At 59.6% G+C, this 136,463-nt stretch overlaps 7 protein-coding genes and 2 long non-coding RNA genes across 17 annotated transcripts; 5 read left to right on the forward strand and 4 right to left on the reverse strand.

The window, feature by feature from the left end:
• The first annotated feature begins 1,296 nt into the window (after positions 1-1,296).
• Positions 1,297-5,434, forward strand: SSTR2 (somatostatin receptor 2). Its single transcript, XM_071451361.1, has 2 exons — positions 1,297-1,495; positions 1,942-5,434. Exon 2 carries the CDS (start codon positions 1,999-2,001, stop codon positions 3,106-3,108), a length of 1,110 nt encoding a protein of 369 aa, XP_071307462.1. The 5' UTR covers positions 1,297-1,495; positions 1,942-1,998; the 3' UTR covers positions 3,109-5,434.
• Positions 5,435-5,786: 352 nt separating this feature from the next.
• Positions 5,787-8,632, forward strand: LOC139601955 (uncharacterized). The gene is made up of 2 exons (XR_011683073.1): positions 5,787-6,721; positions 6,831-8,632. It is a non-coding gene; the product is annotated as an uncharacterized lncRNA (long non-coding RNA).
• A 1,444-nt stretch (positions 8,633-10,076) lies between these two features.
• On the forward strand, positions 10,077-19,373 carry COG1 (component of oligomeric golgi complex 1). Of its 4 annotated transcripts, none has more exons than XR_011683082.1 (15): positions 10,077-10,445; positions 10,791-11,035; positions 11,928-12,109; positions 12,966-13,136; positions 13,221-13,374; positions 13,533-13,743; positions 13,860-14,615; positions 14,844-14,990; positions 15,844-16,005; positions 16,265-16,392; positions 16,799-16,907; positions 17,676-17,785; positions 17,878-17,953; positions 18,081-18,351; positions 19,195-19,373. XR_011683082.1 is itself a non-coding variant. In XM_071451400.1 (15 exons), the coding sequence occupies exons 1-14, from the start codon at positions 10,092-10,094 to the stop codon at positions 18,329-18,331; spliced, it is 2,823 nt and encodes a 940-aa protein (XP_071307501.1). In that variant the 5' UTR covers positions 10,077-10,091; the 3' UTR covers positions 18,332-18,351; positions 19,195-19,373. The 4 variants fall into 4 exon arrangements, 3 of the variants coding, with proteins under 3 accessions (XP_071307501.1, XP_071307502.1, XP_071307500.1); XM_071451400.1 differs by having other exon boundaries at positions 18,314-18,351; XM_071451401.1 differs by having other exon boundaries at positions 18,081-19,373.
• Positions 19,374-19,854: 481 nt separating this feature from the next.
• VCF1 (VCP nuclear cofactor family member 1) lies at positions 19,855-28,912 on the reverse strand. Of its 2 annotated transcripts, XM_071451403.1 has the most exons (4): positions 28,632-28,912; positions 26,819-26,915; positions 22,123-22,185; positions 19,855-20,502 (listed from the first exon to the last, which is right to left on the reverse strand). In XM_071451403.1, the coding sequence occupies exons 1-4, from the start codon at positions 28,895-28,897 to the stop codon at positions 20,266-20,268; spliced, it is 663 nt and encodes a 220-aa protein (XP_071307504.1). In that variant the 5' UTR covers positions 28,898-28,912; the 3' UTR covers positions 19,855-20,265. The 2 variants fall into 2 exon arrangements, with proteins under 2 accessions (XP_071307504.1, XP_071307505.1); XM_071451404.1 differs by lacking the exon at positions 22,123-22,185.
• On the forward strand, positions 28,877-32,395 carry MTNAP1 (mitochondrial nucleoid associated protein 1). Its single transcript, XM_071451402.1, has 4 exons — positions 28,877-30,176; positions 30,518-30,625; positions 31,057-31,173; positions 31,610-32,395. Exons 1-4 carry the CDS (start codon positions 28,931-28,933, stop codon positions 31,636-31,638), a joined length of 1,500 nt encoding a protein of 499 aa, XP_071307503.1. The 5' UTR covers positions 28,877-28,930; the 3' UTR covers positions 31,639-32,395.
• A 995-nt stretch (positions 32,396-33,390) lies between these two features.
• Positions 33,391-35,199, reverse strand: CPSF4L (cleavage and polyadenylation specific factor 4 like). Its single transcript, XM_071451331.1, has 4 exons — positions 35,016-35,199; positions 34,670-34,759; positions 34,031-34,124; positions 33,391-33,466 (listed from the first exon to the last, which is right to left on the reverse strand). The coding sequence occupies exons 1-4, from the start codon at positions 35,197-35,199 to the stop codon at positions 33,391-33,393; spliced, it is 444 nt and encodes a 147-aa protein (XP_071307432.1).
• A 3,303-nt stretch (positions 35,200-38,502) lies between these two features.
• CDC42EP4 (CDC42 effector protein 4) lies at positions 38,503-45,342 on the reverse strand. Its single transcript, XM_071451343.1, has 2 exons — positions 45,238-45,342; positions 38,503-40,351 (listed from the first exon to the last, which is right to left on the reverse strand). Exon 2 carries the CDS (start codon positions 40,247-40,249, stop codon positions 39,317-39,319), a length of 933 nt encoding a protein of 310 aa, XP_071307444.1. The 5' UTR covers positions 40,250-40,351; positions 45,238-45,342; the 3' UTR covers positions 38,503-39,316.
• On the forward strand, positions 45,299-47,737 carry LOC139601940 (uncharacterized). The gene is made up of 3 exons (XR_011683071.1): positions 45,299-46,215; positions 46,644-46,714; positions 46,798-47,737. It is a non-coding gene; the product is annotated as an uncharacterized lncRNA (long non-coding RNA).
• Positions 47,738-55,926: 8,189 nt separating this feature from the next.
• SDK2 (sidekick cell adhesion molecule 2) lies at positions 55,927-104,992 on the reverse strand. Of its 5 annotated transcripts, XM_071451273.1 has the most exons (45): positions 104,270-104,992; positions 86,190-86,349; positions 77,101-77,207; positions 75,478-75,625; positions 74,711-74,844; positions 73,720-73,831; positions 73,325-73,515; positions 72,894-72,977; positions 72,630-72,824; positions 72,359-72,475; positions 72,109-72,276; positions 71,823-71,925; positions 71,436-71,612; positions 71,219-71,355; positions 70,904-71,051; positions 70,692-70,832; positions 70,428-70,609; positions 70,099-70,214; positions 69,292-69,487; positions 69,070-69,168; positions 68,418-68,609; positions 68,207-68,328; positions 67,650-67,759; positions 67,377-67,527; positions 67,041-67,278; positions 66,797-66,912; positions 66,482-66,671; positions 66,155-66,253; positions 65,617-65,811; positions 65,338-65,539; positions 65,059-65,162; positions 64,883-64,953; positions 64,647-64,767; positions 64,009-64,065; positions 63,685-63,786; positions 63,471-63,586; positions 62,472-62,658; positions 61,975-62,112; positions 61,747-61,908; positions 61,516-61,641; positions 60,657-60,821; positions 60,283-60,423; positions 59,513-59,651; positions 59,106-59,232; positions 55,927-57,204 (listed from the first exon to the last, which is right to left on the reverse strand). In XM_071451273.1, exons 1-45 carry the CDS (start codon positions 104,346-104,348, stop codon positions 56,848-56,850), a joined length of 6,522 nt encoding a protein of 2,173 aa, XP_071307374.1. In that variant the 5' UTR covers positions 104,349-104,992; the 3' UTR covers positions 55,927-56,847. The 5 variants fall into 5 exon arrangements, with proteins under 5 accessions (XP_071307374.1, XP_071307378.1, XP_071307376.1 ...); XM_071451277.1 differs by lacking the exons at positions 86,190-86,349; positions 104,270-104,992 and adding an exon at positions 80,120-80,261; XM_071451275.1 differs by lacking the exons at positions 86,190-86,349; positions 104,270-104,992 and adding an exon at positions 80,137-80,259.
• Between the last annotated feature and the right edge of the window lie 31,471 nt (positions 104,993-136,463).

Consider the following 136,463-nt stretch of genomic DNA (forward strand, 5'->3'; position numbering starts at 1 on the left):
GGGCACCAAACCCCTCGGCTGGGCTCGATCCTCGGGGATCCGATCCTCTTCACCCCCCTCCTCTCCCGCTATTACCGGGACATTAATTCCCACATCCTCTTCAGCACAAGCAGCTTTTTCCTGCCTCCTAAAGATTAATGAGGCTGATAACGACCCCGCCGGTGCTCCAGGACCTGGTGGCTCTGGATCCGCCTTGGGAAGGGGATGGCGAAGTGAAAACGAGGAGCTCGCGGCCGCGCTCGGCAGCCTCAGCGCGGGGCTCTTTGTTCACTCCTAATTTCCTGCTCTCCATTGTCTCCTGGCCAAGTGATGGGAAGAGGGGCAGGAATGGAGATAATTTAATTGCTCTCAAGATCCCAAACAAACCTCTGTTAGAGGTTATCTGCCCCAAACCTCTCGTTTTTGGTCCTCCTCCTTCAGGGAGAGGCTGTGGCAGGAGCCACCTGTGCTGCACAAGTCCCCAGAGACCCCAAATGTTTCAGCATCACCTTCCAGCCTCGCCCAGATGGGAGGACCAGCAAGGACCTGCCTTGGCTTGGCCGTGGGGGCAAGATGCCAACTCCTGGGGCCAAGGAATTTCCAGCGTTCCAGGGAGAATTTGGGGCTCTCAGAAGCCTTCTGGGTCACCCTCCATTGGGTCACAGCACGCTGCCCTCTCCCCGGTGGCTCTGCAGAAGCTGAGGCCATGGCTGGAACCAAAATGTAGCGGGACAGTGGGGAGGCAGGGCTGGAGGAAGGGTGGGCACGGCAGGAGAAGGAATGGTGGTGGGAAGGGCAGGGCAGGATGGAAAGGACAGGGAGGGCAGAGCAGGGAGGGCAGCACAGGGTGGGCAGCACAGGGAGGGCAGAGCAGGATGGGCAATATGGGGAAGGTGGGCAGCACAGGGAGGGCAGCACAGGGAGGGCAGCACAAGGTGGGCAGCACAGGATGGGCAGCACAGGATGGGCAGCACAGGGTGGGCAGCACAGGATGGGCAGCACAAGGTGGGGAGAGCAGGGTGTGTAGCTCACGCTGGGCAGCCCAGGGTGGGCAGCACAGGGTGGGCAGCACAAGGTGGGCAGCACAGGGTGGGCAGCACAAGGTGGGCAGCACACGCTGGGCAGCACAGGGTGGGCAGCACAGGGTGGGCAGCACAAGGTGGGCAGCACAAGGTGGGCAGCACACGCTGGGCAGCACAGGGTGGGCAGCACAGGGTGGGCAGCACAGGGTGTGTAGCTCACGCTGGGCAGCCCAGGGTGGGCAGCTCGGGGCTCCTCGGGCTGTCCCCGCCCCGGCCCCGCAGAGCCGCCCCGCGCGGGGCGGGGCGCAGCCGGTGCGCTGGTCCAGCGGCGGAGCCGCGCCGGGAGCGGGTGCGCGGAGCCGTGCGGAGCCGTGCGGAGCCGTGCGGGGCGGAACCGAGCGCAGCCCAGCGGGGCACCGGCGCTGCCGGCGCCTCCCCGGTGCTCGCCGGGCCGGGCCGAGCCGGGCCGGGCCGGGAGGCGGCGGCGGGAGCAGGTGAGCGGCGGGGCAGCACCGCCCGGTGCCCTCTGCAGCGGAGACGCGGGGCCGGGGCTGGGGGCTCCCCGCGGCGAGTTCGTCGCCCACCGGAGCCGCCCGGGCTCGTGTGCCGGTGCCGGCTGGGAGGGAAGGGGCTGCACCCGCCCAAGGGCCGGGAGAGGAGGAGGCTTTCCCTCGGTGCTCCCGGCATCAGTCGCACCCACCGGGACGCACCCGCTGGATTTGCGGAGTCCTAAAGGCTCCGGGATCGCCAGAGCCAGGAGGAGCTGCGGCGCGCTCGGGGAGGCTGCTCGAGGAGGGGACACGGCCAGATGGGTTGGGAACCCCCCCTGCGGGGAGCGTCTCTCCCGCTGAGCTTGGCAGCAGGATGGACAGATCCTCCCCAGGAATCCCTTCATTTCTATTTACTCCCTGATTTCTAGAATCTTCTCCTCTCTCCCCAGAGCCAGAGGGAGGATGACATCGGGGCTCCTCTGAGCCAGCAGCGCCCAGGGAGAGCCATGGAGTACGAGCTGCCCAACGCCACTGCCTTCTGGTTCTCCCCGGCCTCCCCCTTCGACAACTTCTCCCTGGAGGCGCCCACCAACACCTCCCAGAACGCCACGGGCCAGCACTTCGACCTGACCAGCAACGCCATCCTCACCTTCATCTACTTCGTGGTGTGCATCGTGGGGCTGTGCGGCAACACGCTGGTCATCTACGTCATCCTGCGCTACGCCAAGATGAAAACCATCACCAACATCTACATCCTCAACCTGGCCATCGCCGACGAGCTCTTCATGCTGGGCCTGCCCTTCCTGGCCATGCAGGTGGCCCTGGTGCACTGGCCCTTCGGCAAAGCCCTCTGCAGGATCGTCATGACCGTGGACGGCATCAACCAGTTCACCAGCATCTTCTGCCTGACGGTGATGAGCGTCGACCGCTACCTGGCCGTGGTGCATCCCATCAAATCTGCCAAGTGGAGGCGGCCCAGGACGGCCAAAATGATCAACGTGGCCGTCTGGGGCGTCTCCCTGCTGGTGATCATGCCCATCATGATTTACGCCGGGGTGCAGCACAACCACGGCAGGAGTAGCTGCACCATCATCTGGCCGGGAGAGTCGGGCGCCTGGTACACGGGGTTCATCATCTACGCCTTCATCCTGGGCTTCCTGGTGCCTCTCACCATCATCTGCCTTTGCTACCTGTTCATCATCATCAAAGTCAAGTCCTCGGGCATCAGGGTGGGCTCCTCCAAGAGGAAAAAGTCCGAGAAGAAAGTCACCAGGATGGTGTCCATCGTGGTGGCCGTCTTCATCTTCTGCTGGCTCCCCTTCTACATCTTCAACGTCTCCTCCGTGTCCGTCATGATCGTGCCCACGCCCGTCCTCAAGGGCATGTTCGATTTCGTGGTGGTGCTGAGCTACGCCAACAGCTGTGCCAACCCCATCCTCTACGCCTTCCTGTCCGACAACTTCAAGAAGAGCTTTCAGAACGTGCTGTGCCTGGTGAAGGTCAGCGGCATGGACGAGGCCGACCGCAGCGACAGCAAGCAGGACAAATCCCGCCTCAACGAGACCACGGAGACGCAGAGGACCCTGCTCAACGGCGACCTGCAGACGAGCATCTGAGTGAGGCACGGCGGGGTTTGTCCTGCCTGCGCCCCTCCCCGGCTGCGGCAGGGGGTGGCACCGGGGTCAGGGCAGCAATGCCACCTGCGGGCATGGCTGCGAACGCCCCGTGGCCTCGGGGCTCCTCTCTGCTGGGCTGGCTCTCGAGTGCTGGGAAGGATATACGGGTCAGGAGGAGCCGCCTTGCCAGCAAAACAAAGACAACTCGCGGCGACACCAAAGTGCCGCCACAAGTGGGCACAGGTACGGCCGGGGTCCCCCGTGCCACCCTCGGGGCCGGCTGGCTTTGGGGCTCTGCCCCTGGACACGGCGTGGGACCACAGGAGGAGCCGAGGCCACAGGTGTGTGACAGCACGGGGACGCACCTGGTGGGATCGCCCGGCGAGTGTCGCCTCCCCTCCCGAGGCGACCAGGATGTTCGGGATTGCGTTTTCCCCGGTTAATCCTTGCTCTGCCGCGTGTCCTGCCGCAGCCCTCTGCCCGGAGGGGACACGCCAGCGCGGAGGGGACATCCCCACGGGAAGCAGCCGTGCCCCTCTGACGCCGCCCTGCCGTGCCCCGCCGCTGCCGAGCCCTTTCCCTGGCCCTGCCGCAGATTTTCTGCTCGGATGGAGAATTTTCCCCCTTTGCCCTCCCCGGTGGCCGCTGCCCCTCCCTCGCTCCCTCCGGCCGGTCCCACGCTGCGCCGGGCACCGAGAGCGCTCCGCTCCCTGCTGGGAAAGCCTTGGAAGTGTTTGGGCGGCGGTGCCACCCTGGAGAAGCCTGGCACGGGCTGCCAGCGGGGGTTTGTCCGGCCTCGGCTCCGAGGATCTCGGGGCTGACACCTCCCTGCTCCTTCCAGGCAAGTCACGCCGGAGGCAGGGGCGATGGAGAGGATGGGGATGGGCGGGGGGGGCTGGAGACTCGCTCCCCACCCTTGTCCGAGCCGAAGGGAGCGGGCGGAGCAGACAACGGGGCTGCCAGCAGCCGGGGATCCATCCCCTGGATCCTGTATGGGGCAGGGCAGCACGGATCCATCCCCTGGATCCTGTATGGAGCAGGGCAGGGCAGCACGGATCCATCCCCTGGATCCTGCACTGGGCAGGGCAGCCGGGATCCATCCCCTGGATCCTGTATGGGAAGGGCAGGGCAGCACGGATCCATCCCCTGGATCCTGCACTGGGCAGGGCAGCACGGATCCATCCCCTGGATCCTGTATGGGGCAGGGCAGCACGGATCCATCCCCTGGATCCTGCACTGGGCAGGGCAGCACGGATCCATCCCCTGGATCCTGTATGGGGCAGGGCAGCACGGATCCATCCCCTGGATCCTGTATGGGGCAGGGCAGCACGGATCCATCCCCTGGATCCTGCACTGTGTGAGGGGTGGCGGGGCTGGCCCCACACCCGCTCCATTTGCCTTCCCAAGACTGTCCCGAAGCTTTCAGCTCTGTCCCTGTCCTGTCCCTGGCTGCCCTCCCAGCCCCAAAGCCGGGCTCTGACCCCTCCCCAAGCCCCTCCTTGTCCAGCGCGGCGGGAGCTGCAGGGAAAGCCCAGGGGAGAGGGAGAAGCGGCGGCTTCCTGGCGGAGCAGCAGCGCGGGGCTGTGCCAGAGGCCGGATCCGTTCGCAGGCCCCTGCTGCACAGCCGAGCCGTGGGAACGGGGGTTTGGGTGGAGAGAGCAGCCGGGGCTGGCTCGCCCTGCCCCGTGCCCCCGCCCTGGTGCCACCATCGCCGGCAGAACGGAGCCTGCAGCCCGCAGCACTAACGGGGTGGGAGGAGAGGCTGCAGCAGCAGGGGCCACCTGCCTGCGGTGCCACTTGCTCAGCCGGGCCGTGCTCCATCCCAAACTTCGGCTCTGGCTGGAATTTGCCCATGGCTGTGCCCAGCTTCTGCCGCAGATGCCAGCCTGGGCCACCCCATCCTGCTGTGCCACCCCTGCCAGCTCCCAAAAAGGGCTCAGTGCCAGGCTACCTGCTCCCGGCTCTGTTGGACGCTGCATTTACTGCAAGACAAAGCAGAGCCATGTGAGCGATTGTTTGCTTTTAACTCTTTCCTGCTCCTCCGAGGAACAGCGCCAGCGCTCAGGTGCCCGTGTGTGGCACCTCCCTGTCCCCTGGCTGGGCACGGAGGTGGCAGCGCGGCTGAGCCCGGGCTCGGGGCACGGCTGCAGGAATTGCAGCAGCTCCGGGGCACGGGGAGAGCTCCGGGAGGGCCGGGAGCGGGGCTGGGCTCGGTGTCATCGCCGCAGCGATGCGTCAGTGCCGCCGCCGTGGGCACTCGGAGGGGGCGGTGTGTGCGCTGAGGGCGGGCGTGCGATGGGCAGGGGGATGTGAGAGTGATGGGGAGGGGATGTGTGAATAATGGGGAGGGGGCTGTGCCATGGGCAGGGGCTGTGTGAGTGCTGGGGAGGGGCTGTGTGATGGGCAGGGGGATATGTGAGTGATGAGGAGGGGGCTGTGCCATGGGGAGGGGGCTCTGTGAGTGATGAGGAAGGGGCTGTGTGATGGGCAGGGGCTGTGTGAGTGCTGGGGAGGGGATGTGTGATGGGCAGGGGCTGTGTGAGTGATGAGGAGGGGGCTGTGTGATGGGCAGGGGCTGTGTGAGTGATGAGGAGGGGGCTGTGTGATGGGCAGGGGGCTGTGTGAGTGATGGGGAGGGGGCTGTGCCATAGGGAGGGGGCTCTGTGAGTGCTGGGGAGGGGCTGTGTGATGGGCAGGGGGACATGTGAGTGATGACAAGGGGGATGTGTGAGTGATGGGGATGCCTGATGTGGAGGGGGATGTGTGGAGCCCCCAGAACTCACCTGCAGCCAGGCCAAACCCGATTTGACCCCATCCCAGCCGTGTCCGTGCAAGCCCTGCCACCAAAATCCCCACGGATGAGGGGGGGACCCCTGCTCCCAGCAGCTGCACCTCCCTCTGCACTGGTTTGTTGTGATTAACCCCGGGAAAATGCAGAAATCCTGGGAATTCCCTGCCCAGGTCAGCTCTGTCCCGGCAAAGCCCCAGGCAGTGACGCTTTGGGTGCTCAGAGTGGGATCTGAAATGTGTCCCCGCTTTGCTGGGATGGGGATCAGGGGCTGCAGGTGAGGGCTGAGGGGCATGGGGCACTGCCACCACCATCCCAAAGGCCACCGAGGCAGGATGCAGCAGGGCAGGGGCACCAGGGCTCTCCTTGGCCGCCTTTCCACAGCTCACCGAGGAAAAAAAGGGAGGAAAGCAAAATGTGCCGAGAGGGAGCTGCAGCCACGGCCCAGCAGTGCCGTAAAAGCAGCAAAATAAAACCTTCTGCTGTTCATTGCTGACTAATAAACATCAGCCCCGCTGCTGCTGCTGCTGCTGCTGCCGCCAGTAATGAAGTTTTTCTTCCCAGCCACTTGATTTTAGTGGGAACTTGACCTCAGACTGGATCTGCTCTGCTCAGGCTGCTGCTGGTGGGATGAGGAATCTCTGCTGGTGACTGCAGAGCCAAGAGACTGAGCCTGCAAGTGCTTCACACACAGAGCAGCCCTGGGCAGCAGGGAGTGGTGGCAGCTCCTGCCTGGAGAGGCAGGGAGGGCGTTTTCCCAAATCCCAGGGGTTGGGAAGCACGGATTGGGGTGTGCCACAAGCTCCCTGGGCTGCCTGGAGTTGGGTCACTCCAGCACCAGCCTGACATTCCCAGCGAGGCCTCCCCAAAGCCTGGGAGAACCAATTCCCCTTTTCCTCAGGGTGCCACAAGCTCCCTGGGCAGCCTGGAGCAGGGGCTGGATCACTCCTGAACCAATTCCCCTTTTCCTCAGTGTGCCACAAGCTCCCTGGAGCAGCCTGGAGCAGGGGCCTGGATCACTCCTGAACCAATTCCCCTTTTCCTCAGTGTGCCACAAGCTCCTGGAGCAGCCTGGAGCAGGGGCCTGGATCACTCCTGAACCAATTCCCTCTTTCCTTAGTGTGCCACAAGCTCCCTGGGCTGCCTGGATCACTCCTGAACCAATTCCCCCTTTCCTCAGTGTGCCACAAGCTCCCTGGAGCAGCCTGGAGCAGGGGTCTGGATCACTCCTGAACCAATTCCCCCTTTCCTCAGTGTACCACAAGCTCCTGGAGCAGCCTGGAGCAGGGGCCTGGGTCACTCCTGAACCAATTCCCCTTTTCCTCAGTGTGCCACAAGCTCCCTGGAGCAGCCTGGAGCAGGGGCCTGGGTCACTCCTGAAGCTTTCCAGTCCCAGCGAGGCCTCCCCAAAGCCTGTGGGAACCAATTCCCTTTTCCTCCTCTCCACTGCTTCCCCAGAGAGGCTGAGGGGTGGCCCCACAGCTGCCCAGTCCCACGGATGCACCTGCATGGGGACATCCCTGCTGTCCCCTCCCTCAGCACCGCGTCCCCTCGGACCCAGCCTGGCTCTGGGCACTCTGCTGTGCTCCAGAGCCAAATCCTGCTCAGGTGGGCAGGAGGGGCTGGGGCTGGACCCAAAGCCTTCCCAGAGCATCTCTGCAGCTCCTTGTGTTGGCTCCACGTTGCCTTGGACTGAAATCATCTCCTGACCTGCACTGCTGCGTGTCCGAGGGTTTCCCCTCCCTGCCACGATGGGAAGAGCTTTGTCTCTGTGGGACACTGAGAGCTCCAGAACTGCCCAGCTCCCCATCCCAGGCAAGGAGAGCTCCCAGACTCTGATCCAGCCTCAGAACTGATCCCAAACTGCTCAGGGAGAGCCTCCATCCCCTCCCTGCTGCTGCTCCCGGGGGGAATCACCAGCAAAGGACACAGCAGAGCCCAGAGCTGCCTTCCTGCTGCTGCTGCCAGCCCAGGGCAGCCCTGCCTTTCCCTGCCAGCCTCTGACACCCAGCCTGAGGGATTCCAGCTCCACTCCCTGCCTGCTGCAGGGCCTGGACTGCGAAAAGCCAGGAGAGGAGAGCCAGCCTGGGAGGATCCTCCTCTTGTACAAACATTTCGTATTTCTAAGAATCGAAACTTAAAATTCCATCACTCCTCCGCCTCTGTCCTGACCAGGAGATGCTGAGGGATGCAAAACCTGGCCACTCCCTCTATCCATCCCTCCATCCATGGATTCCATCCCTCTATCCATGGATTCCATCCCTCCATCCATGGATTCCATCCATCCCTCCATGGATTCCATCCCTCCACCCCACCCCACACCATGTCTGATTGTAAATACATGTAAATTGTATATTCTGGGTGTGCCCAGGGGGGGTTTTCTCTTCACTCACACAGCCCCACAGGGCACCCTTGGCTCCCTCCCCGTGTGCCGGGGGTTGGTGGCACCAGGAGGTACCACGGAGGCTGCTGCCACTCTGCCAGGTGACTTTTGCAGGGCAAGGGGGGTGAAGGGAGGTCTCTGTTCCCTGCAGGGCCCCCAGCAGCCCTGTCCACCCCGTGTCCGTGTCCTGTCAGTGGCTCTGTGGTGACCAGGCCGTGCCCAGGCCGTGTCCCTGCTCCCAGCCCCGTTTTCCTCCCTGGCAATCATTCCTCAGTGCTCCAGTGTGGGACTGAGCCTCCCTGCAGCAAAGGTTCCTGACTGCCACAGGGAGGGAAATAAAAGATTTTCCTACAGTTTCTGGTTGTTTGTGTGTGTTGGAGCAGTGGGATTCGAGCCAGGCTCGGGCACCTCCCTGCAAGGGCACCCCAGAATTGTTCAGGCTGGAAAACCCCTCAAAGATCTGAGTCCAACCTTGGCACTGCCCAGGCCACCACTGCCTCTGTCCCCAGGTGTGACACATCCACACAGCTTTAAATCCCTTAATTCAGGGATGGGGACTGTCCCCAAGTGCCACATCCACACAGCTTTAAATCCCTTAATCCAGCAATGGGGAATCCCCAATTTCCCTGTCCCCACGTGTCACATCCACACAGTTTTAAATCCCTTAATCCAGCAACGAGGACTCCTCAATGTCCCTGTCCCCAGGTGTCACATCCACACAGCTTTAAATCCCTTAATCCAGCAGTGGGGAATCCCCAATTTCCCTGTCCCCAGGTGTCACATCCACACAGCTTTAAATCCCTTATTCCAGCAATGGGGACTCCCCCACTGCCCTTTCCATGCAGAAATTCCTCCTGATGTCCATCCTGCCCCTGCCCTGGACAGTTTGAGGCAGTTTCCCCCTGTCCTGTCCCTGGGAGCAGAATTTATCAACTCCTATAAACAAAAAGTTCAGCTCTGAGCAGCTGTGCAGCCCAGCAGCACCAACACTGCCCACGCAAATAAACCAAACTGCTCCAAAACACCTGGGATTCTTTTTCTTCCCATCTCAATTTCCAGCACAAACAGGATTTTAATACAACATCCGAGCCCACCTGCTCTGCTTGCAGGTTGCTCAGAGCGGTGTTTTTGGAAGGGAAGGATGGGCAAACACCCCCAGCCCGGTTCGAACCGAGCAACCCAAAGTGCCCCGAGGGCGAAACATCTCGCGGTGTGTGGAGGGACAGCGGCACCCGCAGGCCGCGGAGCCCGACCCGTTTCCCGGGAAACGGGGAAGAAAAAGAAAACGCGATAAAATAAATAAACAAACTATAAATAAAATAAACAAAGCGGCGTTTGCTCCCCTCTGGCCGCGTCGCTGTGGCAACGCGGCTGTGCCCGGCACAAAGATGGCGGCGGTGCTGCCATGGCAACGACACCGGGGTGCGGCTGTGCCCGGCACAAAGATGGCGGCGGCGCTGCCATGGAAATGGCACCGGGGTGCGGCTGTGCCCGGCACAAAGATGGCGGCGCTGCCGTCAGCACCCAGGCCTGGATGTGCCCGGCACAAAGATGGCAGTGCCGCCACGGTAACAGCACAGGGGGTGCGGCAGTGCCCGGCACAATGATGAGGGTGCTGCCACGGTAACGGCACCTGGGTGCGGCTGTGCCCGGCACAAAGATGGCGGCGCTGCCGGGGCAACACAGCCAGGTGCGGCTGTGCCCGGCATAAAGATGGCGGTGCTGCCACGGTAACGGCACCCGGGTGCGGCTGTGCCCGGCATAAAGATGGCGGTGCTGCCGTGGCCACACTCCCGCGTGCCCGGCACAAAGATGGCGGCGCCGCCCCGCAGTGACTCCCGGAAGCGCCGTCCCCTTCCAGTGCCCAAGATGGCGGCGGCGGCCCCGCCGGTGAGTGCTGGTGCCGGTGTCGTGGCGGCGATGGCCGAGGCCGAGGCGCTGTTCGAGGCGCACACGGCGGCCGAGCTGCGGGCGGTGGAGCGGCGGCTGCGAGCCGGCATCGAGCAGAAGCGGGAGGAGCTGCGGCAGATGGTGGGCGAGCGCTACCGCGACCTCATCGAGGCGGCCGACACCATCGCCGAGATGCGGCGGAGCGCCGAGCGCCTGCTGGGCGCCGTGAGGGGGCTGCAGCGCGGCGGCACCGCCCGGCCCGGCCCCGCCGGCACGGTGAGGGGCAGCGGGGCGGCCACGGAACCCCTCGGGGCCTCTTTCCCCCTTGGAGCCGTTCTTTTGCCCCCAGTCCATCTCCCTGCCTGGCCCCTTTCCCACCTTCCTCTCATCCTGCATCCCTTCTTCTCTCCACTCACCCCCCATTCTTGCCCCTTTTTTATCCCCCTGTCTATTCCCCCATTCCTTCTTTCCCTCTTGGACCCACTCTTTTCCCCCCCACTCCTGCCTGGGCCCTTTTTCCTGCTCTCACCCTTTCCCACCTTCTTCTCTCCACTCATCCCATATTGTAGCCCTTCTTTATCCCCTTGTCTATCCCCTCATCCCCCCGTGTTCCCTCTCCAGGTTCGCCCACCGGCTCACCAGAGTTTCTATGGGGCAGCAGCTCAGCTGAAGCTGCTGCTGGAGGTTCCCGAGCAGGTTTGGGGGGCGGTGGAGGGGGGCCGGTACCTGCCCGCGGCCCGGCTCCACCTGCTCGGGGCTCACCTGCGCCGCCAGCTGCAGCTCGACACGGCCCGAGCCCGCTCCAGCGCCGTCCTCGCCCACTTCCCCATCCTGCTGCGGCAGGTGGCGGCTGCCAGCCACCTCAGGTGAGCCGGGAACGGGCACGGCAGGGCTGGGTGAGGAGGGGGTAAAGCCCTGGCAGAGCTCCCTTCTCAGGTTACACAGATGTTCTGGTTGTCCCATCCCTGGAAATGTCCCAGTGCCCCGTCCTGGTGGGATGGTGGATGAGACTTGCCTGGTTTAGGATTGGGAAGGGCTGGGTGAAGAGGGGGTGAAGCCCTGGCACAGGTTACACAGAGAAGTTTTGGCTGTCACATCCCTGGAAGTGTCCCAGTGTCCCATCCTGGTGGGATGGTGGATGAGACTTGCCTGGTTTAGGATTGGGAAAGGCTGGGTGAAGAGGGGGTGAAGCCCTGGCACAGGTTACACAGAGAAGTTTTGGCTGTCCCATCCCTGGAAGTGTCCCAGTGCGCCATCCTGGTGGGATGGTGGATGAGACTTGCCTGGTTTAGGGATTGGGAAGTGCTGAATGCTGAAGTTCCCTCCCAGCCCAAACACTCCCTGTCAGTGGGACTTGCTCAGCCCAGGGAAGGCAGGACAGAAATCAGCTGCAGCAAGGGGGGAGAATAATTCTTCACCTGTGCCAGGAGGCTCTGCCTGAGGCAGCTGCACATGGATCCCACAGGAGAGCCCAGGGCAGGTGCCAGGCTGGGAGCACAGTGCCCTGGAAAGCTGGCAGGCAGGGACAGAGGGATGTGAGGGAATCTCCCATGGCCAGCAGCACATCCTGGGGGCTCCATCAGGTAACGGGACAGGGATTTAGGGAGCTCCTTTCCAACCTGAACCATTCCATGTAAACCATCTCCCCAGTCCTGTAACACCCAGATTCCAGTGGGAAGAGTCCCACTTTGGCAGGCAGCACACGAGCCCAGCCCTGGTGTGGCTCAGGCAGTGACTCCCAGCTGGTTCCTGTGGCAGATCCACCATCCTGCAGGAGAGCAAGGCCCTGCTGCGCTGCCCCACGGGCTCGGAGCAGGCGGTGGCAGAAGCCCTGTGTGCCATCATGCTGCTGGAGGACAGCTCCCCACGGCAGGCCCTGGCTGACTTCCTGCTGGCCAGGAAAATGGCCATCCAGCAGCTGCTCAACCAGCCCCACCACGGTCAGTGCCACGGGGGAGCCTGCCCTGCAGCAGGGAGGGGACACTCCAGAAATTGGGAAGATAGATGGGAGACTCCCAGAAATTGGGAAGATGGTGAATGGGAAGAGGGGAGATTCCCAGAAATTGGGAAGATAGATGGGAGACTCCCAGAAATTGGGAAGATGGTGAATGGGAAGAGGGGAGATTCCCAGAAATTGGGAAGATAGATGGGAGACTCCCAGAAATTGGGAAGATGGTGAACGGGAAGATGGGAGACTCCCATAAATTGGGAAGATGGTGAATGGGTAGAGGGGAGATTCCCATAAATAGGAAGATGAGAGATTCCCATAAATTGAGAAGATGGTGAATGGGAAGATGGGAGATTCCCAGAAATTGGGAAGATGGTGAACGGGAAGAGGGGAGATTCCCATAAATAGGAAGATAGGAGACTCCCATAAATTGGGAAAGATGGTGAATGGGAAGATGGTGCATGATTCCCATAAATGGGAAGATGGTGCATGATTCCCATAAATTGGGAAGATGGGAGATTCCCATAAATTGAGAAGATGGTGAGTGGGAAGATGGGTGATTCCCATAAATTGATAAGATGGTGAATGGGAAGATAGGTGATTCCCATAATTGGGATGATGGCGAGTGGGAAGAGGGGAGATTCCCATAAATCTCATGGTGACAGGGACACTGCAAAACAGCACAAAAGTTACCAGTTCTCAGGGGCTTAGGCCAAGCTGAGCTGTAATGGGGGAGCAGGTGGGGCATGAGGCTGAGTCCTTTGCCCTCCAGCCTTTCCCTGGAAGGGCCCAGGGTGCCGCTGACCTGTGCTGAGGGGCTGCCCTGGCTCAGAGTCACCTCTCTGCAGGCGCAGGTATCAAAGCTCAGGTGTGTTCCCTGATGGAGCTGCTCACCACCACGCTGTGCCAGGCCCACGCTCTGTTCTACACCGTGCCCGAGGGGGTGCCCCTGGAGCCAGCCCTGCCCTGTGGGTTGCTCTTCTCCACCCTGGAGAGCAGCACAGGCCAGAACCCCGCAGGTGAGGCCTGCACCTGCCCAGGTGTGCGGGCAGGAGGGTGCCCCGTGCTGGGCGCCCCGTGCTGAGCCCTGGCTGTGCTTGCAGGGAGAGGAGGGGTGCTGGAGGAGGATCTGAAGCTGAGCAGGTGGTTCAAGTACCTGCCCGAGTCCGTGGTGGAATTCCAACCAGCCCTGCGGACCCTGGCACACCCCATCAGCCAGGAGTACCTCAGGGAGACCCTGCAGCAGTGGATCAACATGTGAGTGGGACAGGGCAATCCCAGCCTGGCTGCCTTCCTCCTCATCCCCTCACCCTCCTCATCCTTCAGCCTGATTGAAGCAGCCAGAGGCAGCACAGCGCATCCAGCTGCCTGTGCCAGGCCTCACCCCCCTCACAGGGGTGAAACTTTGCCTCCAGGTGCAGCGAAGACATCAGGACAGGGGTCAGGACGCTGCTGGTGTACGTGAAGAGCATGAAGGGGCTGGCAGGGATCCGTGATGCCGTGTGGGAGCTGCTGTCCAGCGAGTCCAGCAGCCACAACTGGGAGGCCGTGTGCCGGCGCCTGCTGGGCAGGCCTGTGTCCTTTTGGGAGGAGCTGCTGCAGCAGCTCTTCCTGGACAGGCTGCAGGTGGGTGCTGTGCCCTGGGGAGCACCCCCAGGTGTTGTCTCACCCAGCTCACAGTGCACTGAGGCTGGGTTGTAGTGGCACATTGAAATCGGTTTTTTCTCCTGGTTCCGTTGCAGACTCTGACCAAAGAAGGCTTCGACTCCATTTCAGACAGCTCCAAGCAGCTGCTGGCTGCAGCCTTGCAGGAGCTGGAAGTGAAAGGTGGCAGCGGTGCCCTGAGCAAGCAGATGCAGCTGGAGCACAACGTGGCCCTGTTCCTGTGGTCGGAGAGCCCCGGGGACCTGCCCGGGGACGCGGCGTGGGTCAGCGTGGGGCAGCGCGGGCCCTTCGCCAGGAGCGGGCTGGCCATGAGGGCACAGGCGCTCACTCCGTGCGTGCAGAGCTTCTGCTCCACGCTGGACTCCAAGCTGAAGGCCAGGCTGGAGGATGTCCTGTCCTACCTCCCTGGGGACGACTCTGTCCCCAAGGAGCCACCGCGCTCCGCCTTCGACCGCTTCGCCGACGCGGGCACCGTGCAGGGGCTGCTCCGTGACCGCTGCATCGCCTGCGTCCAGCACCTGCTGGGCTGCGTCCAGGAGCAGCTCCAGAGTGCCCAGAGCCAGCTGGAGCCCCCTGGGGATGCCAGGCTCAACGCTGTGCTCTTCATGGCCAGGCTGTGCCAGGCCCTGCCCGAGCTGTGCCCTCACCTGCAGCGCTGCGTGCTGGGCCGGGCGGGCGGCGCCGAGCCCAAGGAGCCACGCTCTGCCAAGAAACTGGGCAAGGGCAAGGCCCAGGAAGTGTCCCCAGAGCTGGCCAAGTGGCAGGGGGTGAAGGCAGAGCTCCTGCAGCAGAGCCTGGTGGCTTATCAGCTCTGGAGCTCGGCTGTCAGCAAAGTAAGGAGCAGTTTCCCTCCTCAGAGGTGGTTTTTGGGGAGGGTTTGGTCACTGGGGCTGTCCAGAGCTCCCTGTGCTGCTGCCCGGTCACAGGGGTGGCTCCAGGGCCTTGGTGTCCATGAGGGTCACTTGGGGAGGTGCAGGGTTGCAGCAGGTCATGGGCAGGGTGGGCTGGCTGCTCTTGGCCCTGTTAGAAGTGATCAGGGTTTTTTCATTGTTGTGCCCCAGGGTCTGGTTCAGTGCTTCACCCACACGTTGCTGCTTGACACAGCCGGCTCTGTGCTGGCCACGGCCACCAACTGGGACGAGATTGAAATCCAGGAGGAGACCGAGTCTGGGAGCAGTGTGACCTCCAAGATCCGGCTGCCTGTGCAGGTACGGGGAGCAGCCTGTGGGAGGAGCCCAGCACTGGCTCCAGAACCCCTGGCTGAGCTGCTGGGGAGGGTGTTTGGGGTCACCAGCAGGGGACAAACACTCTGTGGTGCTCTTTGAGACACTCACCTCATGAGGACAGAGGTCAGAGGAAGGAAATGGGTCATTGTTGCTGTTTATCTCTGTGAGGAAGGTTGGCCCAGATCCTGTAAAACTGAGCCAGAGGAGGACTTAGGCCTGGTTTAAACACAGAGGTCCCAGGAGAGAGGTTCCATGGGAGTTGGATGCATTGAAGGACAGGGCTGCAGCAGTGGGACTGTGGAATCCTGAGGGAACTGAGGCGTGTGGCTTCCCAAGGGTGTGGTGGTGGCACAGGAAGGACCTCACAGGGACAGAGCAGGTGACAGGGGGAGGAGGGCCAGGCCTGGAGTGAGCTCTGTGTTTGCACAGCACGGGAGGGGCTGGACAGGGAAATGCAGTGAGCCTTATCCAGTGAATTCTGTTATGTGAGGGGAAAAGCAGCTGGGTGAGAATGCAGGAGGCCCAGGAGGTGAGGGAGGAACAGCCCCAGGGCGTGGGTGGGCAGAGCAGGGTCTGTGCTGACACAAGATTAACAGGGAATGCTTTTCTCACTGCACCCAGTGTCTGCTAAAATCTTCTGGGGGCTTTGGGAGCTGCTGTAACCCAAAATCTGAGGTGTCAGTAGCTCAGACCCCGTGAGATGGCCAAGCCAAGCTGTGGGGCAGAGCTTTGTGGCCGCTATGGAAGTGAGACACTCCCAGCAGGCAGCTGAAGGGATGTGGAGGGGAATGGAGTTTACAGAGCAGCTGCAAATAAACTCTGTTCTGCTGCCCAGCCCTCGTGGCACGTGCAGTGCCTGCTGTTCAGCCTGTGCCAGGAGGTGAACAGGGTTGGTGGGCACACCCTGCCCAAGGTGACCCTGCAGGAGCTGCTCAGGAGCTGCATGGCAGAGGTGCTGGCTGCCTATGGGAAGCTGGTGGAGCAGAAGCAGGAGAAGGTACCTGGGTGTGGGATGGGAGGGAGAAGGTGGCTGGGAATGGAGGGACACATCCAGCTCCTGGAACAGAAAAACAGCATTACAATGCCTGTCCTGACAGCTGGAAAGGGAACACCCTTATACTCACCCTGCCTCCCCCTCAGCTGAGGCAGACACCAGATTTCACACTCTGGTTGTGCCTTGGTGTTGTGAATGTTGGCCCTTGGGCAGCCTGCCCTGTGCCGGGGAGGAGCCCCATTCCTGCCTGTCCTGTTTGCAGAGGCCAGACAGCTTCCCCCTGACCCAGAGCAGAGCCCTGCAGTTACTCTACGACCTGAGGTACCTCAGCATCATCCTGACAGCCAAGAGTGAGGACACAAAACCCAGCAGGATCAAGCAGGACTCCGGGTATGGCACATTCTGGGGCTCACATCCTCCAGCAGGGCTTTGGGGGGCCCTGAACCAGTGCAAGCTCCAAACTCTGGCACTGCACAAACACTGAGCTCATCCTCAAACCAGAGGAGGGCTGGGGTCTGGGGCTGGTTCCCCTCCTTGTGTCCATAGGATGCCCTCAGAGGGTGCCCCTGGACACAGCATTGAGCTTCCAGCCAAGAGTTAAAGCCCTTGGGGGGTACCATGGGCAGCAGTTGCTGCTGCTGGGGTTGTGTAAGAGCTGGAAAGCCTTGGGGCAGCTGCTCTTGTGCTGAGTAATTCCTGTTGTGCTCAGTCACCCCAGACAGGAAATCCCTGGCTGCTTCAGAGCTGGCATCACCAGGATGTCACCCCTGACAGGAGCTCTCTGCTCTGCCTGCAGGATTGAGAAGGTCATCGACTTCCTGGAGGGACACATCGACCCCTTTGACCTGGATGTCTTCACCCCACACCTGAACAGCAACCTGAACCGCCTGGTGCAGAGAACCTCGGTAGGGAGCAGGGCTGGAGCAGCAGGGACCCTCACAAGGCCCTCAGCAGGGCAGCTGGGCTGCTCTTGAATGCTCAGTGCCTCCAGATAAGCACTGGCACTGCCTGGAAAGGGGAAGAGTGCTCGGTGCCAGCTGAAGATAAGAGGAGCTGGCTGAGCCGGCTGCACGGCCCCGCTCTGGGGCTGCCTGAGCTTTATCTAACAGGATTCACTGGAGCCTGTGCAACACTAATTGGGTTAAGTAGTGCTGAAACAGGTCTGGGACTCAGCTGTGGGAATGATGAAACACCAGAGTTAAGAGGAGGGAGAGAGGCACTTCCTGTTCACACTCAGTGCTGATGGTGTGCCAGTGGATTTACCACGTACTGTGGGGTCAGCTCTGCAGGAACCCCGGATCCAAACAGCTCCTGGGGCCTTCCAGCTCCTCTTCCCCAAATCCTGGTCCTCTTCCCCAAATCCTGGTCCTCTTCCCCAAATCCTGGTCCTCTTCCCCAAATCCTGGTGCCTTTCACCTTCTCTTCCCCAAATCCCGATGCCTTTAAGCTTCTTTTCCCCAAATCCTGGTGCCTTTCAGCTTCTCTTCCCCAAATCCCGATGCCTTTAAGCTTCTCTTCCCCAAATCCTGGTGCCTTCCAGCTCCTCTTCCCCAAATCCTGGTGCCTTTCACCTTCTCTTCCCCAAATCCTGATGCCTTTAAGCTTCTCTTCTCCAAATCCTGGTGCTTCCCAGCTTCTCCTTCCCAAATCCAAGTCTCTCCTGTGCCTTGCAGGTTCTCTTTGGGCTGCTGACTGGGACAGAGAACCAGTACACGAGCAGGGGCGGCGCTCTGAGCTCGCAGGAGCTCCACAACATCCTGCCCTTAGCATCCAGCCAGATCAGGTGAGGCACCCAGCTCTTCCAGGCATCCTCCTGCCTCTGGGAAGCTGCTGTGGAATTGCTGCTTCCCACCTTTCTTTCTTCCATCTCTTAAGGTTTGGACTCCTGCCACTGAGCATGTCGAGCTCACGGAAGAGCAAGTCCACTGCCAGGAGCACAGAAAGAGTCCAGGTTGGTGTTTGAACTGAGCTGTAAAAACAGGAATTATTTTCCCACTATTCATTGTCCCCCTGACACTGGAGTTTATGGGCAAAGAAGAAAGTAGCCAAACATGATTTCACCTGATTTTTATTTTCAGTAAAAGGAATCATTACGGCAGCACAGCAGGGGATGGGGTGGATTCCTGCAGGAGCCTCCAAATCCCCACCCACCCGTTGCCCCTGTGGTTTTGGGGCCACTGCTCTGTGGCAGGCAAAAACCACTGCAGAGGCAGTGAGGGCTGACATGGATGAGGGCAATGCATCAAAGCTCATGAAAGAGGGCTGCAGGAAAGGCTGCAGGACAGCAGCTAATGCTTGAACTCCTTTGCAGTGGGATGCTGCCCTGTAACCCCGAGGAGGCCTGGCCAGGTACCCCAGCTGTGTGAGGAGTGTCCTGCTGCTGCTCCCCTGGTGCTCAGCTGTAGCAGCCAATCTTTCTGTTCCTCCATTTCCCCCAGTTTAAAACATCTGCTTAGATGGAGCTCTGTGTGCTGGGTGAGAGCCAAGGAACACCTCACTGCTGTGGGAAGCAGCAATTAATGTTTCCTTTACTTATTACCAGCCCAATCTGTCCCTGGTGGTCTTGGCAACTGGGACAAGTTGTTGAGTTGGCAAGAGCCAAGACCAAGAGGTCAAGGCCTGGTTTTCCCAGTGTCATTTGAGATGATGTTCGATTTGCAACTCTGCTTCTTCAGTTCTCGCAGCCCTTAAGGACCAGACCCAGCAGAAGGGGTGTTTAAAAGCCCAAAACTTCCCAGCAAAGGCATTCCTTACCTCTCACAGCTCAGCTGGATTAGAGCATAGAAGTGTGCAGTGATGTCTGGCTCGTTGTGTCACTCCCCTCAGCTCTGCTGTGCTCAGCACACCCGTGTCCTGTGCTAGCCACACTTGCCAGGATCCCTGACAGATGCTTGCTCCTCCTTCAATGCTAAAACTCTTCTGGAGAGGTTAAAATCTGCAGTTCTCCAAGAACAGCTCTTGCAAGAGCACCAGCTGTGCTTCTACCACGCTGTGATCCCTTGCTCAGAGGGTTTTGCTGAGTGTTCCTTGGGTTTTACGAGCATTGAGTGCCTGTTGCTCCCAGCAGTGCGGTGTGCGTCTGTCACTCCCCCAGCAGTGACACCGCTCTGGCTGTGTGCCCCGTGCTGCTGAGGGGACAGAGGGAGCCCCAGGAGTGCTGTGGGAGTCAGAGTCACTTTTGTGTTCCCACAGGGCCAGGCTGCAGCTGCTGTGCTGCCCAGGGAGGACGAGGCTCGGCCGGGCGCGCTCTTCCGGCAGCTCCTCACCGACGACGAGGACGCGGCGGCCCCGTCCCTCTTCAAGCTGGGCTGGCTCTCGGGCATGACCAAGTGAGGCAGCAACCAATAAACTGCTCTGGCTGTTTGTCTTCACTGAGATCTGTCTGTCTGTCTGTCCCCTCGGTGACACCTCCCATCCTCAGAGCAGGGCGTGGCACGGGAAGCAGGCACAGCTTGGATTGTCCTTGTCCCCCGGCTGCTGCAACAGAGATGGAGCTGCTCTTTCACCTCCTATCCTCACATTGTTAAAGTCAAATTAAAGGGGAAAAAAAAAAAGCCAAAACAACCTAGACACTAACAGAAAACAAAACATTTCACAGCTGGGAAGGGGTGCTGGAGCAGGGTAAGATGCCTGTGTCCTCCAGGCACCACCACCCTGCTCTGAGAGGCCCCTGCAGCACCTGCCCGACCTGTCCTGCTCTAATTTCACATTTCCCTTGCAGTCCTGCAGCAGTGAAGCTCATGAGAGAAGCCTCATCACCCTGAAGGGGGTAGGAGCTCACAGGCCTAAGCACCTGCACTCACTGCTCCTATTCTCACTAACTCTAAATGCTCAAAAAATTATGTTGCCAAATCATTTTGTAACTAGTTTATTGAAATTAAAAAAAGACTTATAAAACTGAAGAGGAACGCTTAAGAGAACTTTACAGAAAGCAACAACTTGCTAACAAACAGATTAGGCAGTCGATTGGAATTGGACAGTTTGCAATCCTATAACACACATGTGGACTCCTCAGTCTCCTCTTGCCACGTACTTTAGAACCACCCCAAAAAGAATCCTATAAAAATTGCTCCAAAGCCCCTTTTGCATTGCAATAGTGCAGCAAACCACAAGTAAACAATCTCCTGTTAACCTGTTATTTCAAATATAGACTGAAAAGGCAACAGGCAATTTTGTGCAATTCCATTTTAACAAACTTTGAAGTTGAAATATCAAATCTACACAGTGCTGTCCCTTCACAGAAGGCAGGGAGCTGCTGGGTCATCATGTAGGGAGGCGTCCCCGGCTCTGTAGGCTGTGGAAGTGGGCTTCCTTCAGGATCTGGTTGATGTGGAAGTAAGGACCTTGGCTTAGTGCAGACTGCTCGTGGAAGGGCTGGGAGGAGACAGGGCTGGATCCTGCAATCCTGGGGTTGAGGCTGGACTCGGCTCTGTCGGGGCTGTTGATGCTGCTGCTGCTACAGCTGCTGCTGCTGCTGCTGCCACTGTCACTGCTGGAGGACTGGGACACACAGAGGGTGAACAGCAACATCAGACACTTCTTCCTCACCCCACAGAAGCAAAGCTTTAGGATAAATCCCTCCCCCTTCCACATTTCCAGCCCCATGGACTGATGAAATCCCCCTTGGCACAAAGAGGTTGTTGTTGGCCACGCCAGTGTCCCAGAGCTGAAGGGACAAGCCTTCACCCAGGGTTCAGTGACATCCAGGGTGCTGGGTTTCAATCCTCCCCAGTTAAACCCCTCAGCTCTGCCCCCAAGCCCACGTTTGCACTAGTGAAGTTTGCTGGGGTGATCCAAGAATTGGAAAATAAAGAACATTCCCAGGGAGCTGCAGTGTCAGTGCAGGCAGGGCAGGGCTGGCACTTCTGCTCTAGCACAGGTTTGAGGGGAGCACCATGCAAAGCACTTTCCTACAAGGCAGTCCTAAAGTGACATCTGAAGCATCCAAAGCAAGAGGCTGTGAGAAACAGATGCACACCAGACCCACTGTAAGTTCTTTGAACACCCTACCATCAAGTACTCTTCTCCCAGTGAAGCACCCCATGGCAGCGATAACTGGAACTGTTCCATAGCAATTCCACACCAATTTACTTGACATGACAGTGAAAGGGCAACAGGCACTGAGGAATTGCTCATGCAGGGAAAAGAACTCAGCATTTGACTGGGATAAGAGGCCAGGGCTCATTTGCCAGCATTTAGGACAACCACATTTCATGGGAATGGCTGGAAGAGCATTTGCCATCATCATAAGGGATTCAAAGACATAAAACACCATTTTAAGGGCTGCTAAGGAAAGGTTCCATTAGTTCCAGTTTTAGTTTGTCTGATCTGCTGGTCACGACCTGCAAATATTTGGGTGAGTCAATCAGCAAGTGGCTACTCTGCCACCCCATAAATGATTCATAAAAGCAGACAGAGCAAGTGACAGCAGCTAAAAAAAAAATCAATATTTTTGTAAGGATTAAGCCACAGAAGTCACAGCTTTGTGGCCACATCAGAAGAGGACAAATTTCATTAAATCCTCAGGGATTTACCAGTCAGCACCACTTCCAGAAGGGCTTCACCTGGAGTAAATCAGGAATGGTGCCAGCTGCACCCAGCAGTGTGTGTGTGTGTAAATCACACACCCAGCAGTGTGTGTGTGTGTGTGTGTGTGTGTGTGTGTGTGTAAATCACACACCCAGCAGTGTGTGTCTGTGTAAATCACACCCCCAGCAGTGTGAGTGCCCAGGGAGGCACTGTGGATGTTTGGATGTTTGGGTTGAACACAACCCTCCCTCCCTCCCCCCTGATCCACCATCGATCCTGACCATCCAACCCTGACAAATTCCTTTGTTTTGCTAAGCACCAAAACCGCTTCAGCTCTGTGGGAGCACAGCAAGCCAAGCCAAGGGCCCCGGGCTGCGAGGGGACAAAAACACCCAGCGGGGTCATTGCCCAGGGAGCACAGCTGGAGCCACAGGGGCAAGCAGCTCCTCTGCCTCCATCTGGAGAGGGAGAGAGCCCGGCAGCACAGGGAGGAGCTGGGGTGGTGCTGGGCAGCGCAGCTGCTGTGGCAGAGCAGCACAAAGAGTCACACGCGATGCTGAGGGGGCCCAGCAGCCTCGGAGACAAACCCACCGCACTGGACACTTTGTTTCCTTTTAGTCTGCGCTCCTTAGTGAGCTTCGTTACAGCCACCTTCTGCAAATCAAGGTAAAAATCCAAATGAGAACCTGGCCTGGCTCCCTGCTCGCGTTTCACATCTCAACAAACGTTTTCCAGCTGTTAGTAGTGAGTGTTGTGTGCATCTCAAAGCTGGCAGCGTGTCCTGGGACGTGCTTCTGACACCTCAGCCTGGTGACAGATGGCCTTTGTCAGACCCTCTTTATTTCCAGTTCTCCAAGGCAAAGGTTCACTGGCACTGGCACCCCCTCATCACTGCCCACCTCACATGGAACACCTACCATGTCCCCAGGCTGTGGTGCACATTCTGTAACGCATTTGGACTACAATCAGACAAGAAAAGAATCCTTAAAGCCATCAAGTCAGCAAGACAGGCATCAACAAAGCTTTACAGGGCCAAAGGAAAGCAGCCCAGTGATATTTATGAATAGTTTAGCTATCAAAAGGGCATCTTCAAGGTTTACTGGGCTCATTTACCCTTAACATCACACTTCAAGTTTTAAAACAAACAAATGTCCTGTTAAATGTGCAGATCTGGGACAATCCCTCAGGACAGGAACTGGAGAAAGAGCCACTCAAGCCCTGCTGCTCTCAATGCCTTCCAAGAGGAGTTTAACAGAGCCACGACCTGGTTTTAGTCAGAACTGAAGAGCAGCCCTTCCCTGGATAGTGGGGGACAAGAACTTGGATTTGATCTGTGCCAAGAACCCAGCAGTGTTTCAATCCTGCCCAGAACAGAGAGGAGCTGTGAGAAATTCAGGTTTGCAGAAGTTGTTCAGGAAGGAAAGGGTCAGCCAGAACACTCAGACTCGCTTCCTTCCCTGGGAAAACCAGAGCAAAGGGTTTGCACTGCTGATTCCCCAGGCTGCAGAGCTCAGCTGGGATCCTCAGCACTGCCCTTGGAGGATCCACTGCAACCCCAGCACTGCCCTTGGAGGATCCACTGCAACGCCAGCATTGCCCTTGGAGGATCCACTGCAACCCCAACATTGCCCTTGCAGGATCCACTGCAACCCCAGCATTGCCCTTGCAGGATCCACTGCAACCTCAGCATTGCCCTTGGAGGATCCACTGCAACCTCAGCACTGCCCTTGGAGGATCCATTGCAACCCCAGCATTGCCCTTGGAGGATCCATTGCAACCTCAGCACTGCCCTTTGAGGATCCACTGCAACCCCAGCATTTCCCTTGGAGGATCCACTGCAACCCCAGCATTTCCCTTGCAGGATCCACTGCAACCCCAGCACTGCCCTTGCAGGATCCACTGCAACCCCAGCATTGCCCTTGCAGGATCCACTGCAACCCCAGCACTGCCCTTGCAGGATCCACTGCAACCCCAGCACTGCCCTTGCAGGATCCACTGCAAACTCTCCTGGCTTGATCTGGGGACAAGCAAAGGATTTCTGCCCAAATGCAGGGCAAACACCACAGCTGAGCTCCTGGAAAAGGGAGGACAGGCTGAACAGGAAGGGAAATTCTGTGGCAAAGGCTCTGCCTTGCTAATGTTTAACCCTGGCTGGAGCTGCAGCCCCATGGCTGTGCCTGGCCATGGACTGAGCCCAGGACAGAGGTTTCTGTCACCCTCAGGGTGGCTGTCACCTGTGAGTGGCTGCTCCAGGAGCACCAGGAGTGGCACATCCTTACAGCAAGTGCCCAAAAAGCAGCAGCCCAAAAAGCTCCATTCATCAGGAGAAAACATTGGGAATTCTGTTCTGTTCTGCTGGAGATTAAAGAGAATCTGTTTCCATCCTGTCAAAGCTGGAAGTGCTGCCTGTCCTGGGTGAGTGGACAATCCAGAGGGAGAAAACAGCAAATCCTTTGGAATTGGATGTGATTTGGGTGAGCAAAGTCAGGGACTGAGGGGTAACATCACAGAACTGCCCCTAAAGAAAAACCTCCCTGCACCTCATTCTCCACAGCAAAACATGCAAGACAAAACCAATGGGAAGAGATCCTGGCAAAAAACATGGCTTGATTGCCATCAGCTTTAAACCACTGCCTGACTGCCATGAGCTTTAAACCACTGCTTGATTTCCATCAGCTTTAAACCACAGCCTGACTGCCATCAGCTTTAAACCACTGCCTGACTGCCATGAGCTTTAAACCACAGCCTGACTGCCATCAGCTTTAAACCACTGCCTGACTGCCATCAGCTTTAAACCACTGCCTGACTGCCATCAGCTTTAAACCACTGCCTGACTGCCATCAGCTTTAAACCACTGCCTGACTGCCAGCAGGTTTAAACCACTGCCTGACTGCCAGCAGGTTTAAACCACAGCCTGACTGCCATGAGCTTTAAACCACTGCTTGATTTCCATCAGCTTTAAACCACTGCCTGACTGCCAGCAGGTTTAAAACACTGCTTGATTTTCATCAGGTTTAAACCACTGCCTGACTGCCATCAGCTTTAAACCACTGCCTGACTGCCATCAGCTTTAAACCACTGCCTGACTGCCATCCTGAGGCTGTGTTCTCAAAGAGGCCTCTGCAAGAGGGAACAGTCAGTTTGAACCAAAACAGCCCAGGGGAATCAGGACTTTGGGTAATGTCTCACAAAAAGCAGGTTTGCAACGCCCTGCAATGAAAAGCAGCTCTCCTGTGCTCTTGGAAGTCACAGATTGCTCCCACTCCCCCTTTCCAGGCAATATCCCAAATCCAGGGGGGAGTTTTAACCAGCCAGAGGTGTCTTTGCACACAGCAAAGGGTCAGGGAAATAAATGCAAGTGCTGCAAACTGGCTGAGACTTTCCAAGCATCACCAAGTGCACAATGAGCACAAGGATTCCTCCCTTTGGCACAGGAAGTCCTTAACCAAATGTTGGAATAATACAGATTTCATCTCCTGGCTTGACATTCTGGGCATGCTCAGTTGAGGGATCTGACAAGAAAACAAGCCAAAAAAACAAAAAGCAAAAAAACAGCTCCATTCATCAGGAGAAAACATTGGGAATTCTGTTCTGTGCTGTTTGAGAAGCTGTGCCCACATTCCTCAGCAGTGATGTGAGATTCCACATCACATCACACCAGGGTTTAATGTGTTAAAACCAGACCTTGCCAGGCAAGTGCATGCAAGAAGCAGAGTCTGTGTTAGGCTGAGCTGTGACCTTGCCTGTGCTGTTCCCTGCAGGAACCAGGCCAGGGCTGCTGTCACCCCTCGTGTGTGGCCCCTGCCAGCCCAGTGGCTCTGCCCCAGCACCAGGTGTGCACACTCCAAGCAAAGGTGCTGCTTCTGCCACTCACCATGGGGGGGTTTTCCTGATCTCCTTCATTTCATTAGTCCTACTGCAATCCCTTGTTCCACACTAAATCCGTGCTCCTCCTGCCACAAAGCTGCTTTAGCTTTAACTACCCTACACACACGGAGGGCTCTGACCTGTGGGACAATGATTCAGGGTCAGCTGGCACAAACCAGGCTGCTGAGCCCAGCAAAGCCCAAAATGCAAAGTTTCCCTCCTGAAAACACAGCAGCTTTCACCCCAGGGGATTCCTTTGGGATGGCCAGCAGCTCTTAGGGCATTTCCAGCATTCCTGGCACATCATCTACTTGTCCAGGTTAACAGAGAGTTTCCCTCACAATAGGAATGTAGAAATATCCATTTCCAGATTGTAAAAGAGCTCCAAGTTACACAGCAAATGAATGTTTTCTGCAAAGTACAATTAACAGTTGAATAATTGAGCTGATTCCCTCACAACAGGAATGTAGAAATATCCACCTGAAACCATTTCCAGATTGTAAAAGAGCTCCAAGTTACACAGCAACTAAATGTTTTCTGCAAAGTACAATTAACAGTTGAATAATTGAGTTAATTCTGTAATAATTCAGATTGTAATTGCTCATTACAATCCACCTTCAAAGAGAGGAGGTTCTAAAAAACTGAAGATATTTCCAAAACATTTAAAGAAATTAATTTCATTAACTTCAGAGAGGGAGCCTGCACTCTGCACCCTTTTTCCATGAATGTTTTACAACACAAGGACGTGGCTCACAGTGAATTTTCAGGTGATTCACCCAGGTGACATCTCAGAAAATCTGGCAGCAGTTGGGAAATCAGCAATTTTTTATTTTTTAAAAAAGAAAAACAATCTCAAATTGCACTGAGAGAACACCTGGCTGGTGAGGGGTAAGACAACAAGAGAGTTTATCCCACACCCAGAAAAAAATTTTAAAAAAGAGGAAAATATGAGAAAAAACCCAATGAGTTTTGAGATTGTCTTGCTTACACTGAGCAGCTCTATCAGAGCATTTTTTGCACATCAGATAAGGCCTGCCTGGAATGTGTTTTGTCTTTCTCCCACCAATAATCACCTCTCTGTGAGGCAAGGCAGAGCTGATGGTCAGGCAGGGTGAGCACAGGGACACATCCACCCCCAGCATCCCCTCAGCTCTGGGCACAGCTCAGCCCAAACCAAACCCAACAACCTGGAAATTCTTCCCCTGGGTGCTGCAAGGCAGGATTTGAAATTTCTCCCCAGAAATATTCAGGCCAGGCATAACCAGGCTCATCGGAAGTGCTGATTTCCAAACTGATTTCAATCTCTGATGTCACCAATTCAAACCTCAGCACCTCAAACACAAAGCTACGAAACAAAACTGAAAATAAAAGCACAGATATTCCAGCTGCTGCTGGGGGGGCTGGCTGGGAGGGCTCTCACCTCAGTGTCCCACGAGTCCTGCAGGACAGAGTTCCTGGTGCTACGTTTGCTCTGGGGAACGTGACCATCCTCTTCATTGCCATTCCTCCTCCTCTTCCTGCAGGGGAGCAGAAATCATCAGCTCACGGATCCAAAAAGGGCAGGGACACCTGATAAATGAATGCAGGGTGTCCCCAGCCCCCTGAGGTGCTCTGGGCTCTCCCATTCCCCAGAGAAAAGGATCCTGCTCCTCACAAGATGTTTCCCATCAGTTGAAGGGACTGGATTAAAACCATCCCTCGAAATAAACTCATTTAACAACTGCCAGCCCTGCAGATGTAAAAATAATCCCTGGGCTCAGAGTGACACCTGACAGGCTGGGGACAGCCCTGGGACGAGTGGCACTGGCCACATCTCCAATTATTCACCTGCTCTCACCAGCCCACAAGGACTCCTTAGCCTCTCCCCTCTGACGGTGTTTGGAGTCACATTCCAAAACAACCCCATTTCCCAGGTGGAAATGAGGTTTTGTCAGGAAACATCTTGTGGAAAACAAACTCTTCCCTGTCTCTGATGTATCTGCCACCCTCTCATGGCACCTTGCACTGTCTGGCACGGTGGGTGCAGGTTTTAACCCAATTTTTATCCAGATCTTTGCAGGCATCGAGGCAGAGCAGAGTTTGGAGGAGGACAGTGGGGTGGGGGCAGTGCTGATATTCCCAGATTCCAGGAGATAAGGGGAACACCTCAACCACCTGGACTGGACAGGAGCTGGGACAGCCTGGGGCAGTGGGAGGTGGCACTGGATGGGACTGAAGGTCACTCCCAGCCCACGATTGGTGATTCTGTGCCACCAACACAGCAGCTGCTCCCCAGCAGCCTCCCAGAATTCCCACACAAACATCAAACGACTCCTCCCCACCCTACAAACACGACGAGTCAGCCAGGATCCAAAAAAACACGGGATGGAGCCGTTTTGGTGTGCCTAAAATTAACCCGTGCTCGGATGAGTCAAAACACACTCGAGGGAGGTATTTATAGGTATTTATAAGCGGCTCCTTTCTGTGCAGCAGGCTCTGGCCCACGCCTACAGCCCGGAGCTGCCTCCCTGCTCCCCATCCCCGGGATGGCAGGCACTGAACGCTGTCCGTCTGTCTGGGAACACTCTGGGGAAGGGATTCTCCTCCTGAGCCTCGGGCTCCTTCCTTTGCCCAACCTCTGCAGTGACCTCGGCAGCTCGGACGGGGCTGGGGGCACCCTGGGTGTCCGTGCCCGTGGTAGGGGGGGCACGGGACGGGCTTTGGGGTCCCTTCTACGCCATTCCCCGACTCCACGATCCCCCACAACAACTTCCCAGCTCCCACCCACTCCACGATCCCTCAGCTTCTCCCCCACATCCCCAGCAGGGGTGGCACAGATGGGCTTTAGGGTTTTCCACCCCATTCCCCGACTCCACGATCCCTCCCAGCTCCCACCCGCTCCAGGATCCCTCAGCTTCCTCCCCACATCCCGTGGTAGGGGTGGCACAGGACGGGCTTTGGGGTCCCTTCTACCCCATTCCCGGCTTCCACGATCCCTCAGCTTCCTCCCTCGCATCCCGTGGTATCCCCAAGGCTTTGGGGTCCCTTCCACCCCATTCCCGACTCCACAATCCCCCTCAGCTCCCACCCGCTCCACGATCCCTCAGCTTCCTCCCCCGCATCCCCTCACCCTCCGGAGCGCCCCCCGCCTCCCCGAGCCCCCACCGAACCCTCCCAGCGCTCGGGGCCCGCTCTCCCCTTCCCCTCAGCGCGGCCCCTCCTTGCCCCCCTCAGGCCTCGCCGCCCTCACCCACCTCTGTCTCGCTCCCCGCTCGCTCGGCAGCGGCTGCCGGCAGCTCATGGCGGGCGGGAGCGCGGCGGGGCGGGCGGAGGGGCCGCGCGGAGCGGGGGAGGCCGCGCCGAGGAGCGGAGGCCGCGCTGAGGGGCGGCAGCGCGGCCCTGCCCGGCCCCGACCGCCGCTTCCGCCGCTTCCGCCGCCTCGCCCCCGTGACGTCACGGCGTGCGCCGGGGCGGGGGGCCGGGACTTTGTGACGTCACAGCGCGCCGCGAGGGCGGACATTGTGACGTCACCGGGGCGGTTCCGGTACCGGTGATGGCGGCGGGGACGGAGCTGTGCCCGCACTGCGGGCGGCCCTTCAAGCGGCTCCGCGCGCACCTCCCGCACTGCAAGGCCGCGCCGGCAGCACCGGCAGCGAGCCCCGGGCCGGGCCCCGGCAGCGCCGCGCGGCCCGTCCCGAGCAGCGCCCGAGGCTCAGGGGCCCGCCCGAGCCCCGCCAGCGCACCGGGATCGGCGCCGGGATCCAACCCCCAGCCCTCCGCCGCCACCGGCAGCGCCCCGGAGCCGAGCCCAGCGCCGCTTCCCCGGCCGGCCCCCGGTACCGGCACTGCCGCCTCCGGTAGCGGCCCCGGCGCGGTGCAGGACGTGGCCCGGAGCCTGGACCTGCACCCCGAGGAGGTGGAGGATGTGCCCCAGAGGCTGCGGGAGGGGGTGAAGGTGGTGATAGAGAAGCACCGAGCCAGGGTGGTCCGGGAGAAGGAGCCGCGGAGCCGCGGGGAACGGACGGAGCCCGGCCCCGCTCTCCGCAAATCTGCCCCAAAATCCCGGAGCAAGGAGCCGCCGAGCCAGGGAGCCGCGGGGAGCGGGACTGCGAGCTCCAAGGGAGGAAAAAGCAGCTTAAAGGCGACAAAGACACTTCGAGAGCCCGCGGAGAGCAGCAACAGCCCCGGTGACCTCGTCCAGAAGAAGGGAAGAGACAAATCCCGGGCAGGAGGGGAGCGGGTGCAGATGGAAGCTGGGGTGGGATCTGAACCCCCCGTGTGTGCTCTGCACCCCCGGAGCCTCCAGCTGGCACCGGCGGAGCCCATCGGAGCTCACGGCCGGGGGACAGCCAGGAACGAGCTCAGCCTGCCGGGGCTGCGGGGGAATGCAGAGCCCGAGGCCGCCGTGAGCACAGCCCCGGGGCTGGCACTGCGAACCCAGCCCGGCCCGAGCCCAGGCACAGCCCCGGGGCTGGCACCGCGAACCCAGCCCGGCCCGAGCCCGGGCACAGCCCCGGGGCTGGCACTGCCCCTCACACCCCAAACTCAACCTGTCCTGAGCCCGGGCACAGCCCCGGGGCTGGCTCTGCCCCTCACGCCCCAAACCCAGCCCAGCCCGGGGCTGGCACTGCCTGACACGCCCCAAACCCAGCCCCTCTGCTCAGCCAAGGGCTTGGAGTGGTTTCCAGAATTGTATCCCGAGTCGGGAGGGCTGAGGATTTTTCCAGGGAAGCGTTTCCACGAGGATGTGAGGATCACGGTGGAGACACCCAGGGGTGGCTTGGCACAGGGGCAGCAAGGTAATAAAAATCTCCCTGCTGGGATGTGCTGGAATGGCAGAGGGAATGGGAGAGGAGGGGCAGGGAGTGGGAAAGGAGGAGTAGGGGACGGGAGAGGAGGGGCAGGGAATGCTGGGCTTGCCCAGGGAAGGATCCAGGAGAATCCAAGGAGCTTTAACTGGGCCTCCTCCAGCCTGCAAAGCCAATGGGTGATGTGTTCATGGAGTCTTGGATGGACAGAGCCCAATCTCTGTGGGAGAGGTGATTCCCTCTCCTTTTCCCAGCCCAGATTGCACCTCCCATCCCATCCCATCCCAGCTGCCCTGGCAGCACAGAGCCCTCATGGCTGTGTCACCCTGCAGGTCCCCTGTCCGAGAGGCCCCTGATGGAGGTGAGGCTGGGCGAGCTGCACACCTGGGCCAGCACCTGCAGCTTCTCTGCCCAGGGGCTGCTGGGAGCAGTGCAGAGAGGTGAGAATTCCTGGCTTCTGGGGCTGATCCATCCCACTTCCCTGACTGACTCTGCTGGGCCAAGGAGCCAGCCTGGATCTTTACAAAGCACAAATCATGGAGTGATGGAAGGGTCTGGGAGGGACCATAAAGATGATCCAGAGCCATTCCCTGCCTTCCACTGTCCCAGGCGGCTCCAAACCCCATCCAGCCTGGCCTTGGGCACTGCCAGGGATCCAGGGGCAGCCACAGCTGCTCTGGGCACCTGTGCCAGGGCCTCACCCCCCTCACAAAAGGAACAATTCCTTCCCATCCATCATCCCATCAATCCCTGCCCTCTGGCAGTGGGAATCAACAAACACCCCCAACATCTTGGCTCTGTAAAGTTGCAGGGAAGCAGTGAATTCCCAAGAGCAGCCCATGATTTATCCCTCTCCTTTCTCTCCCAACAGCCTGGGGCAGTTATTGTGCCAAGTACATCCACGTGAAGCAGGGGGGACCTGCTGGAATCTCCATGCTCCTGGCTGGGTACTGCCTGCTCAGCTATGGCTGGAACTATCAGCACTTCAGTAAGGCCTCCTATCTCAGGAATTCTTCCTTTTGCAACACTTGGAAAGTCTGTTTAGCATCCCTGCTAATTAAAGCTCTGGAATAATTGAAATAATTATTTAAACACTCCCCATTTAATACCAGAGCTCAGAGAGCAGCATTCTCTAGGTGGGCAGAGGAATTAATTTGCTTAATAAAAGTGCTGATAGCAGTTGCTGACTCACAGCTTCTCCCTGGAGAGCACCAGGATTGTCAGGAGCACTTGGAAAAGCCCACACGGGGCAGAGGGAGGAGAAGCTCCAGCAGGAGCTGCAGTTCCTGACAGATGACAAGGGGTTTGCTGGTGTTTGGGTGGCTCCCCCTGGCAGCACAGAAACAGAGAAGCTGCACTTGGGCTGGAGTCCTCAAACAGATCCCTGAGCTGACCCTGGAATTCTTTCCTCCCTGTTCTTCCAGAGCGGCACCGCTGGCGAAAATACCACTGAAGGAGCTGGAGCAGCAGGCAGGGAACAGCCCCAGCTCCTGGAGAGGCAGCAGAGCTGCCAGGAGCAGGATCCCAGCAGGAATTCCCAGCAGCAGGGGCCTGGCTGGGGCTGGAGCAGAGGAGGAGCTGCTTTGCGGGTCGGCTTGTGTGGCACAGAGGTGACAGGGACAGCCTGTGCTCACCCCTCCGTGCTCAGGCAGCTTTAGTAGGGAAATGAGAAAGCTGTGGAGGCACCTGAGAGATCTATGGGGGCAGGAGGGCTCCTGGAGGCTGCAGAGTCCCAGATCCCTTGCTTGGCACAGGGGACAGCACCTTGTCCTGAGCTGTCATTAGAGATTATTTGACAATTCTGCTGTAGCTGAGTGCACTCCAACCCCAAGAACCGTTCCCTTTAAATTCAGAGCTGTGCCTGGCCCAGCCCAGTTTGTACTCACCCAGTTTGTGCTGGTGGGACTGGCCAGGACCTGTGTGAAGGCACTGGAGCAGCAGCTCAGACCACAACACCCCAGTTCTGGGGAAGAAAACTCCATGGGATGAGCTGTTGTGCCCAAAGGGCAAACCAGGGCAGTCAGGAGTGCTAGTTGGAGCCTGCCATTCCCAGACATGTCTGGGAAAGGGTTGCTCATGTTCCAGGCATGAAGAGCAAAAAAAAAAGAGCCAAGAATTAAAAGTCTGAGCTCTTTATTCTGCAGAGTGCAGTGACAGAGGTGCTGCACCAAAAACTCTCTCACCAGCAATAAAAACCTGTGTGGATTTTCCTTTCCTGCTTGGGTTGTGGTCTCAAACATGGTGCTTTGTGCCCCCTTCCCAAGGGATGAGCACATCCCCACACCTCCCTGTGCTCAGGATCCTGGCCCCAGCCAGTCCTGCACCCCTTCACACCTTGGCAATGATGCTGCTGCCCTGCCTGCCCTCAGCCAGCTGTGCCAGGCCCTGATTTCCATTGCATGCAGTGATTTCTGTGCCAGCTGTGAGCCGGTGCTGGGCAAACCCTGCTGGCTGTCCTTGCCCAGCAGCTGCCCTGGTGCTGTGTCCATGGTGTGTGTGTGTCCTTCTCCTCTTCCTCTCCTGAGCTCTGTGGAGCACTGGAGTCACTTCCCCAGCAGCATTCCCAGCTGAGTCCTCCTGCTCTGGCCGGCACAGGGAGTGGCTGATCCTCTCTGGGGGCACAGGGAAAGGGTTTGTGCTGGATCAGCCCCTGCCACGTTCCCACACAGTCATTTTGACCCCATTTCCAAAGGAATGGGATCATGGAAACAGCACCCCAAGAGTTCCAAGTACACCAAACCTCTGAGCCACAGGGATTTGTTGTTCCCAGGGTTCTTACCTCTGAAATCCCTTCCCCTGCTGGTTCCCACCCCAGCTCCAAATGCCACAAGGAAAAGACACATTTCCAGTCACAGAGGCTGTTTGGGTGTGCTCTGAGAATCCCCACAGCACCTGCTGCCCCTCATCCTCCCCCCAAGGTGAAACCACCGCTCCCAGCCCTCCCATTCCCCAAAATCTCTCACCTTGGAGCAGGTGCCTCCTTCCAGCAGGCTCTGAGGGCTCGGGGGGCAGCCACTGGTGTCCCACAGGTGCTGGGTGCCACCTGCAGCTGCCTCCTTGGCTGGCACGTGCTCACCTCCCCTGTGCTCTGCAGCAGCCAGATCCCTCTGTACCAGCCCCCACGGGCATCCAGCTCCCTGGGGGAAAGGGGATGGGGGGCACTTGGCATCTGCTGCCCCACAGGAGCTGGGGGGCAGCTGAGGCATCACCCCCGTGGGCACAGGGACAGCAGCTTCACCTTGGATGGGTCTGTGCTGCTCGTCATCAGCCCGGCCTTGAGGCTGGAGGGGACACAGAGGACAGGCAGTTACTGCTTGGGGTGTCCCCAGAGCCTCCTGAGGCTCCCACAGCCCTTCAGGAATGTCCTGGAACTGCTATGGGTACATCCATGAGGACCAGGGCTGTCCCCAGACACTCCTGAGGCTCCCACAGCCCCTCAGGGGCACCTCCATGGGGACCAGGGCTGTCCCCAAACCCCCCTGAAGCTCCCACAGCCCTTCAGGGATATCCTGGAGCTGCTACGGGCACATCCATGGGTACCAGGGCTGTTCCCAGCCACTCCTGAAGCTCCCCCAGCCTCTCAGGAATGTCCCCAGACCCCTCTGAGGCTCTCACAGCCCCTCAGAGGCATCCACAGACCTCCCCGAGGCTCCCCCAGCCCCTCAGGGCTGTTCCCCCTGCCCACCCACCTCTGCCCCTGCTGCCAGCATCACAGCTCAGGTGTGAGGTTTGGTTACTTCAGACCCTTTGTGTCCTTGTCCCTGACCCTGCAATGGCCACAGCCACCTCAGAGAAGGGATTTTAGCCCCCCCCAACCCACATTCCAAGCCCCCCCCAGTACGTACTGCACGAATTTGCACTTGGGTCCCTCGGGGCAGAAGCCCACCAGGTAGTTGGCACACATAACCCTCCTCGTGTGCTTGTACTTGCACAGGGGACCTGCCAGGCAGAGGGGACACTCACAGGGACACGAGATTGTGAGAGCTCTGCTTTCCCTGCAGCCCCGAGCCCAAATCCACCCTCCCTGGGTCATGGGCACCCCCAGCCCCATCCCCTGCCCTGTAGCTGTGATATTTTCTAAACAATCCTTTCCTTAGGATTTTTTTCTCCTGAGAAGCTGAGAGACCTCAGGAACAAAATGTAACCAATGGTTATCTGCTGCTGTGGAACGCAACAGGTGCATCTGGGATTGGGCTCGTGTGGTTGTTTCTAATTAATGGCCAATCACAGCCCAGCTGGCTCAGCCTCTCTGTCCGACACACAAACCTTTGTTATGCATTCCTTCTTTTCTATTCTTAGCCAGCTTTCTGATGAAATCCTTTCTTCTATTCCTTTAGTACAGTTTTAATATAATATATATCATAAAATAATAAATCAAGCCTTCTGAAACAGAGTCAGACCCTCGTCTCTTCCCTCATCCTAAGACCCCTGTGAACACCATCCCATCCCCACTGCCCACCCAGCCCTGCCCTGGCCCAGCTCACCGTGCCAGCAGAAGCCCCGGTCGTACCAGGGACAGCCGCCGGTGCTGGCACCCCCGTGCAGGAAGGGACAGTCCTTGCTGCTGCACTCCCCTGCGGGAACAAGGCGTGCGACAGTCGCGACAATGCAGAGGGAATGAATCCCGCCAGGAGGGGCTGGATCAGAGGAACTGGGGTGCCCTGGAACAGCCCGGTTCGGCTGGGATGGGGGGACAGTGACCCTGGCTGGGTGACAGTGACACTTCTTCCCGCAGGCAGGAGGTGGCATCAGCCGCTCGCTCCAGGCCAGCCCCGAGGGGCGAGCGAGGGCTGGGAAGGGGCTCCCCGGGATGCCCAGCCCCGCACCTACCGAACCTGGAGTAGAAATAGCACTCGGGCACCCTGGTGGCATCGTAGTCGTGCAGGAAGTCGCAGCCGTCGCCCCTCTTGCAGAGCCCTCGCAGCCAATGCTTGCACACGGCGGGCTTGGCTCTGCCGGGCCGGGGGTGGCCCTGGACACCTGGGACAGCTCTGTCACTGCCAGCCTGTCCCATTGTCCCAGCCCTGCCTCGCCCACAGCCCCAGGGGTGTCCCTGCTCACCTGGCATAGCCCTGGCACTGCCAGCCTGTCCCCAGTGTCCCTGCTCACCTGGCACAGCCCTGGCACTGCCAGCCTGTCCCCAGTGTCCCAGCCCCAGGGTGGGGAGGGCTTCACCTGCAACCCCCAGTGCTGTCCCCACGGGGACATTGGGGACCCTGGCAGCTCCCCAAGAGCTTTGCCAGCTGCACCCCTGAGGGAGCAATGCCCAGAGCCAGGACAAAAACCACCCAGGTGTTGTGGGAGGGCAGCAAGAGAACCCCAAAATCTCCCGCAGCACCAGCACCCTCCAAAAATGCCCCAGGCCTGTCCCCAACTTACTGTCCACCCCTGGGAAGGGCAGGGGCTGAGCCCTGAGCTCCTCCACATCAGCCTCTGAGTCAAAGCTGATCTTCTCCATGCCAGCCACCAGCTCCTGCATCATCCCTGCTGCGGGAGAGCCCAGCAGGGGAAGGGGAAGAGGCAAGGGAAGAAGCAGGGGCACTCTCCAGGGAAAACACAGCTCTCCAAAGGGAGCAGCACGCTCTGGAGGTCCCTGCAGCCACCCCGGGCCCCAGCAAAACCTTCCTCTTCCTCCTCCTCCCCAGGCAGAGCAGAACCAGCCCCAGCAGCCCTGGAGTGCTGCATTTAGAGGGGGGAGTTGCCCACATCTGATCCCAATTTGCAGCCCTGATCGCCTGATGCCTCAGCTGGGGAGCTCAGCCCCTCTCAGCCTCCCACATCTGCTTCTCCTCCAGCAAAGGGGCTGGGGCTGCCTGGGAGCTGGGTTAACCCCTCACTTCGAGGCCTTACATGGAGACAAACTTGGCCAGAGTGCAGGGACTGAGCGTTCCAACAGCACGGGGTGGGTGCTGGGAGTGTTTTGGTGTGCTCTGGGCACAGCAGCACCAGCCCCAGCCCTGCTCTCCAGTGCTTGGCAAGACAGACCCACGCCCCTGGGCTCCTGGAAGGGGTCACACCTTGCACCCCAACAAATCATGGAATGGTTTCTTGTGGAATGCTCCTCAGATCCCTCCTTGTTCCATCCTCAGGCAGGGACGCTTCCACTGGGCTGCCCAGCAGCCCCTTCCATCCCCGAGTGCACTCCAACCCCAAGAACCATTCCCTCTAAATTCAGAGCTGTGCCTGGCCCAGCCCAGTTTGTCCTCACCCAGTTTGTGCTGGTGGGACTGGCCAGGACCTGTGTGAAGGCACTGGAGCAGCAGCTCAGACCACAACACTCCAGTTCTGGGGAAGAAAACTCCATGGGATGAGCTGTTGTGCCCAAAGGGCAAAAACCTTTTGCCATGAAAGCTATGGGGCTTTCACAGTGCCAGGCTCCAGTGGCACATTCTGGGCATGACCAGGGCTCTGTGGGTTTGCTGGAGCCCACCTGGGGCAGGATTTATCCCTGGGTTTATCCCAAAGCTCCATCCCCGCTCAGCGCCCGGGGCTGCCACGGCCCATGGAGCCCTGCTCCCATTCTGTCACTTGCCATCAGAGCACTGGACCAGCAGTGTCACAGCACTGCCTGTGGGTGCTGCAGGGTGCTGGGCACCCACTGCCCACCCTGCAGCCGTGTGGGACACCCTGGGTGCCACCGGTGTCACCGTGCCCACCCCAGGGGTGTGACGGTGTTCACAGGGGTGCGAGGATGAGGGAACAGAACAGGATCTGACTCCATGTTTCAGAAGGCTGATTTATTATTTTATTATATATATTATATTAAAACTATACTAAAGGAATAGAAGAAAGGATTTCATCAGAAGGCTGGCTAAGAATAGAAAAAGAAAGAATGATAACAAAGGTTTGTGGCTCAGCTCTCTGCCCGAGCCAGCTGGGCTGTGATTGGCCATTAATTAGAAACAACCCCATGAGCCCAATCCCAGATGCACCTGTTGCATTCCACAGCAGCAGATAATCAATGTTTACATTTTGTTCCTGAGGCCTCTCAACTTCTCAGGAGAAAAAATCCTAAGGAAAGGATTTTCCATAAAAGATGTCTGTGACACAGGGGTGTGACAGATGTCACCGTGCCCATCCCAGGGATGTGACAAATGTCACTGTGCCCACCCCCGGGGCTTTGGGGAGGCTGGGGGTGCAGCCTGGCTCTCTGGCGGTGCTGGTGTCACTCCCCAGCAGCCCAGCACACGTGGCACTGTCGCTGTCCCCGTGTCCCGGCCGTGCTCATGCTCAGCAGCCCCGCTCGCACTTTCTGCCCCATCAGCTCGAGGCACCGCGGCGCTGCCGAGCCCCAGCCTGGAGCCGACAGGCGTCACAAAGATCAGGGCGGCCGAGTGACAGTGGCAGGCAGCCCGTGAAGTGTCACCGCAGGGCTGCTCCCCGCCCCACAGCCCCGGGGAGCACGGCCAAGCCCAGGGACCAAACCTCCCTGCTTTGTGCCAGAGCATCCCTAAGGGACAGGAGGAGGCACTGGTGACCCCCCAGGTGACAGAGACCAGGGTCATTGGCTGAGGAGATGGGACGTGGGACCCTGGCACAGCGACCAGGGCAGAGGCAGCCTGCTGAGCTCAGAGCCTCCAGCTGCAGCTGCTGTTGTTCTCCCTGTCCCGGACAATGGCCCAATGTCCCCTGGCCGGGGTGACAGGACAGGACCCCATTGTGTCCCCACGGCGTTTGCCCGCTCCCCTGGCTTCTCCAGGGAGATGCATTTGGGCAGGCAGGGGCATCCAGCCCCTCCCAGGCCTGGGAGATGTTTGGGGGATAAATCATTCCCTCTGTCCAGTGAGGAGGATGCTGCTCAGGGAAAGGCTGTGGGGCCATTCCTGGCACTTTGCCCCCTCCCAAGGGGCTGGAGGGGGAGGTCACCCCCAGCACTGGCAGAGCCCCATTTCCCCAGTGGCTGAGCTGTGGGATCAGAGCGACTCCTGCTCGCTCTGCTGGGATCATCCAGGGCCAGGAACCCCCAGGGCACCCCTTGGCCCCCAGCCCGTGGGAGCAGGGACAGCCAGTCCTGCCCCCCAGCCCCATCCCCTCCTCCCCGGCTGGAGGGAGCAGGGCTGGGCGAGGAGAGGGCAGCGTTGGCAGAGCCAGCCCTTGGCAGGAGCTGCCTGGCCCGAGGGTCCCAGCCCCGAGCCAGATCCGGCCAGCAGGGGCTCTGCTGCTTCCTCGGGACACGGGCAGAGAAAGCTGGGCCCCGGCAGGTGCCCACACTGCAGCCAGGGACGGGCAGAGGGGTGGGGGCAGCACAGGGACACGGGTCCTGCTTGGGCAGCGGGTCCCCCCCACGTGTCACCCCTCAGGAACTCAGGCCACTGCAGTCACTACCATTTCCTTTTATTCCTTGCATTTGTACATACACGGTATAAAAGCTCCTGTTCCAGCCGCCTGCTCCCGCCACTGCCTGGCCCCACCAGGACTCCGGTGGCTTCCAGGAGCTCCTCCCACAGGGGGACAGACCCACACTTCCATCAGCGTCCCTGCAGCTGGCTGGGAGCATCCCTGCGACCCCCAGGCTGGTTGGAGAGTCAAGCATTTGGGATGGAATCATCCATCCATCCATCCATCTGAGGGATGGGGAGTGAGCACCTGCCACGGCACTGGGAGACTCTTGGTCTGCAGAAAAAAGCTTTTCTGTCCCCAAAAAACCCAGGAAGATGGAGCTGCCCATAGTCCCAGGCCACCTCCTTGCTCCAGAGCCAAGTTCTTCCTCATGGGAAATCTTCCCTCAGTTAAAACCAAAAGAGAGTAGAGAAAGGTAAGTACAAATCAGAAAACAGTAAAAACTGTACGGTGGAAAATATATATATATTACTAAAAGGGCTAAAACTCCAAAGGCTCGTCTCGTTGGATCCTAAATCGCTTTACACGGGCAGGGGGGGCAGGAGAAAGGAGCTAATATCCAAAGTCCAACAGAAAGAACCAAAATCGAGTCTGCTTCCCCCTCCCAGGAAGTGCTGGAGCTGCCTGGGGCTGTCAGGAACGCCCCGGCCCTGGGAGCAGAGCTCTGTCCTGCTGCAGCACACGGAGGGAACGAGGCAGGAGCCGAGTCCTCCCCAGTGCCACCTCTTGGGGTGTCCAGCCCTGTGTCCAAGCAAGCTCAGCGAGAACCAGACCCTGGGCTCGGCCCTGCTTTATACCCGGATCTCGTCGTCATCCTCGTCGGCGAACGAGAACTCCTTGTCGGGGCGTTTCAGGGCCCCTCCCCGCTGGCTCGGTGGCCTGGGGACAGGGCTGCGCTCCGAGGGGCAGCTGGACACCGGGCTGCTGTCCCTGGGGCTGCGGCCACCGGCGCCACGGGCCGGGCTCTGGCTCGGCGGGGCTGCCAGCGGGGAGCCAGGCAGGGCAGGCTCCCCTTCCTCCTCCTCCTCCTCCTCCTCGCGGCTCTCCTCCGCCTCGGCATCTTCGTCCTGCTCCCACTGATCCTTATCCATGATGCTCAGCACGTCCCCGAGCATGGAGGGCCCCAGGTCGATGTGGAAGGACATGATGGACTCGGCGTGCTTCAAGCCCGCGCTGCCCTTGGCCAGCCCCACGGGCAGGTCCGTGATGTCCCCGAAGTCGCGCTCGTCCAGGCCGGGGCTCAGCGGCCCCGCGGCCGCCCCGTTGGGGCGCTGCTGCTCCTCGGGGCTCCCCTCCTCGGGCGGCTTCTTCACGGGGCTGGACGAGAGGCTCTTGGGCAGCTGCCCCGCGCTCCTGTCCACGTCCTTCTCGTTGAGCTGGGGCAGGGACACGGCGTTCTTGACGAAGAGCGCCGAGTCGCGCAGCGAGCCCAGCATGTCCCGCCGGTCCCCGCGCGTCACCGACTGCGAGCGCTTGCTGCTGCGGAAGCGCCGCGACAGCAGGCCGGGCTTGGAGGCTCCAGGCTCCTCTCCCGCCTCCGGCACCGGCTCCCCGGCCTTGCTGGTGAGGAAGGAGGTGTCCCCGAAGGCGTCCCCGGCGCGCCCCACGTGCATGGTGTGGCGGAAGTCCCCCAAGGGAGCGCTGATCATCTCGGCCGTCAGGTCGGCCCGCGAGCGGCGCTTGGAGTGCGCCGAGTTGGACACGAGCTGCTTGAGGATGGGCATGGTGGCAGCCAGGGGAGGCTGTGCCTCGCTGGGTCCTGGGTCCGGTGCTCACGGATGGGGCTGCGCAGCCGGGATGCCGCTGGTGTCACCGAGGGGTCACTCCTAGGGGAGAGGAGGGAGGGACACGGTCAGGCTGCGAGGATCCCACCAAGCTGCAAAATGTGACCCTGTGCCCACCAGCTGCTTGGCTCTCCTCGGAATTGGCTCCATGCAGGGCATCATTCCACATGGGACACATCTCCACACCCCCAGACCCACCGCGGAGCAGAGAGACCTTCAGGAGAAAGCCCTGGGCACGGAAATCCCTCAGGATGATCCCTGACTCTGTGTCCCCATGGATGGGGGGCACAGAGGGGCACCCTCTGCCCCTCCCCGTGCAGCCCCAGCCCTCCCGAGCAGGGCACGGCAGCTCCAGGCTCTGCGAGCAGCACGCTGAGAAGATGCCTGGGATTTTTTTTTTTTTTTTTTTTTTCCTAATTGGAAGAAAGCGGGGAGGAGCAGACGCCAGGAGGAATTGGAAACAGACGGCAGGAAGTGTGTGAGGAGGGCGTAGAGCCCCCGGGAGGCACCGCCAGCCGAGCAGGGGGACGGGGGGACCAGCATGGGGACCCCTTCATGCTCGGCAGGATGGGGACACGGGGACACTGCTCTGCTGCCGCCTTGGAGCCCCCCCAAACCCTCGGAGCTGAGCCCATGTGCGACCATCCCCACCCTCCCCAGCCTTGTCATGGTCACCGCTGTGACTCAGAGGTGACAGAAATGACGAGGGCTCTGCCCGACCGCAATGGCAGAGGGCACAAGCGGGCACGTTCCTCCTTCCCTCGGCCACCGCGGGGCCACCAGCCGAGCCGTCCAAGCCATCCGTGCAGGAGGGGACAAGGACAGCGAGCGTGTGGCCGCATCCCGTGGCGCCAGGCAGCCCCAGGTGGTCCCGGCAGAGGCAGCCGGGGAGGAAGGGCCCGTGGCCGCCCTCTTCCTCCCTCCGGGCACCGCCGGCGACACCGCGCCCCGTGACACGCACGGGGAAGGGACACGGACGTGTGGCCTTGGAACGAGCCGTGCGACAGGGGCCACATCCCCTCAGCTGGCAGCGAGCCCGGCTCCACAGCCCACGGGCAGCGATGGTCCCAGCACAGCTGGGTCCTGCCCGGCTGGACAGCACCCCCGGGAGCCACAGCACCCAGCCAGGGGTGCCAGGGGACACCTCCAGCCCGTTCCCTGCCCAGAGGCAGGCTGTGACACCCCGCTGTCCCCCAGAGCAGCGGCAGGAGCACAGGCAGGGCACGATGGACTCTGGCCCCACGCTGGGGCAAAGTCCCCTGCCCAACCCTGCCGTGCCTGGCTCTGGCATGGGCCTGGCCAGGGCAGGAGTGCCCCGTGGCACGGTGCTGGTGGCACATGGCCACACTCCCTGTCCAGATCCCAGCAGCCCAGGGAGGCACAGCCTGAGCCCCCAGGGGGATGATGGCACATGGGGACCGGCTGGGGAGCCCCCAGTTCACCCCCAGCAGCAGGAGAAGCCACCCAGCAGCCTCACCTCCTTCCCTGCACCTCAAACCAGCAGCCAGGGGAATTCCTTCCCCCTCAGCCCATCCCAGCAGAGAGGAGCAGCTCCCTGGGCCCCGCTGCCTCTCTGGGATCTCCCTCACGCGTGTGCATGGCACGAACGCTTTCCCCTTCCAAGGTCTCCTTCCAGGCCAGCATTCCTGCAGCCTCTGCTTTCCCATAAAACAAACACTCCCGGCGAGCTCCCCAGCTGGGCCAGGCAACCGTGCTGCTGATTTAGGCCATCTGGGGACTGTCCCTCCCTTGTATTTAGATTTCGGGGCCAAGTTCAGCATTTGTGAGATACTTTGCAAAGGGGCCACCGGGAGGTTGGAGCGGTCCCAGCCGGGCCAGCAGGGCTCCATCACCCTCACAGCCTGCACAGGAACAGCGTGGCCCCCTCCCCTAAACGCTCCAGCCTTCACAGCGGCCAAAATCTCCCCCCATCCCTCGATGCTTCACTCCCAGCTCGCCCCGAGAGGCGATGGCAGCACAGATGGACAGTGCTGCCCACACAGCCCGGCCTGGGGAGCTGGACACAGAGCCCTTTTCTCCTCCTGTCGCTCGGGGAGAGCAGATCCTGTGACATTCCCGCTGCTGCTGGTGCTTTCACAAAGGAAACCAGGCCAGGGAGGCATCGCTGCCTTTCCAGCCACCTACCAGGGGAAGCTGCTGGTAACCCGAGAGACTTCACAGGCACCTGGCAGCGCTGCCCAGAGCACAGCCAAGCCCCAGCAGGGCTTTGGGGTAAGGGGAGGGGACAGGACCTGCACACACGGCTCGAGGACAAGAGGGATAACTGGTACTGACAGCCCTGTGCTGCCTCCCACCTGCCCTGTGAGCCCTGTGGCTCTGGGAGTGAGAACCTGAGGTGCCCAGGGACACAACTGTCCCTGTCAATGACTGTCTGCTTGTAGGACAGTGCAGAACTGGGACATCCCTGGCCAGGCCCACGTGTCCTGATGGTGCAGGCTCCCCATGAGATCCCCCCTGCCCCATCCTCTCCATCTCATCCTGCTCAGCATCAGTCACCCGTGGGGACCAGAGTGAAAGTGGCTCAGAGAAGGAGGCCAGCGAGTGAGTGCACACAGGAGAGACGCCAAGTCCAGCCACATTCCCATGCATCCTGCCCCCAGCTCTTCCCGCTCACAGGCTGGGAGAGCCAAGCTGGGAGAGCCAAGCTGGGAGAGCCTCCTGGCCGGCCCAGCCGGCTCCAAACGAGCTCCCCGGCTTCCCCAAGCAGAGCCCCCCAGGCAGCACCCCGAGATCAGAGGGTGCTCTCCCCGCCCTGCCAGCGCTGGGGCAGGGGCTCTGCCGGACCGGTCGGGTCCCCCACACTGCCCAGGGCCAGGGAGAACCCACACACGGGACAGGGAGGCCGCCCCGCCCGCTCAGCGCCGCTCTGGGGTGCGCTGCCCCTCGGGGATCCTTTGATGCTTTGATCTTGGAGCCTGGCAGACGGCAGCCGGAGACAGGGCACGGCTCACACCCCGCCACCGCCGGCCCAGGAGGGGACACAGCCGCTGTCACACCCTCGGTTCGGCTCCCCAGCGACTCTTCCCAGGGCCCGGGGGCAGGCGGTGCTGTCGGTGACCGCCCCCGCCCCGGCGCGGTGACAGGTCTGGTCCTGTCCCTGGCACCGGGACGCTGCTGCAGCAACCCCGGGATGCACCGAGCGGCCTCTGTAAGTGGAAAGGGCCCTGGCAGCGAGCTCCAGAGCCGGGGATGGAGAGATGGCAGCCGGGGAGGGAGGAGAAGCTTGGCTCCCACCGGGGCTCTCAGCACACGGATCGGCACCAGGCTGGGAACTCACGGCCGGTGCCAAAAGCAGAGAAGCGCTCCCGGAGGGGACTGCCAAGAGCCGGGAGGTAGCCAGAGTTCAGCGAGGAACCGCTGGCAGGACACGCCAGAACACGCACAGGGCCATAAATCCTCCAGCTCCGAGGCCGCGAACCAGCCCGCGGCTCTGCAGGGCCAGGAGGGGACTTTTCCAGGGGGGAAAGGTTATCTCCTGGCTCTGTCTCTCTGCAACAGGCTCTGCCCGGGCTGCCACAGGATCCCGGGGCTGAACAGACCTCCCGACCAGCGCCGGGCTCCGGATTCCTGCGGTTTCGCTGGGCTGGACGGGAAGTGAGCAGGCAGACATCCCACGGCTCCCTACCTGCCGGGGGCCCGGAGCCCGGCTCGGGGGGCCCTGCGCGGCTGTTCCTGCTCGGGACAAAACGCAGCGAACAAAGGCAGCGAGCGGCACGGTCAGCACAACGCCGGCGGCGCTGGGGCTGGCGCTGGGGGCCGGGGATGGAGCCCCGCGGCCGCTCAGCCCGGGCACCGAGCCGGGGAATATTCGGGGATCGGGGCTCGGCCAGGCTCGCTCTGCACCCCCAAACACGCTGAGCCTCCTCGGTGCTAAAGCTCAGCTGGAGTCGCTCCACGGTTTCCGAGGGAGCTGCGTCCAAAACAGATTTGTTTACTGCGTGCCCAGGCTGGGGAACGAGCCCTGTCCTGGCGGCACAGACGGCACGCTGTGCCTCAGTTTCCCCCCAGAGCCCGTTAACGATCCCTCTAGAACAGCTCTCCTGCTCTATAGATCCCAACTGCCTTTGGAACAGCCGCCCTGATCCATAGATTCGGCGCTTGGAAACATCCATACTCCACACTGCTGCTGCTGCTGCTGCCAGAGCGGGGTCAAACCGGGGCGGCGTGGGACGAGTCCAGCGCCCCGCGAGCGCTCGCTGCCCACAGCCCCGCGGTTCTGCGGGCACCGGAGCGGCTCCGGGAGCCAGCCCCGTGCCCAGCGCTGCTAGAACCGGGCACTGCCTCTCTCCGGGCACCCGTGGCAGCGGTGGGGACCCCGCCGCCCCGGCAGGGCGGAGGGCAGGCTGCGGTCAGCCGGGACCCCTGTCCGGGAACACCGGGGAATGAACGGGACGGGGATTTCGGGCGGCTCTGACTCAGCACCCGCCGGCGCCCAGCCCCGGGTGCCGCTGGACCCACTCCAGCCGCCGAGGATCCACCTTCCCCACACGGGCCGCGGGCAGCCACCGCCCCGCTCCGACCACCGCCACCCCCGCGCGGGGCTCGGCGGAGCGAACGGGCGCCCACGGCCGGTGGGGCGGGGTGCGCTGAGCCGGGCCGGTGCCCCGCGCTGGGCAAACAGCGCTCCGCATCCTGTTAACCCGTTAACCCCTTCACCCGCCCGCGCCGCGCACCGGCCCCACGGCCCGGCGGGGAATGGGGCGGGGGGTCCCGGCCGCCCCTCTTCCCGGTACCGGAGCGCGGCGGCGCCGGGGACCCCGCCCGCCCGCCGGACAATAGCCGAGCTGAGCGCGGCGGGATCCCGCCACACCGGGACGAGCCGGGCCGGGCCGGACCTGGCCAAGCGGGGCTGAGTCTCGCCGGGCCGCCGCGACCCCCGCAGCCCCCGGTGTCCGCCCCTCCCGTACCTGCTCGCCCGGGCCCCGCCGCCGCCGCCGCCGGTCCATGGCCGCGCCGCGCCGGAACGGAGCGCCCCCCCCAGCCCGGCGATGACATCATCGCCCCGCCCGGACCAATGGCACAGCGCCACGTCACGGGGCGGACCCACGCTCTCCATTCAAACACGAGTGGGGCGGAACCCTGGGCCCCGCCCGGGGCATCCCGGGGTGGGGGGACCGGGACAGGGACAGGGACCGGGACAGGAGTGGGGACAGGAGCGGGGGCTCGGCACCTCCGGGGGATGGAGGGGCCGGGGGCTCACAGGTCCCTCCCCGCCGCGGGTCACGAGTGGGATCCCCATGGGCAGAGCTCAGAGCTGGCCGCACCCCTGGCAGAGCGGCGGGGTTGAGGTGCTGCTGGGTGACCGACTCTAATTAATTACGGGGAATTAAGAACCGCGCTGAGATGCCAGGAGGAGGCGGCTTCAGCCGCAGGGCAGCAGCGATGTCCCCGTTCCACTCGTGACCGTGACACCCACGAGGCTGCACCCACATCCCTCCGCTGCCCCTTCTCCTTGTCCCCAGCCAGCCCCCACTGCTCGATCCCTTTTTGGGGGGGCCTGGGGTCCCTCCAGGCCGTGGATGGGTGGGACACGATGACAGGGAAACCGTGCTCACCTAAGGAGCCCAGCGTGGGTGCTGGTGCGGGGCTCCACATCGCCCCGGGATGGGCTCCACATCGCCCCGGGATGGGCTCCACATCGCCCCGGGGTGGGCTCCACATCGCCCCGGGGTGGGCTCCACGGCCACCGCGGCCCCCCCGGCACTGGCGGTGAATCCCGAGCTCATCCCAGCCCCACTGCCAGGGAGAGCGCTGCTCTCACAGCCGCTGCTCGCTCGCTCGCTCGCTCGAGGGGATTAAGAGCAGACCTTTGTGGGAGAAAAGGGGCGGGAGAGCCCAGATTATCCCGAACCTGCCTAATGCAGCGTTTCTTGGCTCTTCTGGAGGTCTGGCGTCTCCGCGGAGGGAGGGAGGGGAGGGAGGGAGGGAGGGAGGGAGGGAGGGAGGGGGTGGCGAGTGGGTGCTGGGATGCTCTGGCCGCGCCACTCGTGGGGTGCTGGGACGCGACGCTGTGGGGTCCGGAGGTTTCTCGTGTCACCGGTGCCGTTGTGACAGCACTGGGTGGGCAGCGCCGCGCACCGGGATAGCTCGGGTGGGGCTGACACTTCTCTAAGTCGGAAGGAAGTGGTGTCACCACGGAGCTGGGCAGCGAGGGACTGAGAGATGCTGGCATTGGCACCCAGGGCACAGCTCTGCCCCCAGCCCGGCTGCCCAGCTCACATCTGTGTCTCCATCCTGGGCTGTGCTGCTTCCTCCAGCGCCGTTTTCATGGCCCATTTTATTGGCAAATTTTATTTTCCTTTCTCTCGAACAGAGAAGCTGAGGCCAGAGGCAAAGGAGGCGATTGAGGAGGGGGCCGGCTCCGGATGCAGCAGGGGGTTTTTGGTAGGTGAGGAAGAGGAGGAGGGTTTGCCCCAGCCCCCGGGGCATCTCGACCCTCTCACGTGAGACAAAGTGGGTCCTGGCAGGCTGCTGGGAGCGCTGCTCGCCTCACCTGACGCTGTCACGGGAGCGTGGAGATGGCTGAGACAGCGCAGTCGGCAGGGATTAGCATCACCCGGCTGGTGGGAAGGCCCCCGCGGGCTGGCCTGGCTCGGGCTGGGAAGAGCAGGCACTCACTCGACTCGAAAAACTGCCCGGGACAGACGGAGCCCTCCCCTGGGGTGCCGGCAGAGCCCCGCGGCTGCAGCCGGCCCAGGGGAGGGAGCCCGGATCGCTCCCGCCCTTCCTCAGCCACCGCCGGCTCCTTTTGCTGCCTCTCAGCAGCTTTTGAAAGCACAGAAGAAGAAAAGAAAAGGCTTGAAAAGCACTTGGAAAAGCAGAGCAGGGAGAAGCGCCCGGGCAGCCCCATCCCCTCCTCCTGCTGCCAGCTCCAGCCAGCTTTGTCTGCCGGGCCAGCAGGGAGCTCCCCCCAAGCTGGGGAGCACTGTCCGGACACCCCAGGGCGCCAGGACAAAGCACTGTCCCCCCCAGTAACCCCAAATCCTCCATCCCCAGGGGCCGGCGCTGGCTGCTGCCCGAAATCCCCCAGTAACCCCACAGCCACCCCCCAGTAACCCCAAATCCCTCCATCCCCAGGGGCCAGCGCTGGCTGCTGCCCGAAATCCCCCAGTAACCCCACGGACACCCCCAGTAACCCCCCAGACACCCCCCAACAAACCCACAGAAATCCCTCAGTAACCCCACAGTCACCCCCCAGTAACCCCACAGAAACCCCCCAGTAACCCCACAGCCACCCCCCAGTAACCCCAAATCCCTCCATCCCCAGGGGCCAGCGCTGGCTGCTGCCCGAAATCCCCCAGTAACCCCACGGACACCCCCAGTAACCCCCCAGACACCCCCCAACAAACCCACAGAAATCCCTCAGTAACCCCCCAGACACCCCCCCAGTAACCCCACAGTCACCCCCCAGTAACCCCAAATCCCTCCATCCCCAGGGGCCAGTGCTGGCTGCTGCCCAAAATCCCCCAACAAACCCACAGAAATCCCCCAGTAACCCCCCAGACACCTCCCAGTAACCCCCCAGTCACCCCCCAGTAACCCCCCAGTCACCCCACAGAAACCCCCCAGTAACCCCACAGACACCCCCAGTAAATGAAGCAGAAGACCCCAGGAAAGACAAAAGGGTGTTCTGCAGACCAACATTAGCCATTGTTTAGTGGGAATAACCTTCTCTTCAGGGACCCCAGGAGAAATGCCTCTGAGGATGATTTATTAACCAAGTCCAGCTCTGGAGACACAAGTTCCAGCAGATTCAAAACCTCCAGCCTTTCCAATATCCCACTGCTTTCCATGGAGAAACAAAAGACGGTGGAAACACAGGAAGCTCTTATGCTGAACAGACACCATGGAGAAAGACACATGGAGAGACACAATGAAACCAAAGATGGAACTTCCCAACCTGAGAAGAATTCTCCAGTAAGGAAAATACTGATAACTCCTGGGCCGTGGAGGGTCCCCAGTGGCTGTAAGGGCACCCCAGTAGCAGGGGTGCCTGGAAAATGGCTGTGACAGACTGAGAGACGCTGTTTTTTGTTTTTTTGAGAACAAACATGTTTTGATCAATTTTCCAGTAAGGGTAATTTAAAGCATTGGTTTTTCTCACACAGTTTTTTTTTTTTTTTTTTTTTTCTTCCTCAGAAACTGGTTGTGGGGGGGAAGTATTTGATTTGTTCTTAAATTATCTAAACTCCATGAAGGATTTTCAGATTGCTTCAGTGAAACCCTTCCTGAGCTGCTGTCCCCATGTCCCTTTGCAGGCCATGTCTGCTGCTCCCAGTCTTGCACTGCTGCAGCTTCCCCGAGTATTGTGAACTCTGAACAAAGTTATTTAATGCCTCTGTTGCCAATGTGATCCTGACTCAATTCCTGTTGTTGTGCCAAGCTATCTACTGAATCCAGTCAATCTAACCCTTCCCACATGGATTCCAGTCAGAGACAAGGCAGGTTTAGGTGTTTTCTCTGGAGCAGGTTGCATGTTTACTTCAGGAAACCCACGTGTTCTTGCTGGGTCAGGGAGAACACAGGTGAGTTGGTTCTGTCAGTTCCAGGACAGCAAATTAGCTGCTGATGCTGCTCAGTTCATATGTTTCCTGGAATTTTTATACCTAATACAAAACCCTGGTATATGTATTTGACACAATTTTGTAATTTTGCTTTTTCTGACACAGCAGAATCACTTTAGTTCCTTGATTCACAGGGATTTGGGTTGCAAACACCCATGAGATGAAAGAAGATTCTGAGTTCTGTTAAATAACACAATTCCTTTGGTTTCACTTGTGGCACCATGACACCCTCAGCCTCAGTGTGGAGTTCATACTGAAGTCCAATCTTTAATTATTTAATGCTAGTTAGGAATTGGGCTTTTTTCCCCTCTGTAGAGGTAAGAACCGACCTTAGGACAGACTCAGCTACCAGAGCAGCTTTTTCAGTGAAGTTCTTGCCTGTATATTTTAGAACTCTCCCCTATTTACTATGGATGTGTGATCAAGGAGCATTGGTGACAAACAGGATACAGGAGACATCCCATCTATGGTTTGGGCTGGCAGAGATGTTTTAAAGAGGGATGTTACCACCAGAACCTACTGTCACATCAGTCCTACAGCTGTAAGAACAATAGAAATGGAAGGGGTTTATTTTATTCACAGTTTTAGTGATTATTTCCTGACATCTGAGATTTTTAATGACTGGAGAAAAGTGGTGAAAGAAGGCCCTTTGCTGGAGAAAGAAGAGTAAATCACTGAGCTTTACTTACTTAAAATACAAACATAATTTGCTCTTTGCAAGTGAATATCTCATTTTGGCTTTGAAACATTAAATGTTTTTGAAGGCTAACAAAGCACAGTGAGGCAGTTCTGAGTGGAATTCTTCACGAGTACAGCTGAGTGCTCAAACAGCTTTTAAACAAAGACTTTGGGAATGCAAAAGGCTTTAAAGCAGCTCTGAACTGTGCTCACCTGCTTGACACCAGGGTTGCTATGTAGCATAACACGTACAAATACTCCCTGGGTGGAATATGACTGTGAAAATTTAATACTTTGAAGTAGCCTGTGTAGAAAATGCCCTGTGTTCTTCCCCAGAGGTTGGCTGATGTTGAGCTGTGTGCACTTGGCCTGACCACTGAGTATAGCGAAAAATCCAGTCCTTTAATTCCAGATGAATTAGCCCCACTGAAATTATTTCCCTGCCATCAACTGTATTTTTCTATATGTTCATGTGACCTGATAATGTCTTACCTGTGTGTGATTTCTCCTTCCATAGACCTTGTATCTGTATTTCCTATATCGGACTTAGCCATGTGGCCTTGGAATGCTACGCAATGTATGGATCTACTGGGTGTAAATGTTTATATATTGTACAGCACCTTTATACAGACTTCTGAGCTTCTGACTAGAGAGAGACCTGTAAATCACTCATTATTTTTTATATAGATATTAAAAACAAATTCCAGTTCATGGCCTGTTGATTCTGCACTGTCTAAACCAGGTTCTTGCTTGGCTATCAGGGGTGTCATGCAGGTTTTACCCACAAACATGCTACTCTTCTGGAAAATGAATGCAGTTTCTCACTGGAAGTCCTTGATCCCCTGTTCAAAAAACAAATGTTCAGCAAAGACGGTATCAAAACCATTAAGTCCTGTCAAAACAGTACAGTCATGAAGTACTTGTCCTGTAGGTTTATTTGTACATTTTGCTATATAAAATTGTCGTCTCCTTTTATATCTCACAACTTTTCCTTGTATAGAAAATAGCTGTAAACAATTTAGTACTAGCTGCAGCTCTTGTATGGCTTTAGTGCTTGATGTCCCACACCAGTTCCTACTGGTTTCAGTGCTAGCTGCCAGGATTCAGCCCCATTAATCCAGTTTTTCTGTGCATGGCATGGGATGACTTGATGAGGCCACCATATTCTGGATATTGTGGAACAATAAAGCAGAAGGAAAACTGATATGTACACTGAGAATCTGTTTAAAAACTGAATGCCAGTTCCTGAATTCAGTTTGCAGGAGGCGTTTGGCGCTGCCAGGGCAACCAGAGCTTTACTTCGCTGCAGCTTTGGTCTGGGAGATACGGAGTTGCCCCCTCCTAACCCTTACCTCCTCCCCTCAGCCCTCTTCTGTCGTGTCCCCTTCTCAGCCCCCCACCCCTACTCGAACTTCCAGCCTGCCCCTGCCCCATCCCTCTCTCTGCCCTTCACCACTCCCCAGCTCGCCCTGCCCCATCCCTCTCTTCCCCCCACCGCCAGGCTTTTACTATAATTCTAAGATCTCATTTTCTTTTAATATAATAGAGATCATGAAATAATAAATCAGCCTTCTGAAAGGTGGAGTCAAGACACTCATCTCTTCCCCGTGTCCTGGGGACCCTTGAACACTCACCACAAACACCGGCTTGAGCTGGTCTGGGAAGCACCAAATAAAATAAAATACAAAGCATTAAAAAGATAAAAATTAAAAATAAAAACTAAAATAAAATAGCTTAAAATTTAACAATAAATTTAATTAAGTAAAAAAATTAATTAATTAATTAATTAAAAATTAATTAATTAAAAAAATAAAAATAAAAATAAAAATAAAAAATTAATTAATTAAAAAAATAAAATAAATGCTTTAAAAATAGAAAAATTTAAAATAAAAATGAAATAAAAAAGAAAATTTAAAAAAAGAAATAAAAGCTTTAAAAATAGAAAAATTAAAACTAAAAAGATAAAAATAAAATAAAAAGCTTTAAAAATAGAAAACTTAAAAATAAAAATTAAATAAAAATTAAAATTAAAAAAAAATTAATTAAAAATTAATAAAAAACAAAATAAAAACCGTAAAGTGCTGTAAAGTGAAGTGCCGTAAAAATTCCACAAAGTGCCGTAAAGCGCGACTGTCGTAAAACTGCCGTAAAGCAAAACTGTCGTGAAAGGTGCCGTAAAGCGCGACTGTCGTAAAAGGTGCCGTAAAGCAGAACTGTCGTAAAACTGCCGTAAAGCGCGACTGTCGTAAAAGGTGCCGTAAAGCGCGACTGTCGTAAAAGGTGCCGTAAAGCAGAACTGTCGTAAAACTGCCGTAAAGCGCGACTGTCGTAAAAGGTGCCGTAAAGCAGAACTGTCGTAAAACTGCCGTAAAGCAAAACTGTCGTAAAAGGTGCCGTAAAGCGCGACTGTCGTAAAAGGTGCCGTAAAGCGCGACTGTCGTAAAACTGTCGTGAAAGGTGCCGTAAAGCGCGACTGTCGTAAAACTGCCGTAAAGCAAAACTGTCGTAAAAGGTGCCGTAAAGCGCGACTGTCGTAAAAGGTGTCGTAAAGCAGAACTGTCGTAAAAGGTGCCGTAAAGCGCGACTGTCGTAAAACTGCCGTAAAGCAAAACTGTCGTAAAAGGTGCCGTAAAGCGCGACTGTCGTAAAAGGTGCCGTAAAGCGCGACTGTCGTAAAACTGTCGTGAAAGGTGCCGTAAAGCGCGACTGTCGCAAAACTGTCGTAAAAGGTGCCGTAAAGCGCGACTGTCGTAAAAGGTGCCGTAAAGCAGAACTGTCGTAAAAGGTGCCGTAAAGCGCGACTGTCGTAAAAGGTGCCGTAAAGCGCGATTGTCGTAAAACTGCCGTAAAGCAAAACTGTCGTGAAAGGTGCCGTAAAGCGCGACTGTCGTAAAACTGCCGTAAAGCAACACTGTCGTAAAAGGTGCCGTAAAGCGCGACTGTCGTAAAAGGTGCCGTAAAGCGCGACTGTCGTAAAACTGCCGTAAAGCAAAACTGTCGTAAAACTGCCGTAAAGCGCGACTGTCGTAAAAGGTGTCGTAAAGCAAAACTGTCGTAAAAGGTGCCGTAAATCGCGACTGTCGTAAAAGGTGCCGTAAAGCGCGACTGTCGTAAAAGGTGCCGTAAAGCAAAACTGTCGTAAAATTGCCGTAAAGCGCGACTGTCGTATACTCGAACTTTTTACGACAGTCGCGCTTTACGGCAGTTTTACGACAGTGGCGCTTTACGACACTACATTTTATGGAACTTTTACGGTATTTTACAGCACTTTACAGATTTTATTTTGTTTTTTATTAATTTTTAATTAATTTTTTTTTTAATTTTAATTTTTATTTAATTTTTATTTTTAATTTTTCTATTTTTAAAGCTTTTTATTTTATTTTTATCTTTTTAGTTTTAATTTTTCTATTTTTAAAGCTTTTATTTCTTTTTTAAAATTTTCTTTTTTATTTCATTTTTATTTTAAATTTTTCTATTTTTAAAGCATTTATTTTATTTTTTTATTTTTATTTTTATCTTAATTTTTAGTTTTGATTTTTTTATTTTTAAAGTATTTTTTTTAATTTTTATTTTTTATTTAAAAATAAAAAATTATTTTAAATTGGTTTTTTAAATTTTTTTTTATTTAATTTTAAAAAATTAAATTTTTTTTAATTTTTATTTTTGATTTATCTATTTTTAAAGCTTTTTATTTTATTTTTTAGTTTTATTTTTTATTTAATTTTTATTTTTAATTTTTTTATTTTATTTTTAAAGCATTTATTTTTTATTTAATTTTTATTTTTGATTTATCTGTTTTTAAAGCTTTTAATTTTTTTTATTTTATTTTTTATTTAATTTTTATTTTTAATTTTTTTATTTTAAAGCATTTCTTTTATTTTTTTAATTTTTTTTTATTTCATTTTTAGTTTTAATTTTTCATTTTTAAACTATTTATTTTATTTTTTTAATTTTATTATTTAATTTTTTTTTCTTTTTCTATTTTAAAGCGTTTATTTTATTTTTTAATTTTATTTTTTATTTAATTTTTAGTTTTGATTTTTGTATTTTTAAAGCATTTGTTTTATTTTTATTTTTTATTTAATTTTTATTTTTGATCTTTCTATTTTTAAAGCTTTTTTAATTTTTTATTTAATTTTTAGTTTTAATTTTTTTTATTTTTAAAGCATTTCTTTTATTTTTTAATTTTATTTTTTATTTATTTTTAGTTTTGATTTTTCTATTTTTAAAGCATTTCTTTTTTTTAAATTTTATTTTTTTATTTAATTTTTAGTTTTTATTTTTTTATTTTTAAAGCATTTCTTTTATTTTTTAAATTTTTTTTATTTCATTTTTAGTTTTAATTTTTTATTTATAAACTATTTTATTTTTTTAATTTTATTTTTTTATTTAATTTTTAGTTTTGTTGTTTTTATTTTTAAAGCATTTGTTTTATTTTTTATTTTTTATTTAATTTTTAGTGTTAATTTTTTTATTTTTAAAGCATTTATTTTATATTTTAATTTTATTTTTTATTTATTTTTAGTTTTGATTTTTCTATTTTTAAAGCATTTCTTTTAATTTTTTAATTTTACTTTTATTTAATATTTACTTTTGATTTTTCTGTTTTTAAACCATTTCTTTTATTTTTTTAATTTCATTTTTATTTAATTTTTAGTTTTAATTTTTCTATTTTTAAAGCATTTATTTTATTTTTTAAATTTTTTTTTAATTTTTAGTTTTAATTTTTCTATTTTTAAAGCTTTTTATTTTTTAAATTTTCTATTTTATTTAATTTTTTTATTTTCCCATTTTTAAAGCTTTTTTTTTATTTTATTTTTTATTTAATTTTTATTTTTAATTTTTCTATTTATAAAGCTTTTTATTTCATTTTATTTGGTGCTGTCCAGACCAACTCAAGCTGGTGATTGTGGTGGTGTTTGAGGGTCTTGCAGTTACCCCGATTAATAGGTAGAGATGATGTTTGGAGGCCACAGTGTTACAGGTAGGGGTTAAACAGTTTTTTAGGGTCTTTCAGGTGATTTTTCAGGGATTTTTAGGGATATTTTAGGGGTTTTTTTGCAGGAGTTTTTTAGGAATTCTCTGGACATGTTTAGGATACCTTTAGGGCTTTTTCAGGGCATTTAAAATAATTTTTAGGGTGTTTTAATGACTGTCTTACCGGGGCGCCCCAGCCACCCAAGCCACCCTGTGCCGGCGCCGCGGCGCTCCAGCCCAGCCTCCCGTCAGCGCCGCCCGTGGTCGCTTCCCCTCTCCTGCCGCTGCCGCTGCATGGCGGGCCGAGCTGCGCCTTCCCCACCGCACCCTCCCGCTACAGAGCTGCTGGATGGTGTGGCTCTGCCGCCTCCTGCAACCACAGACATCCCAGCGTTTCCTTCCACAGCCGCAGCCGCAGCCCCGTTCCCGTTCCCGCAGCTCCGCCGCCTCCCACACCCCATGATGACTGCCCGCGCTGCGGTAGTGACGGAACCCATGCATGCGCAGTTGGTACAACCCCAGCACCAGTGATATCACTCCGCGCCGACTCATCAAACCACAGCGCTGCACCCGGGATCAGCCGCACGCATGCGCAGTTCTATCTCCATGGCCCCGCCGCCACCCCCCACTGCGTTTGCCACAGCTTTGGTACAGCCCGGTCCCGGTTCCGAGCCGCTGCGTGCCGCTGTCCGGCCACAGCCGGCATCCCTGTGCCCTGGCATGCCACTTCTGCCGCCACTGCGTCTATACACGGCACCACAGCAGGGGAAAACTGCAGCGCCTTGCATGTATCCTTCGCCAGCACTGCAGCCCAGTTCTCCCAGTCCAAGGAGGAGCTGCAGCACTGGGTGCCCAATGCACACAAGGCTCCCCTGGCACCCCCTGCCCACGCCAGGGCCAGGGTCCCAGGGGCTCCCAGGTGCTGTGACAGGGACTGTGCAGCCCCCACAGCATTGACCTGGCCCTTTGAGAGCCCTCCCCACCGCCAGCCCTGCTGCTGGCACCTGATGAAACCTGAACACAGCACCTGGGCCTGGATTCTCCTGCCAGGCCTGAAGGGCAGAGCGAGCGAGGGCGGCTGTGAGGAGCCCAGGAGCCATCCCCAGTGCCAGGGCTGCTGCTGGCAGTGCCCAGAGCACGGTGCAGGGGGGTCTCCTGTGCCACCACCCCATTTCCAGACCCCTCTGCGATGGGAACATGCAGGAACGGCCACCACAGCCCCCTGCACCCTTCTGGGCTGTACCCAGCACCTCTGGCACCCCTTGCCCAGCTCCTCCCTGGTGCCACAGGGCTGCCACAGGCCCAGAGGGACAGCAGGACACACGGACAGATGGCATTGGGCCTTTCATGGCAGAGCAAGGTGACAGAGAGGGGACACACTTGTCCTCAGGTTGTTTATTGGCATCTCCCTCGGCTCAGGGTGCCCTGGCCCTGCCAGGCTGGTGCTGGCTCACCCATAGGCACTGCAGGGGCTGGGCTGGGCTGGGCTGTGCAGACACCCCCAAAACAGCCACGCCCCCCCCCGGGCATCAACACCCCCCAACACCCTCAGGGCCCTGCACAAAACCCCGTGAAAAAGCCCCAAAGCAGCAGAAATGCCAAGGGGAGGCTCCAGCTGCCTCATCTGAGTCCTCCCCAGAGCCCCGAGGTGCAGAATTGGGGGTTGAGCACCACGTGCACCCCACTGGGGCTGTCCTGGGCTTCCAGTCCCGGCTTCTCCTGTTCTGGGGGCTGTGCTGGGCCAGGCACCAAGGAGGGCAGCAATGAATCATCCCCTGGGATCCTTCTGGGGGCGTCCAGAGCGAGGGGTTTAAGTCCAGAGGTTTAAGATCAGCAGAGCTCCTCTGGCCCTGCCTCTGTCCCCATGTCCTGGGGGAGTCACCGGGGTTTGGCACGGCAGGAGCCCCTTCCCCAGCCCCCAGCAGCCACTGGGGTCCAGCAGCAGCTCCGGGGCAGCCCCCAGGGGTGCCAGGGGTGCCAGGGGTGCTGTGGGTGCACCCCAAGCCCCCTGCCCCACCTCCAAGGAGTCTGTGACCCAGAAGCTTTGGCCAAGGAGGGGCCCTGGGTTTGCTCCCAGCCGCAGGGACAGCGCTTGGCATCCAGCACAAACCCCTGGAGCCTGGGGCTGCTCCCCTTCCTCCTCCTCCTCTTCTTTGTCCTTTTCTCTTAATTCTTGGGGCTTTTCTTCAATTTCTTTTTTTTTTTTTCTTTTTTTCCTAATTTTCCCCTCCCCCTCCTGTTTCGTTTCTTTGTTGTTGTGTTGGTTTTTTTTTTCCTTCTTTTTCTTCTGCCGCGACATCAAACGAAAGAGGAGAAGCCAGCGATGGGGGCTCTGGAGCCGGGGGCCAGGCTGCTGGGCGGGCGGTACAGGGTCCCGGGCTGGCTGCTGGGGGCGTTACCAGGGGTCTGGGGGGTGGGAGTCCTGCTGGCTTTGGGCCGGAACAGGCTGCCCTGCTGCGTGGAGGCGCTGTTGGACAGTGGGGTGTGCTCGGGCTCGCCCGAGTCGCTCTCGGTGTAGCTGTAAGCCTGAGCACGGGAGATGCCCTTCTGCTGCCGCCGCCAGGAGTTGTAGTAGGTGGGGTCGCTGATGTAGTGGTTGACAAAGGAATGCGCCTTCTGGTGCCCGGGGTCCACCTCGTACTCGCTGTCGCTGCCCTGAAAAACAGGACAGGGCAAGGTGCTCAGGTGGGGACACTTCGGATTTTTAAGATTTTTCTAAGCTTTTTGATGTTGATATTTTTGTAGGGAACTTTTCCACACCCTTTCCGTAAATAACTCATTGTTTTGCATTCTTTTATGGAGGAAGAGAAAGTTGATGGGCTGTTGGTTTGTCCAGTGTCACTGGAGAGGTGGCACTGTCACCCTCCAATCCACTGTCGCTTTTGGAAATCTATAAATGTTAGAGTCAGAAAATAAACTTTTCCTTTTTTTCACTTTGAGAACAGCAGTGTGAGCTTGTGTTCTTTCATGTCCTACAGTGACAGGGGACAGCTCCCAACAACCCCAAAATTCAATGGGGTCGGGCTCTGCTCCCTGCAATGAGAGGGAACGACCCCAGTGTAAATAAAAGGCATTCAGGCTGCAGGAAGAAGAGCAGGATCAGCCTGTGCCCTGTCGTGGGGGCACAAAGTGCTGGCACTGCCAAGCTCTGAGCCCTCCCTGTCCCAACCCTGCCCCCCTGCCAGCACTCTGAGTGTCACAGGGGCTGCAGGGGCACACAGCACCTCAGCTCAGCCCAAGGGCTCTAATTCCTTAAATCCTAATTTCTTAAACCTTAAAGACAAGAAATCCTAATTTCTTAAACCTTAAAGACAAGAAATCCCAATTTCTTAAACCTTAAATCTCGGGGAATCCCGATCTCCAAGATCCCCTTGGAAAGATGGCTTTACTTGTCATCCAAACGGAGTGAACCAAGCTGTGCCAGGGGAATTTGGGAGGAATTTCCACATGGAAAGGGTGGCCTGGCATTGGCAGGGGCTGCCCAGGGAGGTTTGGGGTGCCCGAGGAGGGGCTGGAGGTGGCACTCAGAGCTCTGGGCTGGGGACAAGGTGGGCATGGGGCACAGCTGGGGCTCGGTGAGCTCAGAGGTCTTTTCCAGCCTGAACAATTCTGTGATTTCCAGCGCTTTCCCGGTGCTTTCCCAGGGCTCTTTTAGGAACGCTGGCGAGCACATCCCGAAAGTATTTGCATCCCCAAAGTATTTAATGGCTGGGACGGCTGCAGCATCGCTGGGGGGTTTCTGCCTCTTGCTAAAACAAAACAAAACCTCCTACAAAAGGTTCCTGAGCGCTGGCGAGGCCGCGATGCCCCCGGGGCTGGCGGGGAGGGTGTTTTTGGGCTCTGCCGGTAATTGGATTCAGCTTCTCCGGCGGCGCACAAAGGGCCCATTGAGAGCGGTGGGAACTGCCCTGCGCCAGCGCCAGCTCCCGCAGCTCTTCACAGCTCCTCAAAAGCCACTCGAGCCCCGCTCGGGCCGCAGCGAGAGGAGCCGGCATCTGCCAAGGAACAGCCGGTGCGGGCAGGGGCGGGGGGGCAGCCTGGGCACGGTCCCCTCCCGCTCGGGGACAGCCTGGGCACGGTCCCCTCCTGCTCGGGGACAGCCCTAGGGACCCACAGGACCCTTCCTCGGGTGTCAGCCCCTCGGGATCCATCCTGGGGGTGACAGCCCCGTGGCCTCCCCGGGGCTCCACAGCTGCCCGTGGCCCCGGGGCGAGACAAAGGTGGCATTTTGTGGAGTTGGCAGAGCCGCGGGCGTTGCCACCAGCGACCGGGCAGCGCGACAGCCCCCGGTGACCCGTTGTGCCCTGTGCCCTGTGCCCAGCAGCGTCACATCCCCAGCAGAGGGGCCGGGGGCTGTGCCAGCTTCCACCGAGCCGCGGGGATGCCGCTGCTTGCAGAGCGGGATGGGGCGGGAGCAGCAGCACCGAACGCGCCCCGGACTGCTCGGGGTGGGCAGAGGAACAGCCCCACACGGGCTGGTGCTCACGGAGGGCTCCCAGCACCCTCCAGACCCCCCCAGCCTGGTCCCTGTCCCCGTGTGCGGCCCCGGGGCTCACCTGGGAGTCGGAGACCTCGGAGGGTTTCTCGGTCAGGCTGCTGCTCTCGGCGGGGATCAGGTCATTGTACTTGGTCACGTCCTCGTCCGAGTAGTGCAGGCTGCCGGGGCTGGGCCGGGGCGGGGACCTTGGGGACACACAGAGGGGTGGTCAGCGCGGGTCACCGCCACACGGGGTTGGGCCACTTGGGGACAACCCCGAGGATCCATAGGGCTGCGTCAGGGGGCACCCTCAGCCCTGCCAACCCCTCCCAAGAACCCCAATCCCACTGTCAGGGACTTTCAGGGGGGACATTGAGCAGATCAGGGTCACCCCTGGGGATCCAAGCCCTCCTCACCCCATGACAGAGCAGGGATGAGCAAAGACGCTCCCCCTGCCCGGGGAGGGGGCTGTGGGGGGGTCCCTACCGGGTGTAGATGCCGTTCTTCCTGCAGAAGGAATTCTTGACCGACAGGCGGCGGTTGTTGAGCTCCAGGGCGGGGAAGCTGCCCTCATCCAGGCTCACCATCTCGCCGTGGCTCAGGGCGGCCGCCTTGGAGCTGTTCCCTGGGGGATGGGATGCTCAGCCTCCCCCAGCCCCTCTGCAGGCAGCACAGCACGGCCCGGGGGGCTGGGGATGGCCCCGGGGAGCTGGGGATGGCTCCAGAGGCTGGGAATGGCTCCAGGGAGCTGGGGATGGCCCCAGGGGCTGGGAATGGCCCCAGGGGCTGGGGGTTGTGGTGGTTCCAGAGTCACCAGGGCCTGGGGACAGGCAGGAGGTGCCAGCCCTGCCCTGGCTCAGCCCCCTGCCCTGCCCCGGTGCCCCCAGCTCCTCACTCTGAGCTGTTTGTTTAACGAGGAGCTCTGGATTTTCCCCACAATTTGAGCCCTTGACAGAGCTAAGAAAACAGAGCAGTGTTTGGCTAATCCCAGTGACCTCTGCGAGCCCCCGGGCTGTTCTGCCTCCACAGCTGTCTGTGGGACAAGCCCTTCATTTCATCTCGAGCTCTCAGTGCTCTCTGGGACGCCACAGCACGGTTATGGGGTGCCTCTGGGGCTCTGCAGGAGCTGCTCCCAAGGCGGGCAGGAGGGGAGGCTCCCACCACTCCACACAGACCCCCAAAGGCAGGGAGAGACCCCAAGAGGCTCCCCCGGGAGCAGGAGGGTCCTGTCACACCCACCACACTCCCTCGCTCACCTGAGTCCGACTTCTTGGAGTATTTCTTGCTCTGCCCGCGGATGATGAGCACGAAGACGAGGAGGAGGATGAAGATGAGCCCCACCAGGGCAATGACCACCAGGAACCACCACTCCTCATAGAAGGGGTTGGTTTTCTGGGCTGGGGCAGAGCAGGGAGGGTCAGAGGGGGACAGGGACATGGGGATAGCCCTCTGCAGAGCACAGGGTCACCTGGGGAGGCCCAGATCCCCGGAAAGGGAGGGGGGGTTTGGAAAGGGGGTGCTGGCAGTGGGACCGGGGCTCTGTAGGAGCCAGGGGTGGGTTCAGTGATGGCCATGAGAGCAGAGCAACAGCAGGAGCCTCCCTCTGGCACAGGGGGGCCCTGGAACCCACCTGACACGGAGGGGGAAGGGGTGCTGGGGGTGCCGTAGCCGTAGTCATTCACAGCAATGACCCGGAAGTCGTAGCTGACCCCCTGCTTGAGGATGTCCATGCTGAAGGTGTAGGAGGTCACCTCCTTGGGGATGTCTTTGATGAGGATGTCCCAGAGCCCCTCATCTGGAAGAGACAACGGGGCTGGGATTTTGGGGCTGGCTCTGCAGGACAGCCCAGGCCAGGGGTGCTGTCCCTCCATCCACCAGCCCTACAGGTGCTGCCCTTGCCATCAGCCCCACTCAGCAGCATTTTCCTCACAGGCACCCCCAGACACTGTGTCCCAATGCCCAAGCCAGGTCAGCACTCCCTGCCTCAGTTTCCCCTCTCCTGACTGTCACCATCATATTTTCTGGAAAAATCCCTTTGCCAGGATTTCTCTCTTGGGAAGCTGAGAAGCCTCAGAGAAAAAGGCAAACAATATTATCCCATTTGCTTCTCCTGTGTTTCTTTGCTTTGGAATGTGTTTGGAGATTGTTTATCCAACAGGTGGTTGTTTGATCGGTTTCATGTGAATTGTTTTGACTTATTGGCTAGTCATGGTCAGGCTGTGTCAGGACTCCTTCCAGAGCCACAAGTTTTCATTCCTTGTAGCCTTTTGTCTGTATCCTTCCTCTATTCTTTAGTATAGTTTTAATGTAGCATTCTTCAATATAATATAGATCATAAAACAATAAATCAGCCTTCTAAGAACATGGAGTCACATTCATCATTTCCTCCTTCACCCTGGGGACCCAGCACACACCACACCCGACCCCACCTGAGCAAATACCACCCATCCCCACGTGAGCTGGGCATGGAGCAGAGGCAGCAGTGGTACCTGAGGGCCGGGCCTCGATGACGTATCTGGTGATGGGACCTTGGCCAGGGTCCCCACTGGACCAGTGGATGGTGATGGCCGAGCCATAGCGGGAGATGAAGGGCTCTCCAGGGGGGCCAGGGGCACCTGGGCACCAGAGCACAGCTGGAGGCAGGGGCACAAACTGGCCCAGAGCTGGGCCAGCCCCCAGCCCATCTCCTCAGCCTGTGTGTCCCCAGTTGTCCCCCGTACCTTCCCCGGGCCCCGTGGTGATGTTGGCCTCGACGTCCGGCCCGTAGGCGAAGGTTCTGGCCCGGATTCGGAAGCGGTAGGTGACACCCTCAGCCAGGTCCTTGACCTTCATCCACAGCGGGCTGCTCCCCTTCACATCCACCGTCACGATCTTGCTGACACCTGCAGGGACAGAGGCTGAGCCGGGTCCCCCCCAGCCCTGCCCGCTGCCCCTGGCCGTGCCCTCACCATCCACGGGCGTGCAGGGCTCGTAGACCAGCCTGTAGCCCTCGAGGACGCCGTTGGGCAGCGGAGGTGGCTCCCAGGACACGTTCACTGAGGTGGTGGTCAGCTCGCTGAAGCGGATGGAGCCGGGAGCGCTGGGGGCTGCCGGGGGACGGGGGCAGCTCAGTGCTCCAGGGGACACCCCCAGTGCCAGCCAGCCCCTGTCCCTGCCTCCACCCTAATGCTGATTGATCACCAGCTCACACCCCCAGGGCCCCATCCCTGCTGCAGCAAAGATTCCACAGGGGAACGACTTTCCTTGTGTCCTCCCAAAACCTTCGCCATCCTCAAGATTAAAAATTCACCTCCGTGTGACCCCACGCCACCAACCCGCTGGGGTGAGCCCAGCGATGCTCTGCTCAGGACTGCAGCATGAATCCCTGCAGCTGGAGCCACGGAGACACCTCCCCAGGGAGCCCAGGGGCAGGAGGGTGCAGGGGGAGCCGTGCCACGGGCCCCACCTGCCTGCTGTGTCCGTGCCTTCACGGGGACGCTGCGGGGCCCGTCCCCTGCCGCGTTGAAGGCGGCCACGCTGACCCAGTAGTAGGTGTAGCCCGTCAGGTTCTTCAGCTTCACGCCAGTCTCAGGCAGGAAAAGGGTCTTGACCCTCGTGCTCTGGTTCTGCCGCTGCTCCTCCCAGAAGTGGATCTGCAGGATGGAGCATGGGGACCTGGATGGGGCACGGGTCCCACCCAGCTCGCCTTTCCTGAGCCCTCCAATGTCCCTGCCCGGGCTCCAAGTGGTCAGAGGGAACAGAACAGCCTCTCCTCCAGGAGGGCTCCAGGCTGTGCTGGGCATCAGGCAGGGCTGGCATCGCCAGGGTGTGCTGAGATCGCCTTCGAGCCGTGCCTGATTCCCGCAGGATGGGGACAAGCAGGAGGAACCACAATGGATGGGGACCAGGAGGTGTCTGGAGCACGGGGCTGGGTACCACGGCTGCATCCTAATGCATCCCAACAGCACCTGGGCTGCATCCCGACACATCCTGGCTCTATTCCTGTGCATTCCGACACACCCCAATACATCCCGGCTCTATCCCGACACATCCCCGTGCATCCCGACACATCCCAGCCCTATCCCGGTGCATCCCGACACATCCCAGATGCATTCCGGTTCTGTCCTGACACATCCCGGCTCTATCCCGGTGCATCTCGACACATTCGAGCCGTATCCCGACAAATCCCAGCTGCATCCCGACAATTTCTAGTTATACCCCGGCACATCCCGGCTCTTTCCCGACACATCCCGGTACATTCCAGGGCCGACGGCGCCATCTGCTGCCCCGCCGCCGCTCGGCACCGGGATGGGACACCCGGCATCTCCCCGGGACATCCTCCCAGAGCCCCTTCCCCGAAATCAGGCACAGCACCCCCAGTGCCCCCCACCCTGTGCCGCCCAGGGGTTCAGCCCCTCCCCAGAGCCCCCCGGGCGGGTGCCAGCCCCCAGGCGACAGGAGGTACCTTGTAGCCCTGGATGTCGCCGTTCTGGCTCTCCACGGGGGGCGGCTCCCAGGTGACATCCAGCTGCGTGGCCGTCACCGCCTGCACGGCCACGTTCCGGGGCGCTGCGGTGGGCACTGTGCCCAGGGAGGGGACGGGGTCACTGCGCTGGTTCCCAGGACAGCCGAGCCCCCTTCCCGCAGCCCCAAGAGAGGCAGAGCCTGCCAGGACTCACCTGCTTCCCCCACAAACACCTCCTGGGGGGGGCTGGGGGGTCCCTCGCCCACGGCGTTGTAGACGCTCATCCGGATCTCATAGCGCCGGTGCTTGCTCAGGTCTGGGGGACAAAGGGCGAGTGGGACCCTCCCCAGGCTGGGGCAGCCCCGCTACCCCCGGGGACCTGGCAGAGCCCCCCTTGTTGGGAAGAAGGGGGTGTCCCAAGGAGCAGCTGCATGGGGCAGAGGGGTTCCAGCTGGCCCTGCAGTGCAGGGACACACAGGGGTGGCACTGGGGGACACACAGGGGTGGCACTGGGGGACACACAGGGGTGGTGACTTACTGTCCAGCTCGTACTGGGTGAGGGACACCTCGCTGAGGTTGTGCACGGCATAGACAGCTGGGCAGGAGAACGGGGGGGCTTAGTGCAGGGCAGGGGGGGCTCCTGCCTCTGAGCCCCCATCCCCACCCCACCACGGGCCAGGGGTCCCCAGAAAGGGCCCTGGCACCCCCAGGTGCCAACGGGGCTGTGACAGCACTGAGGAGCATTTCCATCCTCCAGCCCCATGCCCTGAGTGCCACCAGCCAGGTTTGTGCATTGGGGTCCCCACAGAGGACAGGGCCAGGTCCTGCCTTGGCTCTGCCCTTGTCACTCGTGTCCCTGCTGCCACCAGAGTGGATGTGACCCTGCTGCCTGCAGGGGCTGAGGACACACAGCAGGATGACACCCAGCAGGATGTCACACAGCCTGTGTTCGGTGCAGACACCCCTGTGAGGTTCAGATTGGTGGACACAATGGGACAGAGCCAGTGACACAAAAGGACGTTAGGGACCACAGACCTGGTGGCACAGGGGGAACTGGTGACAGCTCCAGGGGGCACAGCCTGACCCTGGTACCGGGGAGATGCTGTGGATGCTGCACTGCTCAGATCCCACCTGCCACCCCCAGGCCGCCCCAGCCCCTGTCCTGGGGGCACTCACGGGTGGCGCCGGGGTGGCCGAGGCCGCGCAGGGCGAAGCCCCTCAGGCTGTCGTGCAGCAGCTCCCGGTAGCGCAGCCGGAAGCCCAGCAGGATCCCGTTGATCTTGTCCTCAGCCGGGGGCTGCAGGGCAGGGAGGGAAGGCAGTCAGGGGCTGCTCTGGCCCAGGGCTCCCTGGCACCCTGAGGTGCCACCTGGTGCCACCTCCCCGGGCAGGGCAGGGCAGAGGGGACGGTACCTGCCAGCGGATGAGCACCGACGTGGTGGTGTGGGGAGTGATGGAGAGGATGGTGGGAGCCTCCTCGGGGGCTGGGGGGGGAGAAAAGGGTGGTGAGGCTCTGGAGACGCCCAGGACAAAGGAGGATTTGTTCCCTTGGGCACAGAACCGCTGTCCCTGCCCCAGGAGGTGCTGACCTGCCTGCAGGGTGGTCAGGGACTCCGACTCCTCGCTGTACTCGCTGTCCCCGATGTCGTTCGTGGCCTTCACACGGAACTTGTAGGAGGTGAAGGGTTTCAGCCTGCAGGGAGCAGAGCGGGATGGGGACGGGGCAGCCAGGGCGTCACCCCCGAGCCACTCCCTCCCACCGCGCCATCGCTCCCCAGCCTCGTACAGCACCTCTCACGCCATGGGGAAACTGAGGCACGGGGAAACCACCCAGAGCATCACCCCCCACCGCATCCCCAGCCCCTCACCTGTCCACGACGAAGGCGGTGGCGTTGTGGCTGACGGGGGAGGAGTGCAGGGCCCATTCTCCGTCGGGCAGCTCGCGGCTCTGCACGGTGTAGTAGCGCACGGGGGAGAGCCCATCGCTGCCCGGCTCCCAGGACAGCAGCACGCTCCGCGCCCGCACCTCCTCCTGCTGCGCCAGCGGCTTCCCGGGGGGCTGCGGCCGGGCTGGGGGAGGCGAGGAGCTGGCAGCACTGCGAGGGCACCGCCAGCCCCCCGCCGCCGGCCGGGACCCCCGTCCTTACCTCTCTTCTCGGTGGTGACCACCAGCGCTTCGGCCGGCTCGCCCCAGCCCTTGCGGCTCTGCGCGGTGACACGGAACAGGTAGGTGGCCTCGGGCTGCAGGCCGGTGGCCGTGAACTGCCGGGCGCTGGCATCCAGCACCTCCACGGCAGCCGCGGTCACCGCCGAGGTGTTCAGGCGGTGGCTGACCTGGTAGGCTGCGGGGAGGGAGCGGAGGGGTGGCGCTGGGGAGGGGACACCAGCCTGGACCCCTCCCCGTGCCGCCCCCTCCATCCCAACCTGCTCACACCGAGCCCGGGACCAACATCCGAGCGAGCGAGGAATTTCACCCCTGAGGGCTCCGAGATGCCCAGGGAGCTGCCCTCTGACAATCCCTGCCCCTCCAGGACCTCTGCATCCCTCTGCAGAGCATCCCTGAGGGCTCCCAGATGCTCAGGGGATCCCGGGGAGCTGCTCTCTGACAATCCCTGCCCCCCCAGGACCTCTGCATCCCTCTGCAGAGCATCCCTGAGTGGCTCACCCCGGGTGCTCCCCACCTACCCAGGATGACGCCGTTGGGGGCTGCCGGGGGCTGCCAGATGAGCCTCACCAAGGTGGTCCTCACTTCAGGAAAGAGGAGCCCCACGGGGGGCCCGGGCACTGCAAGGGGACAGATTGGAGTCACTGGGGAGTGGGGAAAAGATCCCATGCCCTGGGAGCCCTGGGTGTCCTGGGCAGGGGGAGAGGGATCACCCCAGAGAACAGGGATAGGATGGGATCAATCACCCAGGGATGGGATGGGATCAATCACCCAGGGATGGGACGGGTCCAATCATCCGGGGATGGGACAGGTTCAATCACCCAGCCCCCCCAGGTGCTGTCACTCACCATCATCCAGCGTCCTCTCGAGGACAGGAGGCCGGCTGGGGACACCATCGCCCATCCTGGTGAAGGCCAGCACCCGGATCTCGTACAGGGTGTACTTGGCCAGCCCGGTGAGCTGGGCACTGTGGGAGGCATTGCCCTCTGCCAGCCAGAACCGGACACGTGCCTCCGAGCCCTTCTCCTTGTACAGCACCTGAAACACAGCCCGTGTGACACAGCAGGGCCACCAGCTCCTTGGGGGTGGCACAGTTAGGAGCCCCACAGCCTGCAGGGTGATTCTCCCAGGGAAAGTTGTGCTGCCCACGGGCAGGAGCTCACCTTGTAGCCCAGGATGAGCCCGTTGCAGTCAGCCTCAGAAATGTCACTCCATCGGACCAGCAGGCTGCTGGAGGAGGTGGCCACTGCTGACACATTGCTGGGGCCAGAGGAGGGCACTGGAGGGGGGCAACAGAGAGGGTCAGTGGCCACATTGGCCGAGGCGGGTGCCCAGTGCCCAGGTGGGCAGCGGTACCTGGCCACATTGACTGAGGCGGGTGCCCAGTGCCCAGGTGGGCAGCAGTACCTGACTCCCGGGTGCGCCCCAGCACCGGGGGGCTCCAGGGCCCGGGGCCGATGGCGTTGAAGGCCTGGACCTGCACCCGGTACTCGGTCCACTCCTGCAGGTCCTCGATGGTGAATTCCCTCTCCACACGGTCACGGATCAGCTGCAGCGCCGGCTGCCCCCGCCCGTCCGCCCGCGCGTACCGGATCCTGTAGCCCACCGAGTCGGGGCTCCCGTTGTACTCCTGCTCCAGGAGGGGCTGCCAGGGACAGCCACTGTCACTCCTGATGTCCCACAGCCCCTCTGGCTCCATCCCCTCCTTCAGCCATGCAGGCACAGACCCCGGCCCCCCCTCACCATCCAGCGCAGCCACAGGCTGGTCTCACTGGCCGTCCTCAGGGTGACGTTGGCAGGGGCCATGTCCGGGGGGGCCTGGAGGGTCTGGATCCTCCTGGAGGGCAGGCTGGGGGGGCTGGTGCCCACGATGTTCACCTGCCGCATGCGGAAGCTGAGGGAAGAGAGGAGAGGGGGGTCACAGTGTGGGCCAAGAGGGCTCCAGTCCCCTGGGGAGGACACTGAGGTCACAGTGAGGGACCAGGGATGGCACCGTGGCACCAGCCTGGCACTCACCTGTAGTAGGTGTAGGGCTTCAGGTTGGGCACCTCCATGGAGCGGGTGTCAGGCTCGTTGGCCAGCTGGTGCACAAGCCCCCACTCGCCGGCCTCACCGTTCTGGCCCACCTGTGGGGTGGCAGTGGGGTGAGCGGGGTGAGCTGCCCCCATGGCACAAAAATCCTTTCCTTAGGATTTTTTCTCATGAGAATCTGAGAGGCCTCAAGAACAAAATGTAAACAATGGTGATCTGCTGCTGTGGGATGCAACAGGTGGATCTGGGATTGGGCTCATGTGGTTGTTTCTAATTAATGGCCAATCACAGTCAGTTGGCTCAGACTGTCTCAGTCACAAACCTTTGTTATCATTCTTTTCCTATTCTTAGCTGGCCTTCTGATGAAATCCTTTCTTCTATTACTTTAGTATTGTTTTAATATAATATATACCATAAAATAATAAATCAAGCCTTCTGAAACATGGAGTCAACATTCTCATCTCTTCTCTCACCCTGGGACCCAAGCGAGCACCACCACACCCCCAAACACCCCCTGAGCCCCTTCCTGAGCCCCCCTGTACCTGTGCCTCCACCTGCCAGCGGGAGATGGAGGTTTTGCCATCGTAACCCGGGCGAAACTGGATGGTGACGGAGCGGGGGCCGATGTTGGAGATGCCCAGGTTGGTGGGGGCACCGGGGAGCTCTGTGGGGACAGGACAGGGTGGGTGGCATCAGCCACTCGCCCCCAGCACCACGCACAGCCCTCCAGCACCCCAACACCACAGTGCTCACCTGGGGGGACCCCTGAGGAGATGGTGGAGGAGGAGAGCTGTCCCTGTCCCTTGGAGGTCATGGCGGCCACCTCGATGGTGTAGGTGGTGAGGGCGGTGAGGCCGGTGACGCGGTACTCCAGGGTGACGTTGGGCAGGTAGTGCGTCACCCGCGTGTTGGTGCGGTTGTACTCCTCCCAGGAGATCCGGTACCCTGGAATGCACCCCTGCAGTGTCACCCTTGCAGTGTCACCCCTGCAGTGCCACCCGTGCGGCGTCACCCCTGCATCGCGCACCCCACGGGCTGTGTGGGGACAGGGCAGGTGGGACAGGGCAGGTGGGACAGGGCAGGTGGGAAGAGGACAGGACAAAGGGGAGATGCTGTGGGGGAGGAAAAGGACATGTGAGTGTGACTGCAGGGTGGCAGTGGGACACAGGGGACAGTGCTGCAGAGTGGGAATGGGACAGAAAAATGGGGAGATGCTGTGGGGTGGGAAGAGGACAAAGGGGAGATGCTGTGGGGGACGAAAAGGGGATGTGAGTGTGACTGCAGGGTGGCATGGGGACACAGGGGACAGTGCTGCAGAGTGGGAATGGGACAGGAAAAGGGGGAGGTGTTGCAGGGTGGGAAAGGCACTGATGACAGAGCCAGCACCTGCTGGTGCCTCCCTTACCCGTCAGGATCCCATTCTTCTCCAGCGGCTCCTGCCAGCTGACCTTCAGGGACGTATCCAGGATGTCACTGAAGCTCAGGTGTCCCACGGGGCCAGGCACTGCCCAAAACCACCCAAACACTCAACACCCAAGCGCAGAGCACCCTCGGCACCCACGGGACCCCCTTGGACGGAGCCGGGGGCGGGCAGGGTCCATGCCGGGGGCCGGGAGCCTCCCCGTACCGTCCTCGTGGGTGCGCACCAGCTGAGGGGGGCTGCGCGGGCCGTCCCCGGGCGTGGTGAAGCACAGCACCGAGGTCAGGTACTCGGCGAACTTGCGCAGCCCCGGCACGTAGCCCACGTGCACGCTGTCCTGGAAGTTGGGCCGCACCGTCACCACCGTGGCCTCGTCCTCGTGCTCCGGCTCCCAGGCGATGAGCTGGGCGAGAAAGGAGGAAGGAGCTGCCATGAAGGTTCCCCGCGCCAAAACCATCGCCTCCGGCCTCCTCTTATTAATTAGGCGTTGATTAACGATCAATTAAGGGTGCGGGGAGCGCTGGATGCCGGCACTGTTTACGGAGCTGTGATTAACTCCATCGATAACGGGATCCCCCCCTTGCCCGCATCCAGGAGGGATGGCTGGGCATTTAATTGGTATTGTGCAAGATAGCCTCTAGCAACTTAATTAAACAGTAATTAGGCCCTAAAAATACTAATCAAAAATACTAAGTGGCGTTTAATAGGAATGTTAAATATCCTACTCACGCTGGTTATCTCATTCAGCGGCAATTAAATTCCCGAACTTCTTTCGAGTGGATTAAAACACAAGTTTAATGTTTTAATTCAATTTCATTAATGTAAATTTGAATTAATTACAGAGCATGGGAGACTCCGAGCCCATGCAAGTGTTAAATAACAGTAAATATTATTTTAACAGTCAGGAGAGAGCCAATTAAAATCGGGGATTTCAGCGAGGAGGAGCCAAGACAGTTTGTGAAGGTTGACCAAGTTTTCCCCACAAGCTGTTCTGGTTTTGGGAATCACCCTCACCTTGTAGCCCTGGTTGATGCCGTTGATGAACTGGGGGCTGGGGGGGTTCCAGGTGAAGCGGATGGTGGTGGAGTTGGTGGCCTCAGCCTGCACATTCCCTGGAGGCACCGTGGGCACTGCCGGGATGAAGGGACAGCTCACAGGGACAGCTCCGCGAGGTCCCCTCCATCAGCTGGGTGCCCACCCCCAGGTCATCCCTGCCCAGCACATCCCAGTCCCCCTGGGGCTCCACACCCATCCTCCTGCCTCCCATCCCACCCCACCAATGGCACCTGATGCTATCAGGGTGCCCACCAAGCCCCTGCTCACCCCTGATTGCCCCTGCCTACCTCCCTGCAGCGTCCACTCTGTCACCTTCATGCTGTAGACCCCCAGGCCAGCGCTGTTGTAGGCGGCCACCTCGATCTCGTAGTTGGTCCAGATGATGAGGTCCTCCAGGAGGAGGTTGTTGACCTCGGCGTTGGTGATGTTCTTGAACTGGTACCCCACGGGCAGCCCGGCCAGGCAGTACCTGGGCACCAGGAGCCATCAGAGCTGCCACTGTCCCCACCAGCACCAGGTGTGGACCCCTGGGCACCCCTGCTGGCACCTACCGGATGATGTAGCCCTTGAGGACCCCGTTCTGGTGGCTCTCGGGGGGCGGCTGCCACTGGATCATGATGGACTGGTTGGTGCGGCCGCTGGCGATGACGTTCTGGGGGGGCGCAGAGGGCGGCTCCTCGGGCAGGGACACCCTGCAGGGACAGGGCAGGGTGAGCACCGGGGTCACCAGCCCCCCCAGGACCCCCCCCAGGCCGGGACTCACCTCTCCGTGTCCTTGCTGAACTGTCCCCTGCCCACGTCGTTCACAGCACACAGGCGGAACTGGTAGGAGCGAGCGGGCACCAAGCCCCGCACTGTCACCGATGTCACCTCGGGGTCCACGCTGGCCAGCAGCACAGTCCAGGGCGCGTCTGGGGGAAGAGGGGACAGCAGGGTGGGGACCTGGCCTGCAGGACACCGGGGTCCCCAGCCTGCCTGACCCATCCCTGGGTCCCCAAGCAGCGTCCCCTGCAGCAGGGGTGACACTGGGGACTTGTCCCAGTGCCAGCGGTGCCAGGGGGTGGCAGCAGCCCCTTACTGTTCTCGGAGACCTCCACGACGTAGCGGAGCAGGGGGCTGTTGCCGTCGAAGGGCTTGGCCCAGGTGAGGTTGATGGCCCGTTTCTCCTGTGGGCTCAGGGCGGCCACGGGGCTCTCGGGGGCGTGGGGGAGCTGCCTGGACAGGGGGGTTAGGCAGGGAAGGAGGGAGGGAGAGGGCACAGCCCCAGGGTGCTGGCAGGATGAGGGGGGTCTCACCGGACACGGAGGTGGGCGCTGCGAGAGTCGTTGCCCCCGGCCGAGATCACCTTGCAGGTGTAGGTGCCGATGTCACCCGACCAGGTCTGGGAGATGTGCAGGGTGCCCACCTCGTCCAGGCGCACCCGGGGGCCGCTCTCAGGGCCCAGTGGAGCCCCATCCTTCTCCCAGACGTACCTGTGCCAGGGTAGCCAGGTGTGCTGGTGCCCCACAGCCCCCCAGAGAGCACAGGGGACAGGGTCTCGCTGTCACAGGGCACCAGGTGGCACTGCAGCACCACCAGCGCGGGGCTGAGGAAGGAGACCCCCATCTCCCTCCCCAGGACAGCACTGACAGCAGCCAGGTGGGCAACCCGGGGTACCTGGACTCCCCAAACCTCTCCCTCACCTGACGTCCACACTGGGGTCATGGGTGACCCCGCAGCTCATGACAGCCTTGGTGCCCTTGATGACACTCTGGTCCTGTGGCGGGTCTGTGATCCGTGTCCTTGCTGTGGGGGGGGGACACAATGACCCACCAGCACTGCAGGGGTGGCACCAGCAGGGACAGCCCCCGTTTGCACCCCCAAAACCCAGCGCCCATCCCCGGAGAGCTCCATCCCACAGCACCGGGCTGGCCCCACAGCTGCTGGGGCAGGGTCCCTCCTTTCCCTGGCCCATTGTAAACCCCTTACCCCAGACCACCAGGTCGGCAGAGGCCTCGTCCACGCCGCGGGAGTTGGTGGCCAGGCAGGTGTAGGTGCCAGCGTCGGGCAGGTGTGCTGGGCTCACCAGGAGGCTGCCCGACTCCAGCAGGGTGAAACGGGGCAGCTGCACCGAGCCGCTGGCCAGGACCCGCTCCCCTGGGGACACACAGGGCCCGTCAGCACCACGGCCACCGCCGGGCAGCGAGGACGGGCTCCAGGCTCCTCCCCATCCCTGTACCTTTCTGCCAGGTGATGGCCGGGCGCGGTGCTCCCGAGGTCTCGCAGTTGAGGATGACGGCCATGCCGTCGATCACCGTGCTATCCTGGGGACCCCGCGTGATGTTGGGGGCGATGCCTGCGGGACACAGACGTGCACAGCCCCCCTGAATCCCCTCCCTGTGCTATGCCCAGCTCGGACCTGACCCAGAAGAGTTTCCTGGGCTCCCTGAGCTGTCTGTGGCCCACCGCCCAGACATGGCACCCCCAGGGCAAGGGGAGGTGGCACCTACTGGTCACGGCCAGGTACGTGGTGGTCTGCACCTCGCCGGCTGCGTTGCGGGCGAAGCACTGGAACATTCCGGTGTCATCAGGGAGCAGCCCGCTGATCTGCAGGCTGCCGTCCTGCAGCAGCTGGAAACGGGACAGCTTCTCCAGCTGCAGGAGGGCAGCGTCCTTGTACCAGGCCATCTCGGGAGGGGGGACACCTGCAGGGGCACGGGCACGTCAGGCAGGGGCTGGCGGTGGCGCTCAGAGGGTGCCGGGGAGCAGCTCACCCTTGGCTTGGCAGGGGATGGCCACCACCTTCTCCATCTCGGCCGTGATGTGCCTCTCCGGCTCCCTGATGAACTGAGGGGGCTCTGCCGAGGGAACCAGGAAATGGCAACGGGGGCAGAGCCTCTCCCCAGGGTCCTTGGGATGACCAGTGCCCCTCCTGTCACCTCCCAGCCCTGCCCCAGCTCATGGCACGCGTGGTCTGGGCTGCTGGTGGGCAGGAGCTGACCCAGCAGGGCCAGGAGCTCACCCAGCAGGGACACAGGGAGGTGCCCACAGACAGGAGCTCACCCAGCATGGACAGAGAGGTGCCAATGGACAGGAGCTCACCCAGCACAGACACAGGGAAGTGCCCACGGGCAGGAGCTGACCCAGCACGGACACAGGGAGGTGCCCATGGGCAGGAGCTGACCCAGCAGGGGCAGGAGCTCACCCAGCACGGACAGGAAGGCGCCGGCAGTCACGGCGGGGACGCTGCTGCTGCGCAGCACAGCCTGGCACTCGTAGAAGCCGCTGTCGCTCAGGGTGGGGTGCAGGATGGTCAGCCGCCGGCTGTAGTCGCTGATCCCGCTGGACACGGGCACCCCGTCCTTCTTCCAGATGATGTGCAGCTTGATCAGTGGCCTGGGGGCCCACCAGGGCGTGTCAAGAGCCTTCTCTGGATCCCACCCCCTCCATCCCGCAGGACTCCATGGGAAGGGACCTCCCTCCATCCCACAGGTCCCAGGAATGTGGTGGGAAGGGGTTTAGGAGCACCCAGCCCCTAAATCTCCCTTGGGCAATGCCAACAGGGAGATTCCCCATCCTCATCCCCACCCCAGGGCTCACCTGGCGTTGGCCACACACTCCATGGTCACCTCCGAGGTCCCGGCCACCACGCTGGTGTTCTTGGGAGGGACAATGATGGTGGGTGCGATGGGATCAGCTGGGCCACCCACATCTGGGGAGAGGGAGGCCAGGGGGACAGCCATGAGCACCCCCTGCCACCCCGGGGTGTCCCCAGAGAGGGCACCCAAATCCCCAGATTGGAGGAGACAAGGGTGACAGGGACCTGGTGGCACCAGGGTGTCCCTAAGCTGTGTCCCCCCGTGGGAGCCCTGTCACGCCACCAGGGCCACCAGGCTGGTGGCAGCAGGGAGGAGGGAGCAGGGAGTCCATAAAGCAAAATGATGGCAACAATAAAAAACCCTCATGTAGGCGCTGTAAAAACGCGATGGGCTCGAAAGCTGCTGATAGAGCTGAATCCATAAACAGGGCCTGGGATGTTTATGGAGCTCCAGGACGCCGAGGGACGGGAGAACAGATTGATGGGGATGGGAGACAGGCAGACAGACAGACAGGGATAACCCATCCTAACCCTGTGGAGCAGCAGGAGGGGAGAGGGGGAGAGTGTGACAGGACTGATGTCACCTCAGGGCATGTCCCATGGGAGGGGCTGTCACCACCCAAATGGGCTGAGGGACCCTTGGAAGTCCTGGGGGACCCAAAGGAACTGGAGGAACAAAGCCACAGGGGTGGCCCCCAGGCAGGGGCTGCTCCAGAGCACCAGGAGCTGACAGGGGGACACAGACAGGGGTGGGGGATGTCCATGGGGTGACACTGCAGCCCCCATTCCACAGCCATCCCAGGCCATGGCAGGGTGATGCTCTGCCTGTGACACAGCAGCGCCTGCAGCACGGCCACGAGCACCTAAATAAATTCTGAGGCAGCTGAAGTGTTAAGTCAGCAGAAGCCGGAGCCTCCGAAGAGATTTACTGCAAATTAAACCTGGGGGCGAGGCAGGGGCTGGGGAGAGGGGGCCAGCGCCCCCCACACTCACTGGCCACCGTCAGGGTGATGGGCTGGCTTGTCTTGTTGTCCCCGTTCTTGTCATTGACCGCCTGCACGTAGTAACGCCCCGCGTCCGGCGCCACCGTGGACAGGATCACCAGGGTGTTCTCCAGCGTGATGGCCCTGGGAGAGCAGCATGGTGGGGCTGAACCCAGTGAGCTGGGACCCTCACAGCCCACCCAGCACCCCCGTGGGACCCCCAGCCTCCCCCCAAAATGGGGGGACCAAGCCCGGCACCCCTCTGTCCAAGCAGAGCCCACGGGACAGTGAAGATTCTGAGGATTTCTCTTTTTTTTTTCATTTTTTACTTATTGGAACAATCTAATCTGCTGGAAACATAAAATGCTCTGGGGAATATGTTTTTTTTTTTTACCATTAAATATGAGATAAAGGAGTTTTATCTCCTCAATCCTGCTTTGCAAATCGAAAGGAGACCGGTTCAATTCCTGCATAATGGGGGTTACAAATTCAATTCCTGCTGCCTGCGGCTGCCCAGGGCTCTGGCAGCACCGGGATCTGCCATAGCTCCGTGGGGACACCTGTGTGCCATGTTCGGCTCTCTCCCACCCTCTCCCCCGCCTTCCTCCCTCCTGTTTTCATTTTCTATTAAGAAATCCCCTTCTCTGGTGACAAACAGAGCCATTAGTCACTGGGCTTGAGCACAATGTTGATTAAACACCCTCGGCGTGGGGACAAGGGGAAATACAGCCCCTGGGATGCTGGGGAGGGATCCAGGGGGGTTCCAGGGGTGCTCACACGCGGCTGCTGGGGGAGATCTTCCGTCCATCGCGGAACCAGGTGACCTGGGGCTGTGGGAAGCTGGCGATGCGGGGCGCGGGGATGACGGCCGCCTCGCCGTGGGACACGCTCTGCTGCGCCTCGCTGTCCTCAAAGCTCCCCATGTCTGCAAACAGGGCAGGGAACCGTGCCAGGCCTGGGGCTGAGCCCAGGAGTGCAGAGCCAGGTCTGGCTGAGCAGCAGGACGGGGTTTGTGGGATGGGCTCCCATGGGATGGTGCAGAGGGGTGGTCCCGGTCCCCTCCTCGGGGGTTCAGGGTGGGAGATGGCTCGGATGCCACCAGCTGCTCGTGGTGATCCATCCATCCATCCCTCATCCATCCATCCATCCGTCCATCCGTCATCCATCCATCCATCCATCCATCCATCCCCCTGTGCTGGGTCAGGGAACCCTGCCCGGGTGTCCCCACCACAGCCAGGCTGCAGCCACAGCAGGGAGGGCTCAGTCCCGGGGCTCCCCAGCCTCTCTCTGCTCCCCATGGCGTGTCCCTGTTGGTTGTTTCTAATTAATGGCCAATCACAGCCCAGCTGGCTCAGACAGAGAGTCTGAGCCACAAACCTTCATTATCATTCTTTCTTTTTCTATTCTTAGCCAGCCTTCTGATGAAATCCTTTCTTCTATTCTTTTAGTATAGTTTTAATATAATATATATCATAAAATAATAAATCAGCCTTCTGAAACATGGAGTCAGATCCTCATCTCTTCCCTCATCCTGAGACCCCTGTGAACACCATCACATGTCCCAGTGCCAGGAGCATCCCAGCATGGCCCTGCCTCCAGGGACAAGGTGTGGCACAGCTGCCTCCATCCCCCCTGCCATTCCCAGCTGGAAGCACACAGCAGCTGTGGGAGACTGGGGGAAGCAGGGGGCATGGAGGAGAGGGGGGGTGGGACAGGGGATGATTTTTATTGACTTCCTTAATTGCTGTAATTAAAAACATGTAAAGAATCCTTTTTTAACGACTTTGCCATTATCATTAGTTGTTAGCACAGCTGCCTTATTAATTTCTCATTATCCTCCTGATTTGTCACTGCTCCTCAGGAGGTGTTTGAGGGGATGGGACTGGGGATATCCCAGAGGCAAGGGGTGACAGAGAGGGGCAGGTCCCTTCGGGGGACAGAGCCACCATCCCAGGCCTCAGCACTGCCATCTGCTCCTTAAATCTCACCAGCACCACCCCAGGGACACTCTGGATGCTCTGATGTCCCTGCCAGTGTCACCCCAGGGGTGTGCCAATGTCCCTGCCCAGCACCACCGCAGGGGTGTGCCAATGTCCCTGCCAGCGTCACCTCAGGGATGCTCCGATGTCCCTGCCAGTGTCACCCCAGGGATGCTCCAATGTCCCTCCCAGTGTCACCCCAGGGATGCTCTGATGTCCCTCCCAGTGTCACCCCAGGGATGCTCTGAAGTCCCTGCCCAGCACCACCCCAGGGATGCTCTGATGTCCCTCCCAGCGTCACCCCGGGGATGCTGCAGGTTTGCATGCGCTGGCCACGATCGGCACCCACAGCGGAGCTGTCCCCCAGCGCCGGGAGCTGGGTGTCCCCGCGCGGTCCCCGCGGGGCAGGACGGTCACTTACAGGCCACCTGCACCTCGGTCTGGCGCTGCAGCAGCGCTCCCATGCGGTTGCGGACGATGCAGCGGTAGAAGCCGGCGTGGGTGCGGTCCAGCGAGGTGATCATGTACCTGCGGGAGGGGAACCAGCCGTGAGGGGACATCCGTGTCACTGTCACAGCCCCCGGCGAGGCTGCAGGTCCTGCACACCCTCCCGATTTACTGCACGTGTGCCAGGAGCCCCTTTCCCCGAGGAGGTGCATGTAGGACATGGATGTGCGTGCAGGCTGGGGGACACCCCAGTGTCCCTCACTGCCACACAGGGACTCGCGGCCGCCCACGCTGGCCGTGCTTCCACTGTGCACAAGCTGGTGACCGTCACCCTCCCGGTGCAGGGGCTGTCCTGAGCCCTGCCCCTGCCGTGACGCTGCGTTCTGCTGGTGTCACCCAGCCTGGATCTGAGAGCGGCCAAGTCCAGCACTGCTCCGGTGAATCCCGGCTGAACCCCCCCTTATCACCCTCCCGCCTGCTCTTATCAGCGGCCAGCGCCAGCAGCCGGCGAGCAGATAAAGGAAATCACCACATCTCCACTCGACTGCCCCCCGAGCATCGCCGCGGTCCCCAGCCGGACCCTGCTGCCACCAGCGCTGTCCCCAGCCCCGGGAGCCGGGCAGGCGCTGCAGCCTCGCTGCCCCCGACGGGGAGCGCTGCGAGATAAAGCAGAGAGGGAATAAATAAAGCAAGCTCAGCCCTCCTTGCCCAAAAATCTAATCTTGCGTTAAAACCCGCCGCGGGCTCTTTCAGCAGAGCTTTGTTTGCTCTTCTGAGAACCGAGCGTAAATTAAACTTTCATAAGACCTGAGGAGCGCGTTCCCTGCGCATGGCAGAGGGTGACGGGGGACACGGGGCTGTCCCCTGGCCCGGCGGGACTGTCACCAAAGCCGCGGTGGCACCAGCCGGCCGCCCACCCACCCACGCAGCGTGCCGGGGTCACCCGTCCCCGCGGGAGGAGGAGGAGGAGGAGGAGGAGGAGGGAGGTGCCCTTTGGGAACGAGACCTTGAGTGTCACGGCTGATATTTAAAAACGCTCCCCAGAGGCTTTAAATAAGATATTTCAATTCCACGGAGCTGTCAGGAAGGGCTGCAGACGCCAGGAGTAATGGGCCCGCTCTCCTTGCCGTGTCCTCGTTAATAAATCACACCGTGACTCCCGAGCACACGCACGCCCACGGACAGATGGATGGACAGACACACAGCGGCACAGGGACACGTGTGGCCCCAAACAGACTCATGTCCTCGCTGCCGTGTCCCCTCCAGATGGGGACAATGCAAAGCCACCAGCGCTGGCACAGCCCGAGGGACACAAACGGGGTCATAGGGAGCACCTTTAGCACAGGCCTGGCAGCGCGGTGTCCCCACAGGCAGGACACTCCATGGGCACAGGGAGCTGTGTCCCCACAGGCAGGACACTCCATGGGCACAGGGAGCTGTGTCCCCTGCTCAGGACACTCCATGGGCACAGGGAGCTGTGTCCCCACAGGCAGGACACTCCATGGGCACAGGGAGCCGTGTCCCCATGGGCAGGACACTCCATGGGCACAGGGAGCTGTGTCCCCACAGGCCAGGACACTCCATGGGCACAGGGAGCCATGTCCCCACAGGCAGGACACTCCATGGGCACAGGGAGCCGTGTCCCCTGCTCAGGACACTCCATGGGCACAGGGAGCTGTGTCCCCACAGGCCAGGACACTCCATGGGCACAGGGAGCTGTGTCCCCACAGGCCAGGACACTCCATGGGCACAGGAAGCCATGTCCCCACAGGCCAGGACACTCCATGGGCACAGGGAGCCGTGTCCCCTGCTCAGGACACTCCATGGGCACAGGGAGCTGTGTCCCCACAGGCCAGGACACTCCATGGGCACAGGGAGCTGTGTCCCCAGCCCAGGACACTCCATGGGCACAGGGAGCCGTGTCCCCACAGGCCAGGACACTCCATGGGCACAGGGAGCTGTGTCCCCACAGGCCAGGACACTCCATGGGCACAGGGAGCTGTGTCCCCTGCTCAGGACACTCCATGGGCACAGGGAGCTGTGTCCCCACAGGCCAGGACACTCCATGGGCACAGGGAGCCGTGTCCCCAGCCCAGGACACTCCATGGGCACAGGGAGCCGTGTCCCCAGCCCAGGATACCCCAGCAGATCCAATTTAGGGGGCCTGGTGCCCACACACGGGAGCTGCAGGAGTTATTGAAGCAGCAGCACTTGCACACACACCTCAGCAGCTGAAAATAGCCCAGAGAAAGGAAATCAATTCCCGGCGCAGCCCAGCCCGCAGTCATCAACCAAACCAGCACAGACTTTGTTCTCCCCGCTCGCCTTCCACCGAGGCTTTCATCCAGGAGCGCTCGGCTTCGATTTCCTCCCCCCATCGCTCCTGGCTGGGAGGGGCCGGGGATTGATTTCACCCCCAATGTCACCCTCCTGTCACCCCTCACAGGGGATGCGCTGCAGGCAGGAGGGGGGGATGCCAGCCCACCCCCCAGTTCATGCCACAGCTTCGTGGCCAGGGGTTCCAGGGCCTTTGTTCCACGCGAGGAAGGCGCTGCTCCAGCTGGGACCGCTCCCGGTGGCTTTGTCCCCCCGGCCGGGTGGCTTTGTCCCCCCGCCCCCGCTCCAGCCGGGACCGAGGTGAAGCTGGCCCGGCTCCCGGCCAGCCCTCGCTGCTGACTCCGCTGTTCCAGGGGTTTGCTTGGCTTCTCTGTGAGCTTGACAGGGCACGGTCCGTGGGGAGCAGCAAGCGCTGACCCCCCCTGCCCCGGCAGGAAGCGGCTGCGCCCCGCTCAGCCCCGGGGTCAGGAGGGGGCTCCGGGGGCAGGAGCCCCGTGCCCGGGGAGCCGCGGGTCTGCCACGGCAGCTTTGGCACCAGATCTGTCTGACAGATGGATGGCTGCACGCTGGGAATGACAACCTGTCCGTCTGTCCGTCCACCCGTCCATCCCGGTCCCTCAGCCGGGCAGGGCACAGCAGCGTGCCCAGCTCCTCACCGTGCCCAGCTCCTCACCGTGCCCAGCTCCTGGCCGTGCCATCCTTCAGGATTGCCCCCATGCCAGCCGTGCCCCAGCCCCGGCTGCTGCCGTGGCTCTGTTGTTGTAGGGTTGCTGAGGAGCGTGGGGCTGACGCTGCCGAATTATTCTTAGATTGAGGGGGTGGAGAAGGGCCGGGAAAAGCGGCAGCCAAAGGATTTGATCCATCAAATTGAAAGCCAGAAGAGCGCAGAAATCTGTGAGGTTCTTCCAATGCCGCCCAGGAACAGCAACAGCTGGATCGGATTTGGGGTGGAAGCAGCACTGGCACAGTCCCCTTTGATTAATATCCTGCATAACGACTAATTAATTCTGGAGGGGACGCGTGTTTGAATAGTTACTGTGGGATAATGAAATGTCAAGTGAGCATTAAAACACACTTAGCAGAGGTTTAACGACTCGAAGCATCCGAGCAGTGTCCCGGCCCCTGCTCGGGGCCAGCGCTCGATGAGGCTGCGAGGCCCCCCTGGAGCTCCATCAGCCCGGCTGAACGGGGCTATTGGATCTCAATTAGCTCCCGATTGGAACGGATTCTCTTTGGATCCACGTGGCCGCTGCCTCTCCTCCTGCCCGGGAGTGTTTTCCCTCCCTCGGCCGTGGGAATTGGCAGCGCCGTAAATCGCTGCCTCAATTGGCCCTGCCAGAACAATGAGCCATTTAATAATTAATGCCCGTGTATTAATCAGCCTCCTTCCTGCAGAGCAGGGACGGAGCGAGCCTCGAGCCGTGTTGCGGCATCCGGAGGGCTCTGGTGCATTGCTGAGCACGAGCTTGGCCACCTCCCAGCCCCGGGGGCATCTCCTGCTCCGGCAGTGCCTGTCCTCTCCCCTCTAGGATCCCAGCACGGAGATTCCCTCCTCTGCCACCCCTGCCAGCCCTGACACTGCTGCCGTTCACTGGCACCACTGCCCCGTGCCTACATGCCAACGTTCAAGTGTCCCCAAAGTTCCGAGCAAGGCACAGAGACGGGCAGGAGCCTCCCCTGGAGCACAAACATTCCCAGGAAAATCATCCCCCGCGCTGCCCATGCTCCTCACCAGCGCTCCTGGGGCTTTGCCGCCTGTGGTGGCACCAGAGGTGACACCAGAAGTGACACAGGCCAGGCTGGAGCCACAATAACCAGGAAAGCCCTGCTGGGCTCCCACCCAGCCTGGCTGCAACCCTTCCAATGTTTTTCCAATGCTCTTCAGCTGCCGTTAATTAACACATTGCATGGTAATTAGCTCCCCAAGGCAGAGGGTTGGGCTTCACACCTGGGCTGGCAAAGGGTTGGGCCCACCAGAGCAGGGATGAGCTCCCAGCAGCAATCCAGGGGCGATCCATCCTGTTTGCCCCAGGCCTGGCATTTTCAGAGGCTCCTGCCTCTGTATTTTACATAATTTGGGGACAAACTCTGGGCACCAAACCCATTTGGGATCCTCACCAGGCCATAAAGGCACCTCAGAGTGCTGTGTGTGCAGCCAGTTGTGTCCCTGTACCCCCAGGGGACACCCCAAAACAGCCCAAGGGAGGAGCAGGGCTTGGAAGAGCCCCAAATCTGCCCCAAATCTGGGTGAGCCCCCACAGAAAGGAGAAGGAGCTGGATCAGAGGCACCACGTGCTGGAAAACCCACCCAGGGCTGGCATGGGATGGCACGGGGAGGCTCAGCTGTGCCAGCCCTGCTTGGCAGAGCAGAGCTGGGGCAAAGCCAGCCCGAGTCAGAGATGGAATGCCACTGCTCCAAGCTCCAGCAAAGGGGAGCTGGGCTCTTGAGAGGAGGCAGGGAATCCTTCAGTCGCTGCTGGACTCCTGCACCAGCTGTGGAGGCCATGAGGGGAGGCACGAGGGCTGATTTAGGAGCCAGAGGATGCATCTCCACGGATGGGAGTCTGTCCAGAGGTAATCTATGTGTAAGGTAATTTCCAAAGGCAGCAGGACTCGATGCAGCCCTTAATAGGACAATCTCATGTGATAAATTACCAGCCCCAACTAATCTGCATGTTAAATTTCTTGTATGAGAAATAAATATCCTCAATTCACCAGAGAAGCGCTTCCCTTCCGAGGATTTCATTAAAGACATCAAGCTGCCTGATTTGCATGTTGTGATTCCTCATCCCAGCAGCTCCAGAGAGCCCAGCACAGGAGAGATCCTGGAGGCACAAGCAGAGCTGGGCCAGGGCACCCAGCTGAGAGCGTGGGCACCCAGGCTGCTGTCATCTCATGGGCACCAGAGGGGAGTCCCTGTGGGAGGGAGCAGGGATCTCATGGCAAAACAGCCTCGTGTACCCCGTGCCAGCAGCAGGGAATGGAGGGAGGCGAGGGCAGGTGGTCCCTGAGCCCATCCCACCCAGCAGAAACGTTCCTGGGATCACAGATCCATGGGCACACACTGAGCCAGGTGATTCCTGAGCCCCCACAGCCCCAGGGGTGCTCCCAGGGGAGGATGGCTCCATGCACAGACAGACACACAGACACACACAGAGCCAGGTGATTCCTGAGCCCCCAGGATGCTCCCAGGGGAGGATGGCTCCACACACACACAGACAGACACACAGACACACACACAGAGCCAGGCTGATCCCTGAGCCCCCCAAAGCCCCAGGGATGCTCCCAGGGGAGGATGGCTCCACACACACACACAGACACAGACCCAGGCTGCTGCTCAGTCCCTCAGGGCTCCCTCATCCTGCTCCATCCCCAGCATCCTCCTGAGGGAAGCAGCTCTGCATGCTCCTGGATCCAAGCTGGGATGTTCCATGCCCAGGGATGCTCCGGGGGGTGAACCCATGGTCACACACAGAGCCAGGCTGGTGCCCAATCCCCCCAATCCCCCAGGGGGAGATGGCTCCACAAGCACACAGCCCCAGGGTGCTCCCCAGGCCTTTTGGAATCCCTCACGTGTCCGAATCCCTCGGGAGGCTCCTCGGGGAGGTTGGCTCGGGATGCTCAGAGAGCCGAGTGCTCCCGGGGATGCTCCCGAGGGATCAGCTCCAGGCACAGGCACCGCCGCTGCCCTGCCCGGCTCGGGGCCAGGACAGACCCGGCCCGGTGCCCACCTGGCCCTCGGTGAACGCCGGGAGCCGCTCCGGAACCGCTGCGGGAAGGAAAGGGCGGTCGCCATGGAAACGCTGCCAAACTGGGAGAGCGGCTCCTTCCCTGGAAACGTGGCTGAGCTCCCCCGACCACCCTGAGCTCCTCTGACCACCCTGAGCTCCCCTGACCACCCTGAGCTGCTCTGACCACCCCGAGCTCCTCCAAACCACCCTGAGCTCCCCTGACCACCCCGAGCTGCTCTGACCACCCTGAGCTCCCCTGACCACCCTGAGCTCCCCCAACCACCCTGAGCTCCCCTGACCACCCCGAGCTCCTCCAAACCACCCTGAGCTCCCGCGACCACCCTGAGCTCCTCCAAACCACCCTGAGCACCGAGCAGGGCGGCTCCAAGGGGACAGGGGGACAGCCAGCCCCTGCCCACAGCCCCCCAAATTGGAAATGCACAAAGGCCACTGGGGCCAGAGGGATGCCCTGCTCAGGAGAGGGGCTGGGGAGCAGCAGTGAGGATGATGAGGGTGGAATGCTTGGAGACACGGCCCTGGCTGGGAAACACGAGGTGAAGCCACTAAGCCTGGCTGGGAGATGGGAGCTGATGCCACCAAGGCTGGCTGGGGACCGTGAGTGATGCCACCAAGCCCAGCCAGCCCCCACAGCACAGTGTCCTCTCCAAACCCTTCCTCATGGGCACAGCCAGACTCTGGGAATGTCCTCCTGTCCCTGGACTGACGGACACACAGCAGCACCGAGCTGGGAGGGACTGGTGCACCCCAAACCCAGAGCCATCCTCAGCCCCACACGGCCAAGACCATCCCTGAGCCTCCCTGGCCATCAGCACCAGTCCTCCCCTCTCCAAGGATTACTCTGTTTCTAAACTCGTTAACTTTTAATTACAACCTTCCCACTGCCTGAGCGGGCTGGCTCCGCGCCACCGACAGCTCTATTAAAATTCAATTTCTGCCCATCATAACTAATTTTGGTCCTTCTCCTTCTCACCAGCAGCCTCCAGTGCCAGGCACGACAGCCAAGCCCTCGTCTCCACTCTCCAAATCCCCACGGAGCCGCGGGCAGAGCCAAGGGATGCTGGCAGGGTCCAGGGGAGCCCAGCAGGGATTTGGGATTTGCACGGTGCCTTCTCTGCTCCGTTGGCTGAGCTGGGTTTGTTTGGGTTTTGGGTTTTCCCCACGTGTTTGTTTGCTTGGGTTCTCGCTTCCTTCCTTAATCCTTTCTGCCTGAGTGCTGGAGCTCGGGGCTCCAGGGGAGGGGAGGCACCTTGGAGCAGGGATGTGGGGATTCAGGGATGCAGGGATGCAGGAATGCAGGGATTCGGGGATGTGGGGATCCAGGAATGCAGGAAGGCAGGGATGCAGGGATGTGGGGATGTGGGGATGAGGGGATTCAGAAATGCAGGGATGCAGGAATGCATGGATTCAGGGATGCAGGGATGCAGGGATGCAGTGAGCTCCAGAGATCCAGAGATGGAGGGATGCAGGAATGAGGGGATGTGGGAATGCAGGGATGCAGGGATACAGGGATTCAGAAATGCAGGAATGGAGGGATGCAGGAATGGAGGGATGCAGGGATAAAGGCATGCAGGGATTCAGAAATGCAGGGATGCAGGGATACAAGGTACAAGGAATGGAGGGATGCATGAATGCAGGGATGCAGGGTTTCAGGAATGCAGGGATGCATGAATACAGGGATGCAGGGTTTCAGGAATGCAGGGATGCAGGGTTTCAGGAATGCAGGGATTCAGAAATGCAGAGATGCAGGGATGCAGGGATGCAGGGATGCAAGGTGCAAGGAATGCAGGGATGCAGGAACTCAGGGATGCAGGGTTTCAGGAATGCAGGGATGCGGAGCTGCCTGGCATCTCGGAGCACAGACACCACTGCTGGGCCCTTTCCTTCTGAAGGGTCAACTGAGGCACAGATCAAACCCAGGAGAAACTCATGAAAAGGAGGCAGAACGTGTGGTGTTACATTTTGACACCACGTACCATTTAAATAAAATGTGACACCACAAGAATGCCTGTTCTGGGTTTGGAGGTGACCCTCAGGCATCCCAGCTCACTCCCAGGGCAGAGCAGGGCCCGGGATCCAGGTCCTGACTCCTTTTCCCTGCCTGGGAAAGAGCTGCATCCCCAACAGGGAACTGAGGGGCTCAACAGGTCCCTGAACCTCCACATCATGACAAGGGACAAGGGTGTCCCACAGGGCCCCCAGCCAGGGACTCAGGGCACTGCAGAGCTGCAGCCACCACGCTCAGGAGGGGACAGTCCCCAGGGAGGGCCCTGGCTGCAGGATCCCAGCAGGGCACAGCCATCACCCAGCCACGCTCTGTGCGTTCCCAGCATCCCAGAGCAGCCCCAGCGTTGCTACAGCAACACGAAGCCTTTGGATTCGATGCTGGGAAGGGGGAACGGCTTGTCTCAACCTGAATTATTGATTAAAACAGAGAGGATGACACACACACTCACAGGAGACGGCCAGAGGTGCCCGCCTTGATTTAAAGGCCATCTCCAAGGGGCCGGAGTCTCTCCGTGCCAGGAGCAGTTGGCACAGGGGGCTGGAGCTGGGCACTCTCCCACAGGGAGGCCTGGGGGCTGTGATGCACAGCCCAGTGCTGAGGTGTTAATCTGCTTGTGCAAACACCTCCTCCCCGCTGCTGACCTGCTTAAAGTCCCGTTTGCTCTGCAAACAGAGCCACAGCTCCGGGGCTGCCAGGAGCTGCCTCTGTGCCACCTCCCAGGATGGCAGCCCTGGCACTGGCACCTGCCAGGAACCAGCATGACAGGCAGGATTTGCCACGGATGCTCGGGAACGCTCAGAATCCAGAGTCACCGAGGCTGGAAAACACCTCCAAGGTCATCGTGTCCCAGCTGTGCCCCATCCCCACCTCGTCCCCAGCCCAGAGCCGAGTGCCAGCTCCAGTTCTCCTCCAGGGATGGGCGCTCCAAACCTCCCTGGGCAGCCCCTGCCGAGGCCTTTCCAGGCTCACCTGTACTCCAGGGAGAACTTGGTGAGCTCCTGGCTGTTGTGCAGCCACTTGAACTCCAGGGGCCAGCTGCCCTCGGCCATGCAGGTGAGCACCAGCCGGTTCCCCTCCAGGTGCACCTGGCTCCGCACCGGCTCCATCTTGAAGTACGGGGAGACGTCGTCTGTGGGGAGAGGAGGGAGAGGGATCAGGGCCCCACATCCCACAGACCCATGGAGCACCCAGCACTGCTGCCCCCGGCAGGGCATGGAGCAAAATTATTTAATTTAATTATTAAATTTAATTATTTAATCCTTCCCAGCCCAAAGCATTCCATGATTCCCTTGGCATCACCCTACTGTCACCTCCCCACCCCAGCCCCTTTCCTGTCCCTTGTCCCCCCCTGAACCATTCCAGCAGCCCATCCACAAGGGCTCAGCCCGCTGCAGGTTTATCTAAGCTGCTGCTTTGCTTTATTCCCAGCTCCCTTTGTAGCATCTCGGAGCTTTTAACTCGGGGGGTGAAGGGGCGGAGGGGCTGCGAGCCGAGCGAGGCACAACCACTTACTCCTCTCCTGTTTTATTTGCTAAGTAAAACTATAAATCGAACCACACAGCTCCATTTTCTGCTTAACAAATGGAAGCCCTTTTACTTCAAAGGCACATTCATATTCCCCAGCAGCTTTCAAGTGCACGTTCAATCACAGCTCTGGGTTTTTTCTTTGGGGTAGGGCTCTGCTTTCTTGTCTGCTCGAGCTGAATTCCTGCCGCGGATCCCTGTGAGCGGCACCAAGGCAGTGCCCAGCACCCTGGGGGTGTGACAGGAGTTTGTGGGAGCCAGAGACACCCCCAGAGCTGCACTGGGGGTCCCTCTCCTCGCTCCTGGCTCCTGCACACCCACATGGAAATGCCCAGGGGATTTACACCATCCTGCCTGGCCAAGGGCAGGCCTGGCAGTGCTGGATGCCAGGCGGGTCATTAGGAAGGGAAGGAGCAGCTTGTGGCTCGTTCATTTAATCTTCCTCTCTGACCTTCAGCAGCACCAGCTGGAAGGGGCAGCCCTCGCTCCTCCTGGTGTCCCTGCCTCGGATCCAGGATGGATCCAGGCACTGGGGCATCAGGGCATGGCAGCCCAGCATGTCCTGGGTGGCACAGGGGCAGAGCGATGCCCACGGGCAGCTCGGTGCCCTGGCTGTGGGGTTTGGCACCACTGCTGTGAGCCTGACCCGTGGCCATGCTGTTCCCTGGCCTGGGGAGCTCAGGGCAGCCCTGCCACCCTCAGGGTGCCCAGGAGTGGGGACAGAGGTGCCACAGGGCTCACAGGAAACCCCCAGAGCAGGACCTGTGCCACCTGTGCACGCCACGTGTCCCCACACCACGGCAGAGCTTGACCTGCAAGGCCGGGGCATCGCCCACGCCACCCCAGAGACTTTGGGATTATGGCAGTGCCCAGATGGGGACGTGGCACAGCCAGATGGCAGCTCTGGATCCAAACACCTCCTGCATGAAACCAGTAAATGAGCCATGCACCAGACTGGCATCCACTGGGCACGATGCAGCTGTAGGGAGCATCCAAGCACGGCACCACGGGCTGGTCCCCAGGGAATGCTGATCCCCAGGGAATTCTGGTCCCCAGGGAATGCTGATCCCCAGGGAATGCTGATTCCCTCAGGACCACCAGGCTGTGCTGGAATTCTGATCCCTCAGGACCACCAGGCTGTGCTGCCAGTGCCCAGCTGAGCGTTCCAAGGGCACAGTGGGACTGAGACTTGGTGTGCCCAGTGCACCCCCTGCACCCAGCGCCTGGGAGGCCCCTGGGAGGTGTCCTGGAGGCATTTGGGAAGCGTTTGGGATCAGGGTGCTGCTGGTGCACCTTCCCCTGGGCCCGCCCGCCGCTTGCATCCATCCTAATTTGATTTTAAGCAGCTAAGGCTCATCACGCTTTGAAGCGCCCGAGCCATCTGTTCTGCATTAAGGGGTGAAAAACGGCGCAGAGGAGGAGAGGCGGCTCCTAATTCCGCACGGATGGGATCGTTCCGTGCTGATCCGCCCGCCAAGGGCACAGCGGAGCGGCCGCCCCGGCCCCGGCCCAGCCGTGCCCCCAGAAAGGCAAACCCAGCCCAGCCACGGCAGGGAACAGTGGGGAGGGGGTCCTGAGGGTCCCCTGTGAGGGGTGAAGGTGGCACGGAGCTCGGGTAGAATCTTCCTCATCCTCCTCATCCTCCTGAGAGCCCAACCCAGTGCCAGGGGTGGCAGGAGGAGAGGAGGGATCCAGGGAGGGGAAGTTGGCTCCTTAATTCCAGGTCTCCAGGGACAAGACCAGGTGTTCCTGGTGTCCCCAGGGGGTGCCACACCAGCTCTTGGAGGGGACAAGAGTGGGGAGCCCCAGTGCTGAGCAGGGCCGTTCCCCTCATCACCAGCCCCTTCTGCAGCCCCCCAGCCTCAGTTTCCCTCTCCAGCTGCACCAGCCGTCCCAGCTCTGCTCCCTGGGGACAGCTGCACTCTCCCACCACCCCTGGCAGGCCCTGGCACCACCAAATCCAGGCTCACGGAGCTCTCACCGTGTCCCCACGGAGCTGGCACGGACCGGGGCTGCCATTGCCCTGGCCCTGGGGGAGGGTTGGCGGTGGATGACAGCCACGTCCCCCCCAACACGGAAGGGTCATTACTGCTCATTCCGCCTCTCCCCCATCTGTTGTGACTGTTTACACTCCGCTTGCTAATTAGAGGCTAATTAGTTGGTGCAGAAATTCATCACTTTCCAAACACAGGCGGCAGCGAGGGGCGTCTCCGGCAACATCTGCACATCTGCCGGCGGCACGGGACACTGCGCTGCTCCTGTGCCACCCCCTGCCAGCCCCTGCCACGCCAGCAGTGTCCCCTCCGCAAAGAAAGGCGCCACCAAACCCCTCTGTCCCCATCCTGCCCTCGGGGTTGGGCTGGCAAAGGGAAGGGGGAGAGGGATAGGGACAGGGACAGGGACAGGGACAGGGACAGGCCCGGCTCTCTCCCTCCCCTGCCGATGACAATTTAATGCCAGGCCTTTAATGCCAGGCCCTGGCACGGCACTAATCCCGCCTAATGGGATCGCAGCCTTGGCCCTCGCGCTTTAGTTACATCAGGGCTGGGGGGTTTGGAGCCAGGATGTAGGGCAGGGCTCCCTAAGAGCCGTAATGGATCCTAATTCCCGGCCCTAATGGGCAAGCCGGGCACTAAGCTCCCCTCTCTCCGCCTCCAAATCCCTCCTGATGGGAAGGGACCGGGAGCTTTCAGCCGGGAGGGGTCCCGGAGGGGCTGCCAAGGGCTCGGCTCTGCCCGGCAGCTGCTGCAGGGGGTGGTGGGGACGGGGGGTGCAGCCCCCTCCTGTTCCCGTCCCTCTCAGGGCCAGGAGATGGGGGCAGGAGATCCAATCCCTCAGGCGCCCCTGGCCACCCCCCAAGCCTGTGGGACAGCCGGGTCCCCTCCTGCCTGGTGCCACCACGCAGGGGACAGCACAGTCCCCATGTCTGTGCCAGCCCCCCTTGGGGTGACATCCAGTCCCACCCACGGCGAGGTGACCGGCCCGTCCCTGCTGATCACCACGACCCAGGAATCCCAACGGAGCTGATGCCCAGCAGGACCTGGGGGATGTCCTGGAGCCAGCCCAGCTTCACCTGCAGGCTCCAGGTACCCAGCAGAGCCCAGCCAACACCAGGCACCAGCACCTGCCTCAGGGAAAACAGCTCCATCCTCCTCCTCCTTCCCAACAACCCTTCTTTGGTCCCACCAGGATGCAGCCCTGGAAGTGTCCCCTGCACTGCCCACACCCTGCCTGGGGCACAGAGAGGGGACAGAGCCATGTCCCTGCTGCCCCCACAGCTTCCCAGGGCCCCCATCCTTCCTGGGAACAATCACCACACAAAAAGGAGGATGCCAGCCTGGAAGGGAGGATGCCAGACCAGTAAGGAAGGTGCCAACCCCTCCAGGAGTGGTGGCACGGCCACCTGGTACTGGCACCAAGCAGCTCCCACCACAGCCCCCCCAGCACGGGGAGATGGAGCTAAATCTCCTCGGCATCAGGCTCTCGCTGGCTCCGCAGCACGAAGAGATTAAAAAACAATAAAGAGAAAGCGAAACCCTCCGCTATAATTACCAGCCTTTAGCCGCCAGCGGAGGCAGGAGGGAGGGAGGCAAGGAAAAAAGGGGGGAAAAAGAAACAGAGGAGAAGAAGAAATCCACTAAAATTTTAATAGGAACCACTGCATTTAATTTAACGACACATTTTTTCAATTACCAGAATAATTGTTTTATTCATAAAACGGGTTTCAATAAGAGGGTAATTTTCCTTTGTTTTTATTATTCATTTGTGGAACATATTCGCCGCGCGGGTCCTCGGCGCCGCCGCAGCTGGGGGGGCTGGGGAGGGGGGAGCATCACCCACAGCCCCCCAAAAACAGCACCCATGGGGACCAGAGTGACCCCCAGCACCCCGGGGGGGTCACAGCCTCAGGTGGCACAAGGAGAGGTGGCCCCAAGGGATCCTTCACAGCCATCCCAGGGGTGACAGGGATGTGGTGGCCCTGGGGACAGGTGAATCCCTGCCCACGCAGCCACCCCTTGGCTACAGCCCATTCCTGGCTTGTCAGGTGCCAGATGAGCTCGGGAAGCATCAATTTGTCAGAGGGTGCTGGTAAAGCCACCAGGAGGATCCCATGGCCCTCGTGTCCCCGAGGGCACGGAGCCATCACCATGGCCAGGCACGGCCCCGTGGTGCCCCTGGTGACACCTCCCGGGGTCCCTGATGGTGGTGGCAGTGCAGGGAGGGTTGGAGGCTCTCTCCAGCGCTGCCAGAGCCATTAGTATTCCTGAGACACGGCTCCAGCCCCTTCATAAAAAGCAAACACGGAATTGAAATGCCGAGCGCCGCCGGCACCTGGGGAGCCACGGAGCGCGACGGTGCTGCCAGGAGGGACCGAGGGGACAGGGATGAGGCTGGGGGAGCCAAGGATGAAGCCAAGAATGAGTCAGCGAGGTTTGGGAACCTTAGCTGAGCCCTGCTCGCCCTCCTCCCAACACCCGGGCAGGGGCAGGGCAGCCTGAGCCACAGCCTGCAGCCTGCGAGGGGATCCCAGCAGGGCACACGGCTCCATCCTCCTCATCCCAGCACCACCACAGCCCAAATCACAGCGTCACCCAATGCCAGAGGGATTTGGGTTGGGGAAGTGCTTAGAATCCATCCAGTGCCACCCCTGCCATGGCAGGGACACCTTCCACCATCCCAGGCTGCTCCCGGCCCTGTCCAGCCTGGCCTTGGGCACTGCCAGGGATCCAGGGGCAGCCACAGCTGCTCTGGGCACCCTCACAATAAATAATTTCTTCCAAGAGATCCCTCCCAGCGCTGACCCTCGGTGCTGAGCCCAGCAGAGCCACAGGGACACCCAGCTGTCCCCTGCTGTCCCCCCAGGCTGGGATGCAGCGGTGCCAAAGGCACCTGGCACAGTCCCACCCATCCCATCCCATCCCCAGGGACCAGCCCGCCTGCCCCACACGCTCCCACCCACGGCGTGGCTTTTGATGTGGCTTTTTTTGCCCTTTTTACTAAGAAAAAGACTTATAATTGCAGATGTGACCATTAAATCCTCCCAACTTACTTTGTTCCCTTCCTTCCCTGCTTTCCCCTCCCTCCTTTCTCCCCCCACTGAGACCAAGAGCTTTAAAACTCTCCTTCTGGCTATTAATTAAAAGCAACCTCTCCACTGCCGTGAGTGTACTTGCCATAAATTAATAGCAGCCTTCTTAATCAAATCTTATCTCCTCTCGGAGCGCAGGGCCGGGTGGGTATCCCAGCCTGCCCAGCCATGAAATGCAATTCCCGATGCTCCAGTGGCCTCGGCAGCCCGGCTCCATCCCCTCCTCCCTGGCTCGGGCACCTGGGCGGGCTCGGAGCCTCCACCTGGGCCGGGAGGGAGGAGAGGGGGCCCGGCCACCCTGCGCGGAGGTGGCTCCCGGAGGACACGCTCCATTTCTCAGCCATTTACCGCGTTTATCCGCAGCCCCTGCGGACGGCACTCGGCTGCCTGAATTATTTAGGAGGGGGTTCGGCGCTTCCGAGGCGGCGGGAGAGCCGTGCCGGGGAGTTCTGCTGCCGGGGATGGGGCTGGGAGGTGGTGGGGACAGGGCGCAGCTTTTGGGGGGGGGTCAGCTCCTGGGCTGGTGAGCTCACGGTGCTCTGCTCCCCACGGAACATTGGAGAGCATCATGCTGCCATTCCCCCATCCCTGTCCCACCAGGTTTTCCTTCTCCCCACCCCATCCCCAGGTTCCGAATCCCTGACCCCACAGAATTCCCAGAGAGCAGGGACAGAGGGGGACCTGGATGTGGTGTCCTGCAGCTCCTGGGGCTGCTGCTCCAGCCCTGTCCTTTGCAGTGTGGAAAACAGCTCTGGAGATGATTTTCCTTCTGATTCCTGCCCCTTGGTGGGCTGAGAGGGGCACGGGGGGCTCGGGGAAGAGCTGGGAGGCTCCAAGGCTGGCACCCAGTGCCCTGTGGTGACCCTGCTGCTGGAACACATCTGCCCTTGCTCTGGTGCCTCTCTGAGCTGCTCACAGCTCTGGGAGCTGCTGCTCTGCCCTGGGGAAGGGGCACAGGCAGCACCAGGGGCTGCTGGCCCCGGGCACGCTGTCTCCTGGCTCAGGTCACAGCTCCTGCCCAGCTGGAGATGGGCAGCTCCTCTCCATCCAGCCCCCCCCGTGTACTTGTGCAGCTGCTTTGGCACCTCCTGACAGGGAAAAAGGATTTCTGGGTGATGGGGAGCTCTGGGGATGTGGGAACACCTCCCATAAAGGGTGCAGGGATGTGTGCCCCTGACCCCAGGAGGGCTGGCAGAGGAGGGAGCTGGAGCTGGGCTCACCACCCCAGAGAGGAGCTGGGCTGAGCCCAGAGCTCCAGCACTGCTGGGCCGCTCCCTGCGCTCCCTCAGAGGGGATTTGGGGTTCCCTACATGCCCTAAGCCGATTGCAGAGGTGTGGTAACTGGATTAAGGGGGAGGCTGAGCAAAGGCAAACCTGGAGGAGCTGCTCAGCAGAGCACGGCTCCCGCCCGTGTGACACCGCAGGATTTGCAGAGCTGCAGCTTAAACTGATTTCCGTCCCCTAAGCCTCTGGGAAGGTGAAGCTGCCAGAGGGACGTGGGCTCTTCCCCCTCCTCACCCCACAAAAACCCCACAGGGCCCCACTGTGGGCTGGCAGAGGGGTCATGTCCCCGTGGTGACATCCCACAGCCACCCACGTCCTCACCCAGGCACTGGGGTCACATCCCCACGCTGGTCACCACAGCCAGCCCTGCTCGTGGCACTGGGTCACATCCCACAGCCAGCCCTGCCCATGGCACTGGGTCACATCCCACAGCCACCCCTGTCTGTGACACTGGGTCACATCCCACAGCCCGTGGCACTGGCACTGAGACCTCCAGGTGACCCCACAGCACCTGGGGGAGCAGCACAGTGACCCCAAACCCCCACAGGGCCCTTCAGCACCCAGCAGCCACCCCTGGTGACAATCCCTGCTGGCAGCAGCCACCGCCCGGGGCTCTCGGTGACATCCCTGTGGGTGACAGCCCTGTGGGTGACAGCCCTGTGGCTAATCCAAACTGACCACTGCAGGGCACAGCCAGGGAGGCCACGGCCTCAGCACCCCCTCCCTGGCAGCAGCCAGCACCCCCCAGAGCCTCCCCACGGCCCTGTCCTGGGGCACAGGTGGCACCAATGGTGACCACTATCCCTGCTTGGGGATGCAGAGCAGCCCCTGAGCGATGCCCCTCAGTGCTGTCCCCTCCTCCTGCGGTCCCCAGCGTGGCACTGGTGTCACCTGCGGGCTGCAGGTGTCACACCTCATCCATCTCTGCTGGAGATCTGTCCTGGCATTCCTGCTCCCAGGGTGGGGGTGGAGGCTGTGGCGGTGATTCCTGGAGCTGGCAGTGCTCAGGAAAAGCCCAGGCAGAGACCAAGGTGGCCCTGGCAAGTGGAATGTGGCCAGATCTGTGCTGGCACTGCCAGCAAGAGCACCTGCACTTGGCAGCACCCAGAGCATGGCAGCCCCATGGATGGATGGATGGATGGATGGATGGACGGATGGATGATGGATGGATGATGGATGGATGGATGGATGGATGGATGGATGGATGGACGGATGGATGATGGATGGATGATGGATGGATGGATGGATGGATGGATGGACGGATGGATGGACAGATGGATCATGGATGGATGGATGGACGGACAGATGAATGGATGGATGATGGATGGATGGATGGATGGATGGATGGATGGATCATGGATGGATAGATGGATGGATGGATGGATGGATGGATGGATGGATCATGGATGGATGGATGGATGGATGGATGGATGGATGGATGGATGGACAGACAGATGGATGGATGGATGGATGGATGGATGGATGGATGGATGGACAGATGGATGGATGGATGGATGGATGGATGGATGGATGGATGGACGGACAGATGGACGGATGGACGGATGGACGGACAGATGAATGGATGGATATCCTCCTCCCTCCCTGCATCCCACCAGGCCAGGCCACTGGGACACCCCAGCCACGCTGCCATCTCCCCTTCCTCCTCCCACATCTGTCTCCAGGCCCATACTTATTTATTTATTTGTTAATTAACTGCTGTTTCCATAACAAACGCTCCGGTTTCTCCCTGCCTCCAACAGCCCTGGGGCTGGATTGTTAACTAGGATTTTAATTTGTTAATTAAAAGCAGGATGGCTCCATAACAAGCTCTTCTTCCACAGCCGGGGCTCTTGGCGGGCTCAGGGGGCCACGGGCAGCCTCACCATGCCCAGGTGAGCCTCTCCAGGGATGGGGGACATGGGGAGGGGGCAGCCCAGCTCCCCAAGGACCAGGGGGGCTGGGAAAAGGCTCAGAATCTCCTGGTGCTGGAGATGAATCCCCTTCCCCTGCAGTCTCATCCCGGCAATCCTTTCCCCAATAGCTCAGCAGCTCCCAGGCCGCGTCCCCGGCCATCAGGGTCCCAAAGCTGGTGACATCAGAGGTCCCAAAGCTGGTGACAAACCCTCCTCTGCCCGCTGCAGCAGAGCCAGGGCCGTGCCAGCATCATCCCCTCAGGCTTCCCATGGACCACAGCCCGGGACACCCCCCCTGTGGCACTGGGGACACAGCCAGGTGACAACGTGGGTAAGGTAAAGCTTGAAACGCTCCCCAAGCCAATGGAGAAACATCAGCCCTGGCCGGGAAACAGGGATTTATTCACCCCCTCGGCTGGGAACAGAGCGGGGCTGTGTGCTGCCCATCCCTGCCGCTGGAAAAACCAACATTTCCCTCCCGGGAAACCCCAAACAGTCACAGACAAACACACACAAACGCACACAAACACACACAAACACACACAAACACACACGGCCGCCTTGTGCCTGCCCAGCCCCGGGCCCGGGGGGGCACAAGAGGAGCTTTGTGCTCCGAGGCACCGGGCAGCCCCCGCGGAGCCAGAGTGCGATCCCAACCTGGCCCCGGGGCACCGAACTCCAAACCAAACCCGGGGAGCTGCCAGGAGCTGGAAGGGACAAGGGACAGGAGCCACATCCAGCCCAGCGGGGACAAGGGACAGGAGCCACATCCAGCCCAGAGGGGACAAGGGACAGGAGCTCACCCAGCCCAGAGGGGACAAGGACAGGAGCCACACCCAGCCAAGAGGGGACAAGGGACAGGAGCTCACCCAGCCCAGAGGGGACAAGGACAGGAGCCCCCCCAGACCTGGGGACACCCCCAGGGCTGCCCTGCTGCTGGTGGCACGGACAGACATTGTTCTGCTGAGCCCGATCCCCAGCTGGGGATGTTGAACGAGGCTCCGGACTAAACTCCTTCCCCAGCCAACTCCTTGGGACGGCAGAAACGCTCCGGAGCCCGCGATTCCGCAGCTCCGCCGTATCTGGGTCACTGCTGTGAGTCACGGACACCCGGAGAGTGACTCAACGCTATTAGAGGGGCCGGATCCTGCGGCTGATCCTCCCGGGAGAGGCTCCAAAGCGCAGAGGAAGGGAAGGATGGACGGACATCACCGCCAGACCCCCCCAGCAGACAGCGGCCGGACGGGCCTGGGGCACGAGAGGGATCAAAGTGCATCCCCCGTCCTGCACTTCAGCCCTTCCCAGCCCTTCCCAGCCCTTCCCAGCCATTCCCAGCCCTTCCAGCCATTCCCAGCCGAGCCGGAGTTTCCCCACATGGATTTGGCAGGAACAGCTCCACACGCAGCTGTCAAACGAGGCAGAGGTCCCAAGAAGCCGGACACTGTCCCCAGTGCCACCCACCCCAAGGAGTGACACACAAGCCCGGGGCTGGGTTTGGCCCCATGGAACACGCTGAGCGCATCCTCGAGGAATTCCTGGAAGGACAGACACCACAGCCCTGCGGCCGTGAAGGGCTGGGAAAGCAGAGCCACCACAGGCCTGCCCTGCCAGAGCCACAGCAGCACCTGAGATGTCCCTCCTGCCAGGGACAGCCGTGTCCCACCCCAGCCCAGCCCCGCAGGATGCTCAGCAGACAGACAGACAGACAGACAGACAGACACACACACACACACACAGCAGCTGCTTCCCAGCCTGGCCCCGAGAATCCCAACGAGGCCCAACCCAAAAAAACGGCGGGGGAAGAAAAACAGAGGAGAGAAACCACAAGAAAAGCCCCGCTCAGCCCTTCCCAGGGCACTGACGCAATGGAGTCGCTTTTCTCCATCCCTTTTCCAGCCCCGCGGGATGGAAGAGGCTCTGCCAGCCCCCCCTGCCCGTGCCAGGCGGGATGAAGGCTCTGGAGGCCGGAGTCCTCCTCCCTGCAGCACGGCCCCGAGCCAGCGGGCCCCGGGCACTCGCCCATTTACTGGGGAGTTGCCCAGACATCCTTTTGCCTAAGTATTAATTAGTCGTTGCGTTGCTCACTTGAAACAGAAATAGCTGTAGCATGACGGCGAACATGAGTTTTCCTTGGAAAAGCTGCTTTTTTTTTTTTTTATTCCAAAGCTTTTCCTTCCCAGCCAGCCCTGTTGGCGGGGTGGGGGAAGCACAGACAGCCTGGCATCCCCCCACGGACAGCCCTGAATTTCCAGGGCAGCGCAGCAAACCCTGGTTCATGGCATTTATTCACACACTTGTGGCTCTCCCAGCCAGAGGGGCTTTTCCAGCCGGAGCCAGCGATTCCAGCCTGACGTGAAGCTTATGGGGAGAAGCCAAGCGAGCGAGAGTCCCCCGGGGAAGGGCTCCGGCAGCTCCGTGCCCTGCTCCCCGCACGCCGCTCGCTTCCACCGCCAGGAAAACCGAGACAAGGAGGCGATGAAGGCACCCATCCTCTCCCTCCCCGCCGGGGCCGGGTGCCGAGCGCTTCCAGGTGCGCAGCCGGCGGGGAGGGCTCTCCCGACGGCGGCAGAGCTCGGAGTGAAACCTCCCACCCTAATGAGTTGATTTTATTAGTTTGCGAATGCATTGAGAACTCATTATCAGAATAAACATCAGCTCACTCCAGCGAGCACGGCAGCGCCGCAGCTGCGGCCGCACCCCGGGACAGCCCGCGGGTCCCGGCCCCGACCGGGGGGGCCGGGGCAGGGGTGCCCACCCTGCCAAAGCCCTTCGTGCCCTTCGTGCCATGCGGTTCGCTTCCCCCTCGCACTGCGGGGCTCCGGGTGCCCGCTGGAGCGGGACAGCTCTGAGCTCCGGCCACCCCAACAGCTCCCCTGGGAGCTGCTGGAAGCGGCTCCAGCACCCTCGGGACCTGTGCTGGAGCTCGGGAGGGTCGGAAGGGCCCCCCCGGGACAGTCAGGGCACGGAGAGCGCCGAGCCCGGGGCAGGGCTGTGGTGGGGCACAGCGGGAGCATTGTCCGGCTCGGCAGGACGCGCTCGCTCCCTGTGCAAGCAGCAGCTAATCCCATTTCATCCCCGGCACGGCCATCAGCTGTTTGTCAGGCATGCAGGGGGCGGGGTGCTGAAACCAGAGCTATTGTGCCCGCCGGTCCCAGCCCCCTCCATCCATCCCTCCATCCGTCCGTCCATCCATCCCTCCATCCATCCATCCATCCATCCCTCCATCCATCCATCCATCCCTCCATCCAGCCCAGCCCCATGCTGGGCCCAGCTGGCATCGTGCCCAGGTCCTGCTCCATGCCCAGCCAGCCCTTCACGCTCTGCCAGATCCATGCAGGACCCATCACCTCCCTCCGAGCTCTGAGCCTGACCCCTGATAAGCCCAGGCAGGGAGGAAGAGGAGGAGGAGGGGAAGCACCGAGCGTTCCACCCTGCAGAGACCCCTGGGGTCACCCAGCGCTCACTTTCTCCCTGCAGGGGACACGGGCTCCTGGAAGGAGCACAAATGTCCCCACAAACCCCCAGCCCAGCCCAGCCCGTGCCACAGGTTCCAGTCAAAGAGCTGGGATGTGCTGGAGGTGGCCCTGCAGGATGGGGACAGAGGGACAGGTGCCCCAGGCCAGGAACAGGGAGCACGTGTGTCCCTGGGGAAATGCCCTCTGGATCCAGCAATTCCCACTTAAGGGGGTCCAAACCCAGCATTTCCCTTCAACAAGCTGAAGGAGTCCCACCCCTGGGGCTCCACACCTCACAGCCACCCCTGACAGCCAGAGTCCTGTCACATCCATGTCCCTGTTCCACACAAGGCACAAGGGACACTGCTCCAAGCTACAGGCAGCAGGACCTGCCAGACCTCCATCCCCTCCCAGCTTTGGAGACCCCAATGTCCCAGAGAAACCCCTCCAGGGCCCACAGACGAATCCCCATCCCCTCCCAGCTTTGTAGACCCCAATGTCCCAGAGAAACCCCTGCAGGGCCCACAGAAGAATCCCCATCCCTCTCCCGGCCCTGGCAGGGGCACGGAGCTGGGAGGGCTCAAGGTTACAGCTGAGGACTGGCAGGTTGTGGGCTCATCCAGCAGTGCAGAAAGCAATTAGCTACCAGGGCTAAAATTAGCTCAGTGGCTTCTTCTGCTAATGGTCAAAGTCATCAAGGCTTCCCTGCACCCGGGGCTTCCTCATGGACAGGGAGGGAGGGATGGGAGCCAAAGGAGCAGCTCACGTGTGCCCAAGTCCCCTTCCTGCTGTACCCAGTGCCACCAGGCTGCAGGACACCACCAGCCCCATTGTCCCCACCACCACCCCTGCCCTGTGCCTCAGTTTCCCTGCACCGCCCAGGCTGGAGGGAAGCTCCTGGAATGTCAGGGTGGGCGGTGGGGACAACGAGGGCTGGCAGGGAGGGAGAGTGGCTGCAGCACAGGGGAGCCCAGCATTCCTGGAATGGCCACCGTGCCCTCCCTGTGGCCAGCCGGGATGCCCAGCTGCTGGCACGGGCAGCAGCTGCTCCTGGGGCCTTCAGAGAGTCATGGAATGGCTTGGAAGGGGCTTAAAGCTCTTCTTGTCCCACCCCTGCCATGGGCAGGGACACCTTGAGGTTCCTCCAAGCCCCGTCCAACCTGGCCCTGGTCCCCTTGCCCAGCCCGTGGTGGTGACACTGATCCACATGGGGAGGTGACACCTCAGATCATCCCCAGTGTCCCCAGGCGTGGCCCTGCTCGAGCCAAGAGCCCCCAACCCCAAGTCTCCATTCCTGGGGGCCCCATCAGAGCCGAGAGACAAAGGGGGCCGGGGAGGACCAGCTGCAGCCCGGGAATGTCCCCTGTCCTCGGCCCCCGTTCCCAGGGATCAGGTTTCCCAGTTCCCAGGCAACCCGAGCCCGGCATGGCTTTCCAGGCAGGCATTCCTGCACCCCCGGGGCTGGGGGGGCTGGGGGCGAGGGGAGGGTGGGGCAGGGGCCGCCAAGGGGGCACTGCCTGCCCGGGGCACAGGCAGGTGCTGGGACTGGGGCTGGGGAGAGGCGAGGCAGCCCTGGGAGAGGGGTGCAGGGCACACCCCCAAAGCTGGGAAATGAACGCCCAAAACTGGGAAATGAACGCCCAAAACTGGGAAATGAACCCCCAAGAGCTGGTCCCCAAACCCACGGAGGGTGCTGAGGGCAGTGCCCACGCCTGTGGCATCACCAGCATGCCCGGGGTGTGAGGGATGCCAGGGAGGGTGTGAGGGATGCCAAGGGGGTGTGAGGGATGCCAAGGGGGCGTGAGGGATGCCAAGGGGGGTGTCAGGGACGCCAAGGGGGTGGAAGGGATGCCAAGGGGGGTGGGAGGGATGCCAAGGCGGGTGTCAGGGATGCCAAGCATGGCCAGCACAGCAGGGAGCTGCTGCCAGCACATTCCTGCCTGCTGGCTGGGCAGAGTGATAGGAACACATCCTGAGGCTGGATGCACCCCCATGGATGGGGGAACCCCAACCCAAAGCAGCAGTCGTGGGGATGAGGGTGGTCCCTGGCATCACCACCACACCTGAGTGATGCTGGCACCACGGCCTTCCCAGCAGCTCCGTGCCATCCTCCACTGCACTGGCAGAGAAGCTCCCAGGACACCCCAGTGCTCCCCACCCTGAGCCATCCCAGCCCCTCAGGGCTCCTGGATCCCCTTGGCTGCTTTGGAAGTCCAAGGCCCAGTGCCAGGAGGCACCGGTGGAGCCACCAGCCCTGGCACGGCAGCGGGCACGGCGGGGGCTCAGCTCTCCCTTCGTTAGCACAATCACATCACCACTGACAGCAGCAGATTTCTCCCCGGCCGTTTCTCACCCAGCCACACGCCAGCCACTCGTTAACGAGCTCGGGGCAGTAACGAGGGCTCAGAGGGGAGGGCACCCTCCACCACCCAGCGGGTTCTGCTCCCACATGGTGCTGCCCCACGGGGCCGTTTCACCCCGGGCACTGCCTGTGCTGCTGCTGCAACCAACACACCCCAGACCAGTTGGTGTAGGGCCTACAGTGATGTGAGCGTGGCTGGGGCTCATCCCCAGGCAGGAACCAGCCACAGGCAGAGGCTGGGGACAAGGACACGGCTCGTGGAGTGGCAGAGGCAGGGTGACCCCTCGTTGCAGCCTCCCTCCTCGCGGTTTAATTATCGGCGCTTTCCCAGGTACTCAAGCAGCCAAGGATCCGCCTGCTCCCTCCTTGCTGCTCTCCTCGAGCTCCTGCCTGTGCTCCTGCTGAGCGGAAATGCCACCTCAGCCCTGTCCCCGTCACCGAGGGACGAGCAGCACTTGACGCTGTCACTCACCCTGGTCCCCGGATGGCACCGGGGCAGGAGCTGCTCAGCCACTGCCGGCTCTCCCTGCCCACCAGTGCCGCAGCTGGAGGTGGGAACGAGCTCCCATTTCCATCCCAGCTCTCATCCTGCCTGTTCTCCTCCTCAGCTGGCTCCCCAAGCTTTGGGGAGCAGTGCAGTGACAGGCACAGTGACACCGCCTGCCTGGGACAGGACCGTATCCCCCTCCCTCGCGGTGATCAGGTCATCAAAATTTCATCATCGCTGTGCCCAGGCACTAATGGCTTCCCAAGCAGCATCAAATTTTAATCTTCCCTTCCTCTCCCCTAAAAGCCACTCTCCTTCCCGAGAGCTGGTGCCTTGCACGAGGCCACCAGCGAATGTGGCAGTGCTGGCAGGGACAGGAGAACCAGGGCAATCCTCTCCTGCCCTGATGCCACTGGCACAGAGGAACCAGCAGCTCCCATCACCAAAGTCCTGGTGTGAACACCAGCATCACATCCCCAGCAAGGGCAGGGGCTCGTCCTTGCCCCCCTCCTGCCCAGCCCCACAGGGCACCGTGCGTGCAGACGTGCCCAGGCTCCACACACGGGGACAGAAGATGCTGGAACTCCCCTGCTGCCACCTCTAATAAGCCTCTTTGGTGGAAGCTGCCCATGGCAGGCCCCTGCCCCAAATCCCGTCTGGAACCTTAAGCTGCCCAAATCCCTCCAGGGACTGGCCACAGCCTCCTCAATCCCATTAGAGGTGCTGTGCCCACACGGGGGGTCCCGGGCTGTGCCCCCAGCACTGGCTGTGGGGAAACTGCATCTCACAGAGTGAGCAGGAGCGGGCTGGGGACCCCCAGGCTCCCCCCAGCTCTTGGGGATCCCTTTATTGCCTTGTCCATCAGCCCAAGGGGTGATGGTGGGGTGCCCCCAGGCCTGGCACAGCCCCCAGGCCCAGCACAGGTCGCACTGCGACAGCTCCAGCCCGGGCAGTGCTGCCGGCTGAGCCTTCCCCCAGCTCCGCACTGGGCTCCGGGTAATTAGCGCCAGGCCCCTAATCAATAAGTTATTTTTTGCCACGGGTAATTAATAATTACACAGCACAGACGGGCTGTAATTAAACTTCCATCCTGTCTCTCACGGGCAGCAAGGGGCCTTTTTTAAGCAAGCACAGGTATGGAAGTGCCTCACCCCGTGCCCGGGCAGCCCCTGCGCCCCGGCCGGGGAGGTCTCGCTCCATCGCCTCCTCCTTCCCTCCCCGATTGATCCCGTTTTCCTCGGCTGCCAGAATCAATAGCCCTGGCACAAAGCTCTGCTGGCCCTCACTGCCAGCCCTGCCTGCCCCACCGCAGTGGGACAGAGCAGAGCCTGGAGGAGCCCTGTGCCGGGCTGCTCCCAGCTCCACCGCCCTGCTCCCTGTCAGTGCCAGCGGAGAGCGCCAGCACCCCACGGGCACGGCGGGCGGGAGGTGACCCTGCTGGCGTGTCCCCAGTGCCACCCGCGGCAGGGGAGGCGGGCACGTGCCAGGCGTTGGGAATGATCCCTCCAGCACGCCCAGCTCGCTGGTGGCCGCTGCCACGCCGGGCACCGAGCAATGTCACAGCGTCCGCGAGGATGTGACACGCGCCGCAGAGAGCCAGAGCCGCCAAGCTCAGCTCCTGCACCAGGAGAGCAGAAAGAAGCCCCTCGCCCACCCCTCCAGAGCGCTGGGGCACGGGCAGCCCCACATCTCCCAGCCCACAGCCCCACGGATCAATGGAAGGAGGGTGGGTGACCCCAGGAGCCCGTCCCGCGGGCACGGAACAAACGGATCGCAGGGGAGCCGGCAGCTGGAGACGCCAGGCAGAAGAGGAGAAACTCGGCAAGGGAGTGAATCAATCAAAGAGACCTTCAGAGCTCCCCACACAGGGCCTGCCCGGATAATATACTGCCGCTTTAGATGTTATGTTCTGAACTTAATTACTGAGAAATTATAGCAGTGCTGGGGGAGGCTCAGGGGAAGCGGGAGCACGGGAGCGCTCAGGGACTCCAGGCTCCACTCGCTGCCACAAGCAAGGGCAAGAAATGTCGTGGGTGAGGACCCCCGGCGCTGCGCTCTGCTGTGCCCCCCCATTTCCCGTCTGGATCTGCTCAGCCCAAGCGCAGGGACAGAGGCAGCCACGCCGCAGCCCTGCCAGCCGGGAGCCTCCTCTCTGGGCCTGCAGGGGAGGGGACCACAGCGTCCCCCCGGCCCCTCTGAACCCCAGCTGCACCCCGAAGGGCCACGAACTATTTTTATATCCCTGTGGGCTAGCGGAGCAGCTGGAAGCAGCCTGTGCTGTGCCCGAGCCCAAAGAGAGAGCAGCAGAGAGGGGCTCACCCTGCCCTGCAGCCCCCAGGGGTTGTTGGGGTGCAGTGGGAGCCCCAGGCACCCACAGGGGGGTCTCGGGGGTACAGACCCCCCCCCAGCCCCTGCCAGTTTGTACCAGCGGCTGGAAGTCGACAGGACCAACATCAGGGTATGAGCTGCTCCCTGGGAATCCCCCAGCCTCGCACCCCGGGGCTTGTGCTACAACGGGGGTACCCTTGGGGCAGGGTGGGGGGGTATGGGCGATGCTCACCCCTCGGGGTTGCCCACTCTCCCGAAGGTGATCCAGCACAGACTCTGCCTCATGCTCAGAGCAACACGTTCGCCCCATCCCCATCCTGAGGGCAGTTATGGGCAAGGGGGAGGCAGAGCAGAGCCATGCTGCTCGTCCCCCTGAGCCACCACGGTCACCGCGCTGCACCCGGCACCGGCGGGCCCCGAGTGCTGGCTCTGGGGAGGCTTTGCGAATATCACGGATGCCGCTCTTCCCCCGGTAGGAGCTCCGGAGCCGCCTCGCTCCCATCCCCCGGCTGGCGCACCGATCTCCCAGCGCGGGCTGGCAATAGGCTCGGTTGAGGGGTGCAGCGCGGGGTCCCCCCGTCTCCCGCCGCCCCCCGCACCCCCTTACCTTGGGCGCCGGCTCCTGGGGGGCCGGGCAGGGCGAGCACGGCGAAGCAGAGCAGCCCCCAGCTCCGGAGCCGGGCCATGGCTCTGCCGAGACAAGCTGGGGGGGTTGCGGGGGGAGAACTTCCCCGACTTTATAATCCGGGCGGCTCCGGCGCAGGGATCCCCGCAGCAGCGCTGCTCAGGGGGAGGCGAAGGCGCCGGGGCGAAGGGCTCCTCGTGGGGCTGGGGGCGGTCCGCGGGCAGCTCCCCACCATCGGCGGCTTCCCCAGGGACGTGCGGAGCCGGGACCACCAAATCCGGAGCGGAGCCGGCAGCCGAGCCCCTCCCCGAGCGCTGCGCCCCGCGTCAGGGAAGGGGACGGGAAGCGCAGGGCGCCGCGCCCCCGGCCCCTCCTGCCCGCCCGGGCTCCATGGGGGCCGGGTCCCCGCCGCTCCGGGGCCGAGCGAAAAGTTTGGGGGCGGGGGGCGGCCCCTCCCCAGCGCTCAGCTCTTGCCGAGGGACATCCCCTCCTAGGCGGCTCCGGGCGACAGAGAGAGGATTCGTCCCTGGCGGGGAACGGGGGAAAGTGCGGCGGCGGCGGGCGGCGGCGCGGGGTCCCGCTCGGAGCCGCCGGCGGTGCACGGCGGGCGGGCTGGCGGCGCCGCGCCGATCCCTCTCGGCGCTCCGGCCGCTGCTGCTCCTCCTGCGCTGTGCGGCGGCGGAGTGAGCGGCGGCGGCGGGGCTCGGCGGAGCCGGGGGCAGCCCGAGCCGGGGAGGCGGGGAGACGGCGCGGCCCCGAGCGCTACCCAGCGGCCGCGGAGGGAGCGGGCGCGTCCCCACCGGCCGCCCCCGGTTCGTGCGGAGCGGGCGGGTCCCCCCCCTCCGCTCCCGGTGCCCCCGCTGTGGAAACAGCGGCTGCTGTCTGCAGCTCCCACCCTTACCCGCCCCTCGCTGCCCCAGTCCCTCCGACAGCACGCAGAGCATCTGCACCCGACCCCTGCGAAGGGGACACAGCTCATCCCTCAGGTAGCTCTAAGGCAGAACTCAATGACACAGGATTACCGGAGCAAACGTTTCAAGGTTCTCAAAAACAAACCCCAAAAAAAAACCAACAAAACCTTTGACCCCAGAGATGACCCAGCAGCACCTCCCTGACAACACACCACCTCATCAGGTCTGATCCCGCAATTCCTCAAGCCCAGAGCTCCCAACAGGATCACACATCCTCCAAAGATGTCTGTGCTTTCTGCTAGCACAGTGCCTTGCATTAGGTGGGGGAAAGCAGCTCAGTCACGGCTGCTACCGAGCATTAACACCCAAGGACCTGCACCATCTGCACAGGAGGAAATATCCATCCGGAATTCTGGATCAGCCTCCTGAGCACACACACGGCACCTCTGAGCCAAGGGACCTGCGAGGATCAGGGTGAAACGAAAGCATGAGCAGATTAGCCTGGAGCCAGCCCGGCAGTGCCGGGTCACACCAGGGCAGGGACAGAGGGAGCACTCTCCCACAGGCACTGACAGAACTGCCTGTGCCATCCCCGGTGTGCATTTCCACTGCAATGGAACCCTCACGTGGAAATCCTGCTCAGCCCTTGGGGGGGACAACGCCTGTGAGCACGTTGCGTATTTGGAGAGCTACTGCCAAATTTCCCATCGACCTCTTGAAGAGAGACTGAACAATAACCCAGCTCTTGCCCACCCCGGCATTAATCAGCTCCGTGGCTGGCATTCTCAGCTGAGATGACGGGATCAATGTGCTGTGGGAGGCAGCAATCCTGGCTCACCCCTCAGGGAGGTGTTTCCCGATGCTGGAGTGAGCAGAGGGAGAGGCTGCCCTGCCAGGGGTGAGCTCAGCCCCCATCGGGGGTTCAGCCCCGTTCCCCAGGCGCCTCCACACACGCTGCAGCCGCAGTAACGCTCAGCACGCTCCCAGGCCCCTGCAGGATCGGGGCTTTGTTCCATGAAGAACAGGAATTCCTGTCTCCAGGGCCATAAATCCGGGTCTGACCCTGGTGCCAGCGCTGATTTATGGTTATTACCATTAATCTTGCTGAGCTGTGAGTGGTTTATTACCCACTTGCACAGGTACCTGGCTCCCCACGGTCACCCAGACTGATTGAGGCTGGATCTCACATCAGTGCCCCCACCAGAGCACGTCCTCCCCTCCCCGTCCTGCCTGCTCTGTGCCAGCTCTCCTCTGCCCAAAGCCCTCCAAGCAGGAGCAAGTTCCAGCAGGCAGCACCACACCTGTACCTGTCTCCAGGAGCGTGTGGAAGAGCCTGGAGCTGCTGGCACATCCCAGGGATCAGAGAGGGCAGCGTGGCCCCACTCTGCCCCCCACCCGTGTCCCTGAGGGCATCCCAGGTGATGTCTGGGTGTCCTCCCCATGCTGCTGGGTCACCCTGCCCCACACAGGGCGTTTCTCCATCTCCCATGAGTTTTGGCCCCCTCCTCCACCAGCATTTCTGAGAATCCCAACTTAACCTACAATTTGGGGCAGCACCGCTCATAATTACAGCCGGAATCGTGACAGCGCATCCCCACAGACCACCGCGAGCCACATCGCACGACTCCTGCCCCTCCAAGGCTTCTCTAGAAGGGGTTTTTGAGCTCCTCTCTCATCGCTGACCCCTGTCCGGGGGTCTCCAGCCCTCACGGGCAGTTCTGCATCCCCGAGCAGCGCTCGGAGCCCGGCCAAGGCGGGGCCGCTCCCGGAGCTGCCCGCCGCGGGCAGCAGGAGCCCGCCCGGGGCTATTTGCGGATGTGAACGCTGTTATTTTGCCTCCTGCTTGAAGAGGGCGCATCAAAGTCAAACCCAAAATACGGCGCTGGGCTTGAATTAAAAAAACTCTTGTCTGAAACCAAGGCAAGTTCCAAAAAAAGATCAAGGCTTTGTTTGAAATGTAAAAAGTCTTTGCTGGGTTGTCAGGAGCTTTGGGGACCGTCAGCACTATCCAGAGGCTGCAGGACAACAGCCAAGAGCTTCGGCTGTCCTCAGCATCCCTCGCGTTCCTCAGAGGAGGCGCTGACTCCCAGCAGCATCCCCGCTCCTGGAGCGGAGCGGCAGCCGGGGAAGGGCGGGGAAGCGCAAGGAGAGGTCGGGAGCGCTGCCTGTGAGTGAGAGACTCCGGGAGCTCAGTCCTTCTCGGCTATCAAAGGGCACAGGAGATGGATGGAAGCACAGGCTGTCAGCACCGGCGCAGGGAAGAGAAATTGGATCCGGGAGGCTGGGCAGCCTCACGGGCAGCAGGGTAACGAGCTCCCACAGGCAGGAGGAGAAGCCAGAACCATCCAGACCAGCAAGAACGTGCAGGTTTCTAACAGGGAGGATAACTCCAGCTGCAGCAAGGCTCCCTGACACCTTCTTGCCTTTGTAATTAAGATTGAAAGGGGCTTTTTTTCTCCAGAAGCATCAGCTCTGCTGGAAGAGTCAACCCAGGGTAGCACTGCAGGCCAGAGCAGCCTCTGCAATCATTCAATGCTCTCTTCAAACCTGGGCTTAGCAGGTCCCTTCTCCCCAGAGCTGCAGCTCGGGTGAGTCACAGCCACCTCATCACTCCCTGGGCCCTCAGGGCCCTGCCCAGCCCTGGGAGGCCACACGCAGGCAAACGCCCCATTTCTGGCAGGGCTGAAGCTGCCTCTCCTCGAAGGGCATCAAACAGGGCTCCACGCTGCCCTCGGGTGCTGTGCAAGGAGCCTCCAAACCGGCTCAGAACAGAAACATCTTCAATCTTTCATGAGTTAAAAAAGCACCGAGGGTGGGAGCAGCACCAGGAGCTCCCCTCTCCTTCCTGCCAGGGCTGCTCCTCATCCCAGCCCCGGGGCTGTCCCCCAGCAGCAGCTGCTTGGGGCATCTCAGCCCAATTAAGATCTTCCTGCAAGGCCGTGCTCAGTGCTGAGGGGGCTCTGAGCTGGCAGAGAGCAGAGCAGCATCTCCAGCCCTGGGGGCAGGACTCCCACGGCTGAGCAGGAGCTGGCTCCGTCCTTGGAGAGGTTTGGGGACGAGCCACGAAGGGTCAGGGTGACCTGGCTGTCGCTGCCACCCCTCTGCACCCACCAGATGGGCCCAAGTAACCCAAAAACCACTGGTATGGGGGGGTTAAGGGTCTCATCTTCCCAGGAGGGATGTGGGGATCATGGGACCCCCATTGAGCCCAACCAGCCCTGGTTCCCCTTCAGAAATGAGGGTTTGGCACCACCAGGGCTCCCAAACCCACCCTGGTGCTGGCACTGAGGTTCCTCCTCCTGCCCTGAACCTCCCTAACTGAGCACCCCAGGACAGCACTGAGGCTCATTCTGCTGCTCTGAACCCCTTCAATTGAGCACCCCAGGACAGCACTGAGGCTCATTCTGCTGCCCTGAACCCCTCTGAGCACCCCATGACAGCACTGAGGTTCCCTCTCCTGCCCTGAACTCCTCTCACTGAGCACCCCAGGACAGCCCCTCACTCTCTGGGTGGAGAGTGAGAGAGGCTGAGGGTGGGCCTGACACCATTCCTGCTGCTCCAGACCCTCCCTGCCTCGCTCACATCGGTGTTTCCTCCTTTGAGGCTGCAGGTATTGGGGGGGAAGGAACATTTCTAACACTGGAACCATGGAACCAGACACACAAACTGCTCCTCCACTGCCCTGCAAAGCCGAGTTTTCCTTTTCCCATGGGCTGGAAAGGGTCGGGAGAAGCCCCAGGATGAGGCAGGATGGGGACAGCTGGCTCCACTCAGCAGCAGGAGGGCAAAGGTGCAGCCCCCACTGCAGAGCTGACCCCAGAGCCCAGGACCACCAGCACAGAGACACCCAGTGAGCAGCACCAGCCCCCAGCAACAGCCCAGAGCTCGGGGCTGAGTTTTTAAATCAGGAGATTAAAAATTTAAACGAAGGCTCTGGCTCATTTTAACATGATTTCTTAACATTTAAAGGCCACCTTCGGAGCGTTCCTCGGGAACAGCAGCTGGGCACCAGCCAGGTTTGCTGGGGGCTGCATCCAAGGCTCTCACTTCATCACATGCTCCAGAAGCTGGGGGTTCTGAGGCGCTCACTGCTGACCAGGGCCAGGCTGGGGGTGCCAGAGCCCCCCCAAACCCACTCTCCTCAGCCAGAGTGTCTGCAGTGACCCCATCCCTGGTTCCCACACCCAAAGCTCAGAGAAGTGGGGTTTTTTTGGAAATTCAGACCCAAAAAGACTTGGGGGGGACGCCAGATCAGTTTTTAGGAGATGTCATGTGTGCTCTCACTCTCCCAGCATCCCTGACCTTGCCATCCCCACCTGCAGCACCCACACACCTGTGGGTGCCCACAGCAGCCCTGGGCTCTTTTCACACCCCATAATTTGGGGTTCCTGCCAGCAGAACCCTACAAAAGCAACAGAACCCAAACCCCACCTTGCCAGTCCCCAGTGGGCATCACCTGTGGCTCATCCCTCCTGGAAAGGCCCAGCATTGCCTTGCCTGGCACAGGGTGGGCATCCCAGGGCAGCTGCACTGAGCTCACAGCCCCACTCTGCTCTGCACTGGGGCAGGAGATTTAACCCAGAGCAGCTGAAATCTTCCAGGTGTGCTCAGGGAGGAGATTTAACCCAGAGCAGCTGAAATGCTCCAGGTGTGTCCAGGGAGGAGATTTAACCCAGAAAACTGAAATTTCCCCAGGTGTGCTCAGGGAGGAGATTTAACCCAGAGCAGCTGAAATTTCCCCAGGTGTGCTCAGGGAGGAGATTTAACCCAGAGCAGCTGAAATTTCCCCAGGTGTGCTCAGGGAGGAGATTTAACCCAGAGCAGCTGAAATCCTCCAGGTGTGTTCAGGGAGGAGATTTAACCCAGCTGCACCCAAGGCTCCTCCAGGTGTGCCCAGGGGGTACCTGGGGCCCCCAGCCTGCAGCTTCCCAACTCCCTCCTCTGCTGCCAAGGGAAGGGGGGAGCCCTGTCCCTGACAGGATCCTGCCTGTGGGTGATAAATAATGAGTGAAAATCGGGGAAATAGTAAATTATATATTTACAGACCTGCATAATGGATGACACCAAGCTCAGGCTGCAGGGAGAGAGCCCTGCCTGGCAGGGGGGTGGGCACAATGAGGACACTGTGAGGGGGACACGTGGCTCTGGCAGGCTCCCCAAGCCTGTCCCCCCATAAAAATCAACCTTTCCCTGCCCCACTTGTGTTCCCACAAAGCCCCAGGGGCCTTTTAGGGAGATGTAATTACCAGCTCCTCAATCAATCCCATCAGCAGCAGCCAAACCTCAAAGTGAATTATCCCATAATTGGGTTGGGATGGGGCTGTGGGGGCACCCGGGCAGGAAGGGAGGGTCCCTGCCCAGCCCCTCCCCACGCCCAGCCCACCCATCCTGCTGGATTTGCTGTCCCACCCAGCTCTGCCCTGCCCTGCTCTGCTCCCCCTGGGGCTCTGGGTGGTCCTGGGGTCCCCACACCCCCAACATCACCCTGTGTTACCCCAGGGAGTGTGGAGACACTCAGGAAATGGATTCTGGCTGGCTCCCACCGAGGAATTCTGCTTCCAAGGGGCCCTGGGTGGGATTTGCTGTCTCTGGTCACCCCTGAGAGCTGTTGGCTCATTAAGCATTGGCGGAGGATGAGGTTTGGGCTGGGGTGAAGGGGCAGCTCTGAGCCCTGGCCCTGCTCTCCCAGCACATTCCTTCCCTCAAGAAACATCCCTGTGGGATCCAGGGGGAAAGACCCAACAGCTGGAGCAAATCCCCAGCACAACCCCACAGGCAGGACTTGGGGGAACCACGCTGGTGCCTCAGTTTCCCTGGATGAGGCCCAGCCTGGCTATACCCTTGGTGAGATGGGGACAGGGATGACACAGAGCCCTTCCCAACCGGTTGGTGCCACCACCTTGCTGGGAGGGAGGCTGGGAAAGATCCATCTCGCTGCCCTCTGGATGAAACAGCTACATTTCAGATAATTCCAGATAGTAAATTTTTTGAGTCCCTATAAGCTAAAATCAATATTGGCACAACTGTGCGTCATTAAAAACTAAATGAACATGACAAAGCCAAACTGCTGCCTATTAAACAAATGAGTTTCTATCCACACAGGCACAGCGGGTTCTGAAATCCTTTATTCCGGGAGCAGAGCTTTTATCCGAGGGGTGGGAAGGGGCGGGAGCAAGGCTGGTGTGTGCCTGTCCTTCCCAGGACACCAGGACACGCTGTACAGGAGCTCAGCCCTGCTCTGGGACACCGGGACACGCTGTACCAGGCTGGAGCAACCCAGCAGGGAGCAGGGAAAGCCACAAGGATGTGACCTTGGGGTGGGGACACCGGGACAAACCAGGGGGCTCTGGGGATGTGGAATAGGAGAGGGACAGGAGAGGGAGGGTCCTGTGGTGATGGTGCTCCAGGGATGGTGTAGCAGTGCAGTGGTGACACAGCGGCGACACAATGGCAACGAAATGGTGACACAACCTCAATGTCATGGCAATGACACGGTGACAGAATGGTGGCACAATGGCAGTGCAACGGTGACGCAACAGTGACACCACAATGGCAACACAACAGTGCAACAGTGACAAAATGGGACTGCAAAGGTGACGCAACAGTGACACAATGGCAGTGCAGTGGTGACACAGCAACAGTGTCATGGTAATGCTGTGATGACACAATGGCAGTCCAGCAGTGACACAACAGTGACACAACAGTGGCGACACAGCAGTGCAGCAGTCACAAAATGGGACTGCAATGGTGACACAACAGTGACAGGATGGTGACACAATGGCACTGCAACGGTGGCACCATGGTGACACAATGGCAACACAACCACAATGTCATGGCAATGCAACGGTGACAGAATGGTGACGCAATCGTGTCACTGTGTGATTGCCATTGTGTCACCACTGTGACAACGTATCACAATGGCAGTGCTGTGGTGACACAATGGCAGTGACACGGTGACACAACAGTGACACAACAATGGCAACACAGCAGCGCAACGGTGATACAACGGTGACACAACAGTGACACAACGATGACACAATGGCAACAGAACCACAATGTCGTGGCAATGCAATGGTGACACAATGGTGACACAACGGGAATGCAGTGGTGACACAACAATGGCAACGACAATGGCAACAGCATGTCCTGGTGTCCCGGGAAGGGCTGAGCTCCTGTACAGCATGTCCCAAATTCACAACAGTGAAATGGTGACACAATGGCAGTGCAAAGGTGACACAATGGTGACACAATGGCACCGCAGTGGTGACACAATGGTGATACAATGGCACCGCAATGGTGACACAAGGGTGCCACAAAACACAGCAGTGTGACAATGGCAGTGCCATGGCAATGCAAGAGCTGCTCCCCACGCCCAGCACTGCCTGACCCTCCTGGAATTGTGACAGGAACCTGCCCCAAACCTTCCCAGCCCAAATCTTGGCAGTGCTGGCCGTGCCCCCTCCCCTCCAGGGACGGGGAGGGCTGGCCCTGCCTGTCACCCTCTCCTGCCACATCACTGCAGGGGACACTGCCAGCCGCCCAGGGCCTGTCCCCGCGCTGCCATGGCCGTGTCCTGATTGTGTCCCAGCTCTCCTCGCACACCCGCGGTTTCCATGCCAGGAGGTGCTGGGAGGGGGACGGGGACGGGGCTGCCGCCTCCCCCGGGCCCAGCGCCCCCAGCAGCCGGCGGGAGAGCCGGGCAGGCCGGCAAAGGTCAGATCGCTCAACCACGAGCGCCGGAGGGCGGCGGAGCCGCTCCCAGCCGTGCCAAGGGCTCCGGGGGCGCTGGGAAGGGCTCTCTGCCGCCTCCCTCCGCAGCGCCCCGGGCTCTGCCGGGCTCTGTGCCCGCCGATGGCTCCTGGTGGCACTGGGGACCTGCTCCAGCCCTGCCGTGCCCTCCCTGGGGACATCCCCCCATCCTCCCCGCTGCTTCCCCCACCAGAACCTTCCTTCCACTGCTTCTCCTCTATTTAACATTTCCAATTTCTTCTCCTTACTCCTCATCTTTTCCGTTATGGTTCCCATTTCCTTTTTTTAAAAGCTTTCTGGCATGGAAATATTTTATTTTTGGGAGCTCAGAGAAGGCCTTGCTTGGCACAGGTTCCCTGGACATCCTCTGCTCAGGCCAGTTTGGGGGAGGTGATCCATGTAGGTCCCTTCCAACTGGAAATATTCTGTTCCTTTCTATCCAGAAGAGCTCCATTTCTGCAGTCTGCTTTGGATTTGGGGGAATAAAGGGGAAAAAATGGGGGGTTGGGAGATTCTGATTAGGACTTGGGTGAGCAGAACCCGCTGTCCCATTCTCTGGAGGACTCCAGAGCCTTGCTGGGCTTTGGGGGTGATGAATTGTGTCCACACGTGGAATTTTGGCTTCCTGGAGCCACCAGCTGCCCATGGTGCAGGGTGCAGGGTGCTGGATTGTCCCTCTGGGGACACTGTGGAGCATCCCAGCTCCTGCCTTGGTGGCACTGAGGGCTGTCACTTGTCAGCAGAGTGTGAAGTTCACCTCTGTGAGGAGGAGAAGTGACTGAGAATGGAAAACTGAGGCTTGGGAGGGATTTTCCCAAGGAAAACGTGCAGGATTCAGCCAAGGCCTCCATCCCCATGCTGCCTGATGCTCCAGCAGACGGATGGATGGCAAGCTGGCTGCATCCCTGATCTGGAATTTCTCCCACAAGGATCTGGGGAGAAGCTGCACCCCCAGGAATGCCGGGTACAGGCAGAGGAGTCGATCCCATCCCTACAGAACCGAGGCCACGAGGGCTGGGAGCTGCTGGGGGAAGTTTTATGGTGCTTGAATCAATCAGTGGGAATCCCATAAAAGTCAGTGGGTATAAATGGGTTCCTGGGATAGGTTTTGACATCCAATTGTCTTTTCCATTTCAGTTGTCATAAAGCTCTGCACACCCAGATATACAGCCCGAGCCAGGGTGCACACCAGGAAATGCTGATGTGCAGCCACGTGTGCCACAAGCCCTGGCACACGTGCACAGAGAGGCTCTGGACACACACAGGGAGGAGCCCCCACCCCTCCTGAGGACCCAGGGATCCATTTCCCTGCCGTTAGCCACGGCAGGAGCAGAGCATGGGTGACAGGGGATCGATCTGTGAGGCTGCTCCAAAAAAAAACTTCATTTAAAGGAAAACTTAGATGAGCAAGCAAGTCGTACATCATCTCCCTGTGAATGGTTCGTCGGGCTCGGGGAGGTGAGACAGGGAGAGAGGGGAGGGAGGAGGCCCCCTGGTTTGGATCCCATTTCTGAGGCAGAGCAGTGGACATGGGGAGCCTGAGAGTGCGGGTACCCCCCTTCCTCAGCCCCCCACCCTGGAGCTGGAATCACCAGGAGAAGGTGACTCTGCCCCACTGTAGCACTTCCAGATAAAGAATTAAGGATCCTTTCCTTCTGCCCATCTGGCACGCAGGGAAGGGGTGTGCAGCAACAAAACCCCTGGCTCCAGAGTCTGCTTTTCCTCCTCCTCCTCCCTCATCTTGGCCTCTTTGGAAATGAGAGTTGAAGAAGGACTGGGAGGAAGAGGAGGGACGGTGTGGTGCAAAGATCTCACACAGGACACCTGGAACCTCTGGGGTTCCACACTGGAGAGCAGCACCCCTGGGTCCTGTGATGGAATCCTGTCATCCCTAGGGTCCCACACCAGAGTCCTGTCATCCCTAGGGTCCCACACCAGAGTCCTGTCATCCCTGATGTCCCACACTGGAGTGCCACCATCCCTGACGTCCCACACTGGAGTGCCACCATCCTTGGGGTCCCCTGCCAGCTGGCACTAGTGCTCCTCAGCCAATAACTCACACCTGCCTCTGCCTCCCTTCCAAATCCATCTCTCCGGAGAGCAGGAACGTGCCGGACAGGATTTATCCCCTCCCCGGGGCGGGTGGCTCTGTGCAGCAGATGCCACTTTGTGTCACAGCCTGATTTCTCTCCCCTCCATTCGCAGCTCATCATCAGCTCCGGCGGTGTCCGCTCCCCTAAATCACCGTCCCTGCTCTCTCTGGGATTGATGCCGCGATTTTTCTCCTCTCCAAAGAGGCTCCCGCTGGCTGCGGCTGGGGGCTGGGACAGAGGGCTCCGAGCTGGCCCCCAATCCATGGGGCACTGGGTGCTGGAAAAGGGGGTGCCCAGGCAGGCACAGCCCCGCACCAACGCTGCTCCCCGCGTTCCTGCCCGGCAGGGAGGGCACCCAGAGCCGCGGACCAGCCGGGGCTTGTACCCGGCACAGCTCCCTGGCTTGGCAGCGGCTGCAGCCCCGCGGCCCTGCCAGCTCTGCCTGCCTGGCAAACAGCAGCGTCCTTCTGGCTGCCGGCAGGGCTGCGAGCTCCAGAGAGGATCCTGGCTGAGAATTCCAGAGAGATCCCAGCTGCCGGCAGGGCTGGGAGCTCCAGAGAGGATCCTCGCTGAGAATTCCAGAGAGCATCCCAGCTTCTGGCAGGGCTGGGAGCTCCAGAGAGGATCCTGGCTGAGAATTCCAGAGAGCATCCCAGCTTCTGGCAGGGCTGGGAGCTCCAGAGAGGATCCTGGCTGAGAATTCCGGGGAACATCCCGGCTAAGAGCTCCAGAGAGGATCCCGGCTGGGAGCTCCAGAGAGGATCCTCGCTGAGAATTCCAGAGAGCATCCCAGCTGCTGGCAGGGCCAAGAGTTCCAGAGAGGATCCTCGCTGAGAATTCCAGAGAGGATCCCAGCTGAGAATTACAGAGAGCATCCCAGCTGAGAGTTCCAGAGAGCATCCCGGCTGCTGGCAGCGCTGGGGAGCTCCTTTGGCAGAAGGGCCCCAAACGCTCCCCTGGGTGTCCCCTGGGGCCGGGAAGGGCGGTGGCTGTCACCGCGGGGTTTGGTGGTGGATGGTGCTCGGCATGGGCCACGCTCCGGTGGGATTTTGTGGCTGAGTGATCAGGCAGAGGACACCGGTGTCCCACGGGGCTCAGCCAGGTCTGCTCCAGCCCCACGGAGCTGCAGGGAGGGAAAGGAGAGATGGGGGGAAGCTGTGCCAGAGCCCAGGATCCCCGCTGATCCCTGCTCCAGCCGGAGCCTGGGCTGCAGCCAGAGGAGGCTGGAGGTGGATAAAGCTCATCTCCTCCAGCATATGGAGCTCGGAGCGAGCTGTCCCCAGGCAGCGGCGGGGCGGGCACGGGGAGCTGCCCCTGAGCCCGCGGCCCCTGCCAGAGCCTGCCCACATCCACACGCTGCCGTCCCCTGCCAGGATCCGTCACCGCCGGCTGCCTGGGGAGGGACGTGGGCACTGATCCGTGCTGGCCTCGGCTCCTGGCACAGCCCCACAGCCGCGGGGAGGGAGCGCTGGCTGCCGTGCAGGATGGAGATGGAGCTCGAGGTCTTCGTGACCTCAAAAGGGAGGAACGGACCCTTCGAGCCCCCAGCTGGAGGCAGCAGGGACAGGCAGCTGGTGCCTCTTGTCCCCCGTGTCACACTCACGTGGACAGGCTGTGGGGACACACATCCCTGGGCACTGGGGACAGTGGGACTCGTTTAAATCCATTTTAAGTGCCAGTCCCTCTCTGTGAGTCCCCATTTCATGTGACATTAGAGTGTGGCATCACCAGGGCTGGACCCACGGGGTCCTGACCCAGCAGGATGAGACCCTGGGCCATGTCCAGCCTCAGGAATCAGGCTGAGCACAGGAAAGTTCGAGTCCATCTGCATCTCCCGAGGTGCCAACGAATCCCTCAGTGCCACCAGGCCCCTGTGTGTCCCCAACCCCAGGGGCTGTGGCCCCCAACACCCCCACAGCACCCCAGGACACCCCCAGCCACCTCCTGCCAGAGCCAGGGCCGTGCTGCAGGAGGGTCCCCAGTGCAATGGCAGTAACAAGCTTCTGTTAAATAATTGAATTCCTCAAATTGTTCCCTTTTCCCTCCGGTTTTGGTACACATTTGTCACCGTGCCATTAGGCAGACGCTTTGCTCGCACTTCATTTATTCATAAGCGCAGCCGTGACAATGACAGCAGAGCTGAGCACAACTGCTGGCACGGGGCACGGCTGTCCTGGCACGGCCAGGTCTCACAGTGGCACCAGAGCAGTGACAACACCAGGGTCACAATGAGGATGGGGGCTCTGTGCATCCTGCCTGTCACAGCCTCTCTGTTTTGGGGGACAGATGGGGACAGTCAGCTCTGTTCCCTCTGCACCCCATCTCCTGCAGTGGCTCTGGGTGGTGGCAGTGCTGAGTGGTGCAAGAATCACCCCAGGACCTCAGGAGTGCCCAGGGCTGGAGCTGCCTCTGCTGGGAAGGGATTAAAGGTGAGCCTGGCCTTGCTCCTGCTCAGCAGAGCCACCAGGGGCTCCTGCACCAGCACCAGCAGCCAGGCAGATGGAAAAGCCACCACAGGCCATGAGGGAACAGCAATCCTTGGTGCTGGATGTCACCAACCTCACCTGCAGCCAGGGACCAGCACCGTGGATTGGCACAGGACATCAGGATGTGCCCATCCTGTGGCAAACTGCCCGTGCTGGGCATGGCCAGGGCAGCTCTGGATGGGCACAGACCCACAGCAAACTGCCCGTGCTGGGCATGGCCAGGGCAGCTCTGGATGGGCACAGACCCACAGCAAACTGCCCGTGCTGGGCATGGCTGAGCAGCTCTGGATGGGCACAGACCCACAGCAAACTGCCCGTGCTGGGCATGGCTGAGCAGCTCTGGATGGGCACAGACCCACAGCAAACTGCCCATGCTGGGCATGGCTGAGCAGCTCTGGATGGGCACAGACCCACAGCAAACTGCCCGTGCTGGGCATGGCCGGGGCAGCTCTGGATGGGCACAGACCCACACCCCCAGCCTTGGGCTCCTGCCAAAATTCCCCAGGGACTGAACACCCTGAGGGTGCCACGCTGGCACCCCCTGGTCCAGGTGGGAGCACCCGCAGGTCCATCCGTGCCAGGGACGTGCCTCGCCTTGCACAAGCTCTGCTCAGCTAATTGCAGTAATTAGCCCGTAATGAAGCAATTATTTGAGGACGTGGTTCCATGTGTTCCTGCAGGGGGGAGGACAGGGGACACGGTCTCAGCGGGCACTGGCCGTGCGAGCCGAGGGGACAAGGACACCGCCCATCCCCCGAGGGCACGGTGGGGACACGGTGGGGACACGATGGGGACACGGTGGGGACACGGTGGGGACATGGTATTTTCTCCATTTTCTCCGGGTGTTTGCCCGGGATTTCCGTTCCTCCGTGACTCCAGTGAAAGGCAGAGGCCGGACCCAGGCTGAGACCCCGCGGTGGTGGCGGGGAGGGATGGATGGGATGGGATAGGATGGGATGGGATGGGATGGGATGGGTGGGATGGGATGGGATGGGATGGGATGGGATGGGATGGGATGGGATGGGATGGAGCTGCACGGACACGCTGCTCCCGAGGTCTGCGCCGGAGCCGGAGCCAGGGAGTGCTGGAGCCAGGCGAGGAGAGGCCGCCAGCTGGCCGGCTCCACTCTGGAGCAGCGCCCAGCTGTCTCTGCCTGCTTGGAAGTGGCCAAGTTAAACCCCCCGTGCATGGAGAGGGGCCGGGAGCTGCGGAGCAAAGGCAGCTCCAGCCCTGGGGTGCTGCCCACAGCCAGGGTGCCCATCCCAGCGACACTCTGAGGGCAAACCCTGCAGTCCCAGAGTGAGGAACCAGGGAATCACCCCTCTGCAGGGCTCCTGGAGCAGTGGGAACGTCAGGATTCTCCTTGGGGTCTGCTGTCCCCCAGTCCCACCCCATTTGCACCAATCCCCACTGACACCAGAATTCCCTAATTTCACCCCACACTGGAGAAATAAGGCCCGTCCCGGCTCTAGGGAGGGAAATGAGGAGCCTCCCATGGCATCACATCCACCAGAACACCGGGACCCCCGCAGCCCCTCCGTGGCTCCGGGAGCATCACCGGGAGTGCCCGGGGCTGGCAAGGGCAGCAGAGCCCCCGGCGCGGAGCGTGCCTGACAGGAACCGAGCCTCGGCGGGGAAGGAGCAGACGGGAGGGAAATAAAAGCAAATTACATCAGTGCTGGCATGGGCAGCCATCCCGGAGAGCTATTTCGGGAAGGGCCAGGCCGGCTGCGGGGATAAGCACTTGCAGATGTTGCTTGGAGCGCCTCGCCGGGGCTGCGGGAGGGGACGCTGCCAGCGCGGGGACACGGCCACAGGACGGGCTGGGGACCCTCCTCCTTCCAGCCCCACAGCGAGGGCACCCCTGGGTGCTGCTGGATGCCCGGATCCAGCCCTTGGGCCACGGTGGGGATCCCCAGCACTGCCACATGCACCGGGACAGCTCGGGGACTCTGCACAGGGGACACGAGGGGCCCGCTTGGTGGCCGGGACGCGGTGGCATCTCAAGGTGATTGGCAAGGGCAAGGAAAGAGAAACCTGGCCGTTGCCATGGTTACCACCTAACATCCTCCAGCACGGGCTCCGAGCAGCAATTCCGGTGTTGCATCGCCGGGATGGGCTGTGGAGGGGAAGGAGGGGATGGATGGCTCCCGGCTGTGCCGTTCGGTTCGGGGGAAAACTGAGGAGCACTGAGAGCTCAGCCCAGGCTCGGCTGAGGGCGGGGGATTCAATGCACAATCACCCTCCAAACGCTCCCAAACCCTGCTCAGGCTCCCAGCCCACGCAGGGATCCGGCCTTGGCTCCGGCTGCCGCGGGCTGAGCCCGGCTCAGAGCTGGGATCCGGTCCCAGCTCTCCGTTCCCCTCTCACCAGAGCAAACAGCGGCTCGGGGTGGAACGGAGTCCAAGGAGAGACGTGGCAGATGCTTCTGCTCTCCCCAGCTCCCCGTCTGCTGCGAGGGCCGCGGTGCTGACGGCTCCCGGTGCCCACTGCCCCCTGTGCCAGCCGGTGGCAGGGGGTGGCACGGGGTGACGGGCACCGCGGTGGCAGGTGGCATTTGCCAGCTGCCCCGGCCGCCGCGGGGAACCGGCACTGCCACCACGGCAGGAGGGAGCAGCCCATTTGTGAGCTGCTGCCAGATGTTCCTCTGCAAAATAATTTGATGGAAAAACGGGGAAGGGAGAGAGTTTTTCCAGCAACATCTTGCTTTAATATTAGAAAAAAAAAGAAACAAAAACCCAACAGGAAATAATGTTGGAGGAAGGAAAGCAGTGCCCAAATGTATCCCTGTCCTGTGCACAAAGAGGGTGTGTGATGCTGGGATCATCCCAGAGGGAATCCAGGTCCCCACAGCCCCAGAGACCATCCCAGCACCCTGAGGAGCCTGAGGGCGCTGGGCCAGGCGCTGTGTGGGCTGGTGACACTGCAGTCACAGCCACGCAGAGGTGACAGACTGACCCCCACGGCTGACACACGGATTTATTGCCTGCAGAGGCAGCCAAGGCTGCGGGGAGGAGCCAAGGACAGCCCAGGCCCTGTGTCACCCCAGCAGCTTCCCCAGCTCCTGGCTCCAGCCCAGGGATGTGGTGCCCTTGTCCCGATAGCCCCAGGGGACACCAAACTCCCCCCCCGGGGACCTCTGTGTCCCCCACCAGCCCCACATCACCTCGGGGAACTCCAGGGAAGGCAGAAAGGCCTAAAATCAGACCAAGGGGAGGAGGAGAGGCTTTTCCACAGGGCTTGGTGTTCCCAGGCACATCCCTGCATCAGTGCAGCTGGATCAGAGGGGATGGAGTGGGGAAGGGAGCAAGTCACAATGCAGGAGATGAATAGATCCAGCCACAGGGGCATTGGCATGCTCACAATCCCCATCCATTTTCCTTTTCCCATCCTTATCTCCACTCCCCATCCCATTTTCCTTCCCCAACCCTATTCTCTCCCTCAAGCCCATTCTCCATCATCTTCCCTTTTCCCTTCCCCATCCCTTATCACACCTCTTTCCCCATCCTATCCCATCCCATCCCATCCTCATCTCCATCCCATCCTATCCCATCCCATCTCATCCCCATCTCCATCTCCATCCCATTCCAATGGATCACCCCCACCACAATCCAGGCTCACTGCCACAGTGCTCCCACCATCCAGCAGCCCCAAACTGGGACCAGGTGGCTCAGGCTGAGCCAGGGCATGGACACCAAAAGCCATCATGGTCCCCAAGAAGAAAAAAAGATCCCCTGGGGGAGGAGGGGGAAGGAGAAGAAAAGGGAAGAAAAAAAAAGTTCAATCAGCTTTGTAAAGGGCACAATTTACAAAATCCATTCCATATTTTACTAGGCTGGGATTTAGGGATTAGTCTGTAATACTTAGGTGGCTTTTTGTAATAAAACCCTGAGCTGCAGCAGCCTTGGGAAAGAAGAAGGTGGCAGGAGTCTCCTCTCCATCCCGCGCTCATTTTCTCTGAGTTTCCTCCTTGTTTCTTTCTTTTTTTCTCTTTTTTTGATCTCTGCAGCCCCGTTAATCTGGGCTTTATCTGCCTATGGAGGAGGCCTGAGCTCTTTATTGGATTTTTGGCAAGAATAAATGATTTAGTTTGGGATATTACGGAGACGATTCTGTGGGATTACGGCACCTCATAAACGGAGCAGCGGGGATCAACTCCTCGCCGTGGGAATGCGCCTGTGCCTACGTGCTGCTGCTCCAGGGGGTGGGGATGGCAGCTATGGCACAGGTAGGGTGGCTATGGCATGGGTAGGGTGGCTATGGCATGGGTAGGGTGGCTATGGCATGATTAGGGTGGCTATGGCATGGGTAGGGTGGCTATGGCACAGATGTGGTGGTTATGGCATGGGTATGGTGGTTATGGCACAGGTGTGGTGGCTATGGCACGGGTAGGGTGGCTATGGCATGGGTAGGGTGGCTATGGCATGGGTAGGGTGGCTATGGCACAGGTGTGGTGGCTATGGCATGGTTAGGGTGGCTATGGCACGGGTAGGGTAGTTATGGCATGGATACGGTGGTTATGGCATGGGTAGGGTGGCTATGGCACAGGTGTGGTGGTTATGGCATGGGTATGGTGGTTATGGCACAGGTGTGGTAGTTATGGCACGGTTAGGGTGGTTATGGCATGGATACGGTGGTTATGGCATGGGTATAGTGGCTATGGCACAGGTGTGGTGGTTATGGCATGGGTACAGTGGTTATGGCATGGGTAGGGTGGCTCTAGCACAGATATGGCACAGATCTGGCACAGGTATGGCCATCATGTCCAGCCCTGACCCCATGGGCAGCCCCAGGATCAAACCCAGCCTGCCCAGACACGCCAGGGAGGATTTTGGCACAAGGCCACCGAGCAGGAACATTCACCCTGGGCGTGGGGTGGGAGGTGACAGCGCCTTCCCCTCTTGGGAGGATCCTAAACCCGCACCAAAGTTCATCTCCAGCCTCTTCTCCCAGCTCAGCCCCACCCTGGGGCTGGGGACAGGGTCCCTGTCCCCTGCTCAGCGCGGCGCTGGTGCCACCACGGTGTCCCCTCAGTGCTGTGGCAGGGGGTGGGCAGAGCTTTGAAGCACGGGGCTGAGTGGGTGAGGAGCCAGTGTCGCTGTCAATTCTCCTAATTAAGGAAATCCTTTGGGGAATGCAGATCCCTCGGCTGCCGGGGCTGTGTGGGAGCACAGCCAAGCCAAGGACCCTGGGGATGGGGGTTTCATTGGGAAGCCACCGCTGTCCCTGTCCCCACACCTGTCCCAGGCACTCCAGGGCTCTGCAGCCCCCAGCCCACCCTGCAGGTGGGAGAGCTGGCTGTTCCTTGGCATTCCATCATGGAAAATGCATCTCTCCTCCATCGTGCCGTAGCCAGCCATGGATCTCACCAATCCGAGGGAAAAGCGAGGCAGGAGAGCCCATAAGTCATGGGTGCCCTGAGAGGTTCATCAATAATGCACAAACTCAGGGCTGGGGAGGGCATTTCCCAGTGAATTCCACGCACAGGGAGCGCCCGTGGCCACAGCAGCACAGCTCCCTGCTCCCAGGGAGCTCCTGCCTGCAGGACTGACACATTTATCAGCTCTCCCATAATTGTGTTTTTGTGAGTGTGTGTCAGGAAGCTCCCCGGGAGCCACGGCCCCACTCGGGGCTCCCAGGCAGGAGCTGGCTCTGGAACGCTGACAGAGAGGGATTTGCTTGGGAAAGTAGGTCAGGATGGGACCTGTGGCCTCGGTGCTGCAGCCCAGAGCTGGGGTTCACCCAGCTGCTGCATGGTGCCCTGGGGTGGGGATGGGGTGGGGATGGAGATGGGATAAGGATGGGATGAGATGGGGCTGGGAGTGGCATGGGGATGAGATGGGAATGGGGAAGGGGATGGGATGGGGTTGGGATGAAGATAGCGTGGGGATGGGGTTGGGTTGGAATGAGATGGGAACAGGGATAGGATGGGGATAGGAATGGGAAAGGATGGGGATGGAGATGGGATAAGGATAGAATGAGATGGGGATGGGAGTGGCATGGAGATGAGATGGGAATGGGGAAGGGGATGGGGTTGGGATGGGATGAGAACAGGGATAGGATGGGGATAGGAATGGGAAAGGATGGGGATGGAGATGGGGATGGGAGTGGCATGGAGATGGGAATGGGAATGGGGAAGGGGATGGGGTTGGGATGGGGAAAGGGATGGGATGGGGCTGGGATGGAGCTGGGAACAGGGAGAGGATGGAGATAGGAACAGGAAAGGACGTGGGGTTGGGATGAAGACAGTGTGGGAATGGGGTTGGGATGGGATGGAAACAGAGAGAGGATGGGGATAAGAATGGGGAAGCGCATGGGATGGGGATGGGGAAAGGGATGGGATGGGGTTGGAAACAAGGATAGGATGGGAATAGGAATGGGAAAGGATGGGATTGGGATGAAGACAGTGTGGGGATGGGGTTGGAATGGGACATGGATAGCATTAGATGGGAGCAGGTTTGGAGCGGGATGAGGAGGGGATGGGATGGCAGTGAGGACGATGCCGTGGCTGTGCTTGGGCTGGGCACGGGGACAGAGGGGACAGGGGTGGCACAGGGCAGCGTGTGCCGTGTGTGGGAGTTGGAGGGGCGGTCCCAGAGCCGCGGGATAATTGCAGCGCTGCCGCCCGGAGCCGAGCGGATGAGCCGGGCGACAGCTCCCAATTATTGCAGCGCAGCGGGAGAAAGGGAAAGAAAGGAGGAGAAGAAAAGCACAATTATCGGGGCCTCGGCGACGGCGCCGCGCACGGCTGCAATTTCCAGGCACAGCCCCGCTCCCGGCGCGTGACACTTCCATTGATTTTTAAACGGGCACTTTTCCATCCCTGCCTCCCGTCCTTCATCCCACAGACACCAGGACGGGCTCCTGAATCCCCCCGGCGCTCCCTGAGCATCCCTGCCAGCGGCTCAGCCCAGCCCTCGGTGCGGTGGGCACCCCAACACCACCCGTCTGCCTGGAGCCCCCGATGCTCCCCCATTTCCAGCTCACTCTCCCACCTTTCCCCCCCAGAGCTGCTGTCGGCCCCGGAGCCGCAGCCCTGTATATTAAAAAAGGTCAGGTTTCAGCTCCGGTGAGGAGGCAGAAAGCAGAGCAGCGTGAAGAGCTGCAGCTCCCGGTTCTGGGGGGATCGGGGATTGGGGGCACGGGGGGGTCCCGGCGCTGGATCCGCTCCCTGCTGCTGCTGCGGGGGATGGGCGGGCTCGTGCCGATCCCACATTGTCGCTCCGTAATTGACAATTAAATTTAATTACAGCTCTGAGAAATAACAGCGTGCGCTGGGTTAATGGGCCTGTCTGGAGCGGGGCGGGTCCCTCCCACTCTGAGGTGGAGCAGGGGTGACATCCACGACGTGGTGACACCGTTTGCCACGGTGGGGTGGCAGCTCTGGGGCTGAGCAGAGCTCTGGGGACCCCGGCAGCAGAGCTGGCCTCGGCATGGGGACCTGCTCCTTCCTCAGCAGCAAACCCATCCCAGGGCACACCCTGCACACTTTTCCTGGGAATCCGGCAGCATCCAGAGGGAACAGCACCACTGGCACCGTGCAGCTCCTGCTGGGGCTGCTGGAGGTGCCCCAGCACGGGTGAATTATTTATTTCCATAAAAACATGGAGTGTGGAGCTGCCAGGCCTTTACCTGCTCCCATGCCTGCTCTTTTTCCCTCTTTTTTACTTAATTTTCTTGGAAGCAACATCACAGCTGTCTCCCAGATTTGCTGCCTGCTTTATGAACCTTTGGATGCAGTCGTTGGTGGCTCTCAAGGTTTCTGCTGCAATTAGAGAGATTTTCCAGAGCCAGGATCAGGTGCTCAGCAGGCGTTGGGGTGGTTGAGGGCTCAGCAATCCCAGACTCCACATTTGGGATAAGCAGCTCACACCTCCCTGGCAGCCTCCACAGCCCCATCCCTTCACACCTCTCTCTAATTAATGATCGTCTGCAATTGCCTAATTAGTTGGTTGATTTTTTGCCCTCTGATCCTGTTCTCATTTCACTCCCTGGGGATGGGATGAGCTGGGAACATCAGCACCCAGGAGCAGCTGCACCCATATTTGGGGTCACGCAGCACCCAGGTGTCCCCAGGCAGGGACAGGTTGGGTGGCCAACCCTCCAGGTCCCCTCTGCACCCACATTTGGGGTCACACAGCAGCCCAGTGTCCCCAGGCAGGGACAGGTTGGGTGGCCAACCCTCCAGGTCCCCTCTGCACCCAGGTGCTCACAGACACCACCCCCGAGTGGCCCTCAGGAGTGTCCTGGTGCCCTCTGCCTGCCTGCAGAGCCACATGAGGCACAGTGGTGGCATCTCCCCATGGCAGGGACTCCTCCTGGAGGTGCCCAGTGCCACAGTGCTCCTGAGTGGCCCCAGACTGTGCAGGGACATCCACAGCAGATTCCCGCAGCACTTCCTGGGGTTGTGACCCCCATTGTGGCACCGTGCCATGGTGGCCCCGCTCTGAGGGATGGCACAGAGGTGGCAGGGCTGGGGATGGGTGACCCTGGCTGCTGGACACAGCAGGGAACGAGGCCAAAGCGCTGCTCTCTCCCTCCCAGTGATCATCGCCCTCATTAAAACCCAGCTAATTATTATTCGGGCTCATTAGCAATTATAAACTCCAGCGCTGGCACTTCATTAAAAAAATGACAACTTCACACTTAATTACGTTCCCTGGCTGCCCAACGGGTGGGAGAGCTCGGCCTCCTGACCCTGCCCTGCCCGTGCCAGCACTGATACCCACAGCAGTGCCAGAGCCCAAACTGGCACCCACAGCACTGCCCAAACCAGTGCCCTCAACATTGCCAGAACCAGTACCCACAGCAGTGCCAGAACTGTGACACTGCCCAAACTGGTACCCACAGCAGTGCCAGAACCAGTGCCAGTGCCCAAATTAGTACCCACAGCACTGCCAGAACCAGTGACAGTGCCCAAACCAGTACCCACAGTGCTGGCAGTGCCCAAACCAGTGCCAGCACCCACACCAGTGCCAGCAGCCACAGCAGTGCTAGCACACTGCATCCTGGCACTGGGCAGCTTCTCCAGAGCAGCACATGGCACATGGCACACAGCACACAGGACATGGCACACAGCACATGGCACACAGGACATGGCACACAGGACACAGCACACAGCACACAGCACATGGCACACAGCACATGGCACACAGGACATGGCACATGGCACACAGGACATGGCACATGGCACACAGGACATGGCACACAGGACATGGCACACAGCACATGGCACACAGCACATGGCACATGGCACCCGGAGCTGGCAGCAGCACCTTCCCATTCCCGGTGGATAATTGGCCACTAAATCCCTCTGGGGGAGAAATGGTTGGGAAAAAATTACAGCTGCGGAACCAGCTCTCCAAAATTATATCACCTCCTCTGACAGGATAATTGCTCCTTTTCCCTGAGATTTAGCACGGATCTCACATCCTTAAACACTCGGGTGTTATTTTAAGGGCTCCCAGCGTTTCTCCCTTCTCTCCCAGGTACCGGGACCCGCAGCGGGGTGGGGGGGGTGGGAGGTGGGGACACCTGTCCCGGGAGGTGACAGAGGGGAGGACGCCCCTGTGGCACAGCAGGAGAGGTGGGGATGAGCCCGCCGCGGGTGGCTCTGGTGCCGTGCCTTGTTGTCCCCGCGCTCTAATGGCCACATCAATATTATCCCGGCTCCACGCTCGCCTGTGACAGGTGAATTAATGACACGCAGCCAGGCAGGGACACGCGGGGACACACAGGCAGGGCTCTGCCCACCCCGCGGGTGTTTGAGGGGGCAAAGCCCTTGGCCAGACCCTGGACTCGGAGCTGGGCATGAGGAGCCCCTCCCTGGAGCCCCCCGATATTTTGGGGTGCCCAGCGAGCACACGCGGCTCCCTGGGGTCACATCGTCTCCCAAGGACAGCTCTCCCTCCCTCCGGCTCCCATCCAGGCTCGCAGCCTGCGGGCCCATCTGGGGCAGCGATAAATCACCCGGAGCCCTCGGTGTCACCGGCGCTGCCACCGGCCCAGCACCATCCATCATCCCCGTGCCGCTGCCGCCTGCCACCTGCGCCCCGTGACCCTCACCGGGGATGCTCCGGGGGACCCCAGCAGTGCCAGCCCCCGGCACAGCCCGGGCTGCTCATTAGGGCCCCCAGGCCAGCCCTGTGCCACCACCAGAGCCACAACCACGGTGACATCCCGCAGCAGCTGGTGGCCGGCGCACGGCAGCAGCTGGGGAGCGTGCCCGGGAGCAGATCCCGGGAATCTCCATCCTCCAGCACCCCGCAGCTGCCGCCAGCCCGCTGCCAGCCGGGGGACCCCCGGTGCCACCCTGCTGTCCCCCGGCACCGAGCCCGTGCCAGCCGTCCTTGTCACCGCGCGCATTGCTGGGAAAACAAACCCCCATTAAAGCGCCCGGGGATTACAGCCAAGCAAGATCGAGTTCGTCAGGAGCCGGGGAGCATGAAAAGATGGCTCAGCCAGAGGATTTCTGCCTGCCAGCCCTGCTCGGGAGCATCGCTCTGGGAGCCGCTGCCCTGTGCCGTGCCCGTGTCACCCAGCGCTGGGACCGGCACCCTCCGGCGGAGTTTGGCTTTGCCGAGCCGCACCGGGCACCTGCTGTGCCACGGGGGCATCCCCGCCACCCCCAGCACCGCGAGTGTGTAAATATATTATTTATTCTCTCTATTACCCTCCTCCATTATTCATTGTTTAATCCGCTGCTATTCTATTATTAACTCTCCCAAGCGCTCCGGCGCTGCTCTGACATGAAAGAGGCACCGCGAAATTCCGCATCCCGCCCTCCCCGCGCCGGGACCGGGCGGGAGCGGCACCAGCAGCACCCGCAGCCAACATTCCGCTGGTTTTCCTCGCCTTTGGAGCACGGCCCTGCCCAAAAACCCCTCACCTCCCGCAGGGATGGATGGATGGATGGATGGATGGATGGATGGATGGATGGATGCATGGATGGATGGATGGATGGATGGAGCTGCAAGAGGTCCCCGCTCCAGAGGGGAATTTGGAGTTCTAGGGAGCAGGGAATGTTCTCCTGCAGAGTGGGGTGAGGATTTCCCACATTCCTACGTGAAATGGCTCCAGTTAAATTATGCATCAGGGTTTTAAAGAGCTGTTTGGGCTCGGAGGGAGCCGGGGGGGTTTTGTGGCAGCTCCTGGTGCCCAGCTCGGCCTCTGAGGTTTCATCCCAGGGTGATCAGAGGGCTCCGAATTCCTCCTGTTTTTGAGATGCAGGAAGCAGCTCCTGCCCTGGCATCTGGGCATTGCAGTGCCCAGCAGAGCAGGCTGCAGCCCTGGTGCCTCTTTCCTCCTTGGATTCATTTTTGGGGTGATTTCCAATGAGGGTGAAGTGCGGGGACCCTGAGCCCGCCATCAGCATGGATTTACACCAAGAGCCAGGGAAAAGGGGATGCTCATTAATTTGGGATGATCCCAGTGAGAACTGGGAATTGCAGGGGCAGGATCCAGCCCTGAGAATGTCCCCAGACCCCCCAGGCGCTGGGGCCGTGTCCTAGAGCTCTGCTCCTGTCACACCTGCCGGTGTCACCCGGTGTCACCCGGTGTCACCACACCTGCCCCCAGCGCCGCGCCCCCGGAGGGAGGGAGAGGAGGCGCTTCCATCTCAATCAATTAGAAATAAGGCAGCCTTAACGACAGGGCAATAAAAGAACACTTTCATTTTAGAGCTAATTAAATATCAACAATTGGAATGCAGCAACAGACAGTTAACCTGGAGTATCCCATTATTTATAAGGAATATAATGCATTGACTGGAGGGGGGGGGTGAAGTGAGTTGTAGTCATTTTAATATCAGCTGTCACAGTCTAACTGTTCTCTTTTGTCTCACTCCAGCACAATCATCTCCCCGGCTTCCTCCGGGACCATTCCCACTTCTCTGCTCGACAGCAGATTAATTAAGCCCGGGTCCCTGCAGAGCCCGGGTGCGTGTGCTCCTGGCCCTGCTCCTGAGCCCGGCTCACTCCGGGGCTCCGCGGTGCCTCCAGCCCCGGGGCTCGCTGCAATTGTCACCCCGACCGGGTCCCAAAATGCTCCGGAGCTGGGAGTTATTGATGGGGAGCGTTCAGAGCTCTGCCACGTCCGGGTGGGACAGAGCCATGGTCCCAATAGGGGCAGCTGCCACCCCAGCACCCCAAAACCTGCAGGGAGTCACTCCTGTGGTCCCCATGAGAGCCAGAACCGCGCTGCGGGCAGAGGAGCCTCTGGATGTGGAGGAACCCTCTGGGGCACCCCAGCACTGCCCCGGGGCTCCGAGTCCCCGTCTGAGCCAGGAGAGGATGCCGAGCCCCAAACTGGGGATACCCAGCCCCAAAGCGGGGCTGCGCATCCTCCCCACAGCCTCGGGGGCTGCTCATCCATGCCGGGGCTCCGGCAGAGCCTCGTGCAAGGGCCAGGGTTTAATTCTGCACGTTTGGTGGATTTTTAATGCCTCCACCAGCGGGAGGAGCCGCGGGCACCGGGCGGGTCCAGCCGCCCCCGGCAGCAGCTGCGGATCCCTGGAATGCTGAGGGTCCCTGGGGGAGACACGGGACTGATGTGACACCCTGGACACCCTGAGGGGACCAGATGGAAATAAACCCCCCCTGGCTGCTCCATCACCGCTCCCCCTGCAGCAGGGAAACTCCCGCATTCCCGAAATTTGCATTTTCCTCCGCCAAAGCTCCCTGGAGCTCACCCGGGTCTCACCGGGGGTGGCAGAGCTCGCACCCTGACACTGCCACCCCCGTGCTGCCACCACGTCCCAGAGCTCGCACCCTGCCACTGCCACCCTTGTGCCACCTTTGTGCCACTCACCCTCCTGTCCCCACTGCAGCCCTTCCAGAATGTTCCTGCCCCGGGCTGGGGTCTGGGCAGTGCGGGAAGGATGGGAATCACCCTCAGCTTCCCATCCACCTGCCCTGGGGGCACTGGCACGCTCTGGGGCCATGTGCCACCCTTTCACGGAGCTGCACGGAGGGAATTATTCCCATCTTCAGGCAGTGCTGACTTTCCCTCTCCATTTTCCACGCTGCTGGTCGGGCTCTGGCCTCGCTGCTCCCTGAAGGAGCCCCGAGGCTGCAAACAGCAGCAAGGAGCAGCTCCAGAGGGGAGGGATCCATAGGGATCAGCAAATCCAGTCCTTGGGTCTGCCCCTCATTGCCCCGAGACCCCAATCCCTGGGAGGAAAAGGGGGATTGGGGGTGCAGCAGCAGTGGAAGGGAGCGGCACCAAGGCAGGGAAAATGTTTTGATTCCCCGTCTCCAGTGACAGGTTGGAGATCCTGGATTTCAAAGCAAAATGCCAGTGTGTGACAAGGAGCCAGGGAATTCTCTTTGGGAAATGTCAAAGCCAAAACACTTCCAGAGGGAAATGTCTCAGTGCCCCCGTGCTCAGAGCCTCCCTGCTGCTGGCAGTGCCACCCGAGGGGCCTGGGGAAGGGCAGGGGGAGGGAGGACAAAGCCCCCATCCCTTCACCCACGGCGTTTCCATGGGAGCTTCACCACCCTCATTACTGGCAAAATAATCCCAAGCCCTTTTCCACCTGCCAAGGAGGGAGAGGGCTGCTGTGAGTGGGAAGTTCCATGGGATTTCATTAGTGTTATTATTGTTATTATTTAATTCTCAAGGTCACGGGATTTAGGCCTGAGCTTACTTATTATCCAACCTCACCAAATAAATGATGGATTCCCGTTCCTGCCTCCAGCCGTGGCTATTACGGCTGCTGAAAACATTTTCTGCTCATAAAAAAAAATAAAGGGAGAGGAAAGAAAGAAAAAAAGGGGGAAGAGAAAGAGCGAAAGGAAAACTGCAATAGGAGCCAGGGAAATGATGGATTGCAGGAGATAATCCATCTTGTCAGCCCAGGACTACATAACCTTGATGTCAGCGGGTATTTTTCTCTGCCTGAGTCTCCGGCTGCGTGCGGGAGAGAGAGGAGCAGGGATGCTCCCGCCACACCTCGGGAGAACCGCCGGGATTCGGGGCTTTGCCCTCATTCCCGGCTGGGGAGGGGATGGGAGTGCCCCGTGCTGGGTCACCAGGGGGACGTGGGGAAGGACCGAGCACGTGGGGACAGTGGGGACAGCAGGGCACCATCCCCAGGCGGGCCCTGGCAGCAGAATTTCCCTCCCCTCAGCCTCTTTTTGTCACCAGCCGATCCCTCCTGTCCCCACCACTTTTCTCCCCCCCGCCCGTCACTCCCCCTTCCCGCCGTCTCTGCCATTTTTATCCGACGCTGCCCGTGAAAATTGGTGTGAAATAAAAAAAGGCCTCTGTGCCCAGAGATGAAATCAATTGATTTGGCAGGGTCGCCTGTGGACACCTCCGAGCAGCTCTTCCAATTTGCAGGACGGGCTACGGCGCGGAGCAGCTCCTTCCCTTTCTTCTCCTCCATCTCCCATTCCTCCGCCCCTCTTTTTTCTTTTTTTTCTTTCCTTTTTCTTTTTCTTTTTTTTTTTTCTTCTGTCTTTCCAATTTCCCTTTGATGTTCCCCTTATTTCTGCTTTCCACTTAATGGAAATCAGCCCTGGGTGTGTGAGGCAGCCGTGGAGGCGGCTCAGGATGTGCTGGGTCCTGGAGTTCCCGGGGACTGGGGGGGATCTGGGGGACCCCAAGGGGCTGGGAAGGAGCATCCCAGTGCTGTGGGCTCCTGCTCTGGCTCTGCAGGTGGGTTGGGAGCTGGGGAGGGTCCCCTGAGCTCACAGCAGCCTCACACATGGCAGGGAACATGACCAGGAGCTGCTGCTGGACCAGGATTTGGAGCAAATCCTGTCCTGGGCTCTGCTCCATCCCTCTTCTGTCTCCTTCCTTCCTCCACCCACATCTCCACTGTCTCCATCTCCTCATCCCCTCTCCATCCCTCCACCTCCACCTCCTTCCCCTCACCTCGATCCCATCCCACCCAAGAACGCACTGGAGGCAGCCAAAACTGGAGCCAGAGGGATTCCAAACCAGCTCTCCCAGCTCCTGGATGAAGGTTCAGCCCCAAACCAGCCCCAGGCACCCCAAAACCCAGGGAAAACCCCAGTGTGGGGGTGAGGAGAGCCACTGCCAACAGGGAAGCACCTGGGCTGCTCCAATCCTTTTTTTGGGGTGGTTCTCCCTTGTTTGGTGGATCTCCCTGACCTCGGGCAGCTCTGAGCCTTTTTTGGGGTGGTTCTTCCTTGTTTGATGGATCTCCCTGACCTTGGGCAGCTCTGAGCCTGTTTGGGGTGGTTCTCCCTTGTTTGATGGATCTCCCTGACCTCGGGCACCTCCAGGATGGACACAGAGGTGTCAATGCCTGGAGAATCCCGATGGATCCTCACTGGAAGGGCTGGGAAGGGTTTGGGTTGCCCCAGCCCCACTGCCAGCAGCCCAGCTCTGCCCAAAATCCATCCCTGACACAACTTCCCTTCATTAGAGCTTCAAGGCAGATGCGACTCTAATCAGGAAAACCTTGATATTCTGCAGGAGCCTTAAGCCCTGAAAGGGAAGGGGAAAAAATCCCACGCTCGCTTTGCAGCGCTTTCACTGCGCTTTGAGGTTAATGGAAGGCTAATTTGAAAGGACTCGGTTAATGAGAAAGCTAAAAATATTCCTCCCCTCCACTGCAGCCCCTTCTCCGTGAGCCAGAGGCTGCCATGGTGCTCTGTGAGCCCAGGGACGCCGTGTCCCTCACCTGACCCCGTCCCCACCCCTGGGGACATCACCATGGAGGGCTGGGGTGGCACCTGCAGCAGGGACGTGTCCCTGGATTGCAAATCAAAGGTGACTCTGGGGAGAGTCATGGGGAGAAGGGGAGAGAATGAGGAGGAGGACTCCATGGATATCAGAAGGTTAATTAATTACTTTATTATACTATACTATATACAGTATATATAGTGTAGAAAAAGTATAGTAATTATATCTATAAAATATATATATAATTATATATATAATTACTAAATTATTAAATGTATTATTTATTATTATAGTAATTATTATATGTACTAATTAATTTTTATTATATATAAATATTATATATTCTATTTATATATATGAAATATATATTATCTATAATATTATATAATATATTTTATTATATATAAATATAATTGATTATTATATAAATAATTACTAAAATATTATCTTTATTTTTATTATAATATTAATTATTTTATAGAATAATTATTTTATTACATATAAATTTAACATTATATATTACATATTATATATTAAATATATTATATATTAAATATATTATATTATATTATATTATATTATATTATATTATTATATAAATAATTACTAAATTATTATCTTTATTATTTAGTAATTAATAAAATACTAAATATATATAGTAGAATAAAGTAATTATTACACACACCCTGACAGGCCAAGGAAACAAAACATCCTCACTTTGGATGAACAATCTCCACATTGCATTCAGCTTTGGCACAACACAGGAACAGCAAATGAGAGGAGAATTGTGTTTTCCCTTCCTCTGAGGTTCAGAGAATGTGGATCTCAGGAATCTTCCTTGGGAAGGACTGTGCCTTGCTTTTCTCTGTGAAGAGAAATGTGGTGACATCCCTGCACGGCTGAGGTGGTGCTGAGACCCCTGGGCAGGGGTGGGTGGGAGTGGGAGGCTCCTGTGGGGCTCTGACGTTCCCAGGGCTGTGGGGTGGGACAGGATGGGGACACCTGGGGCTGGCAGCCACATCTTCAGCTCCCAGGAAGGAGCAGGGCCAAGGAAGCTCCTCCACCCCATGGGTGAATGGATGGACTCATCCCTCTTCCTGAACATCCACCCATTCTCAGGGTGGATCCACAGCTCCTGGAGCAGCCCTTGATGCTCCTGCAGGAAGGGGCTGGGTTTCGTGGCAAAGATGGGATCTCGAGGGGATTTTCCAGCTGTGGAAGGGTCAGGGCTGGTTTTGCTCCATCCCTGCCTCTTCCTCTCATGGCAGCTGCATTCCAGTTTTCCATCAGTGAGGCTGGAGCAGCTCCAGGCTTGGCAGGGCCCACGGGGGGCTGGTGGGGGCACATCCCACAGCCCAGGAAGCTCCCAGCTCGCACGCAGCCTCTCGGGATGTGCTTTAATTAGGGAATGATCCGCACGGAAAATCACTCACTGCAGCACCTCCCATCCCGGGCTCGTGGCTCTGCTCCAAACCAGCAGAAAATCACCCAGCTCTGAGGACAACTCCTGGAGATTTTCCACAGCTGCTGGTTGGGATCAGCAGCCGTGGCCACGAGGGCTGAGGATGGCACAGAGTGCTCGGAATGCCACCGGTGCCATCCCAGCAGGAGCCACACTCCCTGCACCCCCAAACTAAACCATGGGAAAGGGAGAACTGGGGGAGCCCTGGGACCTGCCCAGGCAGCACTGGGGTGTGGGAACAGCCCTGGGACCCCTGGGACATGCTGGGAGAAACTGGGATGTGCTGGGACATGAGAGGCCCAGGGATGCTGGGATGTGCTGGGATGTGCTGGAATGTGCTGGAATGTGCTGGGATGTGCTGGGATGTGCCAGGAGATGCCAAGAGAAGCTGGGATGTGCTGGGATGTGCTGGAATGTGCCAGGAGATGCCCAGAGAAGCTGGAAAATGCTGGGATGTGCCAGGAGATGCCCAGAGAAGCTGGGAAATGCTGTGTCATGCCAGGACAACTGAGGACATGCCAGGAATTCCCCATCCATGGGCAGGAGCAGCAGCCAGCAGCGGGTGGCTGTGCCCACATCCCTGGAATTCTCCTCTCCAAAGCCCCCCCAGAGCTTTCATCACAAAAGGAGGATCAGGAGGGCAGGGCTGGGATTGTCTCCCTGGAATAATCCAGGAGATTTTCGTTCCCTTTCCACAGAGCCACGTGGAAGGGTTTGTGCTCTCCTCTCTGGAGAGAGGCTGGCACTGCCCATCTCCCTTTCCTGCTCCTCCAGGGACAGATCCCACATTTCCCCTCGAGGTGGGCTGGGTGCCTTCACCCTCCCCTTCCCAGGCAATTAGGGAAAATTACAGGGGTGGCACGGGGAGATCCAGGGAGGGGAAGGCACTGGAGCTCCCCAATCCCATGGATGGGTTAAATTTCCTTGGGAGAAGTGAAGCAGCAGAGAATTGTGGCAGAAGGGGCTGATCAGGGATGGCTGGGCTCCTGTTCCAGCCCTTCCCCAGGGGCCCATTGTGGAAATTCTTCCTCTCACTGGGACAGTGTAGAACAAGTTGGGATGAGAACCAGCAAAGCCAGGCAGGACTTTGTGTTTTAATCCAAGTCCCGTGCCACAATGTCCCCAAGTCCTGTGCCACAATGTCCCCAAGATCAGCTCCAAGATGCCCCAAGCCCTGTGCCAGTGCCAGTCCTTGTGCCACAGTGTCCCCAAGTTCTGGGTCATGATGTCCCCAAGATCAGCTCCAAGATGTCCCCAAGCCCTGTGTCACAGTGCCAATTCCTGTACCACAATGTCCCCAAGTTCTGGGTCATGATGTCCCCAGGCCCTGTGTCACCACATTCCCAAACCCTGTCCCTCCGTGTCCCCAAGCCCTGTGCCAGCTCCACCCAGTCCATCCAGAGCATCCCACTCCCCAAACGCCAGCTGGTGACACCCCAAGGTCCTGGCAGGGCTATAAACAGCTGCCTTGGGTCCAGTTTGAAGGTTGGATTAAAAATAAAATAATGAGTGGAAAACAAATCCCTTGGACCAGCAGCCCCTCTGTGGGGTCACAGTGTCCCAGGTGACCAGGACAGAGACCTGTCCCCATCCCTGCTCCAATCTGGAGCCTAATTAGGATCAAACAAAGCCTCCCCCCCACAGAGAACTGTCCCCAGATGAGCAATGCAGGGACACCCAAATTAAGTTATTTTCTTGCCCTGTTTTATTCCAGTTTTTAATTAGGTGGCTGCTGAGATGTGACGTGGCCCCATGTAATGGTGTCACCGTGATTTATTAGGGCTGGAGTCACTGTCACCCTCCAGCCTCCTCGTCTCTGGT

The sequence above is a fragment of the Agelaius tricolor genome, unplaced genomic scaffold (assembly GCF_023055355.1).
Source record: "Agelaius tricolor isolate 1412-34295 unplaced genomic scaffold, bAgeTri1.0.p SCAF_32, whole genome shotgun sequence".
NCBI lineage: Eukaryota > Metazoa > Chordata > Aves > Passeriformes > Icteridae > Agelaius > Agelaius tricolor.

Bases quoted from the DNA above. Each gene is read 5' to 3' on its own strand.
- SSTR2 (XM_071451361.1), top strand. From the start codon at position 1,999: ATGGAGTACGAGCTGCCCAACGCCACTGCCTTCTGGTTCTCCCCGGCC.
- COG1 (XM_071451399.1), top strand. From the start codon at position 10,092: ATGGCGGCGCCGCCCCGCAGTGACTCCCGGAAGCGCCGTCCCCTTCCA. The intron at 14,991-15,843 runs GTACGGGGAGCA...TCTGCTGCCCAG, and splicing joins AGATCCGGCTGCCTGTGCAG to CCCTCGTGGCACGTGCAGTG. The intron at 17,954-19,194 runs GTTGGTGTTTGA...GTGTTCCCACAG, and splicing joins GGAGCACAGAAAGAGTCCAG to GGCCAGGCTGCAGCTGCTGT.
- VCF1 (XM_071451403.1), bottom strand. From the start codon at position 28,897: ATGTCCGCCCTCGCGGCGCGCTGTGACGTCACAAAGTCCCGGCCCCCC. The intron at 26,916-28,631 runs GTGGGTGAGGGC...GCTCCCCTGCAG, and splicing joins GAGCGGGGAGCGAGACAGAG to GAAGAGGAGGAGGAATGGCA. The intron at 22,186-26,818 runs GTGAGAGCCCTC...CTTGATTTGCAG, and splicing joins AGGACTCGTGGGACACTGAG to AAGGTGGCTGTAACGAAGCT.
- MTNAP1 (XM_071451402.1), top strand. From the start codon at position 28,931: ATGGCGGCGGGGACGGAGCTGTGCCCGCACTGCGGGCGGCCCTTCAAG. The intron at 30,177-30,517 runs GTAATAAAAATC...GTCACCCTGCAG, and splicing joins CTTGGCACAGGGGCAGCAAG to GTCCCCTGTCCGAGAGGCCC. The intron at 31,174-31,609 runs GTAAGGCCTCCT...CTGTTCTTCCAG, and splicing joins CTGGAACTATCAGCACTTCA to AGCGGCACCGCTGGCGAAAA.
- CPSF4L (XM_071451331.1), bottom strand. From the start codon at position 35,199: ATGGGACAGGCTGGCAGTGACAGAGCTGTCCCAGGTGTCCAGGGCCAC. The intron at 34,125-34,669 runs GTGAGCTGGGCC...TCTGCCTGGCAG, and splicing joins CCGGGGCTTCTGCTGGCACG to GTCCCCTGTGCAAGTACAAG. The intron at 33,467-34,030 runs GTACGTACTGGG...TGTCCCCTCCAG, and splicing joins CCCAAGTGCAAATTCGTGCA to CCTCAAGGCCGGGCTGATGA.
- CDC42EP4 (XM_071451343.1), bottom strand. From the start codon at position 40,249: ATGCCCATCCTCAAGCAGCTCGTGTCCAACTCGGCGCACTCCAAGCGC.
- SDK2 (XM_071451273.1), bottom strand. From the start codon at position 104,348: ATGGCCCGGCTCCGGAGCTGGGGGCTGCTCTGCTTCGCCGTGCTCGCC. The intron at 71,052-71,218 runs GTAAGGGGCTGC...CTCTTCCCCCAG, and splicing joins CGTGGAGGTCTCCGAGAACA to ACGCGCCCTGGACTGTGCTG. The intron at 64,066-64,646 runs GTGAGTGCCCCC...TCTCCTGCCCAG, and splicing joins CGGCCACCCCGGCGCCACCC to CTGTCTATGCCGTGCACAAC.